The 144,179-nt window shown below is 37.6% G+C and overlaps 1 protein-coding gene and 2 pseudogenes across 4 annotated transcripts; 2 read left to right on the forward strand and 1 right to left on the reverse strand.

Annotated features, from left to right (window-relative positions):
* The first annotated feature begins 5,623 nt into the window (after positions 1 to 5,623).
* C1H18orf25 (chromosome 1 C18orf25 homolog) lies at positions 5,624 to 112,379 on the forward strand. 4 transcript variants are annotated; one of them, XM_036759245.1, is made up of 5 exons: positions 5,624 to 5,856; positions 68,279 to 69,084; positions 91,262 to 91,444; positions 102,060 to 102,186; positions 108,804 to 112,379. In XM_036759245.1, exons 2-5 carry the CDS (start codon positions 68,367 to 68,369, stop codon positions 108,991 to 108,993), a joined length of 1,218 nt encoding a protein of 405 aa, XP_036615140.1. In that variant the 5' UTR covers positions 5,624 to 5,856; positions 68,279 to 68,366; the 3' UTR covers positions 108,994 to 112,379. The 4 variants fall into 4 exon arrangements, with proteins under 4 accessions (XP_036615140.1, XP_036615150.1, XP_036615158.1 ...); XM_036759255.1 differs by lacking the exon at positions 91,262 to 91,444; XM_036759263.1 differs by lacking the exons at positions 102,060 to 102,186; positions 108,804 to 112,379 and adding an exon at positions 95,662 to 96,154.
* Positions 23,407 to 27,587, reverse strand: LOC118838797 (annotated as a pseudogene).
* Positions 37,275 to 38,067, forward strand: LOC118850068 (annotated as a pseudogene).
* Positions 112,380 to 144,179: the final 31,800 nt, after the last annotated feature.

The raw sequence follows: 144,179 nt of genomic DNA on the forward strand, positions 1-144,179 counted from the left end.
TAATCCGTGCGCTCAAGGGGATTACATTCTGTCAGAGGCAGAGAGACAACCATCTGTATCAGGTCTGCACAACCTGCACCCCGAGGGGCACTTACAGACCTCAGGCTTCTTGCCCCCACACCAAAGTATTTCCTGTACATATAAAGGATGTTTTCCTCTACATTTTTCATGGGTCACCAGAAATCCTTTGGCAGCCGCAAGTTGTACAAGCCTGATCTACGTACACAGCTATACACAAAATATGTACAAAATAGACCAAGTAGTTTTAGGGGATAGTACTAACTTCTGGGAGATTCAGGAAAGGCTAGAGCTGTGAGTTGCTTAGTGTACTGGCTTGCCTAAAATGGAATTTAATGAATATTTGTTGAATCGAATAGAAATTTAAAAAAATTTCCATTAGCTCCTTATTTGATTCAATTTCAATTCAACAAATACTAGGTAAGGCCCAGGACTCTAGTCACTGACCTGTGATGGAGAGTATACTGAACTTAGAATAAGAAAAATCTTGGGTTTGTGTCCTGGCTCTTTGGTTAACAGGCTCTCTGATCTATCACAAATCTTTCAGCCTTTCTAAGCTCCAGTTTCCTCATTTGTAAAGCTGGAGTAAGAATATTTGCATGACTTCTTTCACAGAGCTGCTGTGAAGACTAAGCGAGGTAGCAGTAGTGAGTATAAAGCCTTTTGTAAGCAGTAAAGTACAACATACCACTCAGCTATTATTATTATTGATGTTTCATTCTTTTTCATTGGCATTAGATAGAAATTGGCTTGGGACAAGTTACTATCCTTTAAAACTAGCGGTCATGGGTGTTGCTGTGGTTGGCAGACAAAATTCTTCATGGCACTTTCTTCTCTACCTACATTGTCCCTAAAGATGTAATCAGCCAGGCCTGTTACATGGCAATTAGAGATTTTTTTTTAAATCTAAGCCCCTCCTCTGCTATTCTATTGAATTTAAATTGGATGAAAAGTTGGTAGCAAAATCGTAATAGCTCAGACCCCCTAGTTAGGAAAATTCCTAATATTCAGACAGAGGTTTGGCTCTCTACACTAATTTAAATTTCTGTTTATCTCTGTTATTGGATAGATATAGGGACGGGAAGTGGGGAAAGAGCAGACCATTTTGTTGGACCTGCCCTAAATCCTTGAGGTACAATTGGTAGCTTCAGCCCTAGTCCTCTGCTCCAAGATGACTATAGAAGGGGGAGGATAGTTCTCGTTTCAATTTCCTCTCTTCCTGTTGCAGCGCGCCCGCCCCCCCCCAATCCCTCCCAATTTTTCTTTTCTTGCTCATCTTGTTAAATCTTGGCTGGGGTTGAAGAGGCTTCCTTACCTCCATTAGTTCTGCTGCTCAGCTCTTGAGGTCTTTCCTTTTTCCTCTTAGACTTTTTCAAAGATTCCATGTATCCTTGTAAGAAATCTAGGGCATGACTCAATCCCTCCTTCTGGCTCAGACTGAAATACTTTCAAATTGTTCTAAGGGTTGAGAGCAGAATGGTTGTCCCTTTAAACTACAAATCCCAAGATGCTAGCCAGTTCTCCAAGCCCTATCTCACTGATATTATTTTTTCATATTTAAAGTTCTGTGGACTATTGCCCAGATGGATAAAATAACTATTCTTCTGTAATCGAATTAAAGTGATGGAATGTAAGTTCAATATCATCAGCATTATCACAGTGGCACTTCTCACATACTATCTTGTATTTATATTTATCTTTTAACATACATACTCTGTTTCCTCAACTAGATATTAAGCTCTTTGAGGTCAGGGATTATGCCTTTTATTTTTATCCCCACTCCCTGGAAGTATTGGGCACATGGTCTGAGTCCAATAAATGTTTGTTGAATATATATATATGTATGTATATATGTGTGTATATATGCACACATATAAATATGCACATGTGCACTATAATGTATGTGTTATAAATATTATATACATTATATTATTATACATATACACATAGAAAAAGCTATGGCATGCACATATATTATATACATATATGAATACATGTACATATGTAAATGTGTATACACATGTGTTTGTATCTATATCTGTATTATTGTCCAGTCATTTTCCAGTCATGTCTGTGACCCCATTTGGGTTTTCTTGGCAAAGGTACTGGAGCAGTTTGCCATTTTCTTCTCCAGCTCATTTGACAGTTGAAGAAACTGAGGCAAACAGGGTGAAGTGACTTGCCCAGGGTCACACAGCTAGTGAGTGTCTGAAGCCAGATTTGAACTCTAGAAGAATCTTCCTGATTCCAGGTCCAGCACTCTGTGCACTGCACCATATGTATATGTTATATGAAACCTAGCCCTGGGACAAGGAATTCTCTCCATCTATGCAGTGAAGATTTGCAATTTTTCTGCCACTTACAATCTTAGAAAACTATCCCGGGCACTTGACATTAAGTGACTTGTCATGGCCAAACTGCTAATATGATAGAGGCAGGACTGGAACACAGGTCTTCTTGACGTCAAAACTGACCCTCTGTTCAGTCGTGTATTATGCATGCAAATGCATATGTGATATGCACATATATGTACGTATGCATATGTTTCTATCCATAGTGGCGTTCATTAATTCTCTACTGCTATAGCACTGTACGGTCCAGTTTGAGATGGGGTATAGTGCAAAGGGCTCTCTGCACCATAGACAAGTCATTGAAACCTCACTGAACCTCACTTTTCCTATGTATAAAATGGAGATCACAATACTTGTACTCCTTACTTCATAAGGTTATTTTAAGGAAAGTGCTTTGTGAACCTTAACATTTTATGTGAATATAAACTATTATTATTTTAATTGCCAAACATTCTCTTTGGCAATGCCAATGTCACTGGGAAAATAAATACATTGTCTACTCCAATCCATTCCCTCATTTTACAGATAAGGTAGTTGAGGTTCAGATGTATCAAATGGCTCTCTAAATAAGAATAGTAAAATTAAATATGTTCATAACCTTGTTTCCTAGTAGCAAAGCCAGGATCAGAACCTAGATCTCTTGATATACTCAGTCCAATGTGTTTCATGCTACCACATACTGCCTCTTGTACCTTAGTGTGGTAGAATGAATGTCTCTCCCGGCTTTCAGCACCACTCTGAATATTTTTCTGACCCCTCTCTTCTCTCTCTCTTTTTTTTTTTGGCAGGGCAATTGGGGTTAAGTGACTTGCCCAAGGTCACACAGCTAGTACATGTGTCAAGTGTCTTAGGCTGGATTTGAACTCAGGTCCTCCTGACTCCAGGGCCGGCGCTTCTCTTCTCTTTTAAAATAAATTTTTGTTGATACATGTTTTTTACGTTGCCAGAGTTTCTCTCAGTATCCTTTCTCCTAGAGAACCATTCCATGTAACAAATATTTTTAAAGAAAAAGAGAAAGAAGATGAAGAAGAGGAAAACGCTCCAGCAAAATTAATTAACCCCTTTCTTCTTTAGACTTAATAACACTGTACTTTTTTGCTTTTCTTAATAAGGACACAGAGATGGCTTTTGGAAATTTTAAAAAAATCCATTTTTAAAAGAATTTACATTTAACAAAATCAATATATTAAGTAAAACAGAAAAAAATTGCATATGAAACCAGAAATCTCTTACTTACAGCTTACCCTTTTAAAATTATATAATAAATTCAATATATTACTTTCAAAGCTGTTAGTCAATAAGCAATTATTAAGTGCTTGCCATATGAGCCAGGCACATTGCTACCCTGATTGTCTGTGTTTCTGAATTTCTTTCTGTTTTATTCTATTTTCTTTTAAATGACACAACGACCCTCCTTTCTTTTTGGTTTAGTAACATGATTGCTAGCCCTGCTAGTTAGTCCTCCCCATCCCATTCTCCTTCACTGGAACAAAAACAAAATAAAACCCTAAATCTTCCTAGAAATCTCAGAAAAAAAATAGTCAAGCAAAACAAATCCACACATTGACCATGTCTTAAAATGTGTGTATCCTCCTGACCCTTAAGTCCATCACTTCTCTTTTAGACAGTGGCTAGCTTCATTATTGGTCTTATGGAATTGTGATTTGTCATTGCATCGATTGGGGTTCTTAACTCTTTTCAGAATTATTATTTTTGTCATTGTAGAAATTGTTCTCCTGGTTCTGTATACTTCACTCTGCAGCAGTTCATACAAATTTTCCCAAGTTTCTCTGAAAGCATCCTTTTGTCATTTTTTGTAGTGTAATCATCTTCCATTATATTCATATTCCTAATTGATGATCACCCTTCTCCTTTGTTTCCAGTTTTTTGTTATAACAAAAAAAGATCTATTTTGTACTTACTTATAATCTTCCTTTTCCTTTACTGTCTTTCTTGCTTCAAAAGATATGCACAGTTCAGTGACTTTTTGAGTATAGTTTCAAAATGCTTTCCAGAATGGCTCTACTGATACACACATTTCAAAGAGGGCATTTGTGTTTCTGTCTTTGGGGAGTCCCTCCAACAGCTGTCATTTCCTTTTAGTTTATTTGGTTATCTTTGCCAATTTCATGCGTGTAAGGCGATGCCCTCAGAGTTTCAGTTTGCATTTCTCTACCTATCGTTTGGAACTTTTTTTTTCTTCAGATGGTTGTTGATAGCTTGGATTTCTTCCTTTGAAAATTGCCTATTTATATCCTTCGACCATTCATCTTTTGGAGAATGATGTATATTTCTTGTATATTTCAATCAATTTCTTACAGATTTTGGATACCATTCCTTTATTAGAGAAACTTGTATTATTTTCTCGAAAAAATTGTGAATCTGGTGAAGTTTATTCTCAGAACCTTTTTTATTGTCCCATCGGACCTTCTCAGGAGCCCATTATTTCGATACTCTTCCCTCTCCCTCAACAATATCTGATCTTTAAGAAGGGTCTGAAAATTTATTCACTCTAGAGTATTAATGTGTTATTATTCCCAGGGTATAATTTGCGTTTTAAAAGGGCATTAAGTCTCTAATCAAAGAATGAATCTCTAACGGTAGAATTTTAGGAATCAGCAATAAGAACTAGGAATTTTTTTTTTTTTTTTGGAGAGAGGATCATTTTTACACTTCTCAATTTACACCAGTAGGTAATCCTGCAACGACTAACCATTCATAAAACGTGCCCTTAGTGTTTAGATATAATTTTTAAACACAACTGGTTGGCTACTATTTAGAATTTTACGCGTGTGGGAAGGGGCGGGAGCGGGGGGGAAAGGGACGGGGTGTCCCTGCTGGCTGAAGTTATTGAATGGCTTACGGATTGATTGGGTAAATCAGGGGAGCCTTCATGGAGGAGGTAAATTTTGCGTAGCGTCCAGAAGACCGGAGTAATTTGCCCACCGAATCTAGAGCAAGTTAGAGTGGAGGACACTTATGAGGGAGAGAGAGGGCGAGAGTGGCTGAGATTAGCGCGCGCCAGGTTCTGCAGCGGGAGGATCACCACACTCAGTCCTGGAGGGGGCGCTCTGACGCTTTCACTGCCTCCCCTTTGCTTCCTTCCTCCTTCCCTCCCCCCAGGGGCCCCTGGTGCAGTAGTCGCTCTAGCTGCCCGGCGGAATCTCGGTGGTTCCGGGCGGAAGTGAGGCGCGGAGCGGAGCGGAACGGCCTCTGGTGACATTTTCTCCGGGCGGCGCGGAGGAGAGAGGGGACCCGGCGGCGGTGTCGCCCGTGTTGTCGAACCTCGGCCCCTGCCCCCTTGATCCGCTGGGGGCCTGCGTCCGGAAGGAGGAGTCGGCGGCGGGAGCTGCCGCTACTGGGGCCGAGGGAAGTGTCACAGCGGCGGGAGAGGGTCTCCGACCAGCCAGCTATTCAGCCCGTCCGGGCTCCGGGCCGGGAGAGCCAGGCGGTGGGGGACCGCGGGAGGAGCCGCTGCGGAGCTCAGGTGAGCAGGACGGCCCGTGCGGCCTTGGGCCTCGGACCTGCGGCTTGACGGTCCAGGGGCCCGGCAGAGGGCGGTGGGACCTGCCCCAGTGTAAGGCCGAGAGGCTCCGGTGTGAGGGGAACTGTGCCCGGGAGCGGGGGGAGCCGGAGTGTGTGTGTGTTGTGTGTGCGTGTGGTGCGTCCGTGCCCATGTGTGTTGTGTGCGCTGCCCTTCTGTGTTGTATATGTGTAATGTGTGTGTGTTGTGTTTTGCATGTGCGTGCCTACATGTATGTGGTGTTGTATGTGTGTAGCCCGTGTGTATGTGATGTGTGTGTTGTGTGTGTGTGCGTGCATGCTCGTGTGTGTGAGATATGCGTGATGTGTGTGTTGTGTGTGCGTGCCAGTGTGTGTCTGGTGTGTGTATTCCCGATAACAGGCCATTGTGGTATTCCTTGAGTTTTGTATAACTGGGGTCTGGAGGGGACCCAGGTGGTGACAGGCTCCGTTTCCGCTCCACGAAGTCCGGAGGTGTGTGGGGTTCTGGGAGGAGACTTGAAGGCCCGCAGCACCGGCAGCCGCTCCTCCGGATTTTGGGGCGCGGGGTCTGGACCCGCCACCCCTCACTTTTCGTGAATAGTAGGCGCGTGTTCTTCCCGGGTTTGCTTCAATCACTTTCTGGCGGGGGTGGGAGGGAAATCTACACAGGATGGGGGTGGGGGAGCCCCGGGTCAAGTGGGAGGGATTCTTGCCAGGCTCTCCTTGAGGGGGCTTTGGGTCCCTGGAGTTATTTTTCTTCTCTCTGGTCTTGGGGTCCAGGAGCGGGAGCTCAGTTCAGCAACTTCATTTCTCCTGCCGTGGGGTTGGGGGTGGAGGCCAGGTAGGAGTTCCAGGGACTCGGGCGTTCTTCGGCTTTTCACTTTTGTCTGAGTGGGCCCAGGAGTAAGTCATTCCAAGCTCTCCCCCAGAGCCAGGTTTTGGCAGTGACCTGGTGCTTAATGTGCCACCAGCCAGCCTTAGTAAGTCAGTGGAAGGAGATCTCTAGAATAGAAGCTTTTCCATACAATTTGAATACTAGCCTCACCTTTTTTCCCTCACAGCTCCCCCTGCTCCAGTTGAGTTGGAGGGCATCCTCAGTCTTAACATCGTCTTTGGTAGTTTATCTCTAACCCTGAGATTTCTGGATAGATATTATACTCTTGTTGTCCAGAAATTCTCTTCTGTCCTGGATATACATAGATTTTTTTGGGGGGTGGTTTTTGGTCTTTTTTTTTTTTTGGTGATAGAGAGGGGAAGGTTGGAGAGGGAGAATAATTTATTTATGTGTTTTCCTCCTTCCCATGCTCGCATGAATCTTGATATCTTCCAGTAGAAAAAAAAAATCCTACCAATGCCTTTTTATCAAGTTCTGGCCATTTACTTACAACTATATCTAGCATCTTTGTTCAGGTTATATTATTTTATGATATCATGAGCCAAGATAATAATTTGAAACAAACTTGAATCAACCTCCTGGGATAATTTTAAAGATGGAGGCTATTAATCTTCTAATATGATGCGATTTTGCTTATTCCACCAATCTGTGTTACTCCAGCAATCCAGGCTTGTTAAACCTATTAGGGGTTTAACAAGTATTTTTAATAGACCTACAGTTGATAGTGTTACCTGAATACTAATGTGTTAGAATCACATATGGTCATTGATGGTACCAAAGGTTCATATTTTGTTAGGATGATAATATGTATAGTTCAGGAAAACTTTTAAGTGAAATGAGCTTAGATTATATGGAGTTTTCTACATAAGTTTGTTGCAAAACAGACTAGCTAACTTTTACACATTGTCCTATTAGAGAAATAAATATGTGCTAAACTTTAAAAAAAAAAACAGTACTTGTAATCAGTGCGGAATTGCCTTCAGTTCAGATTCAGCTGAATTCAGATAAATGCATGCATGCATGAATGGAAAAGCATTTTTTTTAGGTGCTTACTACATGCCAGGCACTATGCTAAGTGCTGGAGGTACAAAATTTTTTTAAATGATAACTGTACTCAAGGAGCTTACATTTTAATAGAGAACTTTAATAAGAGATAATAATAATAAGTTTTGTTCTGGGGAGGTGAGTAGATGGAGTGAGGGTACACACTCAGTGGCTGATAGATGGTAAGTTGGCTTGAATGGGTGGTTGAATTGGATGTGAAACTAAAGAAAGCATTGTTTGGTGCCTAGGGCCAGCATGTAAATAAATATATTGGGTTAAGTGGGTTAGTTTTCGCTTATTCAGTCACCATTCAAATAGATTGGATCCTGAGGCTGGAGCTCCTACCATTTTGGAGGATTTTCTGTAGCACTGAGATGTTTAATGATTTGCCCACTGAGCCACTATGTCTTATGTTTGACTTCATAACAAATCTTTCTGACTCCAAGTCCAGTCCTCTATTCCTGAACACTATATTCCCTCTACATATTTAGAAGCTTAAGTATAGCTTTAGCGTTTTCAGTGTCTGTGCAGTTGTAAAAGCAAAGAACGGGAGACCTAGGTTTAAGACTTGGTGCTGCCTCTTGGTATGGGACATTGGTAAGTCACCTAGCACCTCTGAGCCTGTATCCATAGGTGTAAAATTGGGAGGATGACCTCTGCTAACCTCATAGTTATTATGAGGATCATAATCCTCATTGAAGTACTATGCAAATATGAGATAATATTATTCACTTACCCTGGGTAGTATTTTCATGTTATAGATGGAAATTTCAATTTAGGTGTACAGAATCTCAGTTCAACAAGAAGAAAGAAATACAGTTTTTGAAGGAATTGACATTGGAAACACTAAGTACAATGTTTTTCAAGGAATTTATATTTCAAGGAATTTATATAAGCACTAAATACAATGAAATTTTTAAGTGAAAATACAATTTTCTAGTTCTTCAGTTCAACAAACATTAAATGATCAAGACACTGTATTAGGGTAGATAGATAAAAATGAAAATCTTGCTCAGAAGGAGCATATGCTGTGCTGGGGAAGATACTACATATACATAAATAAAGAACAAGGGAAATTGAGGAAAAAGAGCATTGATTCTTACAAATTCATATTTGTTGGGACTTGCTGAACCTTGATGGTTTGGATTTTTGTGAAACTAGACTTATTTTAAATTCACAGGGTAGTGGCCCTACTATTTAGGGCTTTTAATGGTTAATTTATACTCTGCAGTAGAACTGATCCTGATTTTTAAATTCCTCCAAAGTTAAAGATTAATGCATTCCAATTTAATGCAGTATTCTAAGGACAGAATTCTCTATAAAACTCTTTACAAAGTTTCTTTTCATAGTGTTATTGACATTGTCATTGTTTCTTTGATAACAAACCTCCTTGTTAATGATTAGTAACTTGTTTGATTGCCTGTTTACAGTTACTAATTCAAGGAGTGATACATTTCCTGCTGTCCTGTTTCAAGTGATTTCCTACATTCTTTCCCTCCCTTCTCACCCCTCCCCCCCACAATCGTATTTGTGAGTAGGCTCAAGGAGAATTTAGAAGACTTGGGTTAGCAGATGAAGTTTATTTCCAAATTTGGGACTGGGGAATTTTGGATTACTAATGCCTATTTTGATCATTTCTGTAGCCAGTTATTAAGCTGTTACTCATCTTCCTATCTTTTAAGTAAGGGTGTGATAACACTACCTAGTTTAGGGTATTAATGCTTATAATGGTATATGTATCTTTGTGAATATTTTCCAGCAGCACAAATTTAAATCTCTGTTATTTCATAAGAAGAAGTCTGTATAGTGAAAATATTCAAGAGACCCAGGTCTACAACAGATTTGCTATGTGACATAGGACAGGTCCTTTCACCTTAGTTGTCGACTGCAAAATGAGGGGGTTGGATTAAATGTTCTCTTAAGATTTCTTCTGTCCCTGACATTCCCCTAGATGTGAATGTTTGAAGGCAAATCAAGATAGAAATCAGTTTGTTTTCATCTCACTCTTTTCTGGATAGGACTTTAAAAAATACCTCTTGGTTCCAGTACTGGGATTGTACTGGTTGTAGGTAGACGGTTCTCTTTGTTTTTTGAGCATCAAACTAAAGTCATTCATTCTGTAGATCCCATTTGTTTAGGAAGCCAAACTCAAGTCTTAATTCATTAACTTTCATGTTAAGGTCTCTTCTCAGGTTTTTTTCAGTTCCTTTGTGCTTTGTTATCCTTCTACCTTCCTTTTCTCCATCCTTATTACTGTTGTGACTGAACTAAATTGAAATAAGTTGTCTTCGTTTTCAGCTTCTGTGTGGGAAGCTGTTCTCAGCAAAAGTAGAATTCAGTTTCACACTCAACCCACAGGGCCTTGGTGGAAAGGAGTGAGAGTGAAACTGAATATCAGCAAAGCTTGTTTTTATTCTCTTGGCTATGTGAACCTTTCTTGCAGTTCAATTCAGAGGATATTTATTAAACCCCTACTGTGTAAAACACTGACTCTGAGGATAGACTAATACCAGACCTTTTTTTTTTGTTAAAATAAATTTTTATCTGTTGTTTTTATATCACTCAAATTTGTCCCTGTATTCCTCTGTGCAGTCATTCCATGTAACAAGGCATTACTTTAAAGAAAAAAAAAGAAATCGGCATAATTATATGTTGTGTATAAATAATAAATGCACATATCTTTCTTCTTCCTCTCCTCTCCTCTCCTCTCCTCTCCTCTCCCCTCCCCTCCCCTCCCCTCCCCTCCCTTCCCTTCTCCTTTCCTTTCATTTCCTTTCCTTTCCTTTCCTTTCCTTTCCTTTCCTTTCTGTCTGATAATATATGTGCTCTTCCACACTCATGGACCCTTCACTTGGTGTCTTCTCATGTCTTTTCTTTGGGGCCACATTAATTTTTTGTAAATTTGTAACATTCATTTTCGATTGTTTTGGGGATGTTGTTTTTTTCCATTTATATTGTTGTAGTTATGTTTTCTTGGCTCTGCTTACTTTACTTTGCATCAGTTTAGTAAGTCTTTCCATGCTTCTTTGTATTCATCATATTTGTTGTTTCTTAGGCAAAGTGATAGTTGTTTTCATGCACACTATTTACTTGTCCATTCTGGACATTTCTTTCAAGGCCTTATGTTAGAGTGGGGTTGAAGAAACTAAATCAGTGCATTATAGTGGGGTAAGTATGGAGGACAGATCTGTGTGGTAAGAGAAGGCAAAGTGCTATGAGAAATTTGAGGTGAGACTTTAAAAAAATTCAAGGAGAGGAAGAACTTTGTTTATATATGTATGTTACCATCAATATAGGGAGCTCCTGGTGAGGGAACTTAATCTACCAATGTAGATCCATAACTGCCCTGCAATTTAAAGTCCTAGAGAGTTTCCCAGGGTATTGGGAGCTGTCCTAGAACAAGTACACATAGCTTCTGTGTATCAGAAGCAGGACTTGAACCAAGGATGCCTGAATCTAGGAGTAGTCTCTCATGTATATATTACACATATATGTGTGTGTTGCCATATTAAAAGATGCTGCTAATTTTGCAATGAGTGTCAGAGTCAAATTAGAATAAGTACTGTGACTCCAAGTTGACTATCCCTTTATTCCCTTTTGGTTAGCATTTACAGCTCCACTTTAGAGGGCTTGTTGATTTTTAGAGTGCCTAGCACAGCAATTAACATGTGGTTATTGGACTGGAGTATTGCTTTAGGCTTGCTCTCTGCCTTTGATCAAAAGAAGTAACCCTGTCTCAATGTAGGTCTGTCTGCTGTCATTAATTTTCAGTTATCAGTAGTACTCAGACTGGCTTTGTAGAACTAAAAGTTACATAGATTTCAAATTATATCTCATTCCTTCCCTCCCTCTCCCAATTGCAAAGCATGCTAGTCAATTAAAAAACGATAATAATGCAAATACTCTTGAAGAGGAAAGCCTGTCAGGGTGGAAAGGATTCTTAATTCCCACATCTGCAAAATAAGTGGGAAGTGCTCAACTAGGAACCTTCGCGTTTCTGAATGCTATAATTTAATGTAAATGAAGGAGAAAAAGAAAGTTTAGGACATAAGTGTACAATAAAACCTGGCCATATTTGAATTTTGGCGAAATCTAGACCTGTGGTTTTCCTACCATTTTTAAATACTGAGGTATGGGCAGAAATTACTGAAGACTAATTATTGTATTTACCTCTTTTTAGTTATTTAAACCTAAGGGAAAATTGCTAAGAATTTTAACAAATTTTCATTCACTGCTGATTTATTTTCAGACCACTTTTTCCAAAGCATGGAATTAAAATCTTAGTATCGTTAACTTAGTATTGGTTCTGTAGAATGATTAAATTGTCTGCTAAAGCTTACAGTTTGGTGTATACACGATATTTTTGAAGGAGATTTTTATTGTTTAATAACGGTCATTAAAGAAAAAGCAAGATTCTGACTAAGGGAATGGTTAAAAGTTGATTGTGCCAGCTATTCTTTTACTTAGGTAGGTAGACAGAATTCAGCATTTTCTTAGGTAGTATCATCAGAGAGAGGTCTTGGTAAGTGGAAGTATGGATGTAGATCATAATAAAATAGTGATACTTTATTTTTGTATTAAATATTGATAGTATCTTAAACAGTATCCCATTTACATTTGTTTGAGTTTAAGCCATAACAAGCATAGTCTGTTCTTAGAGCAACACTTATCATTAAGGGTTTCCTAACATTGCTCTGTCCATCTTAGCTATTTGCTATGGGTCTGAAAGTAGATTGGATAGATTCAGCAACATTTATCTCTGGGCCTGTAGGTCTCAGTATGTGGTGACCTAGCTTCATCTAATGAAAATGGCATAGATCTTTCTTGAACCTGTGGTCTAGTTATCAAAAATAAAATGGTTAAGGCAGGATCCTTGTTAGAAAACTGTGGCCTGTATTTTATATGTTCCTGATATATTATGATGGTTCCATTGTGGGTTCCTTTACAATGTTCCTTATATTAACTGTACTGCAGTTTGAAATAGGACCAATTTTATTTCTTCTTTTTGTCTCTGAAGTTCCTTTTGTTTCTGACCAATCTGTGATACTCAGGTCTTCCCCATTTTTGAGCCTCATTTTCCCCCTTTTCACATGAGATTATTTGTCTATGGGGTGTCAGAGGCTTCTCCTAGCCTTGCTGTGTTTCTTTCCCTCCTCTTGGAGCTTCAGTTCCTTCCAAGTCTCTAGAGGTTTTTGGAGTAGATGGTCCGTAAGTCTATTTAAAATAGGCCACTCTCTGTATTCCATTTGATGTGATTGATAACTTATTTGATTTTTAATTTGATGCTTTATCCAAAGCCTGATATTGAGCCAGACACATAACAGTAGTAGTGGTTCCTGCAGTGTGAGTTTCTGCTAGTGACCATTATCACACTTAGCCTATTTATAGAGCTTGTATCAGTGAAAGCACTGCTGGCAGGCAAGCCTGTTCTGTTCCTATGAATGTAGCATAACAGTTTATATTCAAGCATGGGGTTGTCCAAAGTCAATGCACTCTGGAGCTGATGTGCACTTTATAAATCCATTCAACTCTAGTGATGGGTTTAGTTTTTATCCATCAATGTCCTGGTACTCCTTAAGTCTTTGCGTTAAATCTGCTCTCTTAGTGCACCTTCTTCTTTTCCTTTTTCCCAATCCTGAGTCTTTTATATCCCTATTTGCTAAACCTTATTTTGTAGCCCCCATAATCTGCTTCTCCTGAGGATTGGGTGAGAAGAAGTATTTGGGGAGGAGTGATATTTGCAGGTAGAGTCTTTCTGCTAGTTTTATTTATCTTTGCCCCATAGTTGCAAGGCATTTAACTACATCATTCAGAGTTTCTTTCTGCTACATTGTAGGTGTATCAACCCTTTTTAAAAGTTTAGTTCTGAACTTGACTAGCTAGTCAAAGAACCTCCCTGAAAATTCAGTTACTCTCAGAAGTTTAGGTTCTTATTAGGATAGAGATACTATTGTTTTTTAAATCAGCATTTTGTATAGATACTGTATAACTATACTATACTATTATGGAATAAGCTCCTTCACATGACCATATTTTATAAGTAATGACATCTTATGTTAAAAGTGAGCTCTTTATAGAGAAATTTGTTCAGAAAAGTTTCATTGATGATAGCATTTGGCTATCAATAAAGCATTATGTTGAAGCATTACCTATTTTAAAATAGCATAAGGTATATGGATATTACATGTCCACAATAACCAAATTAAAATGTTCTGAATCTCAAGTCAGTTAGGGACCTTGATTCTTTGAATATTTTTAGGTGAACCTTAAAGCACTTTACCTGTCTTTTATAAGTTGTCAGGGAACAGATTCATCAGTCAATTAGCAAATTTCACAAGTTTAGTTTTGATGTCATATGGAAAATAAAACACACAAAGATCGGATTTGAAATACTGTTTCATGAAAAAAGAACCCGATACTGCTCTTAAGATAAATGGAGGAAGGTGAGTGATGTTGGGGAAAGAGCATTAGATCTGGAGATATAAAACCTAGGGTCATAATCCTGGAATTGCAGTTTAGCTGTGTGACCTGACCTGAAGAAAGTCAAGTGGTATAATGGAATTAGCTCTAGACTTGGAGTCAGTCACATCTGGGGCTTAATTTCTGCTATTTACTCTGTGACATTTGGTAAGTCAATTCACTTCTTTGCATCTTAGTTTCTTTCTCTGTAAAATAAAGATGACCTCTTAAGATCTTTTCTACTTCTACAATCTTATGATACAGAATTATCAGCTTCCTCATTTGTACAATGAAGGGATTTTTCTACACAAATTCAGATTTCCTTTATAGTTCTCACACTCTGTAATGGTTTTTCCACATTAAATTTAGTAGTAATGATCAATTCCAATGAAAGAAAATAAGATTTGACATTTAGAGGTCTTGGTTGTTTTAAAAAAGAAATCCTATCACACTCCCCATTTGCCTTTCTCAAAATATGCTTTGAACTTTCATTAAATTAAATAATACTCTTCTTAGTTTCTCATCTTTCCTCACTATGTTTTTGTTACAGTATCCACCCCTGTGTGTGTGTGTGCGTGTGTATGTATGTGTATATGTGTATGTATGTATGTATATATGTATAAAATCAGGTAATAATTATTAGATGCTAATTTTCCTGGAGGATTACTGGTGTAGAAACCCTCCCTTGTGATTAGGTTGTCACAGTATACCACTCTGATAGCCAGCTCAGCTAACACTGTGAAATAACTTTAAAAATCTTAGTGCGACAATTGCTGAAACCCACAGGAAGCAGGCACAGAATGCTGTTTTGAAAGCCTTGCTTTATTCCAGTTTTATCTTCTTGGGTTTACAATTGGCTCTTGGCCCCCAATCTGTCTCTGCACTCTCTGTTCTTGCTCTTGTGAAAAGGCTTTCTTGGGTACTATTTCTTAGCAGCTATGAGTAGAATTGGCAGAGTCTGGTGCCAGAAGAGAGAGGCAGGGGAGAGAGTGTAGGTGGTAGGTTGGATTGGAGATTGACTGTCACAGATGCATGTTTACTTTAGCTGGTGTTCAGAAGTATCCCTGAGGTCATTGAAAAAGAAAGGAAAAGTGACAGGTATCAAAGGGTGAAGATGTAAGCATTCTGATTTTTAGAATCATTGTTTCTTCAGGAGAAAATGAACTTCTCTATGACTAAGAGCTTATAGAACCTGTATGAATGTTTTTCCACTTGTTTAGGGCTGCCTTTTCTTTTGAAGGTCCCAACATATAGCTTCCATTTCATGAATGCCTTTTACCTGTCAAAAAAGTACTTTTGCAGTGTTGCAACTGCAATTTTCATTATCTAATTGATGCGAAAAATACATTATTTTCAAATCAATTGAATTCAGTGAAATAAGCATGATAGAATTTAAAATGCAGCCCCACTAATAACACTTAAAAGACTTTATAGAATGTGACTGTGGTAAATGCCGAATTATATTAAGTACAAATTAAATGCCAAAAATCTTGATATTTAGACCTTTTGAAACTGAATTAAAAGAAAAATGGCAGAGCTTTCGTAAGCACTCTATTGTGATACAAATATACAAGTATATTATATTTGTGAAGTGTAGTGGAAAAACATTCATAGACCTAGGAATCAGGTTTTAGTGTTAGGTTTTCCACAGTATGACCTGGGGCAACTCCTATAAAATCTTTAGGCCTCAGTTTCCAAATGTAAAATGAAAGAGTCGACTGGATGCTCTCTCAAAGCTCTCCTAGTTCTAATTTAATGTTCATTATTTATCGTGGGTTGACAGCTAGATAGAATCTTGTCAGTTCTGATCCCTTTTTGTGCCTTACTTTTCCATTTTATTTTTTAATTAAAAATTACCATTTTTTGGCTGGAGTTGAAAGTGTAATATGGAAAGTGACATACTTTACATAAATGAATAAAAAAAATTAATCTCATCGAAGGAATGATACCTGTATTTTTTTTTTTCCATTTTAAGGGAATGTGCTAAGTGGATTCAACAGAATGAATCAAAGCTTTTCAGGGAAAAATATTTTGCTTTACTGACTAAATCAACAAGATCCCTTAATACATTGATGGAATGTCTTTCTACCTATGTCATACCAAAATGTAACATCTTTTACTGGGTGAGTCATGAGTATAATCAAAAATACAGTATGGCATATAGTTTTTATTTCCTTTAGGGAGCTAGTTTAAAGAAACTCTTTGAGCCTTTTAATGTTAGATATGTATCTTAAAGGTACTTGATACCTTATGGCATTGTTATGGGAAGTGTTGACCGACTGGCTGTAGCAATTTGTTTCTATGTTATCATTTAGTTAGTTAGGATAGTGTTGTAGAAATTATTGGCATAACCATATACAACATCAGTAAAGATTTAGGAATATTATGTTTGATCCAGGACTCTCTTTTCATTTTAAAGTTCCTATTTTTCCTAGGCTGGGCTGATAGGACCTGAATGGAACTTGAAACAGTGTGGGCTATCTGTCTAGTACCTATTTCCTCTTCATTTTTAGAAAATGTGATTATGCTTTTAGATTGCCATCTTATATTGAATACTTCTTGGCAACCACTAAAAGAACTTTTGGATGCTCTGTTATTTTGGGAAAAACTCAAGAGGTGTGGATATAGAAATTTTTTTTTCTTGCCAGTGAGCACTACTTTTTTGATTACTGCTTTAAATATGTAGTTATTCAATCATTATTTTGTTTTAAAGAAGTGTCTAAAAGGTATTTTGACTTTGGCAATTTGAACTGATTAAAAAGTACACACAGGAGAGAACTGAGGGCTGTTATAGCCTAAGGCTAGACTAGATAGCTAGAATCTGTATGTCTTTGTCTTGTCTCTCCCCCAAGATTAAGGGACAGTGCTCAATAAATAGGTATTTATTGCATTAAATTCCCTTTTAGATGGAGAGAGGGGTATGTACTAGTATGAGTATCAAATATGTATTGTAATATATGAAAGACTTTGTGATATAGTGGAAAGTGGGTTTGGAGACAGGAAATAATTTTATGGGGTTGAATTCACCTCTGCCACTTAACTAGGTATGTATTTTGAGGCAAGCACTTTCGTCTTGAGTGTTAGTTTCCTCTTCTATAAAATGAGGATAACTTTATCTTGCAGTGATGCTGTGAGAATTAAATGATATAGTGGATGTAAAACACTGTGTAAAAAACATTAAATAAAGCCTATATAAATGGCAGTCTTATTATTCAACTCAATTCTAAATATTCTTTGATCATTGACCTGCTGCTTAGCTTTTTGTAATTAAGAAATAGTTCTTATAAGTAATTAATAAAAATTATTAAAACATTCTGCAAACATATAAAGTACCATGTAAATACATAATGGTAATTGTTAGCCCTTTGCTCAGAATATGTACTAGCTTTAAATTGTACTCCTTTTTTTTAAAGAAAAAATATTTCTTTTTAACATTCTTTTCTTTTTAAAATTTGAATTCTAAGTTCTCTCCCTCCTTCCTACTCTCTCCCACATCTACTGAGAAGGCAGGCAATATGTCAATTATATGTGTGAAATCATGTAAAACATATTTTCATATTAGCTACATTTAAAAAAAACTCAAGAAAAATAAAGAAAGCAGGAAAATTGTACTTTGACTTGCACTTAGAGTTCGTCAGTTCTCTGGAGATAGAGAGCATTTTTTTTTTTCATCATGAATCCTTTGGAATTATCTTGAATCATTGTATTGATCAGAGAAGCCAAGTCTTTCACAGTTGATCACCATTACAATAGTGCTGTTACTGTGCACAATGATTTTCTGGTTCTTCTCACTTCACTTTGTATCAGTTCATATAGGTCTTGCCATGTTTTTCTGAATTCACTCTCCTGGTCATTTTTATAATAGTACTCAATCAAAATTATATGCCACAACTTGTTCAGTCATTCCCCAATTGAATTTCTAATTCTTCACTGCCACAAAAAGAGCTGATATAAATATTTTTGTCCATATAGATCCTTTTCCTTTTTCTCTGATCTCTTTGGGATCCAGACCTAGTAGTGGCATTGCTGTGTCAAAGGATATGCATAGTTTGATAGCCTTTTGGACCTAGTTCCAAACTGTTCTTCAGAATGATTGGACTAGTTCAGTATACTCTACCAGCAGTTCATTAGTGCAGTGCTTCTTAAACTGTGGGTCATGACTCCATATGGGGTCATGTCTCTGAATGTGGGGGTTATGAAAAATTTGATACCAGTAAAAGGTTTCTGAACGTGCAATGACCAAAAATTAATTCAAAATCAAATGTGTAATGAATCTGAGGTGTTTCTGGCAGTGCTTGCCTGTGTTGCATCTTGCAACTTCACTGCAGCCTTGGTTCTGAACACATAACATGCTCACTTTGCACTGAGCATGCTGTCATGTCACACAGTGTCAACAAATGCTACCAGAAAAGCAACTCTGCTTAGATTCAAGACTATTGTATGTTATGAATTGCAGTGTTTTTACTGTACATACAAAGTTTTCTGCTCTTATAGAAACATAATAGTTAATTATGTAAAATAAAGACTTAATATTCTCCTACCGTCATCCTTAGCATGTAAGTATCAAATTGGTGTATCTTTGGATTATATTGTGTTAGAATGTTTGGTTTTAAAAATTGCTGTTATTTCCTTCTTTTACAGAAACATAAGTGTTTAATTGCAGCAAGTAAAGACAAAAGCCCTTTAATAATATTTCTCCACCGTCACCATTGTACGTGTAAGTGTGAACGTCAATTTTTAAAAAATAAGCACAAATGTAATTTCATAAACTAAAGTTAGTATTTGGTTGAGAAATTATTAGCAATATTTAAGTTTTAGGACAAAAATATTTTTTTGGTTATGTATAAGTGGCTAAATCTAGACAGAAGAAGTAAAAATGTTGATGACAGTTCACCAGTCTTCGCCACTAGGTTGTAGTACATCTAAATTGACAAGAAAAAGAAATTATGTCAAATCATTTTTGCAATATGGATTTACTCCTAATGATGATGATGATGTAGAAAAACTTCTTTGCTTAATTTGTAATGAAATTTTGGCTGCAGAGAGCATGAAACCAACCAAACTAAAATGACATCTTAATACCAAGTATGCAGCTTACTGCAGTAAACCAAAGGAATATTTTGGATGACTTTTAAAATCTTCAAATAAAAACAGTGTTTTGAGAAATTTGTTACTGTCAATGAAAAGTATCTTACAAAACTTCTTATTTAATTGCAAAAACTAAAATTTATGTGATAGGAGAAGATCTCATGTTACCTGCTGCTATTAAAATGTCAGAAATAGTTCATGAGAAAAAGTTTGGGGATGAAATTCATAAAATTCCTTTATCAAATAATACTGTTTCCAAAAGAATTTCTGAAGTTAGTAAAGACCATACGAGACTTCAGGGCAGCCCAAAGTTTGCAATTCAGTTAGATGAAACAACTGATATTTCTAACATGGCACAGTTGTTACTTTATATAAGATATGCTTATGAAGGAAGCAAACATGAGGAATTATTAGTTTGTCACCCTTTGGAAGGGCACACAAGAGGGGAAGATATATATATATATATGTGTGTGTATTAAAGTCTATGAATTTTTTACAGATGAAGGTTTACGGTGGAAAAATTGTGTTGGAGTCTGTATAGACAGTGCTGGAGTAATGATGAGTGAGAATGTTGGATTTGTAGCAAAGGTTAAAGCTGGTGGCTTTTACTCACTGCATGATCCATCAGGAGGCACTCATTGCCAAAAAAAAAAAAATCACCAGAGTTAGATGTTGTGCTTTGTAACATCATTAACTTCATTTAAAGCTGTGCCTTTAACAGTCATTTGTTTTCAAACTGTTGGAAAGACACTCTGATTATAAACGCTTATTACTACAAAATAGGGCGAAGTTTAAACAGATTATTGAAATTAAAAGATGAAGTTGTTATATTTTTGACTGAGCAGAAATCTGATTTTGTTAATTTTTTCCATAATGACTTATAGCTTTCAAAACTGTGTTATTTGTCAGATATTTTTAAAAAACTCAATGACTTAAATATGTTGCTTCAAGGAAAAAATTTCAACATTTATGTTAAAAGATGAAATTGAAAATTTACTAAAAAAAGTTAACATATGGAAGAATAGGGTAGAAAATGGTTCTTTAGAAATGTTTACAGGTATAGATGATTTTTTAATTGAAAATAACCTTCCCAAAGATTTAATTTTAAAATTTATAATTGATCATCTGAAGTGCCTAGAGACACAGTTTCAGAAATACTTCCCTTCAAATTTTGATTCTAATAAATTAAGTTGGATTCATAAACCATACTCAGTTGAAATAAAAAATGTCAGTCATCTGCCGTTAAAAGTTCAGGAAGAATTTGCCAAGTTATCAGGAGACATAGGTTTAAAACTTGAGTTTCTTTAATTAAAAAAAAAACCCATTAAATGAATTTTGACTTGTTAATGGGACAGAATTTCCAACAATTTCTGAAATGACCCTAAATGTACTTCTGCCATTTTGTACTACATATTTATGTGAAGCAGCATTCTTAGCACTGACGATTTTAAAATCAAACTATCAGTCAGCTCTGAAAAATGTTGAAGATGCTTTGCATCCTGTAGTATCAAATATTCCACCAAGGTTTAATTGAAAGTAAACAAGCACATCTATCTTATTAGTATGCAAATTTGCTTTCATCTTTAATAAATGGTAAAATTTTACATATACCAAAGAATTGTTTAAAAATAAATTTCTTTATGATTTATTATCAGTAAATGTTTGATTTGTATACCTATATACCCAGGGTTGAGTAAAAATTTCTCAGGTGAAAAGGGGTTGTGAGTGGAAAAAGTTTAAGAAGCCCTGCATTAGTATACCTATTTCCCCCTCATGCCCTTCAGCATTTGTCATTTCTAATAGATGTGAGGTAGTAGTACCTCAGAGTTGTTTTAATTTGCTTTTCTCTAATCAATAGTGATTTAGAGCATTTTTTTCATATGACTGTAGGTAACTTTGATTTTTTATTTTGAAAACTACCTGTTTATATCCTTTGATCATTTATCAATTGGGGAATGGCTCTTATTTTTATAAGTTTGAGTCAGTTCTGTATATATCTGAGCAATGAAATATTTGTCAGAGAAATTTGACCCTTAACATTTTTTGATATTTGTTGCCTATGGTGACTTTTAGCAAAATGTAGTTTCCCTGATTATCTCTTATTAGGTCTATTTTTGCTTTTGCCTTGTCTGAGATCATGATTACTACCCCTGCTTTTTTTTTTAAGTTCAGCTAAAGCATAATGGATTATATTCCAGCCCTTTGTTTTAACTCTGTGTGTGTCTTTTTAAAGCATGTCTCTTCTAAACAAGATATTGTTGGATTCTGGTTTCTAATCTATTCTGCCATCTGCTTCTGTTTTATGGGTGAGCTTATCACATTCACATTCACAGTTACTGTTACTAATGTGTTTTTCTCTCCTTCCCATTTTCTTTTGTTTCTTCTCTCTTTTCATCTCCATCCATTTTCTTCTGTTTCTTCTCTCTTCATCCTGTCCTTTCTCAAAAATCTTATTTTGCTTCTAAACACTGCCTTCCTTAATCTTTCCTCCCTTTTATCATCCCTTCAACCTTTTTTTAATACCCTTTCTCTCCTATTTTCCTATTGTGAAAGATAGATTTTTATACACAACTGGTTATGTATATATATTCTTCCCTCTTTAAATCAATTCCGATGAGGGTGAGGTTCAAGCATTGTCTTCCACCCTCCCCCCATTTCCGTCTCTATTGTAAAAGCTCACTCTATCTTGTGTACTTTTGTGTGAGAAAATTTTCTGCATTTTACCTGTGCTTTCCTCCTTCTCCCAGTGCATCTCTCTTTCTCACCTCTTTATTTTTTTGGTGATCATTCCAACATAATTGACTTACGCTCATGCCCTCTTTCTATGTAAATTCCTTTTAACTGCCCTAATAATAATAAAGTTTTTAGGAGTTACATGTAACATCTTCCCACATAGGAATGTAAGCAGTTTAACTTTATTGAGACTCTTATGATTACTCTTTCCTGTTTACCTTTTTATGCTTCTCTTGAGTCTTATGTTTGAATGTCATTTTCTATTCACCTCTGGTCTTTTTATCAGGATGCTTGAAAGACCTCCATTTCATTAAATATCTATTTTTTCCCCCTTGGAAGATTACACTCAGTTTTGCTGGGTAGGTTATTCTTGTTTGTAATCCTAACTCCTTTGCCTTCTGGAATATCATATTCTAAGCCCTTTGCTGCTTTACTGTGGAAGCTGCTAAATCTTGTGTGATCATGACTGTGGCTCCACAATATTTGAATTATTTCCTTCTGGCTGCTTGAAGTATTTTTCTCCTTGACCTGACAGCTCTGGAATTTGGTTATAATTTTTCTGAGAGTTTTCATGTTAGGCTCTCTTTCAGGAGATGATTGGCAGATTCTTTCATTTTCTTTTTCTTTCTTTTTTTTAAATATATACAAACCTTTATTATTGACTGCTTAGAATGTAAATTCAGAAGAGTCTGGTTTCAGCTGTGTGTTAGTTGTGGGGTAAGAAAGAAAATCTAAAACCGCTTTTTTTGATAAACACAGTGAGCCTCTTCCTGAATAAGCAAAATGCCAACTTTTTAGAAACTGTTTTCAAGTAGGACAGAAATTTGGGGAAAGGAAGGTAGAATATTATTTGTCCAAAATAGTCAACTTAATTATCTCAGACTAATTAGAAAGGAAGATGGACATGTTTACATTTGGCAACGGTATCTAAGATCCAGGATGAATTTTCTGAGTTGAATGGAGTTTGCCTTTGCGTGTATGTTCCAGGGTGGACATGCATACCTGTTTGAAGTCCTGTCTTTGAGTACGAAAGACATTGTAATACCCCAAAGTTATAGTTATTAAGTTAGGCCTAGCTTCCTGCTGCACATCTCCCCAATAGCTTAATCGTGGACAGAGTACCTTATTCAGTGATTTCAAAAACAACCTTGATAATTTCAGTGCAAATTAAATCACCATCATGATTCTGGATAAATAAAAATGAACTCTGCTTTTGGTCCATTAGTAAAGACATAATCTCTTGAGAGCTTCTTCCTTTTCTTCTGTTGTGCTTTGAGCTGGGTTTGCTAGGACTAATGATAATGGCCAGGTAAATCAGTTTCTGTGGATGAAACTTTTCTCTGCAGAGGGGACATTCTGTCTTGGTGTTACACCACTCAATGATGCACTCTCAGCAGAAGAGGTGGCCATGGGGTGTGGCCGTAGACCGCCGGCGCTCTTCCAGGCACAGGGACACATGGAGCCCATGCCCACTGCCTTTTCTTCTATATGGCTATTGTGGTAAGAGAGGCTGTGGTAGAGCTTTCACTCCCTCTAACTGAAGCTGTAGAGTTGGACATTGACTGAGAGCAGGAGATGCAGCAAGGACACCATCCCCAGAATCCTGTAGTTCCAATGAATGTTGTGGTCATCCCCTAGGAAGCAGTGCAAGTGGAGATACTCAATACCTGTGAGCTGCTTGGCCAAGCAGTAGAAGACTCCATCGCTGTAGAACATGGCAATGTGCAGCTGGTGGAGGCAGGTGATGCTTTGCTTTAGAATGTACCCCATGCACAGAAGGGTCTTCTTCTGTGGCTTGGTCAGATAGCGGACATGTCTGTGAAGCCACTGCCATACCGCCGACCAGCCTCAGACACTGGGCACATGACTTCTGCCTACACCTCGTGCTTGAGATGGACTGAGACCTTATCCAGCACGTAGGGCATGAGGGTGTGCAAAAAGACAAGCATGGCTCAGTGAAGCCAAAAAGGGACTTTTCTCTTGGATGGGTCCACCTGGATGATGTTCATGTATTCCTTTCCAAGAGTCTGATACCCTGAAAGTGTGGTAAGGGCCACATCTGACAGCAGCTCAATTTCCTTCCTCCACTCTAGCCATTTCTTAGCACCTGCCAGGCTGTGCAGGGTGCCTCTGACTGTGCTCTGAAGGCTGCCTTGGTAATACTTATACTTCTTTGTGATGGGGATCACCTCCAGCTGATTGGCAGATTGCTAGGGCCATGACCGTGACCCTAACCACCTCCCAGCTCTGGGCACGGCCCCTTAGTGCCCAAAGGATGGGGCCTGGTGACCCAATTCTTTCAATTTCTATTTTACCCTCTGGATCTAAGATACTGGTGGTAGTTTTTCTTGATAATTTCTTGGAATATATTTAGCTTCTTTCTCTGATCATGGCTTTCAGGTAGTCCATTAATTTTTAAATTGTCTCTCCTTGATCCTAGGCCAGTTCTTTTTCTCATGAAATATTTAACATATTTAACATTCTATTTTTTGTTCTTTTGACTTTGCTTTATTGTTTCTTGATATCTCATGGAGTCATTAGCTTCCACTTGACCTATTCAAATTTTTAAGGAATTGTTTTCTTCAATGAGATTTTTTTTTGCTTTTTTAAAAATTTGGCCAATCCTGCTTTTTAAAGAGTTCTTCTCTTTGGTGGATTTTTGTGCCTCTTTCTCCACTTGGCCAATTCTGTTTTTTAAGGTGTTATTTTCTTTCATGTTTTTTTGTGCCTCCTTTACCAACCTTTTAATTCTCTTTTCGTAATTTTCTTTTATCATTTTCACTTCTTTTCCTAAAATTTTCCTCTACCACTCTTATTCCTTTCTTTAATTCTTCCAAGAATTCTTTTTATGTTTGGGTTCAATTAGCATTTTTCTTTGAGGGTAGTTGTTTTCACATTGTTGTCTTCCTCTGAGTTTATTATGTCTTGCTCTTCCCTGTCACTATAGTAGTTTTTTACTGTCAGATTCTTTTTTTTTTTTCTGTTTGCTCATTTTTTTCAACCTATTTGAGTTTGTACTTTATGTTGGGCTCTTCCTATCTCATGGTTGGCATGGGGGGACTATGCCAAGCTTCCGGCTTTTTTTATACTTCTGTTTTCAGAGTTAGTTCTGGGGGTCTGCAAAGCTTTTGATTTTTCCAAGGTGGTGTAATCCTGAGAGAGACATAGTCACTGCTATTCTAGTCTGCACTCTGGTCTTTACCCAGGAAGGGCCCCTGGTCCTCTGCAGCTATCTGCAGGAGCTAGCGCTCCTCTTTGCTTTGGAGCTGTGACCAGGGCCCCTACTCCCTTGTGACCCGCCCCCAGTTCTCCTGTCTGCCCTGGGACTGTGACCGAGAACTGTGTATAGGCAATAAAGTTGTCCGTCAGTGCCAGCTGTATCCAGTGCCAGGAATGAGTCCCCTGTAGTCTCTTTCTGACTAGTTGTCTGATCCCTTTCCTGGCTCTGGATTGAGAGTTCCCAAAGCTTCTGCTGCTGCTGTGGAGGAGGCAACAGTGACTGCTTGTGTGGGTTCTAGACAGGCTTCCACTCCAGTGTCACAGACTTCTGCCCACCTTTTAAATTGTCTTAGGCTGGAAGAATTTCTCACCCTGACCTTTTCTTGGTTCTGCCACTCCAAAATTTGAGTTAAGGAGTTATTTTAAAGTTGTTTGGAAGGGGAATGTTGAGAGAGTTCAGCTGGGTAGCTGACTCTCATCCTCCATCTTGACTCTGTGCTTAGCCAAAGTCAATTGCACTTTATTTTTGAGAGAACACAAGTATGCAGGAAAACATTCATTGAATACTTTTTACTTGTAAGTGGCTACAACATTTGGTTTATTCATAAAGATCTTTTAGATGAGAAATTAGCCAAAAGACCTGATCTCTCTTGATCATTTAATGACTCTTGAAAGGTTTTGAGATTGTCCTGATTAAATTATTGCTGAGTGATTATATTCTATCTCTGGAACTTCCCTAGGATATTCTCACCTTGAAATACCTGCTTTCGGTTGCTGGGAAGCAAAAGATAAAGATAGAGTGGCCCAGTTAAAGCACAGGTTTTATCCAGAAGTCTAGAGCCACAGCCACTCACTGAAGTAACTTCCTGTAAACTTTTGACACTTCTTGTTAAGAAGAGGACTGGATCTCTGTTCGCTAACAAAAATAATGCAATAAATACTTTGGTTTTTCCATATACCAGGTAATATAGGTCAGTGTCATCTTTGGCTACAAGAAAGAATATAATAAGATGAGAAAATTTGTGTTAAAGCATCTGTCCTCAGTAGCTCAAAGTATCACCATCAATAAATATTTATTGTGTTTCTCTATAACATTTGCCAGTTATGTAGGGCTTTAAGGTTTGTTTGAAGAATATTTTGAATATATTATTCATTAATTCATTTGAATGATTTTTACCACAGTCCCCTGGATCAGATATGGTAAGCCTTGTGATTTTCATTTTGCAGATGAGAAAACTAACGCTTGGAAAGGTTAAGTGACTTGCCTATCTCTAGAGCAATTATTAAATGCCTAAAGTAGAAATGGAATCCAAGTTTCCTAACTCCAAGTTTCATTCTTGTTCCCGCTGTACCTGCCTTTCTTATTGCTATTAGGACCTTATAGGCATTGGAATATATAAAAGTTATCAAACATGGTCCCTGCCCTTGAGGGATTTAATGTTATTTCATAAACATAAGGCACATGCATAAAACCCTAAGTGTCAAGAAATGTCATTTGTCTTCATTTACTTTCCTAGTTACTGAGTGGTTGTTGGTAATGTTATTCAGGACTTTTGTATTTTTCCAGGCTCATTGTTGTGAAGCACGTACCTTCTTGGCATACAAAAGTTATTGTCTGTATTCATCTCTTTCTTTACACTTACATATCACTACCCTACTTCAATCCCTTACTACCTCTCACTTGTACTAGTGCAAGTAGTTCCTCAGTTAGCAACCTTGCCTTCAGCTTTTCCCTTCTCCTGTCTATTCTCCACACAGTTGTCAGATGACATTCCTATTATAAAGGTCTGGCTTTATCATTCTGTTTGATAAACTTCTCCTGTTTGTCTTCCACACAGTTGCCAGATGACATTCCTAATATACAGATCTGATCTTATCATTCTGTTTATAATAAACTACTGGCTCCTTGTTAACTCTAGGAACAAATACAAAGTCGTTCATTCAGTATTTAACATAACCTGTTTCCATTCTAATTTTTCAGTGTTTACATGTTATATCCCTTTATTCATGTTATATCCCCATGATCCAGCAAAACCGATTGTTCTGTTCTTGACACACAATATTCCAGCTCCTATCTCCATGCTTTCACATAGTCCATCCCCTATTGGAGTGTATTCCATTTTCATATTGCTGTGAAGAAAAGGGTCTGCTATTTTTTTTATTGCAATTCTGTATTCTATTTAACTTCAGTTGATGAGACATTGACTAAACTGGCTCTGCCCTGAGCTCTTTTCTCCCTCTATACTGTTTTACCTGATCCTATCATCAACTCCCATGGTTTCAATTATTATTTCTATGTAGACTCTCAGATCTGCTTTGTCCAGCTTCAACCTCTAGCCTGACCTCCGTTTTCACATCTTCAGTTTTCTTTTGGACATCTCGAACTGGATGTCCCACAGACATCTTAAACTCAACATGTCCAAACCTGAATTCATTATCTTTCCTTGGCCTAAACCTTCCTTTCTCCCTAACTTCCTTGTTAATGGGAGGGTACTACCATCCTCCCAGACATCCAGGATCAAAACCTGGGTGTCATCCTTGTCTCTTCACTCCCTCTCATTCCATGAATTGAATCAATGGTCAAGTCCTGTCATTTCTGCCTTTATAAGCTCTCTAGGATATTCCCCCTTCTCTCTTCTAACACTGTAACCATGCAACCACTCTGGTGCAAAGCCCTCGTCTCCTCATGCCTGGACTATTGTAGTAGCCTATTAGTTGATCTCTGCCTCAAGTGTGTCCCCCACTTGAATCTATCCCCCTTTGCTCAGCTGTCAAACTGATCCTTCTAATGTACCTGTCTGATTGCACTACTTCCCATATTCAGTAAATTCCAATGGTTTCCTTTAACCTTGAGGATCAAATATAAAGTCCTCTGTTTGACTTTTAAAACCCTTCATAACTCGGTCCATTCTTACCTTCCAGTCTTCTTATACTTGATTACCTTTACCCACTCTGTGATCCACTGACACTGGCCTCATTGTTCTTCCTCTCATGAAACTCTCTATCTCTCGATTCTGAGTGTTTTCATTGGCTGTTTGCTATAACTAGACTGTTTCTTCCTCATCCTAGATTTTCTGTTTTTCTTCAAGTCTCAGCTAAAATCCTACCTTTTGCAAGAAGCCTTTTCCTGTCTTAATCTTTTTTAAAACAATTTGATTGCTTTTTTTTAAAAAAAGTAGCATTTGCCCAATACATGTATCTCTGGCCCACCTCCCATTTATAACAAAAATAAGAAAAATACAAAGTAAGTGAAACATACTGTTGACACACTATTCCACACCCATAACCCCTCAACCTTCTGCTGTGAGAAAAGATTCTTCTGATTAATACTAGTTATTTACCTTAACCTGAATTTTTCTTTTTTAGTATTTCCTTCCCATTAAACATGTCTCTTGATTCTGCTTTCTTTATTCTGCATAAGTTCATACAAGTCTTCCACATTTTCTCTGAATAATTCAAATTTGTTGTTTCTGCCACAAAGAGTGCTATTAGTAACATGGGGTTTTCCCCTACTCCAGTACATCTTTGACCTCGTTTTGTTATATGCCTGGTACTATATGGCCGACTAGATCAAAAAGTTCAAATAGTTTAATGCCTTTTTTTTTAAAAAAATTCCAAATTGTTGGAATTGGTTGTATTAGTGCAAAGCCCTACCACCAGTATGTATTAGTGGCATAGCTCATTCAACATTGCTAGTTTTTGTTTATTACATGTTTTCAATTTAATGTGAAATGAAACCAATGTTGTTGCAATTTTTATTGCTCTTAGTGATTTGTTGTAATATTGTGTTTGTTAATTGTATTTCTTAATTCTGAAAGTCATTTGTTCATCTCCTTTGACCATTCAGCTATTAGAAAATGGCTCTTGGTTTCATATTTTTGTTATCAATTTCCTATAGCCGATTTAATTCTCAATTATTTGATTAAAGTATTTTTCCCAATCTAGTTTTTCTTTTTTTTTTAGTGCAAATTCTTTCTAATTTTATTTTATTCAAATGATTTTATTTTATGAACACCTCTATCCTTTGGTTTAGAATTTTCCTACCTATAATTGTGAAAGGCACCTCCTTTCATTCTCCTGATCTCACCCCACTATGTGGGTGTTATTTATTTATTTATTTATTTTCACAGTGTTTCTTTTATATATAGATTGAGTATCTATTTGAAACTTATTGTGGAAATATGAAAGTGCTGATTTAAACATTTTCTGCCAAGCATATGACCAGTTTTCTAGTAGTTTTTGTCAAAGAAAGAGAGGAGGGTTATGGTTTTAATAGTAGGTATTGAGTGGATGACTAGCATCAACTTTAGAAGTTACTATCAGAGTGGTGTTAAAAGTTTCATAAAGTGGAATTGAAGCAACTAATTCTGCAAATGAGGAAAGAAGTAGAGCTGTGACCTTGGAGAAAAAATGTAGGACGTAACAGTGGACCTATATTAGAAGACTTGAAGTATTTTAATGGGGAGAGAGGTTCATTCTGAAATTGGGAGTTTGGGCTTAAAGGTGAAATTATTTTGGAAAAATTATAATACTTGATGTTCAGTTTCAAGTGGTATGCTTTCTGCTTCAAGGCTGCTGTTTTCAACATGGGGCTGGTACAGCCACATGTATAAATAGCTTAAGATTGATATCCTGGTTCTTAGTATGGATGAGTTCTTCAACAATGGTGTGTTGAGGAATATTTCCTTCATGTACATTTCTGAAAGCTCATGGGAAGCTTTATAAAAGTAGGTTGTGAGCCATGTAGAAAAGAGGGGTGTTTGATAATTTCCATTTCCATGATGGTTATATTCTAGGTTACAAATTCCTTTGGTGGTTGATGTTAACTTTTTCATTTTTACCTGTACCTTAGCCAAGTTTTCAAAGGTGTCATGATTTTCCTTGTACAATATCTCAAGCTCCTCATTATATTTTGCATGTATCTTTTGAGAATGATAGCCAGAAGCAATGCTATTGCATTCTATTTCTACCTGGTCTTTAGTATGTCTGTGACTTCGCACCCAAAACTCAGCCTGCCACAACTGGAGGAACTAATGGAATATTGTTTTGTCATAAAAAATGGAAATGATGGATTCAGAGAAATTTGAGAAGAGTTATATATGAACCAGAACAGAATAAAGTAAGCAGAACCAATGGAACAATATATATGAATACTATGGCAATGTAAAGAAGAACAATTCTGACCAATCATGACAATGACAATTTCTACCAACTCATAGATAGTTTTTACATGATACAATTGAGTTTTGCTGTGAAATGTATATTTTCAGACATGGCCAATGTGTTGATTTGTTTTGCTTCAGTAAGTTGTTAAGAAAGGATGGCTTCTAGTAGGGGAAAGAAGAGGGTGAAACAGGCCAGTGACAGTGCTTTGGAGGGGAGGGTTAGAAGAAAAGAAAGGAAATTGTAATAAAAAACCCAGAAGAGAACAGAAGGCTGTTCAGAAGGGACACAATCAGGGCAGTGTGGTTTCTCTTGTATTGTTTAATATACACTTAAAAACAAAGTGTACATAATAGAAGTTTATATTTTCATATATTGTTCTTATTTCTGTTCTTTGTAGATGGAATGCTAACAGAAAAATAAAAGTCAAAGCATTGATTCAGGACCTGATTTTGGTTTATTTCAGTAATTGTTAAAGCAAGAATAACATTGAGAGTGATTTGGGCACATGGAGTACATTTACTAGTGTACTATTTTTTTTTCTGCAATCTTCACTTATGTGGAGGAAAGATAAAGTAATGCCAATGGCCCAGGAGGCATGGAACAGTCATTATAGTAATAATGACTGATATTTGTTGTTTTAGCCTTAAGCTACAAATCTTAAGAGTTCCTCTGTCTTCTGACTTATCCTGGAGTGGTTTAGTTTGTGTCTGTATTCTTCTATCTTTACAGTACTATAGCCACCTAGAGGTTGGGACGTATCAGCTGTTTCAGCAGCTCTGAGGAGTTAACAAAAAATTTAGGACAAAAAGAGCAAAATGTCATCAGAGGAATTTTTGTTTGGGATGTCAAAGCTAATACCTACGTTCTTTCAAGAAAGCCTGTATTCTTCAAGTATAACTTGTGTAAGAGCACCATTTTTAAGCTTTTTTGTGAAACTTAACTCTTAGGATTGACTACTATACTGTAGTGTAGTATTACATCATAACATGGGCTACTGTATTGGAGATCAGAGTGACCAAGGAGATTACCATTCCTAAAATCTGAGAGCACTTGGAACATCCTTTAGGCTTAAGATATTAAGCTATTAAGATATTAAGTATTAATCTTGGAGGTGCTGCTGTACAATATTATCTCTTATTCAGATGCAATCAATTTTAAGTTACTTTGTATGAACAAATCTTTAAGCTTGCTTTCAACTCTTTTGTGCCCATTGTGCTGACTTTTTTTCATTTCTTCTGTAAAATTTTATACTACAAGGGCCTACTACTAAATAGGAATGAATGGAAAATCATTTATTAATGATTGTGTGCCAAGCATTATTCTAGTGCTTGGAATACAAAGACAGTCTTTGCTTTCAAAGATCCTATATTTCAGTAGGGGGAAACAACATGCAAAGAGGGAGAGCTTTCAGGGAGAGTGAGGTTGGGACTTCTATTGTTGAATGGCAAGATGTCTGGGTGGATGGATGTGCATAATGGGCTTGGCTAGCTAGATATAGTTTAGTTTTTTAACCAAGTTTGCATTCACTAGCCAGTTAAGCTCAGACCCAGAGCAGGGCTAGAGGGAAAGCAAAGTAGAGTTCTTTTTTTTACCTTTTTACAAATTTTTTATTTTATTTTCAGTTCCAATTTCTCTCTCTTCCCCCTAACACCTTTCCCCACGTGCGCCCCCCCCCCCCCCCCCCCCCCCCGCCCTGGCGATTGAGAATACAAGAAATGCAGTATTCATTACATGTGTGAAGTCATGCAAAACATATTTCCACATTTTGGAAAAAAGAAAGAAAAAAATGTGCTTCAGTCTTAACTCTGAGCCCATCAGTTTTCTCCCTTGGGGTGGATGGTGATTTTCAGCATGAGACATTTGGAATTGTGGTGGGTCATTGTGTTGATCAGAGTTACTAAGTTGGAAAGGAGATTTCTTGCTTGTTCTTTCCCTTTATTTTTTTCCTCTTCTCCCCAATCAGGCTCACTTCAGATATTAGGGAAGAAGTCCTAATAATTAAAAACATTAACTTTTCTATTGTTTGAGACAAACATTATTCATAGAAGAAGGTAAAGTAATCCTACTTAGCTTGGAACATAATCTAACCAAGAGAGAAACAGGAAAAGAATTGTGCTGGGCACTGGGAGAGTGGTATGTGACCAAAATCAGATCTTCATTGATTGGCTTATTTATTTTACTGAAATGTTTTAAGTTTACTAAGTAATAGCCATATTCAAATTTAAAAACAAATTTTCATTCTTCAGCTCATATTCTTAAGCCCTAACCATTCTTTGCCACCGTCACTCTAATTGTTGTACTTCTTTAAGGATTTGTCTCATCCAAGAAGTCTTTCTTGACTTAACTTGATCCCATGAGGATTTTTCCTTTTGTGGGAATGCATTGACTTTTGCCTAGTTGTATAGGCTGTAATTAAGTCCAGATGTAAATATGGGATCATAAGTCATAAATCCTTTAAATTAGTAAGATGCTTCAGAAAGTACAAATACTATTATTTTGCGGGGATGTTTTTTTTTAATTAAGATTTTTTATTTTTAGTTTACAATACTTAGTTTCACACGATTTTGAGTTCCAGATTTTCTTCCCCCCCTCCCCCTTCTGTTTTTTTCTAAAAGGAAATATTACTTGCTCTTAATCCTAGATGCCCATTCTGGTCTTTGGTGCAGGCAGCCCTTGATTCTTTTTTTTTTTTTAAAGTAAATCATTATTTATTTAATATTTTTTTAGTTTTCAGCATTAATTTTCACAAGAGTTTGAATTACAAATTTTCTCCTCATTTCTACCCTCCCCCCACCCCAAGATGGCATATATTCTGATTGCCCCGTTCCCCTGTCAACCCTCCTTTCTGTCACCCCATTCACCCCATCCCCTTTTCCCATACTTTCTTGTAGGGCAAGATAGATTTTAATGCCCCATTGCCTGTATATCTTATTTCCTAGTTGCATGCAAAAACAACTTTTTTTTTGAACATCTGCTTTTAAAACTTTGAGTTCCAAATTCTCTCCCCTCTTCCCTCCCCGCCCACCCTCCCTAAGAAGGCAAGCAATTCAACACAGGTCACATGCGTATCATTATGTAAAACCCTTCCACTATACTCATGTTGTGAAGGATTAACTATGTTTTGCTCCTTCCTGACCTATACCCGTTTACTGAATTTTCTCCCTTGACCCTGTTCCCTTTTGAAAGTGTTTGTTTTTGATTACCTCCTCCCCCCATCTGCCCTCCCTTCCATTGTCCCCCCTTTTTTATCTTCTTCCTCCTTCTTTCCTGTGGGGTAAGATACCCAATTCTTTTGGTGTATGGTATTCCCTCCTCAGGTCAAATCCGATGAGAGCAAGATTTACTCACTCCTCCTCACCTGCCCCCTCTTCCCTTCCTAGAGAACTGCTTTTTCTTGCCACTTTTATGCGAGATAATTTACCCCATTCTATCTCTCCCTTTCTCCCTCTCTCAATATATTCCTCTCTTATCCCTTAATTTGATTTTATTTTTTTAGATATCATCCCTGCATATTCAACTCACCCTGTGCCCTTTGTGTGTGTGTGTGTATACATATATATGCATATATACATATATATACATACATATATCTACACACCTACACATATACATACATAGACACACACATATGTATATATATGTATACACACATCCTTTCAGCTACTATGATGTTGAGGTCTCATGAATCATACACATCATCTTTCTATGTAGGAATGTAAACAAAACAGTTCAACTTTAGTAAGTCCCTTATGATTTCTCTTTCTTGTTTACCTTTTCATACTTCTCTTGATTCTTGTGTTTGAAAGTCAAATTTTCTATTCAGCTCTGGTCTTTTCACTGAGAAAGCTTGAAAGTCCTCTATTTTATTGAAAGTCCATATTTTGCCTTGGAGCATGATACTCAGTTTTGCTGGGTAGGTGATTCTTGGTTTTAATCCTAGCTCCATTGACCTCTGGAATATTGTATTCCAAGCCCTTCGGTCCCTTAATGTGGAAGCTGCCAGATCCTGTGTTATCCTGATTGTTTTTCCACAATACTCAAATTGTTTCTGCCTGCTTGCAGTATTTTCTCCTTGACCTGGGAACTCTGGAATTTGGTGACAATATTCCTAGGAGTTTTTTTTTTGGAATCTATTTGAGGAGGCAATCTGTGGATTCTTTCAATTTCTTTTTTACCCTCTGGCTCTAGAATATCAGGGCAATTCTCTTTGATAATTTCTTGAAAGATGATATCTAGGCTCTTTTTTTGATCATGGCTTTCAGGTGGTCCAGTAATTTTTGAATTGTCTCTCCTGGATCTATTTTCTAGGTCAGTGGTTTTTCCAATGAGATATTTCACATTGTCTTCCATTTTTTCATTCGTTTGGTTCTGTTTTATAATCTCTTGATTTCTCATAAAGTCAATAGCTTCCACTTGCTCCAATCTAATTTTTAAGGTAGTATTTTCTTCATTGGTCTTTTGGACCTCCTTTTCCATTTGGCTAATTCTTCCTTTCAAGGCATTCTTCTCCTCATTGGCTTTTTGGAGCTCTTTTGCCATTTGGGTTAGTCTATTTTTTAAAGTGTTGTTTTCTTCAATATTTTTTTCAGTATTTTTTGGGGTCTCTTTTAGCAAGTTATTGACTTGTTTTTCATGGTTTTCTTGCATCATTCTCATTTCTCTTCCCAATTTTTCCTCTACTTCTCTAACTTGCTTTTCCAACTCCTTTTTGAGCTCTTCCATGGCCTGAGACCAGTTCATGTTTTTCTTGGAGACTTTTGGTGTAGGCTCTTTGACTTTGTTGACTTCTTTATGCTGTATGTTTTGATCTTCTTTTTCACTAAAGAAAGATTCCAAAGTCTGAGACTGAATCTGAGTGTGTTTTTGCTGCCTGGCCATGTTCCCAGCCAACTTACTTGACCCTTGAGTTTTTTGTCTGGGTATGACTGCTTGTAGAGCAAAGAGTACTTTGTTCCAAGCTTGAGGGCATGCACCATTGATTTCAGAGCTATTTTTATACAGCCAGCTCTGCCACCCCAGCATTCCTCCTTCCTCAAGAACCACCAACCCAGACCTGACACAAATCTTCAGCAGGCTCTGCACTTCTGCTCTGATCCACCACTTAATTCCTCCCACCACGTGGGCCTGGGGCGGGAAGTAACTGCAGCTGTAGTTCTATAGCTGCACCTTCCCCGCTGCCCCTGGGGCAGTGGCCAAACCACAAACTCTGTCCCCCCCAGCTTTTCCCACTAACCTTCTCTGTTGTCTTTGGTGTTTGTGCGTTAAGAAGTCTGGTAACTGCCACAGCTCACTGATTCAGGGCACTAGGGCCTGTTCCAGTCTGCTGCTGGTCTGGTTGGTCCTGCCGCCACCCACGCTCAACTCCACTCCCCTCTGCTCCATGCGTGATAGACCTCATCCAGTGACCGTCCAGGCTGTCCTGGGCTGGAGCTCTGCTTCCCTCTGCTATTTTGTGGGTTCTGCAGTTTTAGAATTTTTTCAGAGCCATTTTTATAGGTTTTTGGAGGGACCTGGCGGGAAGCTCAGTCAAGTCCCTGCTTTTCAGCCGCCATCTTGGCTCTGCCCCATAGAACCCCATCCTCTTCATTTCTTACAGCACAACAGTATTCCATCACAATCATATATCACAACTTGTTCATCCGTTCCCCAATTGATGGGCATCTGATTTCTAATTCTTTGTTGCCAGAAAAAGAGCTGCTATGAATATTTTTGTGCATATAGGTATTTTTCCTTTTTCTTTTCTCTCTTTGGGGTAGACATCTAGAAGTAGTATTGCTGGGTCAAAGGGTGTGCAGAGTTTTATAACCCCTTAGGCATAGTTCCAGATTGCTGTCCAGAATGGTTGGCTCAGTTTACAACTCCCAACAGTGCATTAATGTCACAACTTTCCCACATCATCTTTAACATTTGTCATTTTCAGTGGAATAGGTTAGGTACACAAGACACAGTAGTCAGTGATTATAGCCATCTACTGTTTGATAAACTCAACTACCCCAGCTTCTGGGATAAGAACTTACTATTTGACAAAAACTGCTGGGAAAGCTGGAAAATAGTATGGCAGAAACTGGGCATAGACCAACGTCTTACACCGTACACCAAAATAAAGTCCAAATGGGTACACTATTTAGATATAAAGGCTGATAGTATAAGCAAATTAGGAGAGCAAGGAATAGTTTACCTGTCAGATTTATGGAGAATGGAGGAATTTATGACCAAATGAAAGATAGAGAGCATTATGAAATACAAAGTGGATAATTTTGATTACATTAAATTGAAAAGGTTTTGCACAAACAAAGCCAGTGCAAGCAAGATTACGATGGAAGCAGGAAACTGGGAAATAATTTTTATAACCAGCAGCTCTGATAAAGGCCTCATTTCTAAAATATACAGAGAACTGAGTCAAATTTTTAAGAATATAAGTCATTCTCCAATTGATAAATGGTCAAAGGATATGAACAGATAGTTTTCAGATAAAAAAATTAAAGCTATCTATACTCATGAAAAAATGCTCTAAATCACTATTAGAGAAATGCAGATCAAAACAACTCTGAGGTACCTCATCACACCTATCATATTGGCTAACATGACAAAACAGGAAAATGATAAATGCTGGAGAAGATGTGTGAAAATTGGAACACTAATTCATTGTTAGTGGAATTGTGAACTTATCCAACCATTTTGGAGAGAAACTTGGAACTATGCCTAAAAAGCTATAAAAATGTGCATACCATGAGAGGACCCTGCCGGGTTAGGGGAAGGGGTGAGGGGGCCAAGCGCCGCACTTTGAAGTGCCCTCCATGGAACCAGAAGGAGCCGTGGCCAACCTAGGTCCTGAGGGCCAAGTCCTGGAGCCCCACACCCTCTCTGCCTTTGGCTCGCAGAATGAAGACCCAACCCAGGACAGCTCCAATGATTTGGACATGGTGTTGTTGCATCTGTTTCCTTGTACTCCTGACTTGGGGAGTCTGGACCTGGATGGGGTCCTCACTGCACCACACACAGGCAGTTCCTTGAAACACTCCACCACCCTGACCAACCTGCAGAGGGGAAATGATATTTCAACCCTGCCTGCCACCCTAGACTGTCTGTCTATCCACCAGCTTGCCGCTCAGGGAGAACTGACCAAGCTGAAAGAACACCTTCTTAAAGGTGACAACTTGGTGAACAAACCCGATGAATGTGGCTTCACCCCCCTGATCTGGGCATCTGCTTTTGGAGAGATCAAGACTGTGCCCTTCCTACTGGATTGGGGTCTTGATCCTCATGGCCTGGTCAAGGAATGGGAGAGCACCCTCTCCCTGGCCAGCATTGGCAGCTACACGGATATCGTGGTCATGCTTCTGGAGGGGGATGTGGACATCAACAACTATGACTGGAATGGTGGGACTTCTGCTCTGTGCTGAGAGAGGAAACCATGTGAAGTTTGTGGAAGCTCTGCTGGCCAGAGGGGCTAACCTAACAACAGAAACAGATTCAGGCTACACCCTAGTGGACCTGGCTGTGGCCTTGGAACACAAGAAGGTCCAACAGGTGATGGAGAATCATATCCTTAAGTGTTTTCAGAACAAGCTGCTTCCAGAGACAGAGTGAAGGGGGTCTAGGACACTGTGCTTTGGTCCTCTGCCTTCCATCTGGTGCTCAGGAAGGCCAGTTTACTAAGAAGGCAGTTCTTCAGTATTTATGGCCAGGGAGAACAGGTCCGAAAGGAGGTCTCGCTCTTCCTATGGCTGAAAGCTGTATATCTTTCCCTAGCCACTTACCGAGCTTTGGTGGGGCACCCAAGAACTCAGTGCCCACCAATCATGTCAAGTGTGACACAAGGGACAAACCCCGAATGGAAACAAGGCAGCTCTTCTCCTTTCCAGGACCATGGGAGGGACAGTGCTACTGGCTAATGACTTGCCAAGGCTGGAAATGTAGCTCCTCATCCCACTCCACTCAGCCATGCTGGCTCCTCTGCTGCCCTCACACCGGCCATCCTGGTAGTCCCTCCCTGCCTCCCCAAGCCCATGAAATGGGAACAAATAACCAAAAAAACCAGCTGGTACCCCAACCAAAAAAATGTGCATAACCTTTGACCCAGCAATAACACTTCCAGGTCTGTATCCCAAAGAGATCGTAAAAATGGGAAAAGGACCCGCATGTACAAAAATATTTATAGCAACTCTTTTTGTGGTGGCCTAGAATTGGAAATTGAGGGGATGCCCATCAATTGGGGAATGGCTGAACAAGCTGTGATATATAAATATAATGGAATACTATTGTTTCATAAGAAATGGTGAGCAGGTGGACTTCAGAAAAACCTGGAAAGACTTAGATAAACTGGTGCTGAGTGAAGTGAGCAGAACCAGGAGAACATTGTACACAGTAACAGCAACATTGTGCGATGACTGACTTTGATAGATTTAGCTCTTCTTAGTAATGCAAGGATCTAAAACAACTCTGAAAGACTTATGATGGAAAATGCCATCTACATCAATAGAAGGAAATACGGCGTCTGAATGCAGATTGGAGCATATCATTTGCTCTCTTTTTTTGTTTTATTTTGTTTTTTCTTTCTCCCAGTTCCTCCCATTCATTCTAATTCTTCTATACAACATGACTTATGTGAAGACATGTTTAATAAGAGTGTACATGTAGAGCCTATATTGGATTGTGTGCTGTCTTGGGGAGAGGGGAGGGGAGGGAAGTGGAGAAAATTAAAAACTTATGGAAGTGAATGTTGAAAACTAAAAATGAATTAATTAATTTATAAAAAACCACAAAATTTATCATTTTTCTTTTCTGTCATATTAGCCAATCTCATAAGTGTGGAGTGGTACCTCTGATTTATTTTAATTTGTATTTCTCTAATCAGTAGTGATTTAGAGCATTTTTATATGACTATAGATAACTTTGATTTCTTAATTTGAAAACTTCAGGTTCATATTCTTTGGCAATTTATCAATTGGGGAATAACTCTTTATTATACATTTGATTCTGTTCTCTGTATATTTGAGAAAGAGGCCTTTATTAGAGAAAGTTGCTGTAATTCCCTCCCCCCGCCCCCAGTTTCTTGCATTCCTTCTAATCTTAGCTGCGTTGGTTTTGTTTGTACACTTTTTTGTTTTTGCTCCCCCCAAAATTTATTTTAGTTTTAAACATTCACTTTTATAAGATTTTGAGTTTTAAATTGTCTTCCCTTCCTACCCCCCACCCCTGACAGTGTGCAGTCCAATATAGGCTTCATGTGTGCAATCATATCAAACATATTTCCTCATTAGTCATGTTGTGAAGAAAAATTAGAGTCAAAGGGAAAAACTGCAAGAAAAAAATGAGCAAAAAAAAAAAGACAGTAGTATGCTTCCATCTGTATTCAGACTCCATAATTCTTTTTTTTTTTAATAAATTAATTTACTTTTAGTTTTCAATATTCACTTCCATAAGTTTTAAATTTTCTCCATCTCCCTCCCCTCCACCCTTCTCAAGACAGCATATAATCCTATATGGACTCTACACGTACGTTCTTATTAAACATTTTAACATTAGTCATGTTGTAGAGAAGAATTAGAATGAATTGCAGGAACCACAAAGAAAAATGAAACAAAACAAAGAAAGAGAGCAAATGGTATGCTTCTATCTGCATTCAGACTCCATATTTCTTTTCCTGGATGTGGATGGCATTTTCCATGAATCTTTTGGAGTTGTCTTAGATCACTACGTTGCTGGGAAGAGCTAAGTCTATCAAAGTTGGTCATCACACAATGTTGCTGTTACTGTGTACAATGTTTTCCTGGCTCTGCTCACTTCACTCAGCATCAGTTCATCTAAGTCTTTCCAGGTTTTTCTGAAGTCCACCTGCTCACCATTTCTTATGAAACAATAGTATTCCATTATATTTATATATCACAGCTTGTTCAGCCATTCCCCAATTGATGGGCATCCTCTCGATTTCCAATTCTTGGCCACCACAAAAAGAGCTGCTATAAATATTTTTGTACATGCGGGTCCTTTTCCCATTTTTATGATCTCTTTGGGATACAGACCTGGAAGTGATATTTCTGGGTCAAAGGGTATGCACATTTTTATAGTCCTTTGTGCATAGTTCCAAATTTCTCTCCAGAATGGTTGGATCCATTCACAACTCCACCAACAATGCATTAATGTTCCAGTTTTCCTACCTCATCTCCAACATTTATCATTTTCCTGTTTTGTTATGTTAGCCAATCTGATAGGTGTGATGTCGTACCTCAGAGTTGTTTTGATTTGCATTTCTCTAATCAATAGTGATTTAGACCATTTTTTCATATGATTTTAGGTAGCTTTAATTTTTTTATCTGAAAACTGCCTGTTCATATCCTTTGACCATTTGTCAACTGGGGAATGACTTGTATTCTTATAAAGTTGATTCAGTTCTCTATATATTTTTGAAATGGGACCTTTATCAGAGATATTGGCTGTAAAAATTGTTTCCTGGCTTTCTGCTTCCCTTCTAATCTTGGTCGTATAAACGCTTTTTTATGTAACATAATCAAAATTATCCATTTTATACCCCATAATACTGTCTGCTTCTTGATTAGTCCTAAACTCTTCCCTTACCCATAGATCTAACAGGTAAACTATTCTGTGCTCCCCTAATTTGCTTATGAAATCACCTTATGTCTAAATCATGTAATCTACTCTGCTGTCCACTTCCGTTTTATGGATGAGTTCATTGCATCACATTCACAGTTACGATTACTAGCTATGTATTTCCCTCCATCCTGTTTTCCCCCCTATTTATCCTTCCTTCTCTCTCCTTTTAACCCATCCCTCCTCAAACTCCCGCTTAGCCTCCACCATCCTCTTTGCAGCCATACAGAGCATTGTCAACAGGTCTGTGCGCTGTAAGTGCCTGGTCAAGATTAGAGCCTAGATCTGCTATTTTGACACTTAAGAATCAGACCTTGAAACGAGGTTCCAGCTCTAAAATCCTATGGTTCTGTGTCTGTGACCACTTCCTTTCCCATATGAACTAGATTCCTTTGAAGGATTTCAAAAGAAAAAAGCAGTTTGGGCATCAAATTATACACAAAGATATTGGTGGAGTGAAGTTAATTTTTCAGGTGCTTAAGTTTAGTATTGAATTTGACATTTGTGGTGTAGTGGAAATAGCACAGTTTGGTTCTTCTCTCCAGCTCTCCAGTCATGGGCAAGTTACTTCAGCTATTTGGGCATTAAGTTTTCTCATTTGCAGAATAAAGGGCTTGGAATAGATGGTCTGTAAGGCTCCTTCCAACTCTGAAATTCCAAGAGTGTATGAATTTGCTAAATCTATCTTGGAGGTTTTTTCTTTTTAAAAATTGATCTATGTGAGATCAGCAAACTTTTTTTTCTCTTTTAAAAATAATTTTATCAATGTCATTTGTTTTGCACCACATTTATTTTGAACTATATCCTTATCCCTGGCAGCAGCTAGGAAGCATAGTGGCTAGAGTGCTTAATTTGGAGACAGGAAAACCTGAGTTTAAATCCAGTTTCAGACAGCTCTAGCTGTGTGACCCTGTATAAGTCACTTAACCATTATTTGCCTCAGTTTCCTCAACTGTAAAATGAGGATAATAATACTGACCTCACTGGATTGCTGTGAGGATCAAATGAGGCAACATTTATAAAGCACTTAGCACAGTGTCTGACACATAGGAGGTGCTTAGTGAATGTTTTCTTCCTTTCTCCCTTTTCCTACCCAGCAACCACTTGCTGGTAGGATTTGGGGAAGATTGAAAACTGTGGCTTAAGGCTGTGAGTGAAGATGAGTGACCCAGAGGTCTGTGATATAATGTAATGGTTCTGAACTTCAAAGAAAGATATTATAAAGAGATTGTTAAATGATGCTGGAAAAATTGGGAATTCTGACACTCATTTTTCTAGCTCTAAGTAGGTGTGACAATGGAATAATACTGCTAACATTAGTAGTAATAATGACAGCTCTAATAACTTCTTTGAAGTGCTTTACATACATTTTCTCAATCTTCATGACAATCCTCAGAGCAGGCATGTGTTCTTATTATCCCTATTTTATTTCATCCTATATCTCTTCTGCTCTTTGTAACTAAACTTGAAAAGGCCATCTACAATAGGTGCTTCCACTTTCTCTTCTCGACCCCTTACAGTCTGCTCCTGGCCTCATCATTCCACCAAAAGTGCTTTGTCCAAAGTTCCCAAAGATCTAACTGCCCACACCAGTGGCTTTTTCTCAGTCTGCACTCTCCTCTACCTCTGCAGCCCTTGGCACTGTTGATCAGCCTCTTGATAACTCATTCCTTGTTTTTCAGGACACTACTCTTCTATTTTCTCTTCCTACACTTCAGACCTCTCTTCAGTCTTTTGCCTGGATCCTTACCCACAACACATTCTCCAACCATAGATGTCCCACAGTGTTCTGTCCTGGGCCCTCTTTTTCTCTATTTTTATACTGTTTCACTGAGTGATCTCATCATTCCCTTGGATTTAATTACCATCTCTATTCTGATGATTTTCAAATCTTCCTATCCTGCCCCAGCTTCTCTGCTGACCTCCAGTCAAGCTTCTGTCTTTTTTAGACATCTCAAACTAGATTTCCAGTAGACATCTTGAACTCAACATGTCTGAAATGTAACACATTATCCTCCTTCCGCTTCCTTTCCCTTCCAAGCTCCCTTTTACTGTGGAGTGCAGTACCATCCTTCTAGTACTTCAGGCTGGAAATGTAGGTGTCATCCTTGACTCCTCACTGTCTATCACTTCTGCATATCCAATTTTTTGCTAGGGCCCATTGAATTCACCTTGTAACAATGCTTCTTCTCTCCACTTATACAGCCATCACTCTGGTGAGGCCCTCATCGGTTCACTTGTGGACTATTAATAATAGCCTGCTGGTTGGTCTGCCTTCTTCAAGTGTCTTCCCACTCCAGTTCATCCTTTGTTCAGTCTCTAAAGTGACTGTCAAAAGTGCAGGTCCCATCATGTCACCCTCTACTCAGTAAACTCAGCTGACTTTCATTGCCTCCAGGAGCAAATACTGAGATTCCCTGTTTAGCATTCAGAGCCTTTCATACTCCAGCCTCCTCCTACTTTTCTAGTCTTCCATGACATTGATACAGTGACACAAGACACTCCCACTCTCCCTCCAGGTGTTTTCTCAGACTGTCCCCACTGTCTGGAATGTTCTTCCTAATTCTACTGGCTTCCCTGGACTCCTTTAAGTCCCAACCAAAATCCCATTTTCTATAGGAAGCTTTTCTCAACACCTTTTAATTCTAGTACCTTCGCTTTGTTAATTATTTCCTATTTATCCTGTGTATAGCTTGTTTGTATGTATTTGTTTGCTTATCTCTTGCCTTTTTTTTCTATCCCTAGCACTTAGTATAGTGCCTGGCTGGCACATAGTGTAAGCACTTAACAAATGTTTATTGACTGAGTGACTTTACAGAAAATTGACCCATAAGCAAAGTGACTTTCCCAGGTTCACACAGTTAGTAAGCTCTGATGTAAGAAGAGAGGATTTGTTAATATAAGAAAGGGTAAGGGTATGATATTTTGAGGGGAAACCCAGATTTTCATTAAGAGGTAGGAAGAGGAGATTGGGATGAAGATATATAAGCCTTTCTCTGGCTCTGTTCTGTCTTGCCTCTCAAAAGATCTCATTCATCTATCTGTCCATCCATTTGTTTATCTATTTATTAATTAATTTATTTGTGATAAATCACTGTGGTATCCCATGTAGCCTTCAAATAGTGGTTTTTTAAGAGAGGAAAAAAAGTCATAACATTGAAAAAAAATCTGAAAACAGATACAATGTATAATACCTGTGGACCTTATACGTCCATGAAAGGAGAGAGTGGGGGTGTCTTCTCATATTTCTTCATTCCAGTTCCACTTGATTTTTATAATTTTGTTACATTTAGTTTTGATATTTTGGTGTCTCGTTTTTTCTAATTACATTGTTGTAGTTACTATGTATATTATTTTCTTGGCTTTGCTTACTTCACCATAGGTTAGTTTGTTTTTGTTTTAAGGCAGTTGGGTTAAGTGACTTGCTCAGGGTGACCCTACTAATAAGTGTCTCAGGCTGGATTTGAACTCAGGTCCTCCTGACACCAGGGCTGGTGCTCTATCCATTGTGCTAAGTAGCTGCCCCTACCATACATCAGTTCTTGTAGTTCTTTCTGTGCTTCTGTGTATTCATTATACACATTTCTAACAGCATAGTAATATTCCATTATATTCACGTACCACAGTTTGCTTTGTTTCCAGTTTTTAGCTATCACAAAAAGTGCTGCTATAAATATTTTAGAGTATATGGGGACCTTTTCCCCACCTTATGGTGACTTCCTTGGAGTATAAGCTCAGTAATAGTTTTTGATTCAAAAGGCATGAACATTTTAGTCATCTTAATTGCATGATTCCAAATTGCATTCCAAAATGGTTATACTATTCAGCAGCACCATCAGCATTGTATTACTGTGTCTGTATTTTCTACAACTCTTCCAACATGGACTTGCCATTTTTTGTCATTTTTTTTTTTAAATTTTTTGTTTTTTTCTTTCTCTTTTTTTTTTGAGGGGGGAAGGCAGGGCAATTGGGGTTAAGTGACTTGCCCAAGGTCACACAGCTAGTACATGTGTCGAGTGTCTGAGGCCAGATTTGAACTCAGGTTCTCCTGACTCCAGGGCCAGTGCTCTACTCACTGCGCCATCTAGCGGCCCACCATTTTTTGTCATTTTTTGCTAATTTGCAAGGTGTGAAGTAAAACCTCTCAGTTGTTTTGATTTGCATTTCTCTTATTATTGGTGATTTGGAGCATTTTTTATGTGGTTGTGAAAACTTTGCAGTTCTTTGGAGAATTGTTTGCTCTTATGCTTTGACCATTTATCTCTTGGAGAATGGCTATTTCTCTCTCTCTCTCTCTCTCTCTCACACACACACACACACACACACACACACACACACACTCACACTTACTCTTTCCATATCTTGGATATCAAACCCTTATCAGAGAAATTTGATACAAAGATTTTTTTTCCCATTCAACCGCTTCCTTACTTATCCTAGATACATTAATGTCTGTGTAGAAGCTTTTCAGTTTCAAGTTCTGTCTTCTGCTGTAAACACAGTTATTATGTTCTTTCAGTTATTTTACTTTGATCTTTTTTTAAGGTGGCCTTATTCCCACTGACTCTCTTCTCCTTATCCACCACCCCTACCCCCATTCCTTGTTCTTCTTTGATATTGCCCTTTCTTCTTTCCTTTATCTAGTCCTGTTCCTTAGTTTTTTGAATTTCATTTTTTTTTGTGTCCCTTTCTAAAAAGGACTTCTCTCACTCTTTCAATGATCCATCATCGTTCCACTCATTCTCTGATTTTTGGCACTTGTAATTATCTGGCATCTCCCCTTTTTCTATTCTTTATGCCTATCAAAAATTCTAGGCTTTCCTCTCCAGACATTTTCTTCCACTGCCTTATAGGGCATGGATTCTCCATGGATTCCCCTTTCCCGTTGTGCATCATTTCCAGAGCAATGCCAGTTATTGAAGTTGTCAGAGAGGACACTACCTGATGGTAGGGCCCCTCCCCCACCATGTCTCTGATTATATGGCCCACCACTGATCTATATGCCCTCTCTTGTGGGCTTTTTTTCTTCTACATTTGCCTAGAAGTCCCTTCCCTGGATCCATGCTTTCCTGCTGCTTCAGGTACAGTTGCCCCCAGGGCTTCCAAATCCCCGCCCCCAACCCGCCTTTTAGGACAAGTAGACTTTTCAACCACCAAATCCCCCAGGCTTCATCCAGTATAATGCCCTCATCTCCCTTCCCTGACCATTTCTCTCCACCCACAGGAGCATTCCTCAGTTTAACCCCATTTCACCTCCAAAGTAAGGCCTCCTGTTATTCACCCTCTTCAGATTCTCTTCCCCCCACTCCTCTATAGGCACTTCTCTTTCTGAGACCACAGCGATCACTTTCCCTTCATTGCTAGCCTTTGTTTTGATCTCAGTGCATCATTCACACTTCTCTTGCCCTATTCCCTCTCCCCCCTACCTTCTTTATGTACCCTCCCATGTTGTAATGTAGTCTCACAAAAGAAGCATTCACCTATAGGTAGGATGTTGCCAGGTTTTGTCTATAGTATTCCCTGTGTCTTCACTGTTATCTGTTATTTAGCCCACAAAGAAATTATAATCAAAGGGGAGAGAGTCAATATGAGTGATAAGGAAAATAAGAAGGGGAAAAAAAGATTGAAAATACCAAAGATTTTGCAGATAATCTATAAAAGTTTGAAGATTATACTATTAACACTGACCGTAAGTCCCAATTCTTATTGTATGTCAATAAATAATAGCGTGTGTAGAAGAAGTGGCTGACACTTATTAGATGCTATATCCATGTTTATTCCCTACCCTTCCCAATTTCTAGCATCTTAGATTTTTAGTCACATTTAATTTTTTACATGCTATTTCTCATGGACTCATATCTTTTATAAAGTCATTACCATATGATTTTATTTCCTCTAGGTTTGCTCTGCTTAATATAATCAATAATGAAGATTATATTATAATGAAAGGAACCCTGGATTTGGAGTAAGAATACCTCAGCTAAAGTCACAGTTGTGCTGCATTGCAAGCTATGTGACCATGGGCATGTCACTCATCTTTTCTGAGTCTTAATTTAGTCATCAACAAAATGTGGATAATATTGAACTACGTACTTCACATGATGTAATTACAGCTCTTTGTAAGCCATTAGAACTTTAAAGTGCTATATAAATGTCAACTATTATTTTTTTTTATTTTTTGTCAACTATTATTTTGTGATTGTGGGCTGTTATTAGTGATAAGCAATTTTGTTTTTCAACTCTTATTCCAAAGGCTGACATTGTAGTTATTGGCCTAGTTGTTAGATTGAACATTTGTGGTTGAAAAATGCTGTATTTCTGTAATATATAATTTTTAGAAACCAGTACAATTGCATATACTTGAAAGGGTTCCTAATGTAATAGACAAGTAAGGGGGCTAACAGTTAATCAAATATTTCAATTATTTGATGATGGTATCTCCAATTATCTTAATTGAGGTTTAATTTTAGAAAACTTAAAGCATGTTTGGTAAAACTATTCACTTCTTTATTTGCCTTATCCATTGATGTCCTGTTGTCTTGATAGCACATACATATAAAAGAAAGCATTTTCTTTAGCTTTATACTAGTTTTTTTTTTTTAAAATATGTGTGGTTATACTAAATAAGGGCTGTCAGAAAAATACATTCTGGCTTGTAGGCTCCAGCTTTTCCTCTGATGGTATTAGGAAAATGCTTGGGAAATAAAGGATATGGCTTTTGTCTAGTAATGGTTTGAAGTAGAATTTTCTAACTTAAAGTTCTCAAGGGTTTAGATGATGATGATGATGATTAGCAGCCATTTCATGCATAGAGCCATGTTATTCTGAGCTGTTGCTGATTTTCTGGGAGTTACATTGATAGTTCTTAGCGCTAGGAGGAACGAAAACATCTATAGGTTACACTGACTGCTTTCTGGGCTTCTAGGTTACTTCATTACTTCTTCACTTTTACATATGTGCTTGTTTCTTTGGTTGATGTTGCCCTCATTAATCCTAAGCACTACTGCCAAATTAATTTCTTTCTGTATCTTCTGGGATGATCTGATCTCATCTACACTGCTTAGTAGTTAGTTAAGGAATGATGAAACAGCTGGGTTAGCTGTGGCTGAGAGATGTTGAATAGAAGAGCCTGCCTTTCCTAAACTGAGATTTGAGAGTTAGTATTGGGAAGAACTTAAGTAAGTTTGATCCCTACCCTGCCATAATCACTAGTCATTTCTCTTGGTTCTACTGCTTTTCAGTTGGGAATTGATGTTAATGCAATGTTTTTTGACACTTCTTTGGAGGTTTAGGTTGTTGAGATATAACCATTATATAAGATAGTTTATTTTTCACCTGTATCAAATTAATATGAACACATGATCCTTCACTTCTAGGATGATATAAAAACTTATTTGATCCTTTTTTATTCATCCATAAGCTTTGTCCTTACTTCCAGTCTTGCCTCTTTACTTGCCTGTTGAACATTGTGAACTGGATGTCCCATAGACATCTTAAATTCAGCATGTCCAAACCTGAACTCATTATCTTTTCCCTCCAAACCCTCCTCTTTTCCTATCTTCCCTATTAGTGTGAGGGTATTACCATCCTCCCAGGCATCCAGGATCAAAACCTCAAGTGTCATCCTTGTTTCCTCACTCTCTTTCGCACCCAACGTCTAATTGGTGGTTAAGTCCTATCATTTCTACCTTTATAAGCTCTTTTGTATATGCTCCCTCCCTCTTCTGTCACTCTGACTGCAACTACCCTAGTGCAACGCCATCAGTTCCTCATGCCTGGACCCTTGAAACAGACTACTGGTTGGTCTCCCTGCCTCAAGTGTCTCTTCCACCTGAATCTATCCTCCTTCACCAAGCTGTCAAACTGATCTTTTTATTATGATGTCTGATTGTGTCACTGCCCTTATTCATTAAACCCCAGTGGCTACCTGTTACCTTGAGGATCAAATATAAAATCTTCTGTGTGACTTTTAAAGCCTTTCATAACCTGTCCCTTTCCTACCTTTCCTGTCTTCTTATACTTAACTCTTTCCCGCCTACGCTGTGATCTAGAGACGCTGTCTTCCTTGATGTTCCTCCCATATAAAACATTTCCATCTCCTGATTCTGAGTATTTTTACTGGCAATTACCCATTCCTGCAATTGTCTCCTTTATTCCCCATGTCCTGGATTTCTATACTTCTTTAGGCCTTATCTACAATTCCATGTATGCCATTTTTCCTGATCTTCCTAAATTCTAGTACCTTCCCTCTGTTGATTTACCTCCATTTTTCCCTGTATATATCATTTGTACATTGTCATTTGTGTGTTGTTTTTTTTTAGATTGTGAGCTCCTTGCGAGCAGGGACTGTTTTTTTTCCCCCTCTTCTTTGACTCTCTAGTACTTAGCACAGTGCCTGATGCACTTAGTAGGTGCTTAATAAATGCTTATTGACATGGTGAGAATCTTAAGGAGTTAATATTTCTTTATAAAACATTCTTTTTTTTTTTTGCAGGGGGGAAGGCAGGGCAGTTGGGGTTAAGTGACTTGCCCAAGGTCACACAGCTAGTAAGTATGTCAAGTGTCTGAGGCTGGATTTGAACTCAGGTCCTCCTGGCTCCAGGGCCAGCACTCTACTCACTGTACCACCTAGCTGCCCCTATAAAACATTCTTAAAAATTAGATTTGCACGTTATTTTCAAAGCATTTCAATATGTTCTTTAACTAAATGTGTCTGCCACAAGGATATAATTTTCTATATACTTTGTGACAGGAGAAATTAATTTCCTTTGATTGGACATACTTGAAGATGTAAAGGCCAGCATTCTTTTCACCTTCTTACTATTTGCAGATAGTTGGGCTATAATCATTCTGTCCCTTAATCCTCCTTGCTTTTTCTCTTCCTTCAGTATTTATTTCAAGGCATCGTATTTCCTAATACCTAGAGAAAGACCTTCTGTGGGATTGGGTAATTCCTCTGGATTATTTAGCAGGAGCTTCCATAAAGATGTTAGTGGGTAAGAATGTGGAATTTAAATTTAGGGGATCTCTTTGAAGTATATGAATAAAAATAATAGCTAACATTTATGTAGCTCTTTTGTTTTACACAGCTCTTAGAACATGCTTGCCAAGTAACCAGGGGGCTGGTTATCCCTAACATGTAGACCAAAAACCTGAAGCTCTGAGTGGTTGTGATTTGCTCAGGGTTACTTAGCTGTGATGTGTTGGAGCTAGGAGTCACTCTTGTAGGGAAGTTAGACAGAAAAAATAGGAAATATAGAGCCATTTTTATCTGCCACCATAAGCTATGGAAGTTCAAGGAAGTGATCACTCATTGAGGTTTGCATACTTTGTATCCTTTAGAAGACAAATAAAGTTTATTGGAAGCAGGGGAATTTTGTACCTCAAACCCCATTTGGTTTTTGTACTAAAATTATCTAGCAGAGTCTACCTGTCCTCATTTCCAAATATACATTATTTAAGAGCAAGGGCCTTTTTTTTTTTTCTTAAAGTTTAAATCTTGGAAATACAGAAAGGCCCATACCAAAGGAGTGATTTTAGTATGTCTATTGAAGATTATTGATTATTTGTTGATCTTTTTAGTTAAGAGTGAAACTTTCAGCAACTTTAGCAACATCTTTAAATATGGATATTAATCCTGGGGGACAGTGTGCCTGACATTCCGACCAATACAGTAGTCTCCCAAGGGAAATTAAAGTTCTTTAACTTGACATTTAAAACTAGATTAGATAAAACCAGTAGAAGTTACTCAGTCTGGACCAATCCTACATTGGCAAAGGAATAGGCTAGATCATCTCTAAGGCTTTTTCATCTTTAATTTCTGTGCCTGGAAAATTATTACATCATTCAATCCAAAAGGTCAGTGTAGTTACTCTCAATACAGTGACAGCCCCTTCAAAGTTGTCCTGCTCTTTTTTAAATGAAACCTTGGAATTGTTGAAATTCTTGGAATTTTGTTTTGTACAAGATAGCATGATGAGAGATTGGGAGTTTTCAACAACAGTTGCTTGTTACATACATTTGGACAAGTGCCTTATAGGTTAATCAATTCATATAGATAAGTTAAAGATCTTAACAGTTGGGGAAAGGTGGGGATGTGATATAAATTTCTGGGAAGTAAGAGTCATGTAAGTTAGAACTCCTCTGTTTATATTGTACAAAAAACGGTATACTAAGAAACTACTTATTCTGTTAGCAACATTTGGGCTGTACATGTGTCAACTTGTGGTTTCAACGGAAAAGTGCCTGTGGCAACAGAATAAATTTCTAACAGACAAGCATTTAAGTTTATGTTTATAATTTTAGGAAGGAAAGTGCAATTCTTAGGTTCTCCCATTCAATTTAATGGACATTTAAGTAAGGTCACCATGTTTCTATTAAAGGATGCTGGGTTAAGGGTGGCCCTTAAGGCCACAGTGACTGATTTTGTTCACTTTCCCCTATGGATTGTGACTCAGGAGTAAAAGGCAAGTCTTATTTGTATGTGTGTGAAAAACAGTTTGACATAGGGCTTTGAAAGCATTTTCCTGATAAGAGTATCTAATCTATAAAAACTAGTATTAAGACAGGATTAATCAACAGGCTTCTGTGTTACTATTTTATTGCATAAGGTCATATTGGTCATTTTTCTGACTGCTCTTTGTTCTGAATTCTCAAATTATATGCAATTGGGCACAAGAATAAAAATTGTATGAAAGGTTTTAATTTTCTAGAGGAACATAAATTAATTTGTCATCCAGATATGTTTTTATTTTCTTTTTTATTCAAAGATAGTTTTCAGATTTCCTCCCTCTTTCCCTGCATACCCCCCACCTGTTACGGGCCAAGTTAGAGCCGAGCCCTGCCCTCCTCGGACCTCCACGCCTGGGAGCCTGCTGAGATAAACTCAGGGCTCGGAGATAGGGGTGGAGCCAGGAGGAGGGGTCTCGCCTTTGTTGCCTCCCTAGCAATTCCAGGTCTTTGCCAGGACCTGCTTGAGCACATGGAACTTCCGGCTCTCTGTCTGGGCTTGCCAGAGCACATGGAACTTCTGGTTCTTTGCCTGGACTGCCTGCCTGCAGGGAGCTTCGGGTTAGCTCAGGAAGAGAAGGGGAGGAGAGTAGGCGGAGTCGGGGCGGTCCTAGTACCCAGGTGTCTTGATTTTTACCTGTCTTTCACCCACCTAACCAAAGAATGTACCTACCTCACTAGAGATATAAAAATGCTGCTTGCTGAAATAAAATTCAGAGTCATTCACCACCTTTCGGCTCCCGCCCCATACATTGTCTGCGAGATCAGGCCCTTTGCTAGGTAAAGGCCTGGGGCTTGGGGGGAACCCCAAGTTGGTTGCAAGGCTGGGGACTCGCAACACCCACCCCTAAAAAATTTTGAACCATACAGCCACTGGATGTCACTTCTTATCTGATTTTAAGAAAATTTAGAAAACATCAACATAACTGTGGAAACTTCATGGTCATCAAACCTCATTTATCAGCTCTACTATAAGGAAAATAATAGTATAGATAAAATGACGGTAGAATGTATTTTCATTCTTTTTTTTAAGCAGATTTGTTTTTGATCTGACTGATAACTTCAGTCAAGTACCTCTTGTGTGTCTGTGTTAGGTGGAGTTATAGGGGGAAGTATATAAGAGATAATGACATGGTCTAGAAATAGGAGAGGATAAGTTTTTTTTTGGGGGGGAAGGCTGATTTGGCAGCAGTATATAAAATATGGAAGAGTTCTTGGAAGAGACTAGAAGCAGAGACTATTGTAATAACTACGTAAGAGCTTGATGAGGGAAAAGACAGAATCAGAGAGATGTTGTAAACCATAAATGTGTTAGAACTCATTTCATGGAATTATCAGAGATTGTTTTATTTTGTAAAGGAATTTTGTTATTACTCAAAAATAAGTCTGCTTTTCTTTGATAATTTCCTGAAATATGATGTCTAGGTGTGTTTTTTTTGATCATTGCTTTCAAGTAGTCCAGTAATTCTTAAATTATCTCTCCTTCATCTTTTTTCTAGTTAGTTGTTTTTCTGATGAGAGATCTCACATTTTTTCTACTTTTTCATTCTTTGGTCTATGCTTAATTGTGTCTTGATGTCTCATGGAGTCATTAGCTTTCATTTACCCAATTTAAAATGTTAAGGAATAAGTTTATCCAACAAGCTTTTGTACTTCCATTTCCACTTGGCCAATTCTACTTTTTAAGGACTTCTTCAGTGAATTTTTGTGTTTGTTTTACCATTAGACCAGTTCTGTTTTTTAATGTGTTAATTCTCTTTTCATAATTTTCTTGCATTGCTTTCATTTCTTTTGCCTGCTTTCTACCATTCTTATGGCTTTAAAAAAATACTTATAGGAATTCTTCTTGGGATTAGTAGTTTTCTTCAAGGCTTTGCAGCTATTTTCACATTGTTATCTTCTGAGTTTGTGTCTTGGTCTTTGCTACTGTAGTAGGTTTTTAAGGTCAAATTCTTTTTTTTTTTTTGGTGTTATTTGCTCTTTTTTTCACAGCCTATTTCTTGACTTTGAACTTCATGTTAAAAAGTTGGGTTCTGCCCCTGTAGGCCTGGAGAGGCACAGTCCCAGGCTTCAGGCTTTTTTGTGCTGCTATTTTCAGAGCTAGTTCTAGGGGTCTGCAAGTTTTTGTACTTCCAGGGTATCTTGGTATTGGTGTTATCCTGGGAGAGGTATGGTTACTGCTCTCCTGCTCTACTTTTTGGTCTTTATCCTGAAAAGGCTCCTGATCCCCTGCAGCCACAAGTACTAGCTCTCTCTTTGCCTTCGAACAGCGCCCAGGGGCCCCAGCTCCCTTATGACCAACCCCCAGCATCCTTTCTATCCTAGAACTGAGATCCAGAACTGTGTATGGGTAATAGAGTTGGGCCAAACAGGGCCAGTTTTAACCAGTGCCAGGAAAGGGTCCTCTGTAATCTCTTTTAGACCCCCTTACCATCAATGGGCTGAGAGCTTCCAAAGCTGCTGCTGCTGCTGCTGCAGCATTTCTTGTCTCTGGACAGGCTCCCATCTCTGTGTGACAAACTTTTCCTGCTTTCTAGCTAAGTTTTCTTTGGCCAGAAAAATGTCTCACCTTGATCTTTTTGTTGACACTACCCCTCCAAAATTTGATTTGAGGAATTTTTTAATATTTTAAAGTTGTTGGGAGGGAAATGTTGAGAGCATTCAGCTGGGTTACCTCTAATTGGCCATCTTGGCTTCAACTGAGTTATTTTTTATCTCTGAATTCTTTTTAAAAGCAAATAATCACCTCCCAATTTACCTGTTTTGTAGAATCCAAATTGTTGTACTAGATTTGTATAAAGTAAGCTATGTCTTTATTATAATTGATAACAATAATAAGAAACATCCCTGAGGGGCGGAGCCAAGATGGCAGCTGGAAAGCAGGGACTTGTGTGGTCCCTCCAAAAACCTATAAAAAATGGCTCTGAACAAATTCTAGAACTGCAGAACCCACAAAATAGCAGAGGGAAGCAGGGATCCAGCCCAGGACAGCCTGGATGGTCATTGGATGAGGTCTATCACGCATGGAGCTGGGGGCTAAGGAGAGCAGAGCTCAGCATGGGTGGTGGCAGGACTAACCAGACCAGCAGCAGGGTGGAACAGGCCCTAGCCACCTGAATCAGTGAGCTGTGGCAGTTACCAGACTTCTCAACCCACAAACACCAAAGACAACAGAGAAGGTTAGTGGGAAAAGCTGCAGGAGTGGAAGGAGTTTGCCGCCCTGGGGGCAGCTAGAGAAGTACAGCTGCAATTGCTTCTGGCCCCAGGCCCACGTGGTGGGAGGAATTAAGTGGTGGATCAGAGCAGGAGTGAAGAGCCTGCTTAGGTTTTGCTTAAGGACTGGGTTGGTGGTTCTTGGGGAGGGAGGAGAGCTGGCTGTATGGAAATAGCTCTGAAATCAATGGCACATCCCCTCAAGCTTGGAACAAAGTTCTCTTTGCTCTACAAGCAGTCATACCCCAATGAAAAATTCAAGGGTCAAGTAAGTTGGCTGGGAACATGGCCAGGCGGCAAAAATGCACTCAGATTCACTGAGATTTTGGAATTTTTCTTTGGTGACAAAGAAGACCAAAACATACAGCCAGAAGAAGACAACAAAGTCAAAGAGCCTACATCAAATGCCTCCAAGAAAAACATGAACTGGTCTCAGGCCATGGAAGAGCTCAAAAAGGATTTGGAAGAGCAAGTTAGAGAAGTAGAGGAAAAATTGGGAAGAGAAATGACAGTGCTGCAAGAAAACCATGGAAAACAAGTCAATGACTGGCTAAAGGAGACCCAAAAAAATACTGAAGAAAACAACACCTCAAAAAATAGACTAACTCAAATGGCAAAAGAGCTCCAAAAAGCCAATGAGGAGAAGAATGCCTTGAAAGGCAGAATTAGCCAAATGGAAAAGGAGGTCCAAAAGACCAATGAAGAAAATACTACCTTAAAAATTAGATTGGAGCAAGTGGAAGCTATTGACTTTATGAGAAATCAAGAGATTATAAAACAGAACCAAAGGAATGAAAAAATGGAAGACAATGTGAAATATCTCATTGGAAAAACCACTGACCTGGAAAATAGATCCAGGAGAGATAATTTAAAAATTATTAGACTTCCTGAAAGCCATGATTAGAAAAAGAGCCTAGATATCATCTTTCAAGAAATCATTAAGGAGAACTGCCCTGATATTCTAGAGCCAGAGAGTAAAATAGAAATTGAAAGAATCCACAGATCACCTCCTCAAAATGATCCCAAAAAGAAAACTCCTAGGAACATTGTCACCAAATTCCAGTGCTCCCAGATCAAGGAGAAAATACTGCAAAAGCAGCCAGAAAGAAACGATTTGAGTATTGTGGAAAAACAATCAGGATAACATAGGATCTATCAGCTTCTACATTAAGGGATCAAAGGGCTTGGAATACGATATTCCATAGGTCAATGGAGCTAGGATTAAAACCAAGACTCACCTACCCAGCAGAACTGAGTATCATGCTCCAAAGCAAAATATGGATTTTCAATAAAATAGAGGACTTTCAAGCTTTCTCAGTGAAAAGACCAGAGCTGAATAGAAAATCTGATTTTCAAACACAAGAATCAAGAGAAGCATGAAAAGGTAAACAAGAAAGAGAAATCATAAGGGACTTACTAAAGTTGAACTGCTTTGTTTACATTCCTACATGGAAAGATGATGTGTATGATTCATGAGACCTCAGTATCATAGTAGCTGAAAGGAATATGCATATATATATATATATGTGCATCTATGTATGTATATATGTAGATGTATATATATATATAGACAGAGGGCACAGGGTGAATTGAATATGAAGGAGTGATATCTAAAAAAATAAAATCAAATTAAGAGATAAGAGAGGAATATATTGAGAAAGGGAGAGATAGAACGGGGTAAATTATCTTGCATAAAAGTGTTAAGAAAAAGCAGTTCTCTAGGAAGGGAAGATGGGGCAGGTGAGGAGGAATGAGTAAACCTTGCTCTCGTCGGATTTGACTTGAGGAGGGAATACCATACACACTCAATCTTACCCCACAGGAAAGAAGGAGGAAGAAGATAAAAAAGGGGGGACAATAGAAGGGAGGGCAGACACGGGGAGGAGGTAAAAAGAAACACTTTCGAAAGGGGACAGGGTCAAGGGAAAAAATTCAATAAAGGGGGATAGGTTAGGAAGGAGCAAAACATAGTTAATCTTTCACAACGTGAGTATTGTCGAAGGGTAATGATAATGGTTTGCTTGAAGTGGAGCATTCTCATTGTGGAATATGGGAGGGGTTAATGTGGGATCAAGTCGGTGGGAAGACTTTAGATGCCAAGCTCATGAATTTGAACTAGGCATAATGCACAAAAGGGAACCATTTACCTCCTTCTATAGAAAAATGATAGAATAAACATATTCTAGGAAGATGAGTATGACACTAATATACAGTAATAGCACTATAATATAATAATAATAATAATATAATAGCCTGTGAGAGCCTTTTAATTATGTCTGTAATGCTCTTAAATTGGACTTTTGTAAGCAGTTGGAAATTTAGTAGAAGCAAGTGCAGGTAATAAGTAGACATCTTAAAAATTTCTCACTGGTAAAGCTCTCAATTTTGCCCTTCTTTAATTGGCAGCTTTCCTTGGAGCACTTAGTCCCTCATATATATATATATATATATTTATAAATTAATGTTCTGCTGTACTATTAATTATGTATGTCATGAAACTTATACAAAAACAAAAATTAAAAAAGATGAGATAAAGAAGAAATATTTGGTCCTAGAGTCAAAACACAGGAATTTACTGAGTAGGAGAGTAATAGAGTAATACCAACTTGAAACTTAGGAAATTTACTTTGGTAATTTTGTAGAGGATGGATTGCAGTGAAACGTGACTTGAGGCAGAGAGATCAATTAGAAGATTTTTTTCAGTAGTCTTGAGAATTGATGAGGGTCTGAAATAGGGTGGTAGCTGTTTGAATAGAGAGAAAAAGGAGCATATGTGACCAATGTGGAGGTGAAACTCATGAGATTTGGCAACTGAATGGATTTATTGAATGTAAGATGAAAGAAACTGAGGAATCAAAGATAGCACTAAAGTTGTGATTACCTGGTTGACTGGAAAAATGGTGGTGCAATTTACAGAGACAGGGTGGTTTGAGAGATGGTTGGGTTTGGGAAGAAAGATAATATAATGATATCTGTGAATCCAGATTATAATCTATCCTTGCTTTTTCATTATGTGTGACTCACTCTGCCTCACTGAAAAAGAAATGGAAGAGATCTAGGCCTTTTACTTGCTTCAGCAGGACCCTCACTGCTTCTAGGCAGTTTTCACTACCCTGTTCCCCTTAGCTGCTCTTCCAAACCTTGGGGGCTTCCCCTGCCCCCATTCAGCTGAGAATTTTGCCTCATATATTGCAGAAGAAATTGAGTCTGCCATAAGCTCCTTCTTCTCATCAAATATCACTCAGATGCCTTCTGCTACTATCTTCTTCACCCTTGTCTCATGTGATGAAATGAAGTTACTCTTTACAAAGGCTAACCCCTCTACTTGTTCAAGTGAACCCATTCTGTCCCATCTCCTCCAGCAGATCAGTCCCTCTGTCATCCCCACTCTCACTTATTTCCAATCTCTCCTTCTCTACTGGCTCTTTTCCTACTATCTAGGAACATGCCATGTCTCTGCCATCCTAAAAAAAACTCACTTGATCCTTCAATCCCTGATAATTGTCATCCTATATCTTTTCTGTCCTTTATAGCTAAACTTGAAAAGGATATCCTACAATATATACCTCACCTTTTTCTTAATTCCTTACAATATGGCTTCAGACCATATCATTCCACTGAAACTGCTTTTTCCAAAGTTACTAATGATTTCTTAGTTGCCAAATCTAATGGCCTTTTCTCAGTTCTTTTCTCCCTGATCCCTCTGTAACCTTTGATACTGTTAATCATTTTCTCTTCCTTGATAGCCTCTTTTCTTTGGGTTTTCTAGGACACTCTTCCTACTCCTCCTACCAGTCTGACCCATCCTTCTCCATCTTGGCTGGAGCCTCTTAAAGTTCATTCCTTCTAACCATAGGTATACCTCAGGGTTCTGTCCTGGACTCTCTTGTCTTCTATACTACTTCACTTGATCTCATCAGCTTCCATAGATTTAATTATCATCTCCATGCTGATGATTCTGAAATCTACCTATCCTGCCCCAAACACTCTGCTGACCTCCAGTCTTGCATCTCCAACTGCCTTTTATACATCTTGAGATGTATATACAATAGATATCTTAAACTTAGTTATGTCAAAACAGAACTCTTTTCCTCTAAACTCTCCCCCCACCTACATCCCTATTACTGTAGAGGTATCCTCCTAGTCCCTCACTCTCACAGTCTCAGAGTCATCTTAGATTCCTCTCTAGCCCTCACCCCCCATATACCAGATGTTGCCAAGGCCTGATGATTTCACCATTGCCACATCTCTTTTATGTCTTTCTATCTCTCTTCTGACGCTGCCATCATCGTAGTGCAGGCTTCCCTCAACATTTCATGCCCTGATTACGGTAATAGTACACTGATGGGTCTGCTTGCCTCAAGTGCCTCCATTCCAATCCAGCCTCTATTCAGCCACTTAAGTCATTTTGCTAAAACTCAGGTCCAGTCATGTCATTCCTCTCCTCAATAAACTTCAGTGACTTCCTGTTGCCTCCAACAACGAATACAAAATGCTTTATTTGGCATGCAAAGCTTTTTGTAACTTAGTCCCCTCCTACCTTTCCAGTCTTTTTATATCTTACTTCTTGACATGTATCCTTCAATTCAGTAACTTTGACCTTTTGACTGTTCCACCTCATCTCTGGTAATATTCTCTATCTGTCCTCCATGCCTGGAATGCTATCCCTCTATTCCAACTACTGATTTCCCTGGCTTCTTTTAAGTGCCAACTAAAATCCTACCTTCTACAGGAAGCCTTCCCCAATCCCTCTTAACTCTAGTGCCTTCCCTGTATTAATCATTTCATATTTATTAAGGTGTATATAGCTTGCTTTACATATTTGTTTGCATGTTATCTCCCCCATTAGATTGTAAACTCCATGAGGGTAGAGACTATCTTGTGCTTCTTTTTGTATCCCTGGTGCTTAACACAATGCCTGCACATAGTAGGTACTTAATAAATATTTGTTAATTAATTGATTGATCACTGCTTTCACAAGCAGACCAGCCTTGCCAGGGGCTAGCTTTTCACTGTTATGAAGTGATCTCTAGGGACAGGAAATATGAGTGGAATTTTCCCTATGGAACCTGTATAGCTCCTGGGGGTAGTGGCTAGTTTAGTTTATAATTGTCATAAGGGGCCTATACTGTCTTTCAAAAGGAGAGGTTGAGAGCTTAGACGGCATGAGAAGGACAGAGAAGGGGAGAGTGTTATTGTTGTTTTGTCTAGGTTTAAAAAATATGTCCTCCAAAATTTGGTTAGTACTGCACTAAATCTGTGAGGCGAATGATGATGTAGTGTCATCATTTTTTATTTAGGCACAGCCCCACCATGAGTAGTCAGTAACTCACCAGTTGTTAAGGTATCTCAAGGTTTATTTAAAGAGTGTATTTAGTTGTATTTTATCTGAATCTTGTGTATATCTTGGTAAATTAACACCCAGATATTTTCTACTGTTCTTTTGAATAAAATTTCTGTTCTTATTGATTCAAAGCATCATGAACAATAAAAAAGAACATTACCAAATAAGTGAATCAAATGACATAGCATCTAGTCTTAAAAAGAAAAGCAGAGCTAGTTTCAAAGAGAAAGCAATAGTAACAAAATGAAAGTAGTAGACTTTAATATGCTTCTCTCTGGGCTTGGTAAATCCAGGAGAAAAACAAATTAGGAAAATTTTAAAAAGCTTGAACAGATTAATGGAAGAATTAGATTTTATTGCCCTATGGTAACTTCCAAATAGGAATATTAAGTATTCCTCCTATCTATTAGCATCCTGTGGTAGCTTTAGAAAAACTGGTCATTTTCTAGGCCATAGAGGAATTATAGACATATGCAGAAAGATAGAGATAAATATTCTTTTTTTTAAAATTTATTTAATATATTTAGTTTTCAGCATTGATTTTCACAAAAGATTGAATTACAGATTTTTTCCCCATTTCTACCCTCACCCCACTCCAAGATGGCATGTATTCTGGTTGCCCTGTTCCCCAGTCAGCCCTCCCATCTGTCACTCCACTCCCCTCCCATCCCCCTTTTCCTTCTTCTCTTGTATGGCAAGATAAATTTCTATGCCCCATTGCCTGTGTATCTTATTTCCTAGTTGCATGAAAAAACTTTTTGTTGTTGTTGTTGTTTTTGAACGTCTGTTTTTAAAACTTTGAGTTACAAATTCTCTCCCCTCTTCCCTCCCCACCCACCCTCCCTGAGAAAGCAAGCAATTCAACACAGGCCATATGCATATCATTATGTAAAACCCTTCCACAATACACATGTTGTGAAAGATTAACTATGTTTTGCTCCTTCCTAACTTATCCCCCTTTATTGATTTTCTCCCTTGACCCTGTCACTTTCCGAAAATGTTTGTTTTTGATTACCTCCTCCCACCCATCTGCCCTCCCTTCTATCATCCCCCCTTTTTTATCTTCTTCCTCCTTTCCTGTGGGGTAAGATACCCAATTGAGTGTGTATGGTATTCCCTCCTCAGGTCAAATCCAATGAGAGCAAGATTTACTCATTCCCCCTCACCTGCCCCCTCTTCCCTTCCTACAGAACCACTTTTTCTTGCCACTTTTATGCGAGATAATTTACCCCATTCTATCTCTACCTTTCTCTCTCTCTCAATATATTCCTCTCTTATCCCTTAAATTGATTTTATTTTTTTAGATATCATCCCTTCATATTCAATTCACCCTGTGCCCTTTGTGTGTGTGTGTGTGTGTGTGTGTATACACACACACACCTACATATATACATAAATAGACACACACATATATATATATGTATACACACACACACACACATATATATATATATATATGTATGTATATATGCATATTCCTTTCAGCTACTATGATATTGAGGTCTCATGAATCATACACATCATCTTTCTATGTAGGAATGTAAACAAAACAGTTCAACTTTAGTAAGTCCCTTATGATTTCTCTTTCTTGTTTACCTTTTCATGCTTCTCTTGATTGTTATGTTTGAAAGTCAAATTTTCTATTCAGCTCTGGTCTTTTCATTGAGAAAGCTTGAAAGTCCTCTATTTTATTGACAATCCATATTTTGCCTTGGAGCATGGTACTCAGTTTTGCTGGGTAGGCGATTCTTGGTTTTAATCCTAGCTCCATTGACCTCTGGAATATTGTATTCCAAGCCCTTCGGTCCCTTAATGTGGAAGCTGCCAGATCCTGTGTTATCCTGATTGTTTTTCTACAATATTCAAATTGTTTCTTTCTGACTGCTTGCAGTATTTTCTCCTTGACCTGGGAGCTCTGGAATTTGGTGACAATGTTCCTAGGAGTTTTCTTTTGGAGATCTATTTGAGGAGGCGATCTGTGGATTCTTTCAATTTCTATTTTACCCTCTGGCTCTAGAATATCAGGGCAATTCTCCTTGATAATTTCTTGAAAGATGATATCTAGGCTCTTTCTTTGATCATGGCTTTCAGATAGTCCAATAATTTTTGAATTGTCTCTCCTGGATCTATTTTCTAGGTCAGTGGTTTTTCTAATGAGATATTTCACATTGTCTTCCATTTTTTCATTCGTTTGGTTCTGTTTTATAATCTCTTGATTTCTCATAAAGTCAATAGCTTCCACTTGCTCCAATCTAATTTTTAAGGTAGTATTTTCTTCTTTGGTCTTTTGGACCTCCTTTTCCATTTGGCTAATTCTTCCTTTCAAGGCATTCTTCTCCTCATTGGCTTTTTGGAGCTCTTTTGCCATTTGAGTTAGTCTATTTTTTAAAGTGTTGTTTTCTTCGATATTTTTTTCAGTATTTTTTTGGGTCTCTTTTAGCAAGTTATTGACTTGTTTTTCATGGTTTTCTTGCATCATTCTCATTTCTCTTCCCAATTTTTCCTCTACTTCTCTAACTTGCTTTTCCAACTCCTTTTTGAGCTCTTCCATGGCCTGAGACCAGTTCATGTTTTTATTAGAGGCTTTTGGTGTAGGCACTTGGACTTCAGGCTGTATGTTTTGGTCTTCTTTGTCACCAAAGAAAATTCCAAAATCTCAGTGAATCTGAGTGCATTTTTGCTGCCTGGCCATGTTCCCAGCCAACTTACTTGACCCTTGAGTTTTTTGTCGGGGTATGACTGCTTGTAGAGCAAAGAGTACTTTGTTCCAAGCTTGAGAGGATGTGCCATTGATTTCAGAGCTATTTCTATACAGCCAACTCTGCCACACCAGCATTCCTCCTTCCTCAAGAACCACCAACCTGGACCTGACACAAACCTTCAGCAGGCTCTGCACTCCGGCTCTGATCTGCCACTTAATTCCTCCCACCACGTGGGCCTGGGGCCGGAAGTAACTGCAGCTGCACCACCGCCCCTGGGGTGGTGGCCGAACCACGAACTCTGTCCCCCACAGCTTTTCCCACTAACCTTCTCTGTTGTCTTTGGTGTTTGTGGGTTGAGACGTCTGGTGGCTGCCACAGCTCACTGATTCAGGGTGCTAGGGCCTGTTCTGCCCAGCTCCTGGTCTGGCTGGTCCTGCTGCCTCCCATGCTGAGTGCACGATAGACCTCATCCAGTGACCATCCAGGCTGTCCTGGGCTGGATCCCTGCTTCCCTCTGCTATTTTGTGGGTTCTGCAGTTCTAGAATTTTTTCAGAGCCATATTTTATAGGTTTTTGGAGGGACGTGGTGGGGAGCTCATGCAAGTGCTTGCTTTCCGGCCGCCATCTTGGCTCCACCCCCGGAAGTGATAAATATTCTTTATAGACCATAATAATATGAAAAAAGAAAAATTTAAAAAAAGACACAGGCTCAAATCAACTACATAATATCCTGAAAATTGAGTTGTCAGATGATATCAACATAACTTTTATGGTGGCAAAGAACTAGAAACTAAGAGTGCACCTATTTGTGAATTGCTGAACAAATTATGGCATATTATTAACAAAAATAAAGTTAAAAATAAAATTAACAAAATTTGGAATATTATTATACTATCAGAAATGATGAAATTGATAGTTTCAAGGAAACCTGGGAAGACTTGCATAAACTTATGCAAATTAAAGTAAGCAGAACCAGAACAATTTATACAATGACAGCAACTTTGTAAAGACCAACAATTTTGAAAACCTTAAGAAAATTGATCAAACATGTAATTAATTTTTTTTAAAAAATAAGCTTTCATCATTCTGATCCTGATTGCTCTGCTTGCTTTCTCCTCAACTCCCCTTCCCTCCCATTACCTTGCCCAATATCAGATTTACTTTTGTTGTCTTTTTTAAAAAAAAAAATCTCTCTTTGCCAGTTGATATCAGCAAGCTTAATCTGCTCTGACCCCACCTCATCTTGTGCCTTCTTCTATTTATATGACATCTACTCCCCTTTCCAAGAAATGTGGTTTTTATTCCATCCCTTTTCTTACTCCTTACTCCTGTTTTCTTTCTGTTGTGCTTTATTAACTGTTCCCAGGAATGCTAATTCTTTCTTGAGAGTACAGTGAGAATTGCTATATCACCTAAATCTGGGTGGCTGGATACTCTTCTTTTCTGTTTTGCTAGTCTCTTTGATATCATGACTGTTTTCCTCCTGCTTCCTCCTTTACTCCCCACCTATCTGTCTAGGGGATAGTGCCATTCCGGTTAATGAGATATCTCATTTATGTGAGTCACTGTGGCGACTAATCTGCTATTTTCAAGAATTCAAAATACTATCACCTGTTTGTCCTCTTCACCTCTTTTCCTCTCTCTCTTTCTTCACCAAGAAGGTGGTAGGGGAGGGAATAGGTTGTTCCCACATGGTCAGATATTTACTTGAAGAACATGGCCTCTGATCTGTTAGATCAAAGTTGTGATAGGCAGTCTTGTCATTCACTCAGCTGTTGATTATTGAGTTGTATATTAAAAGCTAGGCAAATGCTATGGGTTTTATCAGTTAATTTTATTATAATTATATATATTATAATTATGTAATTATAATATATATTATAATGATATAATTATATATTATAATTAATTTTATTTAATTTTAAATAGTTCTGTAACCTTCCCATTCTGATATCCTAGAATTTATTTCTACACCTCCTTTTACTTCACTCTCCAGTAAGTTTCTGGTAAACCAAGAATATCATTGGAATATATCTTCCTCATTCACACATCTGTCATTATTATATTACGAAAAATCCTGTTTAGACTTGGATAAATGAGATTTAATTGCATTTCCATTTGCCTGTGTGCATGCCAGGACAACCACGTTCATTTTCGTTTTTTGATCTAGTTTCAACAACTAATACAGTAGAATGTTTGGGTTATATAGGTTCTTTGTTTTCTATGACATAGTCATTCCTTTTGGTCTGAATAGATGCCTCTAAGGACACCTTGAATTTGTTAATGTTCTAATATTCTTTGATTCTTTATTTGTAAGTAAGGCATGGTGAATGTTTTTCGTAATAGTTGCAAATTCACTGTTAAATTTGAAGTGGAGAGTTGAATTTCTTTTCCCAATCAGAAGTTGACTTTTTACTGCCGTTGGCATGTCTAGTCTCTAATGTCTGGAATCATCACTACCCCCAGAACAATTTGGTTTAGTTCATTAACAAACTATAAATATACAAATAATATCTTAGTATTCAAAGAAGAAAGGGAGTGACACTCTGTATCTGATGCCATTCTTTTCCTTTAAGTTTAAAACTACTTCAGTTCTATTTTCTACACTGGAAAAGGTGAAGATTTTTTTTCTGGTGACTTGAGTTTGAATTCTGGCTCTGATACTTCTTACCTGTGTGCCACTGGGCAAGTCACTTAAGTTCTCTGTGCCTTAGTTTCCTCATCTGTAAAATGAGGGAAGTCAAGCCAGATTGACAGATTAAATGCTCAAAAGAAGCATGCTTGAGTGATTCTTAAATATTTCCATTTTCTGTTATTTTTAAACTTTTATGACAAACTTTGTTATAGTGAAAAAGTTGAGATGCTCAGTGGAATTCACTGTAATAAATTTTTTCTAAATGTTAGATTGAGGGTCATATGTTCTGTCTAGGAGACAATTGACGGAAGAGGAGTTATACCAGGGTGGAGCTACAAATTTCCATTTATTAAACTTACTTATTACAGCATTTATTAAGTCAGGCACCTATACACAGGGACTAGAGGTATAGAAGTACGGAAAGAGAAGGCATGGTAGAGAAAATCTGGAGGGCGGTCTGGAAAGGAATGAAGCTGTGGCTAGAATAATTTCTCTCCTTGATTGGAGGTCTGGGAGGAGCCATTCAATCAGAGGTAGAAGCTGCAGAAGTAGAGTATATTTTTAGTGTGTGAAGGCTGGATTTGGAGTGAGCATTTAGGCTGAAGAGGTTTCTGGGGTGTGATATGGAAAGTCTAGGGTATAACCTGGAGATAGAGATCATTTTTGCTTCATAACTAGCCATCTGTTTTAATAGTGAATGTAAGAACTCAGTGGCATCTCAATGAACATTTATAAGGTATTTTGAGTAGTTTAGGTGAAAGATGCCTGTTTTTAAAAGAGTTATCAGTGAAAACTACTCAGAATGTTTCTCGTTGCTGTGGTTTCTCTTAGTATATTCTCACATTTATTCTTAGCTTCCTTTTTTTGCTAAAACAAAACATTAATGATTTGGAGGTGATTTTTTTTAAACAATCTTTTAAAACATTTTATATGGCACCCATTGAAAAGAGCCTGGGTCTTCTGCTTTCATGATCGCTGTGCATGATTGGGAAATTTTCTCAAAGCATTTGCCTTAGGTTTTAAATTTAATTTCATTAGAGTTAGTTTGCTTAGATATTCAGCTTGCTTTTTTAAAAAAACATACACATTTATTCTCTCCTTCGCCTTCCTTCGTTGTTCAAAATGTAGAACTCTTACCCTTTAAAAGGATGGAATTTTTTTTCTTATTGAGGAAAAAGATTTCTTGTTAGCGATTCTGGAGTTTATTCCTTGCTCTTCATTACTGAAAACAAATTTGGGGGTGACTAACGTGGTTAATGTATGACTTTGTGAATAGGTTGTTTAACTCTTCTTCCCTCTGCTGGCTTTTGAGGGATGCTACATAGAGTTAGTGAATAATTTTTTAAGAAAAGAAGCATACAGGGTTGCCATTTATTTCACATAAGAATCAGTATCTCATAAGAATCTGTGTCCAGGAACTGAAAGTTTTGTTGGAATGTTTTCATACTCTAATGTTTAATAATATTTCTCTTTCTCATTTTCTAAGAATGCGTTAGAATACCTGTAATTGTAGAATCTTCATATGGCAATGAGCTTGATGATGTTGTCTATTATTATTATTATTGTCATCATCATTATTATTGTTTTGAGAAGTTTGAATGAAAGGTGATCAAAGCTGCATTTATAAAAGGGGAGGGGGAGCATTAAGGCAGATTTCAGATTGTTTCTTTTTTTTTTTTAATTAATCTAGAAGAACTGAAATTGGAGAATAAGACTCCTCCCTCCCACTATCCTGTGCTTAAAAATGTTTTATAATTGTTCTTTGTTGTAAATTAAACTACCACAAAATTTCACATAGGTCTTCAGATGATATTTATATACTTAATTAGGTCCAACTAATGGTCTGCTCACCTTGATGTTTTCCTTTTCATGCTGGCCTTAAGGGATGGTTGGTGTGATGTACTGGTAATTGCCTTCCATGGCTTTACCTTTACAAAGTTACTAATGAACACCCCAAAAATCCCCCTTAATAGTCAAATGGTTATTAAGATCTTTACTTTAGCAACTTAAGATTTTAAAGATTATGATGTGCCCCCAGTAGTAATATATTTGTGCTTGTAGAACATCTTTCTCCCAGAATTTTAATGTTACTAGACTTGTTTCATAGTATAGTGGGAAGAGTACTGAATTTGGAGTCAGAGGACCTGGGTTCAAATTTAAACTCTGCTGTTTATGGTCTTGGTGATTTTGGGTAAGTCACTTGGCCAGTTTTTGTGTGCAAAATGAGGGTTAGACTAAATGGCCTTTAAGGTCCTTATCACTTTCAGTCTATGAACCTAGGCTTCCTTATATGTAACCGTGTTGTTTCTCCTAAGAGCTTTTCTTTTTCAGTTAAAGTAAGCTACTCTTCTACAACTTGTTATAGGGTTACATGGGGCCACTGAGAGGCTGAGTGACTTTCCTGGGGTCCCAGAGTGGTATAACATAGTTCATCAGTTTCATCACTTAACCCATGTCTTCCTGACCCTAAAACCAGATCTCTATCCGTTATGCTGTGCTACTTCTCACATTAGAGTTTTATCTGCTAACATCGTGCCATTTTTATTATTTATGCAGAATGACAGAATTTCAAAATTTCTGGTAAAAAGCAGAACCCAGGTTATTTTTTCCTATTAGTAAAACTAATCCGAATTTAAAAAAAACCAGTTATACATTACTGTAGGGTAGCTAAAGTATTAAGATAATTATTAGCTGCCACCTGATTCAGAAAAATAGATGTCATTTAAGTGTTTAAGTAATATGCCATTTCTGTTTGTTGATTTTTTTTTTTTTTATATTTTTGTACAGGTCACTTTCCTGTTGAATCCTTGATCAAGTTTCCTAGTCTCCAGACCTGCTCCATGATCTAGATCTAGGAAATACTTGGAATTTTGAAATGAAGATGGAGGAGGCTGTGGGAAAAGTTGAAGAACTTACTGAGTCTACAGTCCCATCAAAGACATCTGAAAAACAAGAAACAGTCCAGACAGAAGATGGACCTATAGAACTAGAGTCTCATTCTCAAAAAGATGGTGGGAATGATTCTGCAGTTCTTTCATCCATGCCTTGCTTGCTGATGGAATTGAGACGGGACTCCTCAGAGTCTCAACTGGCATCTACAGAAAGTGATAAACCAACAACTGGCCGAGTTTATGAGAGTGACTCTTCTAATCATTGCATGCTTTCACCTTCCTCCAGTGGACATCTGGCAGATTCAGATACATTGTCTTCCGCAGAAGAGAATGAGCCCTCCCAGGTAGAAGCTACTGTAGAAGGAGATCCTTCTGGAGTGTCTGGATCAGCTGTTGGTCGCAAGTCTAGACGGTCCCGATCTGAAAGTGAAACATCAACGATGGCTGCCAAGAAAAACAGGCAGTCCAGTGATAAGCAAAATGGCCGAGTTGCCAAGGTTAAAGGTCACCGGAGCCAAAAGCACAAAGAAAGAATCCGGCTACTGAGGCAGAAGCGGGAGCTTGCTGCTCGAAAGAAGTATAATCTGCTGCAGGACAGCAGTACCAGTGATAGTGACCTGACCTGTGACTCAAGCACGAGTTCGTCAGATGATGACGAAGAAGTTTCAGGGAGCAGCAAGACAGTCACTGCAGAGATACCAGGTAGAGGATGTTTTTTAAACTGAACGGTAAAGCGCCTGACACCGTTTCTCAGCTGTCTGGCTCAGTTAGATGAGTGACATTTGAGAAAAACCAGGAGACCTGCAGCTCTGTGTAAATTTGAAGACTGCAGTGTATTAACAAGACATGGCCAATTAAAAACAAAACAAAAACCAAACCTGATATGAGGTTTCCAGTGCACTTTTGCACATCAGCAAAAATATTTAAATGGTAAATGATAGGGACAAGACTTTTTAAGTCATGGAATTTCTCACAGATCTCTTTCTCTGTAAACCCATTAAATGATCTCCCATCATTGCTTTTTAGTATTGATTAGATTTAATAATCATTATACAGCTTCATTACTAAATACTTTCTCCTGAAGAGTAGGCACCTTGTTTGATTATATAGCAGCTGCACCTAAGTTTATGGTGTCTGAAATAACATGTTCATTTTTTATCTGAGTTTTCTCATAACTCCCTTACTGCTTAATACAGTGCTTGCTCCTTTTATGTTTTATGATTCTGATATACATTTCAGTGCATGACAAGCTTAGTTGCTCTTGTTGTGCATTATTTCTATGTGAAGCTGTCACTTATTTCATTAAAAATTGTTTTTGCAAAATTTCCCCCTTAAACCTTCAGAGCATTTAAAAAATTTGAACCAGTCTGTTGATACTAGTCTTCATGTTACAAGGGTCTATAATTTATTAAGTCTGCCTCCACCTTATAATTGGGTGTGGCAAAACTATTACAGGGGCAGCCTTATAATTCAGAGAATAAGAAATATGAGGTCTTGAAAGTTTCTTAATTGGTGAATCTTCCTTTCTGAAGGAGGCTCCTATAGCACGATCAGAACATTTCACAAACTGCTTACCTAGCATCTATCTGATCTCAGCTTTGTTTTTGCAACCCGAAAGAGGGGGAAGTTTTGGTTTTCGAATTTTTGTGGGTGGTCATACTATTTCTTTCTATTTTTCTAAAGGATGTTTGGGGTGTGCTTACCTCCACATGATAGAAAACAGCATATTGCTGATGTAAAAGAAGTTATTTAAAGGAAAACCGTATTGGTTAGCTGAATCTACAAAGACCCAAACCTATATAAATTGCATAACAAGAATGATTGTAAAGCACTTTATACATATTAAAGTGCTGTATAAATGATTATAAGACTAAAACATAGTATCACCTGTACAATGTTATGCATATTAAAGATGAGTTTTTCAGAGTCTTTAGAAATATTTGTCACTGTTTCACTATCTCCATTGAGTGAGTGGGGTTTGTTTCCCTGTGGGAGCTATCTCCTTGATATATTGTCACACTAGAGCTCCTGTTGGGAAGTGGGTTAAATGATGAAAATGAACCTCAGCATTTAAATAGAAGACAGAGGCAAAGATCTTTGAGTTGTTATAAGGTAAACTCTAGGTCAGGGGTTCTTAATCTTTTTTGCATCATGGACCTCCTTAGAATGTGTTTGAATGCATAAAATAAAATACATAGGATTATAAAGGAAGCAAATTATATTGAAATACATTTATCAAAATATTTAAAAGCACCTTTCCCTTTCCCTAAACAAGGTCAAAGATGCCCGAAAAAGAACCCCTACTCTAGGTGATTTTTAAATTTTTATACTTAACAGTAATTTTACTAGTAGCAAAAAAAGAACACTTTATAACAACTTTGAAAATCTTTCCTTTTGTGTTCCGTTGGTGAATTCCATTGTTTATGCCCAGTAGTTCAATTTGTCCATATGATGGCTTTCTGATACTTTCATTCATTTAATTTTGTTAAATACATACTTTTCAGGTTTATAATTTGCTTCTGTGACATAAGATAGCTGCAATTTACCCTATAGTTTTTCTTCAAATGTAGATTTTAAAAGTCTGAGTTAAATAAACTGCTCATTGAAGGCCAGGCAAAATCCATATAAAGGTAGTGTGAGGAATGATGTAATTCTCCCTGTTGCTATGCCTAATTCAAAAGCCAAGTTTATATGTTTATATTTCCTAACAGTTTTGCTAGTTGATTAGCTTCATTACTTCTGTTTTAAATCAATAAATAAGTGTTGTTCAGTTTCCTATTTCTACAGAGTTTATTATCGAAGAAACAAAAATTCTTGATTTCTCTGAATACATTTTCTGACTCACTGCAGTTCATATTGAGTAAGAATGACATGCGGTGAGTTTTAAAGTAGTGTAATGATATTTGAAGTGACCACTAAGAAGCAAATCATTAATAAGATGAGGGTCAGAAATAACTTTTGTCCACATTTCTAGAAGGCTTTTCTTATAACACCTCTTTGAGGTAGGTAGTGCAAGTATTTATTCCTACTTAGAAATGAAGAAATTGAGACCTAGGGAAGTGAAATGACCGCCTAGGGTCACACAGCTGGTAATTGTTGGAGCTAGGATTTGAACTCAGATCTTGCCAGTGCTTTTCTTGTATACTACTACTGTATAACTTAGAATGTAAATGGGAATTCAGTGTAGTCTATGATTATGCTCTTTACTTTAACTATAAAATTATAGATCATGTGGGTTTTTAATATTAGTCACCTCAACCAAATCATAATGTCATCGCTGAAATCATTTTGCTAGCATGCATTTATTTTTGATGTGCTTATTATTTTGACATAGATATACCTCAAGCTTCCAAGAAGAGTCAGTGTGATTTTTAGTATTGAAATATTAAGCCTTATTTGCCCTGAAGACTAGTGTCATAAGTCCCATTTGCAAATTTAGCAGTTTGGAAACATTCTGAAAGAACTTTAGTACAAAAACATGAAAAATGCAGATAAGCTAGAAAAAATGCAGCCAGGCTGACAGAGAACCTTGTGGACATCTGGGTTCAGTAGAGTGTCTGTGCAGCTTCAAAACCAAGGACAGTCAGGTTGTTTGAGGCTTTTGTTATTTGACACCTTTTAAACATATATTTTAGCAAAAATAGCTGTTATTTTAGGTTTTTCTTGTTTAGAAACAATCTTGAAAATCAAAGGGAGAACATGTTTTTAAAACTCCAGCGTAGTTCTAAATGTTCAGTGACTGTAAAAGATTTTGTGACTGATGGGCTTTTATTTTAGGAGTGTAAATAATTACTGGTTGAGATTCCATACGTGTTTGTCCTTAAGAATTGAGTTTATGATTAGGCCAACAAATTATTATAGAGGTAAGAACTGTTTATTTAGTGCAAGGGCTTAATTATTTGAGGGACAGCTAGAACTAGATTGTGTCTTGGCTCCATTTGAATGTCCAAAACAGATATTTATTTTTAAGGATAAAATCTCTTGGCAAGTTTTACAGATTACCTGGATATTTTAGTTAATTGATTTGGAGAATTGTGAAGATAGTATAGAGATAGAGAGTATTTTATAGTGAACATTAATGTAATGATAATACCTATTTATAAAAAATTTATTTTTGTGGAAAAGTTCTTTATAAAAATAATCTGATTAATAGATTATGAATTATTCTGTTGTTAGTTTCTTTTAGAGCCTTTTTGTGTTTAAGGGACTGCTTTTTAGAATCCTGAATGTAAATTAGATTATAATTAAATTCTCAAAGTCTGCTATTGGAAAAGATTTTTTATGTTTAATTCATATGGCTTTTAAAAAAATATATACAGAGAGGAAAAGTTAGGATTTGACCTAACTCAAATTTAATGCTCTGGAGAAGCTAATCAGTGATGTGTACTAGTACATTTCCAGAGAAAACAAAATTGAAAGTTTTCCTATATTTATGTAGTTATTTTAAAAAGACATCTTTGGGTAATTTTGTTTACCCTTTGCTTTAAAATTATGCATCATTTTAAAATGATATTGTGAATTCTTTTATGTGATAATATCTGGGTAGTGTTTGTGTTTTAGATTTGCAAGCTTCAGAAGCCTGTGGGAACTTCTCTTGGTAGAAATCTTTTGCTAACTTCTTTTATTGAAATTTATCTTTTTAGTTCTAGTTCCTTGTTTTCCTTACTTGTTTGTATAAGTATAGGTAATTCTTTTATAAAGGAAGCAAGCAACTCTTAATGTTTGGGTGTACAGGAATGCAAAGGATAGTGCAAACTCTTGCTTTTTTTCAGGAGTATGAGAGAGTTAATAGTAGATTGTGTATATGAATCTAGGAGATCAGAACAGATTCACCTACTTTTTGGCCTTTGTGACTTAACCCAGTATTTATTGCCATCCACAACTAATTATCTTTGCAGATTGTCTCCATTCTCTAATTGCCGCTTCCCCCCTCCCCTCCCCCAATCCATTGCTCAGCATTCTTTCAGAAATAAATACAGACAGAATCTCTGATGCCATGGAATCAAAACATCCACTTTACTCTTCTTAAACTGTTCATTTAATTTTATTTGCCCAACCTTTATCTTGTGGTCAGACTCCTTAAAGTAAATATGGTGTCCTTGAAGTTCCAGTTAGCAATAAGCTAAATGATGTTCTGCAGACTCAAGGAAAGGTAGTAATTTTAATCATGAAATAGTTCATATTGCTTTGGACATTTGTAAACTGTGAAGACATCTAAAATTTATTTCTGATAAAGGGCTTATAGTTTCAAAATCCACTAATTGTGGCAGTAGAAATATTCATGGATATAGAATAAGCCACTGATAGTTGAAAAAATATATACACATCTATTTTGAAGCATGGATATAGTAACATTATGGTATTAGTGACCGCCCACCACTCTTCATTCCCCCTTTACTTTTCTTAAAAGTACTTAAGTCTTTCAGGTAATTGGAAGTTACAGGCTACTTGACCATCAATTTTGTATCCACCTGGCCATTAGCATTGTTTATGCTGTTTTCCTGAGTTAGCATGTCTTAATAAATATAATGTTCTGACTTAATGATGTCTTATCAAATGGCCTCAATGTCTTTAAAGCTGGCTTCAGTCGTGCTGGGGGATCTGGAGGAGCGACCAGGGAAATTCCAGGATTGCTTGACAGGGGCACCGTGTGGGATAGGAACTGCATAGGCAATGTCCTGGAAGAGGCCATGAACTGCTTTGCCGAGATGCAGAGGCAGACAGAGGAGAAATTTCGCATGTGGATAGAAAAACTAACTCGCCTGGACACTGAGGAAGAAAGCAAGCATCAGCTGGAACCCAGGGAACCTAAAATGCAACTAGTTGGCCAAAGAATTCCCCCTACCACTCAATCAGGTGTATCTATACGGATCCCTGAGAACCACGTTCTTCCACCGCAGCCCTTCAGTTCTTATGTGCGCTGTCAAAATATTGATACTACATTAGAGTTTCCGACGACTTTTAATAACAATTTTCCAACTAACTTTTCAGAAAATGGAAATATTGCAGAGCATGATTTGAATCAGTCACAAACTTAAAATAAGTCTTAAAAGCTTCGTTGGATTATGTTAAGAAAAATATGCTTTTCTCCCTATGAGTTGTTTTCCCCCTTGATGTTTTAAACACAATAACAATTAATGTTTTATTTTAAGAAAATTTTTATGTGCTCAAAACAAAACAAAACAAAAATCACCAAAGCTTTGTCAGATATAACCAAGAATCCTTGTTATATGTTCTTGGAACATTAGAGTTATGTTTATCATGCTGTAAAAGGAGTAATATTCATCTGTATGCATTTTGCATGCCAAACTTATACGAAAATTTAATTTAAAATTTTGACACTTTAAGGAATCCCATTGCACCCAAGTAGTTATGAGCATTTGCAAATTCCATGTGTATCTGTTTGTACTTATATTCTGCAGTTTAAACTTCCCTAAATATCATTGTTCCCCTCCTTATTCCAATTTGGCAGATCATATAAAATAATCTTACCTCAGAGGTCGTATAGGTAATGAATGTGCATGACAGTACGATGTCCCATTAATCCACTTAACAGTCATTTTTATTCAGTAGTCTTTTGTGAATTTCATTGCTACATAATTAAAATAATGCATTCATATGGAGGAAAATGCACTGAATTCGTTCATCAATTATAGAGTACCTAGGAGGTGCTCTAGGAAGCCTAAAGATGAATGAATTAAACAAGTCAGTTCCTTCAAAAACCTTGACTTCTCTTTAGAAAAAATGATTGTGTCATGTAGTAGTACATAGATGAATGTGTATCTTCAACTAAGAATTCAAAGCAGAAGCTAGGCAACTGTTACTAAATTTTTACTGGCCACCATTGTACTCTGACCTAAAATGATACATTTTCCATGATATTTTTGGAGCAGCCTAATTAAAAGTATCATTTATTAATAGACTTTTGAGTGAAGTGGTCAGTTAGCTAAGTGATCTGTTGTTTGGATTTAATTTTGTTTATTAGTCTTGGAATTAGTAACCCAGGGAAATTGGAACTTCTGTAGGGCACGTTAAGATAATTAGAGTGGCTTATCACAAGTTAAAATTATTATGCTATAGTGGATATTACTGTAATATACAAGATTCAGATATGCTGATTTTTATTTTTTGAGTTTATATGAAGAGACACATTGAGAATATTGATATTTTAAAAAGGAGAAAGCATATAATAGGAATAATTTATTTTGGGCCTTTATAATAGTTCTCTTTTCTCTTGGTGCCATTTTCTTGGCTTAGCCTTAAAAAATTATCCTTTAGTTTATCCTTCAAAATTACATCAATATAGTTATAATCATCTTTGAAGGATATTTATTTTAATGGATGACAAAGTTGCAGTTATGATCTGAGGAATGTCTTAATTATGTATTTTGGAAATTGAGAGATTAGTAGATAGGTTATGTTTGGAGTTTGTCTCCTAGATCATTATGCTTTGTGAATTTAGTTTTGAACCTGTTAACAGACTTTGTTTAGAGTGAAGTAAAAAGAATCATTTTTTTTCTGTGTTGAAATGAAGAGCTTTATTTGTAGCTTGTAAATTAAACCTAGAGAGTGTGTTTTTAATATCCTTCCTGTTCAAACTGATGTTTTCTCTCCTGTTTTCAGTGTGTGTGTGAGAGAGTGTGTGTGTGTGTGCTTATAGAATTGGAAAAATAGTTTTTTGTGATTTTTTTTCTACCTTTCCTGTGTTCTCACCTCACCCCCTTTGTCAAGTCTTGAACATGAAAATGGGGGTGAGTTGAAATGGGTAGGGAACCCTAGGTAGAAACCTGAGATAGTGGACCTCTTTAACCTAGTAAATTTTTACAAGTTTGTAAGACTGTTCTTTTTTGGTGGTCTCTCAGAAAATAGGTGGGAGATTGAAATTAGAACAAGTTGCAACAGATTGAAAATCTCTTATTTTTTATATAATGCCTATATAAAAGGCCCCCTGTGGATAATTTCTGATAATAGGATCAGAGTTTAAAAAGATTTTAGATAACTTGCCCTCAGTTTCTCATGTAATTTTAGGTATAGATTTTTCACTACAATCTACACATCTCTTTGAAGGAAATTATATGAGCATTTCTCTAAAATTATACCGTGCATCTTATTTTAGATTATCTTTTAAGTATTTATACTTGTAGGTAAATTTAAAAATGTAACTGTGGTTTTGAATGGCTAAAATTTAACTAGTTTGTTTTCAGATGATGTTGAGAGCTTTCAGCTTCCTTCTCAGTTTTTAGATTATAATAGATTTTACTGTGTATAAATGTTTAGAGATATAAACCAAATTAATTTTTTTAGCATGTTAACACTACTGATTTTTCCATGTATGCACAAACTGCTTTAAACAGTTAAATAATTTTTTTTGGTATATCAACTAATTTTTAATATATTAAGCATGTCCAGAAATACTTCCTTATTTTTAAAAATAAAACATATAGACATCTTAAAAAGGAAGACTGGCGTATAGACTTGAACCAACTAAGTAGTTGCTAGTATTACATTGACCTGATTTATTTATCAGCTTTACTTCGAATAGACAGTAGCTTTGTAGTGCTGGCTATGGTATGATCTTCATCTGGTTTCTTTGTGTTGTTAGAAAGCACACAGTTAAATGGAATGGATGGAATGTGTCCTAAATAGAAATCTTAATACTTCTAATTAGTATTTTAAGTAGGAATAATATTTTTTATATTAAAAAGGCTCATAAGTACTGTGAAATTCCTACCACACAGTGTTTAAATGTAGTTGTGAAAGTTTTAGCAGAAAGATAAAGGGTACTTTAAAAAAACAATAACACTTTAGTTAATGACCCCTCCCCCCACTTGAATATTATAACTTTTTACCTTTCAAAAGTAGGTCTTGACTTTTTTCTCTTATGTGAAAAGTTTAACATCACAGTAATTTTGGAGCCAAAACATTTAATTGATCTAATTTTTTAAAACCCGATCAATTTTGCTTACTGTGCCTTGAATATATCTTAGTGTATTGCTGTTTTAAGGAATATGGTTTTGAAAAACAAAGTCAGAAGAATCTCAGTGACCAGGGTTGTTGAAATCTGAACAGTTAATTATCTCCTCTCCGGCTTACCCAGGTGGTCCACTTGAAGACCTCCAGTGATTGAGGGAGAACCCACTACCTCCTAAAGGCAGCCCATTCCCCTTATGGACCACTCTGATTGTTAGGAAGCTTTTCATTATACCAAACCTAAATTTGCCTCTATGTAGCTATCTACCCACGGCTCTGTCTTCTGTGGTCAGATAGAAAAAACTTAATCTCTTTTCTACCTGACAGTCCTTCATATACTTGTGTCCCCTAAGTCTTTTATAGGTTCAATGTTCTTACTTCTTTGTCATATATTCATATGGTGAGATGTTGGAGCCCATCATTTCCTCATCATTCTCCTAAAGATGATTATGCTATTTCTGGGTTCATTATCTTTTCTTTTTTTGTGCTATATGAATACTATTTGGAAATTTTAAAAGTGAAATAATGTCCCTACAGTGACCCCACTGTTCACAATGGGGTATTTCTGTGGTCCTGTAATTAAAAGTACAACCAGGTCTCTTACCAGTACAAATAATGAACCCTCCTGAAGTGGTTGAATTATTTAAATTTTCACTGGGTATTTTTGTTGGGCTGCATCTACATAATTACATGTTCAAATAGTACAAATTCAAAAATCCGTGTGACCACTTCAGGGATTCTCATTATTCACTCTAGGATCTAACTGTGTAAGAAAGCATTTGCTTTTGAATACCTGATGATAATGATGTAATTTAGATTCTATTTCCTTTATATCCCTCTGTTTTGGGAGTATTCTCATAAATATTAGAAATGTTCACCATTCTAGCTGTTAGTTCATGATGCTAGGGAAAAACTCCCCTTCCTTCAAGTTTTTAAATTAATCTAGCTTTTGTTTGAAGTATTTGTGAATAAATCCGTTCCCACACTGTTTTCCTTTTCCTCCTTTATGGATACATAAAATTCAAGAGCATTTTAGTGCAAAAATCTATTAGACAATTACTTCATTTAGTAGCAGCTTGTTTTTTAGGAGAGCAAAGGATGAAAATGATCAGACTGTTGATTTTTCAAAGTATTTTTGCACTAATACAGTGGGCTTTTTTCCCCAAAAGATGAAAGGTAGAAGTTCCTTTCTGCTTGGTCCATGTAGACATTCTAATACATCAGCCATCCAATAATCTTTTGAGAATTTAACCAGCAAATCAAAATGACTGTGAAAGACAATTCATTTTATAATACTTAATGGGATAACCAGGGATGGGGAACTTGCAGCCTTGAGGCCACATGTGGCCCTCTAGGTCCTCAAGTGTGGCCCTTTGCCTGATGCTCACATTCTTTGAAGTTTGGATTCAGTCAAAGGGCTGTACTTGAGGACCTAGAGGGCCACATATGGCCTCGAGGCTTCGAGTTCCCCACTCCTGGGCCATTTAAGTATATCTTAGTAACCCAACTTGAATTTTACACAGAATATGTTATAGTTATCAAATTATTATTCTGCATTTGATTTTTAGCTTGTGCCTCAGAAAAGTTGAATAATGAAATTGAGATCATAGAATAAAAATCATGGTTTCAACAGGCTATTCTCAGGGAATTGGTAATTTATGTAGAATTCTTTCTTTGAAGAGCAATCCCGCAAATTATGGTAGCTATTTTGTGTAATTTTTGCAGATTATATTGAAAATTTTATGCCATTGAGTACATATAGCACATATTTGTTCTGTGGATCATTAGAAGTATTATTTCTTTATGCATATTGATTTAAATATCCCCTTAGTAGAGTTTCCATAATTTTAATATGTTGATATATAATAAAACAATAATTCACCATTTGTGGGGAAAGGATGATGGTAGCCTGAAGTAGTGGGTGGTGGTCAGTAAATATTGTTTATTTCTAAGTACAAAATATGACTATAAATTCTTTAAGAACAAGTAACAGAACTTATGTGCATCCAACTAAATGTCACCTTGGAAATGAGGCCCTTTGGGAAATACTTTAGTTCACTAATGTTTAAAGCATCTTGGGAACTCCCTCTGAAATTTGCTTTAGTGCCTTTGGAATGTGGTTTCATACATCTTTAATGGTGGCAAAGCTGCATTCTTTGAAGGTGGATTTGAATTTGGAGGTAGCCACTATCTTTGGTCAAAAAAAGGATATGATTATGAAGTAAAGGGGCCTCTTTTTCTTATGAAAATTATGCTGTCCCTAATTCTGGAAACATATATCAGATGTTATTTGAATAGTGGAACTTTCATTGGAATAAGGGGAACCTTCTACTAACACTTCTTGCCAAAGGGCTAGTGCTCCTTTGGATGTTTAAAACTACAATCTTATTACTTTATAGTTACATATTGTATATATGTTAACCTAAATTTGTGCAGCTTGTTGAGCAAGCTGACTAAAGTCTATATAGTACTTGACAGTTTATTGTGGTGAGCTTTAGTCTAAAAAGTATTTTAAAGCAATACATCCTGAATTAGTGGAGTCCTAAGAATTTCCTAATGTAAATGGACAAGTTAGAGGATTCCAAATTAAGGCTTCTAAATCTTATCTCATTTGGAGAGAAAAAGATAAAAAGTATGGCTTCAGGATTAATGACATAAAAACACTGAATTTTGTTTTGCCAAAGGTGATAGTTCCACATTGTCACCCATTATTTTACTATCTTCTGGATCACTGGAAGGAGAATATTTGGTCCCAGACAACTTTACCAGAGTCTTCAGATAAGCATCCGTTGTTTTCTTTTCACCTCTATAGGCTTATTAGATAAATAAACAAAGCCATCCCTCTACTATACTTAGCATTTTAAAATTTTTACTCATGCTCTTTTGGAAAAATTGGACCATTTGTCAGAATAGCCTTAGAATGTGATAATTCCATGAACGCTATTTTTCATGTAGCTTTTTTGGTCCTTCAGCTGTTTTGTTATGCCCATGAATTCTATCCTGGGCTTTAGAGCCTTTGGCCACTGCTTTTAGATTTACCTGTGTCAAGAAATAACAAATAATTTGCAAAATGCTATATAAATATGAAAATACATGTATAATTCTAAATGGGGTCAAGATGACCTAGTTCAAGTCAAAACTCTGATTGATATACGCTAGCTCTGTGACTGAGCAAGTCACTTAATGTCTCATTGACCCAGGCAGTTCTCAAAGTATAACTTGCAGCACTTATTAAGTGCTTACTATGGTCAAGGCACCTTGCTAAGTATGGAGATACAAAAAAAGCAAAAAACAATAACTTGCTTTCAGTTGTTGATATGCATTGGTAAAGGGAATTTCTTCACTGGGGAGACCCCCATACCAATAAAACCACATGCTCCAGTCTCCTAAAAGTCTTTAGTTTCTCTGTGATAAAAGAACCTCTTTTTACCAAAAACAAAATTTTGAATTTAATGTAGTGCTTTTGATGGGGACAGACGAGGAGCAAAGCTAGTTTACTTGAATTATATTATAGTCACAAAAGTTTTCATATTTTTGAGAGCATTTCCTTTGGACATATAGTTGACATGAATAAATTTCCTGAGAAGATAATTAAAACAGCCTAAAACTTTTTAGAGAGGTGAGTATTGCAATAGGAAGCTAATGAGTATTTAAACATAGCCTATTAACATTTTTTCCTTTTGTAACCAAATATTTCTATAAGTGAATTCAATTTTACACATCAGATTTCTTGAGATAATTTTTCTTTGTAAACCCCATAGCAGAAAGCTTGATAGCAAATATGAAGGAGGAGTGTACCTACTTTTTAATTTTACTCCAGATTATTTTTTAATGCTCCATACAGACACTGTGCTATGGAATAAGTTGTACACAATCTGATAGATCCAGGTCATTCATTTGACCACAGATTTTAAAATGTTTTAATATACATTGGTTTAATTAGGGGCTTTTTGTTGTGTGTGAGCTAAAATCTGTGCCCATATAAATGTGGCTCATTAATTTGAATGATACTATGATCAGGTTTGTTCTCCATGCCCCACCCCAAGCCTGTCTAAATATGTTTCTTGAGAATGAAGAATTAAAAAATAATTTTAGGCTTAGTGAGTTTTCTCCATCTTGCAAATAGAGGATAAATACTAGCTCATTTTGTGGTATTGCTCTTCATATCTAATCTCCTAATGTTTAATAGATTTAGCACATCTTCAGACATAGGATACCTCACTTTATATATTGGTTTCAGTTCTGAAAAATTGTATGAGACCAAATCTTATACATGAAATCATTTAAGAATGTAATTAGAGGCAGCTAAGTGGCATAGTGGATAAAGTGCTGGGCCTGAAGTCAGGCGGACCCGAGTTCAAATCCAGCCTCAGACACTTCCTTGCTGTGTGACCCCGGGTAAGTCACTTAACCGCTGCTTCAGTTTCTTCGACTGTAAAATGGAAATAATAGTAACACCTAGCTCACAGGTTGGTGTGAGAATTTGTAAAGCACTTGGCACATAGTAGGTGCTTAATAAATGCTTGTTACCTGCCTTTTTATTTAAAGAAATCTTAATGCAAATCTCCCTCTAAAATCTGGGACAGTCTGTAGTTATCTTTTAATTTTGTAATCTGAATTTTCATATTCAGTATTGAGATTGTCTAGTTGAAGAGGGGCATACTTATGGTAGAAGGAGTTAGGTACCATCACCAGATAATGGGATTATAGATTTGGAGCTGCATGGTACTTAGGTCTTCTCTTCTGATCCCTGTTTTACAAATAAGAAACCAGAGAAGTTACGTGACTTGCCCTCATAGATAGCAAGTGGCAGTGGTAGGATTTGAAATGAGGTGCTTTGACTCGAAATTTAGTCTTCTTTATACTGTTTTGTGCTACATCCCTAGAAGTTTAAAAAAAAAAAGATTTGAGAGTGCCTTGCACAGGGTAGAGTTGGTAATTTTTTTGTGCCTAATAGATCTTGTCAGACTATGTAAATTCCACACATCTTATCTTTCTTTTAAATATATGTATCTTTGTTGTTGTTCAATCATGTCTGGCTCTTCATGACCCTATTTGGGTTTTCTTGGCAAAGATACTGGAATGGTTTACCAGTTCGTTTTTTTATGGATGAGAAAACTGAGGCAGATAGGGTTAAGTGACTTGCCCAGAGTCACACATCTAGTAAGTGTCAAATGAGGCTGGATTTGAACTCAGGACTTCCCAACTCCAGGCACTCTATCCACTGTGTCACCAAAATATATGTATATATAGCTATTAAAGCTTAAAATTGCACTGTGACTTTTAGAACACCTTGTATGTGGATCAAAATCTCATGTAAGCAGTTTAAATTATGGCATAATTTGGATTTCAGAAATGGTGCATAGTGGAATTCCTTTTGAAAATGTATTCAAATCCTCTTTAAAAACAACTGAGAAGGTTGTTTTTGAAATAAGTATCATAAGACAAATTAGACCTAACCTAGTCATCAGATGTCCAGAGAGTTTATGAACAAATTCCCCTTTCTTGGCTTCTCCGAATATTCCCAAATTCAGGAAAATTAATGGTGGTGGAAAATGTAAATCAAACTTGAATCCAACCATTGAAAGGTATTTAAATGTGATATGTTACTACAGCATAAAACAGATGCATATAAAATGAAGGAACTATCAGAAATGTTTTCTTTAGTAATGAAGTTTAATTTGCATTCAGTTTTAATGTTTTAGGGGAGAATGTTACTACTGGACTATTAAAATTCTTCTTACTGTATTTTCAGTATGTATTATTTGCCAAACTAACCCTGTACATTTGAATTGTTAACTATTGTAATCTAGAGTTAAATAAATATAAAATGTGATTAAATGATTCTTGTTACTACATTTATAAGATGAGCAATATAGTGTATATTTTAATCCATTCCTATGGCAATAACTAATATACGTTTAGCTTTTAAAGACTCATGTTCTTGAGTTTTAAAGTAAATCAAACAGGTTTGTATTTTATGTAATAGATTTTAATTCATTTCTTGAATATTGAGCTTTCTTAATAGTTAATACATATTTTGAAAACTCATCAAGTTATGCTTCTTAACAATGCATTTACTTTTGCTTCAAATGATAGAAGCTATCTTTGACCTCACTAACAATAATGAAGGAACAAATCATTTAGAAATATTGTAGGAAAACAGGACTTCTTTCCTTCATTCAATTTAGACCAAGCATAGACAATTCCATATTAAATATTATTATTTGGCAAATGCCAAAATTAAGCTGAACCACAATGTGGTAAGCTTCATTTAGGAGGGACTGAAAAATTGTGATGAATAAAATCTTAATTAGCATAAGGTGAATAGAAGCACTTTAGCAAACATAAATTCATGGGATAATTCACTGTTTGATCTGATTCTAAGCTAGTTCTGAGATCTTTGTCAGTTGTTATACCTATATAAGTCTCCTTTGCCAGCTCTCCTCTTCTCTCCTTCCCTCCCTGCAATAGCTTCTCTTTTTGTTTCAGAGATAGCAGGACGTGTTTTAAAAGAACGAATTCCTCAAGGTATAGATCCTATTTAAGGATAGATTCTCTTGAATACCTAGATACGGCTTTCAGAATAACTAGAATTCTTTAGAATCTGCTGGTACCTATTTCTTATACTCTCACCTATTTTGAAATCCAAACCTGGTTCTCTTTTTTTTCCCCCTCTAACCACCTCTGGCAGATCTATTTTACTATTGTGGTACGTGGCTTAAGAGCTATGACTGCCTTAGAACCTTTCCTTCCTATAGTGGTTTTAACTGTTTATTTCACTTCCAAGTAAAAGGAGGTTAATGCAGTAGAAAAATGATAAATTGAACGTTGATTTTTTAAAAATCCCCTAAGTACCTTCATTACTGAATAATTTGTTGATGTTATTATTGTCTAGGGAAAGCAGCTATTATTTTGCTGTATTTCCTTTTTCCTCCAGCCTTACATTCTTTATATTTGTTCATATAATAGTTTATTAGCTATTTACTAAAATAGCTCTGTGGTGCAATTCTGAGAAAATAAATACGCATCAGCTTTTGTGTAGGTTTTCAAAATCTGTCACACAGAAGATTGTTTTGCTTTGTTTGGTGGTCTTTGACATTTTTGTTTAATTGATTTCAGTTTATATTATTCCATCTCTTGAAGACCTCATGTTTAGTATAATTCTTCTTTTAAAAAAATGTTCAGTCATTCCCAAATTGGCCTTTATTTTCTGTTTTTTTTCTTGACAGTAATGACATTTATAGAAAAGAAAAACATACATTTTCCTTTTGATGCCAGTTCTTGTTTTCCAAACTTAATATTTAAACTGTGTAAATTGATATCTTGATATGTAATGGTAAATACTATTATCAAATTTCAAGCCTCCTGTAACAGTAAAATTGTTGTTGTCAGGTTTTGAATACTCAGTTTATAAATAATCTGTGTTCCAGAAGTAAAGTTAGTACCTTGAAACTCCAAAAGCATTTTCCTATAGTAAGCTTTAAGGATAGAGACATATGGCTTGTTCTTCTTTGTGCCCCTCAACAGTGTGGCTTGTTCATAATATACGTTCAGCAAATATTGAAAGAAAAACTCTGTTGAACCAATTATATATCTGGAAGAAGAAGAAAGAAGAAGAGGAAGAGAAAGAAGAAGGTAGAAGAGGAAGAAGAAAAAGGAGAAGAAGAAACAATCATCTGTAGTGGTTTCTATACTATAGATGCTAATAAACATATGTATCAATATGTCAGGAACTCACCTTCCCAACCTGCTGAACTGCCACATGTATAGTGAGTGAAGAAAGGTGGTGAAGAGTTTCGCACCAACTCTTAGTTGATTGTGGTTAGTTACTTGTGGTTTGGATGGGAAAATTTGTGAAGTAGGACAGTATATGAGGAGTAGGGCTACACAGAATTTTGAGGTGTGAATCTAGAGTAAGTATAATAACTGTAGCAGTACAGGTTTTCTAATTATTAGGAAACCTTTCATATTGGTCCAAAATTTGCCTTCTCTGCGTTGGTCCTGTGTGACTTTTGGCCAGGTATTCCACTACTACATGGTAACCCATCAAATATTTGAAGGCAGATTATGTTTCTGCCTTTTGCCTCTTTTTATATCCCCCAAGTTTAGTACAGTGCCTGGCACATAATAAGTGCTTAATAAATGTTTATTGATTGATTTCTCCTTTCTAACCACCCTCTATCCAGTCAAAATATCCCAGTTCCTTTAGTTGATTGTCATATTGCAATTTTGCTCATATGGCCCAATTTTAATTTCCTTCATCACCCGAGTTAAATTTCTATGGGGACCCTTTGGCTTATTAAGTAGTCTAACTTTTAAAAAAAAAGTAGTCTTACTAAAATGTGGTGGCCAGAACTGAGCATGATAACCCAAAGGTGGTCTTATCAAAGCACATCATACGATGTTACATTTGCCTTCCTCTTCTGGCTACCTTGCCTTTATTGTTGTGGCCTGAGGTTGCACTTTTGTTGCTGTTGACTTTCTGTTAATTGATGTTGAGTTTGGTATAAACCAGAATCCCAAGTCTTCCTTTTACACAGATGCTTAGCCACACTTTCCCCATTCTGTTATTGTGCTATTTTTTTTTAACTCAAGTGTAAGACTTTTACATTCATCTCTGTTATATTTCATCTTAGTAGTTTTAGTCTGTTGTTACAATGTGTTGTGATGTTTTTTGGATCTCAGTGCTATTATCCACTCTATTGGCCATTCTTTTCGGCATTCCAGAATTTGTAAATTTGATATAAGCCTTCTTCCAACTCATTGATAAAATTTTTGAACACTATCAAGGCAAGTAGAGAGACTTAGGAATCTCTACTAGAAAAGCTCCTCCTAGGTTGACTTGCATTAACTCTCTGGATTTAGTCTGTCAGCCAGTTTTGAATGTGTCCAACTGTGCGATTATTTCATCTACTTATGTCCATCTTATCCATAAAGATATTATGACAGACATTGTTAGCTTCCTTATGGAGACTCAGGTAAGCATTGTCTTTGCATTTCCCTGGTTTACTAGTTTATTAACTATGTCAGGGGAAAAAACCAAAACCAAAACAAAGGTTTTTCTGGCATGGCTTTTTTTTTTTTTTTTTGCAGTGGGGAGGCATGGAAATTGGGGTTAAGTGACTTGCCCAAGGTCACACAGCTAGTAAGTGTATCAAGTGTCTGAGGCAAGATTTGAACCCAGATCCCCCTGACTCCAGGGCTGGTGCTCTACTCACTGAGCCATCTAGCTGCCCCAATAACATTCTTAGTGTTCTGGCTTTTAGTCATCACCTTTTGTTCACGAATCGCCCCTTTTAAAATAACCCTTTCTAGAATTTTTTCAGGATTCAGCGTGTCACTTACTGATACAGCCTGTAGAATTTGCCTTTTTGAAAATTAGGATGTTTATCTGTCTCCAGTCCTATATTGCCTTCTTCTCTATAGTTCTTCAGAGCTCACTTAATAGCATTCACATTGGCAATTTTTTTCTAAACCTTACAGTCCAAGTTGACCAGTCAAGATGACTTGAACATAGAGGGATACTTCTGTGCTCTCTTCATTTATTTTGGGTTTCAACTCCTTAAATCTTTGTTCTGTTTTCTCAAGTATCGCACCCATAAGCTCACAGTTAGCAGGAACCTCAGAGATCATCTAATCCAACCTGTTAGATATATGTCGGAATTTACTCTGCAACATTTCTGACAAGAAGTTTTCCAGTCTCCATTTGAAGACCTCCAGTGACTGGGGACTCACCAACCTGGGGAAGCTGCTTATTCCATTTTTGATTAGCTCCACTTGTTAAAATTTATCTTTTTAAAAATCAAATCTAATATATATTTCTCTGCAATTTTCACCTATTGCTTCTTTAATATGTAGGTTATTCTTCTTGATAGGGAAGGCAAAAGGAAAAATAAGAGTTGACAACCAATTTTTTATTCAGCAATTGAATGTCTAAATAATGGTAGATTGACATAGGTTATTATATCTGTTCAGCTTGATTGAAGCTCGTTTTCATGTCCTTATGAAGGATAAAACTACCCAATTAAATGTAAAGTTAACTTTGATTAAATCATGTTAAAAGAATGTTGTAGAAGAAAGCTAACAATTGGAAAATAGTGAAGTCTGCAATATTAGGAAAGCTTATATGAAAGAATATATTTTAGAATATTTTACTATTGAAAATAACTTATGAAAGCATACTGTTTGAATAGATCAGTGTCAACTCAAACCTGAAAAAGAGAAAATAAAATGGGTGCTAATATCAAGATATAAAAAGAAAAGAAGCATAAACTTTTTGGTGGTTTCATAGGGGCAATAGAGGGGAGACAAAGGTAAAATCATAGGAGTTATAATACTTGATGAGAAATCACTTAATTCTGTTTCCCATGCTAATGGATTATTGAAATATATAGATAATCCTCAGGCCTTGTTATTACAAAGGTTAGAAATCCTTTGCCCCAAACAGCTTTTTTAAAAATAGCTATTTAAAAAAGAGTCAATGAATAGAATGATTTTATTTCCTTTGCCCCTCCCCCCCCCCACACTTTGGTAAAGGATGATTAATAGGAGGGAAGTATCCAAAAGTCCTGCAACATAAAGAGCAGGAAAAGCAAGGAAACTGGAAAATTTACAAACAGAAACAGTATCCCTGAAAAAATCTTGTTGATGGTCATTTCTTTGCTACAATTATTTGTAGATAATGGGTGTAAGGGGAAAAAAAAACCTGCTTAAAAAATTAAGGTATTGACATCTGCTAAAATTCAAAATATGAGAGTGAGGAGATGGAATAGATATATCATTGACTGATTTCATAGAAGGAGAAGTATGTCTTCACTCGAATGTTTCTTTGTTGACAATCTCATAGAAACTGAAGCCATCTATCCCTCTTGGAGAGATAATCAAATGATAGCACAAAGCTTATATCTGTTCATTATTTAAAAGTTATGGGAGTAGATTCAAACTGATGGCGTAAATATCCCAAGTTAGCTGCCTTAACACCTATGTAGTCTCAGAATTGTTTTTTAGGGGAAAAAGTGTCCTTATTGAAAGGAGACAAATTATTCTAGGTATTAGATTTTTGTACCTTAATATGAATGATCCACTATCATGATGAAGCCAAGATTCATTGACAATAAGTTTGCTTTGGCTCTGGCACACAACGACCATGAATTTTAAATTCATATCTGAAAGATAGTTGTTCCTTTATTGGAGGATTGTAAAGTATTGTTTGAGCTTTCTGGAAACTAAAACTATTTAGTGATCAAATTTATTACTGTCATGGAATGCAAAAATATGAAGAAAAATGTTGCTATTTTTGTTTATAATGTATGCTAAATTTAAGCTAAGTTATAAGGTGTGCTGTTTGGAAGTGTGGAAGATACAAGAGTGGAGCTACAGATAACAAGTTTATGCTTGTATTTCCTACTGAAGAAGACTTTCACACAAGTTATTTCCATGGGTAGGTGATAAGAAATATCACTCTGCATGTATATACATTTATTATATATATATACATTTTGCATGATTATACATGTAGGAGTGGTACAATTTTGACTTTGACTGATAATGGCTTTTAATACAATATTTTATTTTTCCCCAATTATACATGTTAAAACAGTTTAAATTAAATTAAATTTGACTTTAAAAGTTTTGAGTTGATAATGACTTTTTGTTTAGATCTAATTTGAAATTTCTAGCTCTGTCCAAATTTTGATGAGTTTTTTTCTCAGTGGTATTGGCAAAATGATTAAAAACTCATTCATTGAAGGAGTTAAACATTTTAACTTAAAATGAGCTCTTTTCCAAAAAATATTGTCAAATAGTCAATATTGTACTTGACCCTCGTATCTTCTGCACCCAAATGTGTGTGTTTTTTTTAAGAGATCACACAGTATGTTGGTATATGTGTGTAAGTGTGTGTGTATGTGTATATATATATGTATATATACATACGCATATATACACATATATATTATTTTGAACTCTGACGATAACAATATGAAAGATATCAAACAGTGCTCTTTTATTTTAAAAAAAATTATCATGGTCCAGTCATTTTAATTTAGACTAAAGTGCATACCCTTCAATAAAACCATAGAACATTCCTTAACTATTTAATTAAAAGGTCACCTGCTGAAATTAATTTACCCCTTTTTGGGGAATGAAGATAATTTCATTAAATCATCTGAAATTTATTTTAAATGTAATCGTCAGAATTTCATATTGTGGCATGTTCACACTTTGTATGCTGGCATCTAATTATACATTTACTTTTATGTTGGATTTAAATTTTTTTTTTAAGTTTGTAACATTATTCCATTAATCTGTGGGGTAAGTTGGAGGAACAAAGACCCAAAAAATAATTGTTCCTTTTTCCTTCAGCGGCAATTTATGAAAAATATGGATATTTATCTTTAAATAATAGTTTCTTTTTGGGTCACGTTTTAGTGTGATTAGCTGAGCTTTATTTCTCTTTGAACAGTCAGTGGTTGTTACAATATCCATTTGTAGGATGATATAAAATATCCTTTATGGAGACCTTTTTAGGCTTGCTGTATATTGCCTTTAGTAACAAATGGCATTCTTTTTGTGTCTGTTTTATTCTAAATCTGCTGGGATTTAGGGTTATGGGATTTTGTATTATTAGAGGCAAGATAGTGCGGTGGAAAAAGCATTGCTTTGGAATCGGGAACCTGGGTTCAAATATGGGTTCTGTTACTTAATATGTGACCTCGGACAAGTTTCTTAACATCTCTCAGTCTGAGATCTTTATCTGCAAAATGAGGAGGATGGACTAGATGACCTCTTAAACTACTTCAAACTCTTGAGTTTATGGTCCAGTTTTTTCTTATCTTGTTAAGGAAAATTTTTAGTTTAGGCATTGTTGTTGAGGGGACTTCAGGCAGCTGTTTTTATTTTTCTTTTTAGCAGGTGCCTGTCCAATCAGCATGAAGTGAGTTACTTTAGCGTGGACTGCTGAAGTATGCTCACTTTAGAATGCACCTCAGTAATCTTCTTCAGGAATGCCAGTCAGAATGGGAAGGATCTCTTTCTTACCTTCCCTATGCAAATTAGAGCATCCTTCAGTGAGATTTCTATTTTGCTGCTTTCCCTAATTTAATTCACAAATTACTCATTATTTTTCTGAATAATATAGACTGCCTTTTGAGTAAAGAGAAAAAAAATTGTTTTGTACAACATGTTCTCCATTATAAGCATTTCAAAACAAAATCCTGAAAATGGATATTGTGGATTTATTGATTTTGGAAATAGATTTATATTGCAAATATTATAAACATTCTGTTGTCACAGTGACAAGTCAGTCATGAATTGTTCTTGTGTTGTATTTGTTCACTTTGTTTTAGAAACTGCAGGAATTTCATGTATTTCAAACTGCAGTGTACATGCCCCATGAATGTTAAGTAAGGAAGATTTCCTTGTCCTTTTTCTTGCTAAGCTAGAACTTCAATCAGTGTAATCTTTGAAAGTTATATAATCTCAAATCAATGAAAAAACCCCACAATTTCACTTGTTAATGGTTTATATCAATTTTATACTTTTAAAAATCTCTGCAAAAGTTCACTTTCATCTTCTATGGAGTGGAGTCATTCTTCTTGCTCTTAAAATTTTGTTCTTTAGGAGCGTGAAAAGAATTAAATATGATGTTTTCAGTACAATTATGTATTTTCTTCTTTGAATGAACACTTTTCCTTGTTCTGAAATTATGTACCTTTGCAAACTTAGGGTATCTTTCTAGTATCACATTTGATTTAAATTTTGGTTGTATGAAGGACAACTCTTCTGCTGCAGATACAATAAGATAGTGAAAGGAATCTGACATTTAGAGAGCTCTTCTGTGTTTTTTTTTCCAGGAATATTTTTCTCCCCATATATAGATACAGTATACATTTTCTTTCTTTCCCAGATGGACCTTCAGTTGTAGCTCATTATGATATATCTGACACCAACTCTGACCCAGAAGTGGTAAATGTGGACAATTTATTGGCGGCTGCAGTAGTTCAAGAGCACAGTAATTCTGTAGGAAGCCAGGACACAGGAGCTACCTGGAAGACCAGCGGGCTTCTAGAGGACCTGAATGCTGAGGCAGGTTGGTCAACTTTAACCACTTCTTTGATGCCGTAATATGCATGTGTCCTGGCAGTAATTTTCCTTTTGGTTGTAGCCTGCCTACAGAATAGAATGGGTCAGATCAAATGCATTTTATATTATTATATATATTATATTATATTATATTATCAGATGCAAGTGTCCGTCCAGAATATAGTACTGTGAAGACATAGATTTGTGAAGACAGTGGGGGATTCCACCAAAATAGAGTGGTGTCAGTGAGGTAGCTCTGGATTTGAGTTCTGACTCTTTCACTTACTCCCTATGTAATGGAGAGCAAGCCATTTATCCTCAGACTATGAACACTAACTCCACTTAACCTACTCTGAGGACAATTATTTCTTAAAACTAGAAGCTACTTGCTGTAGATATCTGTCCTCTCCATTAACTTGGAGGATTGTGCATAAAGCTGGACTTCAGTCCTTCCATCTTTAACTTTTTATAGATTCACCTGCATGCAGCCTCTCTCATATAAACATGTATATTCAACCTTTACTCTTTATGCTATTCTTTTCTAGTTCTTGTCTGGTTATCTCAGAAGAATAGCACCCCCCTCCACCTCCACTGCTATCACCCTCTTTCTCCTTGTTATTCTGTTTGTGGACTAAGAAAAATCCTAACTGACTGATAAGGTCATCACGTAGGAGTAGTGCTAGGCATACCAAAGAGAGGAAATTCCTATGGTTTGAATGAAGTTAGACTTAAGAAGCTGTACTATTAAACTCTACACCTCTTCTAGAAATCCTCCTTCAGATTCTCCCCAAAACTCTCAATTTACCTTCTCCTTTCTTGAAAGTAAATGTCACTTTTCTCAAGCAACAGCATTTAATGTAAAAAACATTGATAATCAGTTTAGTTTTCCTGTTTTGTCTGGAGATACTTAATGTAACAGTATTGTAGAATGTAAGCTCAAGAGCAGGGACTCTTGCCATTTTTCTCTTTGTAGCCTTTCCTAGTGCCAAATTTAGTGCCTTGCACATACTTGATGCTCAATAACTGCTTGTTGAATTCTACTTTTTAAAAAAATTATGTTTTTACATTGTTTAAGAATAAGCTAACTAGGCTTTTGTAGGCCAGCCTGGGAATTCAGTTATCATTTCTAACATGGTTTATATGGGAAATAAATTGTTCCAAATAATGAATTTGTAACTGCATGTTTAGAACATAATCTCTTTTGTGTCAGATATTGCCAGTCTTAAAATTTTTAGGAACTATAAAAGGAGATTAAAAGAAGATTGTTGTGGGGACCTTTTTTCTTAAAAAAATCTACGTGAAAATGTTTTCACTTCTAAATTTCTCTTTTGTACTTAAATTGAAATTTACTGTGATTGAGTTAGTTTGGAGTTTTTTTTAAAGCATGGGACTAGGAGGCAAGAGGTTGGGTCTTAGTACAGAGTCTTCTGCTATGATACCTTAAGGAAATTACCTTAGTCTGTGTGGACATCAATGTCCATCTGTAAGATGGGTAATAATAATTATATAACTTCACTATGTTGTTGTCTGGAGTATGGATGAGGTTACATAAGAATGTGCTTTGAAGAATATAAGGCATTACATAAATATAAGGCAGTTGACATTGCTACCTTCATCTTAGGTATGAGGAATAAACCACATGATTTTTCATGTTTATTCATATTTTGCTCTATGCGGTTGTATTCATGTAAATTGTTTATTTAATTGGAATCACATCTTTTTGGCTCAGTCATTTGAAGGCTGATTTCTTATTATTGATCTTAAATTGTCAATGGCTCCTTATGTAGGACTCCTAGTTTCTCCTCTATCAACTAAGAGGAACCCTGTGGTGAATTCTTTTTATAGTTTTTTTAAAAAATAACACACAATTAGTTTGGAATTCCATTTAACCAGAATGCCTGGCTAATATTTAGGAATTTCCCCCTTAAGTTTTTTTTATTTAAGCTTAAGTTGAGCTTTCTTAAATATACCTGTACTAAGTTAACTATAAACATTTCAACATCTATGTTTAATATCCACATTATAGCTTCAGATAGTTTTTAGTTTAAATATTTTCACTCATTTAAATTAAATTCTTTTTTAGAGTTTAGATTAGGTCAGAGTATGTGGTCATTGTCACAGTTTTAACAAACTTTGTCCCTACTTCCTCTAACCCCCAACTCTAGGACCATTTTTCCTCGGTGTTCTAGTAGCTATCACCATTGTTGATAGTACATTGTTGAGGTACAAGTTTATCTATACTCTCAAGTTATAACAGCAGAAAACCAGCATATTAATTTGAGAGTGTATCTGTTGCGCCATAATGTAAAGATACACACATTATATGTTTGTCCTTGATTTGCCTGCTGGTAGTTTGAGAGTCAAATGCTTGCTTGTATGACATTTCTGAACGTGAACCTGAATTTCAAAAAGCTATTTAAAAGTTTCCGTTTGATAAAAAGGAATACCTCAGGCTAAATCTTGCAATCTGGATTGCATATCTGTAATCCTAAAATTGGAGCAGATCTGAGATAGTTATCACCCCAGTGAGGTCAGAATAACCTACCCATTCTTAGAAAAGAGTTGATGGTCTGGGACCCAAGTGGACGTCACTGAAACCAAGACAGAACAACTAAATCAACAACAAATTAAGGAAAATGAAGTAGAAGTCAGGCCAACCACTAGTCATCAAAGGAATTGGACCATTCAGGTACTATATTTACCACTTGCTTCCTTTTTCTTGCTTGTTGCTATTAATAAAAACAGTAGTAAATTGACTGGAATGGATTCCCCATTGTGCCTAGGGATTCATTTCTTTTGTTAAATACATTAGTCTTTCCGAAAATCTTTTTTCCTTTAACTACCAGTAATTCACTGTAGGCTAGGTTTGTTTTTGTTTTGTTTTGTTTTGTTTTTACTAGATAGGAAGGATGGAAAAAGAGGAAAGTGGATTCTTTTGAGCCTTGGGTGGACTTAGAGTGTGAGACACTTTTTTGTCATGGTAATTGAATCTATTTAGAGATCTTTTCTCAAAAGTATTCGAGTGTGTGTGTGTGTGTGTATGTGTATTTATATTCTTATTTATCCCTCAATATTTTAATTATAAGGAGATAGAAGACAAGTGTTGTTTCTATTCTTAAAAATGAATAAATTGAGGCACAAAGATTTGCTTTGTTACAGCCACATAGTGGTGAGATAGAGAATTGAACTTTAGATCCTTTATTTCTAGGGCAATTGGTAGGAATGTTGTGGCTGAACTTTCCAATGATGGCTGCTTTTAGTCAGCTCTTTGCTCTGTCTTTGATAGCCCTTAATGTTTAAAGTCATGTGGATGATTCTAGCCATTAGGAAGATTAATTTTCTGTAATGTGTTTTTGGGAAGGTGTCAATAGGCTACATGAACCTCACTTTGGGGTTTTTGTTTCCTTGGATGGCAGCAGAACATAACTTAAATGTTTTCCAGTTTGATTGCCTGCTTCTGGTGAATGGTGTTTTTTTGAGAAATGATCTCTCTGATGTGTGTTGAGCTATGTGTTTTGGATGTTGTTCAAAAGATTCAGGCACATCAGTGGTATTATTTAGCCTTTTTTTTTTTAAATCAAAGGGTATGACGTGAATGGTTAGAATAATGCATTCAGTTATTAAAGGTATGTTAGAATATTTTATATCTAGAATTCCTTGGTAGTATATTGGAATTTGTCTCTTAAAGAATCCGTTCTAAAAAACCAAAATCTCTTCTTAAATCTTTTTAGTGCCTTTTTAATGCCAGGTGGTGATAAAGTGAAGTAGATGATAAAGGAAAAAAAAACTACCATTGCTGTCTTAATTTTTGCTGTCTAAAGAAACAGAAAGGAATGGGATGTAGAAGGTACCTAGAAAATCAAATATGACCCTTGCCTAGTAGACTTGAACATCTTAGAAAAGTTAAATTTCTCATTTTGTTTTTGAAAAAATAACTTTCACAATGTGATCTAATTGCCATTTTTCAGTGGTTATTCTTTCTGTAGCAGCCAACTGTCCTGACTTCTTTATATAAGTTGGAAGTTTCTCTCGTCGGACAACAAAAACTTAGAATTTTCTGATGACTATAGAAATTAGGGAAATTGTCTTCTCAAAGATGTGTATGGGCAGTGCAAGTAGACTAAATAGAGACAGCCAGCTGCCATCATAGATAAATAGAACCTTTTGATTTATTATACAGTTTAATATATGATAATTGTGGTATTTACACTTCTTTCTCTGCAGGCCTGATTCTTGCATCAGAGCTGGAGAAGACTACCATCACCACTGGCAGTGTCTCAGAGAACATTTTAGAGTTTTTGACTTCTCTGCTTGCTCTAGACATCTGATTTGCCAGTGGGCTCCCATGAAACCACGAGGGAGCCAGTAAAGAGGCCAGAGGGGATTAGGGCTTGCATAGAAAGTCCTTAAAGAAATTTGTGACATGCCATTAGGAGGGTCTCAGTGAAAGGAAGAACCTGTAGGCTGTGGCTCCAAACAGCTGAAAGCAGATGGGAGTGGGGCTACATCCCTGACTCTTTAAGAACACGATTGATATCCTGTTATGGAGAACAGCATCCCACAGGCCTGGAGCAGATCCCCGTTGTCTTATCATCATATAACACATCTTCCTTGCCTTAATGCTGGAAATGTGGATGACTAGCTCATACCCCTAGTTTGTAAGGCCCCAGCATTTGCCATGAGATTTTTGTTTTCACATTTCTATCTCTGAACACTTGTTCAATTTGCCTTATTTTATCTTGTTACTGATTGTCTTTGATAAAAAATAAAAAAAAATGCCAACCACAAAAGAACAGAGTCCTGCTTTTTCCATTATCATTTTTATTGAGTTGTACAAGTTCAGTTAACTGAGCCCAATGTGTCAGGTTTTATTTGTAATTTTTGTGGACTGCAGCAAAAGAAGCATTTTGGTGGGTTGAATCAGTCGGTATGTTTGGGTCAAGTTGCACTTACTGGTTATTGCTATGCTGGATGAACATAGGGGATTATAAAATTTTGTTAAAAGTTACAGTGTTTTTCAAATGTCATTATAAACTTACAATTACAGATAAAGTAATGGTATATTAGTTACCAAAAAAAGTAGTATTTTGTGTTCAAGCTGGGTTTGCCATTATCATCATTATAATTTAACAGGTGAACAATAGATAGAACCAATATCACCGACCAATGTATTCCCCAAATTATCCCACCAAAAAGGAATTTCCATAATCAGTCTTCTGTCGATAGATCCAGGAGTTAAAGCACTGAGAACTGTCAGATTCTTTCTCTTTTATATTTTTCCTTGGCAAGAACAATCAAGGAGAAAGAGTTGTTAAATGGTCCATGTTTGTTATAACCTATTTGTTGTTTTTCAGGGCTATAGCTCAGTAGTCTTTCTGGAAGCTACTCTGTGCTTCCCAGAAAGTGGTAGGCAAAGTGAATTTTGGGAGCCTGTTAGTAGGAAATGCTTTTCTCAGTGAAGCTGTAATGTTTATGGGACCTTGAAGTACGAATCTTAATCCTTTTTAAGATCCTGACATTAATGTTAGAATTTCCTTACATTAAAGGTTTTCTAAGCCTGAATTACCATTGATAAAGTGAATAATTTGAATTATAGTTTTATATCCCACGGTATTTTATAGTGCTTCTTCCTTCCTCCCTCCCTCCCTCCACACATTAGAAAATTCAACTTCAGAGCAAATAGCAAGGCCCAAGGGTCTGACAAGTCAGATGGTCTGTCTTAGTAAGCTAGTTGGCAAGTATCGAGGGAAGAAAAGGCTGATGTACAAACACATCTTTATCTGTTCAATTGACAAAACCATTTCTGTTTCTGATGTTGAACCCTTTGGCAGTGACAGCAACCTTTATTTCCCTGGGAAAGTCGTTTTATGTTGTAGTAGCAACTAGGTGCCACAGTAGATAGAGGGTTGGGGCTGGAATCAGGAAGACCTGAGTTCAAATTCTACCTCAGACATTTAGTAGCTATGCAATCCTGGGCAAGTCACTTAACCTCTGTTTGCTTCAGTTTCTTCATCTCTAACACGGGGATAATAATACAGTTGTGACGATAAAATGAGACAATGCTTGTACTTGTACTGTTGCTACCACCACCACCACCACCACCACCTCTTGGAGCCTCAGTTTTCTTATCCCTCAAAATGGGGATGATAATAGCACAAATTTCTCAAAGATTGTCATGAAGGTCACATGAGATTATTAGTGTTAAATGCTTTGCAAACCTTAAAACGCTATATTAATGTAACCTAAGCTACTGTTATTGCTGTTTGATTCCCAAATCTCTGTCTCCTGCCTTTACCACTCTCCTAAGCTCCAGAGTCGAATTTCCTAATGCCTCTTAGGTCCTATTAATGCCTAGCTGTCTGCATGAAAGTTAATTCATTTTTCCTATGAAACTCTTTTCCCTGACTTTTTCCTCCATTAGTGTCACCATAATTCTAGTCATCTATACTTATAACCTCAAAGTCACCTTGGATTCCTCCTACTCATTGGCCCACCATATCCAATCAATTGCTAAGTCTTATCGATTCTAACCCACAATCTTTTTTTTTAAAAGTTTATTTAGTTTTAGTTTTCAACATTCATTTCGATAAGTTTTAAATTTTTCCCCCTCCCCAAGACAGCATGCAATCTGATATAGGCTCTACATATAAATTCCTATTAAACATATTCACATTAGTCATGTTGTATAGAAGAATTAGAACGAATGGGAGGAACCATGAGAAAGGGGAAAAAACAAAACAAAACAACAACAAAAAAATAGTCTGCTTTGCTCTGCCTTCAGCCTGAATAGTTCTTTCTCTGGATGTGGATGGCATCCACAATTTTCTTGATATACTAGAAGGTATGATGGACTTAGGAAATCTGAATGGTTTGGAAGTTGATTTTTATTAAAATGCATAATATGGTCTTGTGAATTTTCCCTCTTATTGACTGATGATGCAGTGTGATATAATGGAAAGGCTGCTAGATCAGGAATCAGAGGAACTAGGTTTGAACTCTGGCTTTGTGACTTAATAACTATGTGACCTTAATTTCTCTAGGCTTCAGTTTCCATATATGTAAATGAGAGTATAGGACAACAATATTTCTAAGCCCCCTTCCAGCTCTAAATCCTAAAACCATTGTCCTAAGCTCCAGTTACACAGGACTATTTTCTGTTTCCTGAATGCCTCTGGCACTCTTGTTGTTGTTCAGTTATTTCAGATGTATCTGACTCTTCGTGACCCCCATTTAGGGTTTCTTGGCAAAGATACTGGAGTTATTTGCTATTTCCTTCTCCAGCTCATTTTCCAGATGAGGAACATAGGGTAAACAGGGTTAAGTGACTTAACCAGGGTTACACAGCTAGTAAGTGTTTGAGGCCAGATTTGGACTTAGGGAGAGGAGTTTTCCTGACTCCAGGACCTCAGTCTGTTGCACTGCACCACCAAACTGTCCATGTCTGGCACTCTTTGCTTTTGCTAACCATTCCCTACATTTGGAGGAACACCTTCGCTCTTGTATGTTAAAATACTGCCTGTTTTTTAAGGTCCAACTCAAAATGCCACTTCCTCTAGTAAGTCTTCCTTCTCCTTTTTCTCTTCCTTGTCTAGGCAGAAGTGTTCCTTCTCACCAAAAGTATCATAGCACCTTGATAATTCATCTTCAGCATTTGTATTTCATTTTGCATTGTAATTGTGTATATGCTACTTATTAGAACAAGTTCTTAACCTGGAGTTTGAAACTTGTATTTTTTAAAAAATATTTTAATATCTTTCTTTTAATAATACTGGTTTCCTTGGCAATCCTATGTATTTTATGCATTTGGAAACATAATTGTAAGTTATCCATAGACTTCACCAGACTGCTAATGGGATTCATGACACAAAAAAGGTTAAGAACCTTCATATTAGATTGTGAGCTTCTTTAGGACAGGGACCAGGTATTTTTTTTTTTGTATTATTTTTCTCTCACAGTTTCTCGGTACATAGTAGACATTAAAAAAACAAACAAACAAACCACAATCTATCAAAAAGCATTTATTAAGCATCTACTATGTGCCAGGCACTGTTAGCTACTGGAAATGCCAACATGGAGAATAAAACTATCCCAACTCTTAAGGAGCTTACACCCTAATGGGAGATACAAGTACATGCATAATTATATACAGAATATATATATATATATATATATATATATATATATATATATATATATATATATATAAAGAGAATAAAAGCAAAGTAGTTAAATACAAGGTATTTTGAGAAGTACATGCATAATTATATATAGAATATATATGTGTGTGTATGCATATATATATATGGAGAGAGAGAGAGAGAGAGAGAGAATAAAAACATAGTATGTAAGGTATTTTGAGACGGCTTCATGTAGAAGCTTGAACTTCTATCTAATGGAAAAGAAGAAGACTTAAGAGGTGGAGATGAGGAGGGAGTATATTCTGGGGATGGATTGCAGCCAGTGCAAAGGCTGGAAAATGGAATGTCATGTCTGAAGAACAGAGAAAAGATGTTTGGCTGAATGGCAGAATGCAGGAGAGGGATTCATATAATGGGAAAGATAGGTTGAGGAAAGGTTGTGAAGCCTTAAAAATATCATTCCTGCTTTTCACTTTCAGTAGAGAGGTGGTAGACCAGAAGTGCAGAACAAGGCATGTGTTTTCCAGACGTGCTCACGATTACTGTTGCTTAACTAGTTATTTGCAAAGGAGGGCTTTATGGGGAGCAGAGAGATCTGTGAAGAATAAAGGTAATGTAAAAATAAAAATCAGTTTTTTTGAAAGTCTTGTAGAATTATGTGGTAGTAGACAAACCACTTGATCCATTTAGGCCTCAGTTCTAAAGATCTAACAACTTGATCTAAAATTCAATGAACTGCATTAGTTAGGGAATTAATTAGGGAAACTTCCTTAGGGAGAAAGCTTTTGAAAAGATTCCTAAAGGACTGAAGCTATGAAATTTGGAAAAAAAAAAGTGATACTAAACAAAAAGTTGCAATTTTCTCTTTGTAAAGAGAATTAGGACATTGATAAGCTGTAGTTTCCAGAGGAAGGCAGCTAGGATGATGAAAGACCATGAGGCCATATTATATGAAGATTGTTTGAAGCTGAGCGTATTTAGACTAAAGAAAAGAAGGGTACAATTGGTGGCTTCTAGTATTTGAAAGACTGTCATGTTGGGGAGGGATTAGACTACATCTGTTTGGCCCTGGAACAATGGGCAGGTGTTTCAAAAAGGCATATTTAAACTTGATGGCAGGAAAAAGCTTCCTAAGATTAGAGCTGTCCAGATTTGGAATGGACAGCCCTCCATGGAGGGCTTCAGGCAGAGGCCCAGACCACTAGTTGGGTATACCATAATGGGGATTCCTTTTGTGCATAGGCTGCACTAGATGACCCCTGGAGGAACTTCCAACTTTTAGATCTTTGTGGTTCTGTGAAGGTATAAAGGTGGCAGATGGCATGGCCAAATTTGACAAATCAGAAAACCCGAGTACAAAGAGGCAATCCAGGAATTGATTCCATTCCTTTGGTGGTGTTTCTTAATTCCACAGGGAGTATGAAGTTGCAGAGACACTTGTCTTTGGGAAGTTTTACAGTACAAAGCATTGCTTGACTTATATAGTTACTATTATAAGTCATTAATTGTGACCTTTGAGCATTTATTATGGTTGAATGCTTTAGTTAGATGGAAGAATTTTGTTTTGAAGACTTTTTTTTCATAAAATGCTCACATTTCTATAAAAATACTTTTTGGAGGTAGGATAGACGTTTCAGCATTCAACATATTTCACTTATGTTCATTTTTTTATATAATTGGTTCAGTTACTTCTGCTGTTATTAATAGATATTAAGCCAGAAAAGGGAGACATTATTATGCACTTATAAGTCACAGATCAGATATGAGGGGACATTACTTTTGAACTTCCCTTTTTGCAATCTTAAGCAAACTCCATAAAGTTAAACTTATTATCTATATCACCTTAATTTAGAGAAGTCACTTAGTTAGAGTATTATGTCAGTGCCGGGGGAAATAAAAAGTTTAGACAAGACCTATAGTTTATCATTTCTCTGAGCCCTTGTTTCTTGGATAATGCTACTGATCTCATGAGGCGAATTTGAAGAAAGCTCTTTATAAACTTATAAGATCTATGTAAAAATGAGCAGTTATTATAGAAATTGTGTAAAGGACCAAAGAAACCTTTTTTTCCTCCTTAATAGAGTGTATTTCAGTGTTGCTAAGGGTTTAAAAACTTGTAAATATCCGATTTTCACAGAACATTTTAGTATAACATTGGTAATGAATTCTAATTGTTACTATGCTTTTGCCTTTCACTACTAAGATTTTTCAGGGATAGAGTTTTATTCTCTTTTTAAGAACAATTCCAACATTTTCCTTGTTAAATTTCTGCTTAGAGGTAGGTCTGTTTTGAGGGATTTTCAAAGCAAGCTAAACTGAACCTCAGAAACCTTAAACTATGTTTTATAAGTAACAACCACTGCATTTTATTCTAATTGAGTAACTGATTCTGTGATTGAGATTGGATTCAAAACTTTTTTCAAGAAATTTCTGTTATTTGTGAGAAATCAAATTATAGCGCTTGGCTTTTTTCTCCTCCCCTAGGTCATTTGGATCCAGGATTCCTTGCAAGTGACAAAACGGCTTCTAGCAATGCACAACTCAATGAAGAGATTAATATTGCCTCTTCCGACAGTGAAGTAGAGATTGTGGGAGTTCAGGAACATGCAAGGTAGGATAGTAATTTTTTTCTGCAATTTAAATTTGAGTTTTACTTTCACTAGGGTTAAAAAAAAACTAAAGCCAAATGCCTTTCTTTCCTAACCTTAACCTTCCCCTCCCCGCAAGAAAACAGAAAAAGGAAAAGGACTGGCCAGATGGTGTAGCTAGTATACATAATGGGTATTGTCTGTCAAATTCCTCCTTATGAGATGTTTTCTGCTTAAATATGTAGACAGTTCTGAGTTATGGAATATGATACAATATTGGCTCAAATTTTGACAAATCAACTAACGCAGGATTACTTTTCTTTTAAGGTTTAATAGCTTCAAACTTCACTAGGACTTTTGCGATATCTGTATGGGTTACTGCTGATGTTTTCCCCCTTAATTTTCAGTACCTAAGGGCCATGACTGAAATGACTGAACAAAAAGGACAGTTTTTAAAGCTGAGACTCTAGGGAATGCTACAATTTTTTCCTTTTTATAGATGAAGTAGCAGCGTAAGTTTTTTGTCATTACTATTTTTTATCACTCAGTTTTCCCTTCTTTTAACTTGGCCTTAAATGATACTGGTAGTTAAAAATTAAAGATAGCCTTTAAACTCTCAAATGTCTTTCATAGAAAGTACATAATCAAAATGAAAGTCAATTTGGTCTACCTCATGCCAGTCTCTATGCTTATTAAGTGCCATATTTCTGTGCCAGGTACCAGCTAAAGACTGGGGTGAAATTGTCTCTGTCCTCAAGGAGCCTGGGGCATTCTATTACTTTTCATTTGATCAAAGGAGATAATATTTGTAAAGCACTTAGCACGGTGCCTGGCACATGGTAGGCTTTTAATAAATGCTTGTTCCCTTGCCTTACTTGTTCCTACTTAACTCATATATAGGTCTGGGATGTTCAGAAAAGCCTGAAAATTAACCTGATTTCCTCTGATTGCTTCAAATAAATTTTAAGTAGAGGGGAAATCATATACATCATCTCCATTTAGTGGAGGTAATTTTTTTTGAGACATGTTTGTAATGAGAGTTAGCGTGGAACTGATCTTTCAGAGAAATCTGTTCCTTGCTGCAGTGAGACTTATTCTGCTGACAATCGTAATTTCAGCATTTAGGAGCTGATGTGGCATTTTCCCCTTAGTGGGCAGAACAGAATTCTTCAGAGAACATCATGAATCTTCTTTGATTCTACATATTGCTTTATCGCTTGTATTTTTCCTGTCTTATTTTTTTCTCATTTCATCCCTCTTTCATTCTTTGCTTTCTTCAACATTTCTAAGCTTTGTTTCCTTCTCCACTCTATTTTCTTCTTCTTCTTTGTGAATTCTTTTGCCTTTACTGTTCCTTCTCCGTTGCATCCTATTGCACAGTTTACTGACTGTCAGAAATATCTTTGACTTTTGGCCAGCTCTTTTTTCTTTTATCCTGTATTTCTTTTGTACTAGTTTCCCCCATTTTGGCTCTTAAAATGTCTCCATTGTCTGCTCGTTTTTTCTTCCTCTCAACTTCAGTGTTTCTCTTGTTCATATTCCCATTTTTCCCATTAGATTCACCCTTTTTCTTATATTGTTTTTCCACTGATTTTTTTAGTATTTCCTTCTTGCTAACTTGACCTTATTAGGGAGAATTTAGAACTACTCATTTTTTCCTCATGTCACTCTACTGCTTGCCATCAGTTTCTTTTATATTAATCTTCCATATCTTCTTAGTTGTTAGCCTTATGATCTTTAACTCTGTAATGAGCTTCTTTCTCCTTTTTTCATCTTTATAAAATTCCTTCTAAAATTTTTCTACCTTTAAAATCTTACTTTCTAGTCCGTGTTCAGACTTGTTCAGGCTCAGCTAATTCCATCTTAAATATCAGTTTTTGTTGTTCTTGTTTTTTATTTTGGTCTCTCAAATTTCCTTTTGCCTTCATGTCATTCAGAATGACATTGGCAGAATTACTGTAAATTATACCATCAGCACACATACCCTCCATTGATTTCTTCTTGTCTAATACTTCAAATTTTAATTTATTCAGTTCCCAACAAATGTAGTACCCACTCTATTCTCACTTTTACTTCTTCCTAAATTTCCATTTCTTTCCTTTCTTCATGACTAGGCACATCATTTAATTTCCACAGCTCATGTCTATCTTGGTGACTGCTGCTTCTCCAAATTATCTAACTACCTCTTTTCCTCTATTTTGCTTCTCCATTCCACTTTCCATCATAAAGCCTTTATGTTACTTTCATGCCTAAAAACTTTCACCTACATGACTAAACTGAAGGTCAGAGCTCTCAGGAAAAATTGAAAAAATTCACAACAGTTCTATAAAATTGTGGCAACTAGAGACATGTTCATTGTTTTCTTCTAGTCCTGGTAATTTCTGTGATTTTTGTCCTCTTTATTTACCTAGATTGTAAGTACACTTGAGAGAGACATGTGGTCTCAGTTTTGTATAAAGACAAATGACTGAATAAATGTAAAATGCCAGTGTATCTTGCAACTCTTTTGTTAGGGGACATTCTCTTCTGTTCCTTAATCCCTGGAATATAAGGAGTAAGTCTTTGGTTCTGTTCTGTATGTTTATTTGCTGTAGAAATTTTATTCTTCTTATAGATGGCTAATCCATTTTAAAAACAATATGGCATTTCAGAGCCCATTGACTAGAAGTGCTGGGTTTTTTTTTTTTTTCATTTTTAAATACAACTGAGGCGTTTTAACTAATCCGTGCACATGCATGTGGACATAGCCTTTTGGACTTTGAGGATGGCTTTGTTGACCTCTTCCTTTAAGCCTTCCAGAATTCCTGACCTGCTTCCTTTTCAGTGTTCTCCATATTAAACACAAAGGCTGAAGGGCCACGAAGTGGATGGGGAGGCTTTCTTTTTGGTTGCGTCAGAATTGCGCCTTTTGGTTGCTTGTATCTTATCTGGAATTTATTTCTCTTGCAGGTCTAGGGTTGCAGTTATGAAGTATTGATGGGCTTCTGGCAGGGTTATCGCATGGAAAAAGGTTTTAGGTTTTGATCCACATCTTTTTGTTCTAGTTTGATGTGCATGCTCGGTCAGATGTTTGTTTGGATTTAGTTGTCCTGTTCTCATTGTACTTTCTTATCCATGTTACACATTGTTACTGGAGTTCTGAGGGTTTATGAAACTCAGGCTTTGTCCTCGAGTAGTTGTTTGGGGGGTTGTGGTGGCTCTGAGTCTTGGGGCTTGGTGCCGTGTTTCCTCCCTGGGAAGTGTTTTGGTATTTGAATTGAGTCATTTTGGTTGTGATGTATGTGCTTTGGTGATATAATAGTTTCTTTTCCTCGCATGTTAAATTCTTTCCCTGCTTTTTTATTTGTGATTGTGATATGTTCATTTCAATTCCACATTTCTTTTATATAGTCCTAGACTAGAAAGCATGCTTTCTGAGCTAATAGTTGAATGAAACTTTGCTGATGGCTGCTTTGTGTTGATGGTTGATGCATTGAATTTCTTTTCTTTATCCAAACATCATCATTTCCATATAGTGTCTCGTGGACAACTTGTTTTCAGTGTGGGGTATTATCTTTTAGATTATTGAGATACATGTAAAGATTTCTCATTCAATTGGATGGAAGTATTATCACCCTTTCTAGTGTTGCTCTGAACTTAATTATCCATCTATAGGGTTCTGTGCTTTGTCTGTTCCCCTCTTTTGACAAAATAAATGAGTTTCTCATCTCAGTATAATAAGCTTATATAAATTGCCTTACTCCTGTTTCTTCATCAGAATTAGAAACAGAGTGGTTGCAGAAGAAATCTGTTGAGGCTGCATCTAGTTTCATATCACTGAGCCATATTAGGTACATCCTAACTCTCCCATCTTCCTTGAACCCTGACAATGCTTTTTCCGAGATGCTTTTGTGCAACTTTCCATTGTGGTTAGCCTCTACTCTCAGACTTTTAGCACCTTTGGTCATTGACACTAATGGTGACATAGGTCCTTAACCAAATAATTGATGGGAGATGGGAAAGCTTTTGCATATTAAACTGAAGGCTTCCTAGAAGCTAAGATATCTGTTAATAGTAAATGCTGAAAATCGAAGGAGGCAAATTGAAAGACTTGGAGCCCATGGCCAGAAATATTTCCATAAAATAACCATTAATCACTTAGTGTTCTAGCAGAAAAAGTAAATAGGAATGTTACCACAAAAGTAGGATAGAGTGATCTATAAATAAGTGCATAAAGGTTTAATTTTTAAGGTATTATCTCCTACAAATAATTAAAATAATTAAAAAACTGGTTTCAGTGGATGAAGGACATGAAGTTGATCATATTTCCCTAAAAGAGGGAAAAGTTTTTAAGAAAACTTTATTTTTTTTTTGGTCAAGTGAGTTGATATGTCAGTGTGGAACTCGAGGCTTGATTGCATTTTATTTCTTCCTCACCTCCTCCTTTTGTCACATGCAAATGAAAATACAGAGTGATCCACAAGTCTTAGTGGAGTTTTAAATCATTAAAGCTCAAAACAGTACTCAGACTTTTGGGACAGCATGCATTTCTTGTGAGAGACGGAAAGAAGTAATCTTTGGCTCGGTCCAGTTCAGTTTGCTCATTTGCCCCTCTTTTGACCTCTGTGCTCCATATCACAAAAGGATATGCAGACTACATGAAAATTTCCTTTTTATGTTAAGATTCCCATAAAATTGCGATAATTAGACTTGATTCTTCATAGCATTTATCTCCCTTGCAGTCCTTGTCTGTGGATTCTTCAATTTTCTATAAGCTTATAACTGTCTCTTATTCGAATTCAGTCATCCCAATAACAGATACTATTTGTGTGAGACCTTAGAGGAAGATCTCTTTATTATTTCATTGGTATCCTAGTTTTCTAGCATATGTTTCTCCTGTACAGCTCCCTCTGATTTCACATTTATCCGTTGTTGAGTCCTGTAGTATTTCCTTGCTCTTTCTTTATTCTACGCTTTTAGCTACCATTAGTTTGAGAGAGAGTTTTAAGATTCTTAGATCAAAACTCTTCTGTGGCTTAGCCAGTCAGACTGGAAATACTAGATCTGGGCTGATTTATTTGATGCTGTGCTCCTTGTTTTCTTGGATTCTAGTTGTGCTGTATCAGAAATTAACTTTAAAAATATAGGTACTCCCAAGTTCATAGCTAAATCGCTGATTTCAGAAGAGACATTAAGCTAATGATATCTTGGCAACAATTTTAAATGATGCCTCTGCTCTGTCTGGGAGGAGGAGATTGTTCCTTAGTAGCCCATTTGGCAAAGGAGTAGCTTTCAGGCTAATTCTCCAATAGAAACAGGAGCCCTGTTTCAGGAACTTAAAGTTCCTGTGTTCAGGCCAAAATGTATCCATTCACAGAGGCAATTCTAGCATTGATCCCCGATTGTCATTACTAACCTAGAGCTCTGCTGACCCTGGTTGGACCGGTAGTGTTCAGTCAGAACTGGAAGTTCCAAGAGCCCCAATACCACTTTTTATATACAGACAGTCTAAGCATCTTCTGAGCCCTGCTTTGGGAACCAGTGTCACTGTAGTCAGGCCACCTGTTAGATCTCATTTAAGGTTAATTAGGGATGGTCCGTACTTAAGATGGAAGGACACAAGTGGTAGTGATCCCACCAGCTGCCCTCTTCGTATCTGACTCAATATTTCATCCAGGGAAACTTACAGAGCCTTTCAAGGAATGTGAAATCTAAGCTGTTCATGATTCTTTTTCTCCCAAATAGCCCTTGAAGGAATTTCTCAGATGTATAATTCTGTCCCATCAATCTGAACCTCTTTGAGAGTTTGAGTCCAGTAGATAAGGACTCTGCTCATCTTGCTCCCTCAGAATCTGTGGTCTGTGATAGACCAGAAAGATACCATATTTATTTTTTGCTTTTGTAGGACTAGAAATTGGCCCCTATGCAAACTCTAGTACTCAGGAATCCTCACTGAAGAAGAGAGTTACAGAAATCTAATCTGTGTCATAGTATTACTGTTGCTGCCTTTTAAATCATGTTGCCAAAATTGATACAATTGTTAATGTTATCATCATTGTTATTAGCATCATCATCATTATTATTATTGGTGAGCATGCATCTTCTGTTGCTCTGATGTTTTTTGATTATAAAGCTGAGTTAATATTAGGTCTTAATTTTCTTATGGTTTTAATTGTTTTCCTTTAGCAATATAATTTATCTAATGTATCTTTTGGCCTAAGGATCCCAAATTATATTTAAAACAAAAACAAAACAAAAAAGTAAGTCACCCCTGGAATGAGAAGGGGACAGGGACTGTCATTCCTTGCTAGGTCCTCTTCATAATGGAAAAAAAATGGGCCTCTCCAGAAATATATGATATACCCACAGTTGACCAGTGGCAGAGCCATGACAGTTCAAAAGTTTTATATATATATATATATATACACACACACACACATATTTTTTGTGTGTCCAATGTTGCGATCCTTGGCCTTTCTATGTTAGACCATATCTGTTACATACATACATGATGTGTTTTGGATTACTTGAGTATAACATATTAGATTTGTCTTAGTAGTAAAGGCACCAGCCAATACAACTGAGACTACATTGTTTTATATCATAGTATTTCGAGCAAACATCCGTAGAATTAACTTTGCTTTTGTTATTCCTTCTGTAGGTGCGTACATCCTAGAGGTGGTGTGATTCAGAGTGTGTCCTCATGGAAGGATGGCTCAGGCTTACAATATTTTAGCAGCCGGCAAACACAATCATGGACATCCGTGACTCCCCAGCAGAATTGGTCTTCACCCTCGGAAGTAGTCGATCTTACCTTGGATGAAGACAGCAGACGCAAATACCTACTGTAACACGATGTCACTGTGTTTCTTCCCCACTGTACCCTTCCTTTTCTCTTTGGCACAGAAGTTCATTGTCATTGCTTCAACTTCAGAAGCCCTGCTCTTAGCATTTGTGGAATTGAAACTTGTGGAGAATTATCCCTTTAAAAAAACACTGAGATTTTATCTTTTAAAAGTCATTTAGGAAAATGAAGGACTCTTTCCCTCCTTCATTAGGAAGATAAAAGATAATGATGAATTTTATGGGGGAAAAAAACTGCAGTTATATGCGGTGAATATTAATCAGAGGAAATGCTATCCAGCTCTGCCTTCCTCACTCCTGATAGAATAATATTAGTTTAATTACAAGGTGAATTTTAACTGGGGTTTTGGAACCTTGTATTTCTCTCTGTGAGTGAAATTATAACCTACAGGGTTAGCTCTTCCTTTCCTTCCCACTGGCCCTCTTGCCCCAGGGCATTTGCACATTTCTCAGTCAGGTTATATTATTGGCACTCAGTAGGACATGTTCATTAACAACTTGTCCTTTTAAGCAGAAAACAGGAGCATTACTGTTTCTCTCTTAACTTAGTTTTCTGCTCCCTTTCCTGACTACTCGCCTGACTGGTGACTTGCCACAACTTGAATGACTTTGCTCTGATGTTGTGATCACAAATGCTGTTGACTTCTGTTGATTCCTTGTTTGCAATAACTTTTAACTCTGAAAAATGAGAATTTCTTGACTAGTAGCTACTTCCAGGATAATACTTTTCTGAGGAGGGTTGGTATCAATGGAAAAAAAAATCTCCATTCTGATTCCCTTGGCTTTTCTTTTTTTTTCTAGTCTACTCAAATATAACTGGAAAATGTATAAAGGTGAAACTGGGAACCTGTTACATGGGCCTGAAACAGAGAGAGAGAGGCCAAAGTTGGGAGGCTATAGGAACTCATAAGCTTGCATGGCATTTGGCAAGAGTGTTAAGTGCCTTTTTTCATAGCAAGTCTCTCCATGTAGGGCATAGCCAATAAGCGCTAAATACATAAACTGATGCCGAACTGATGTTGTGCTTGGATATCTTTCTCCTTCCTACCTTTAAAAAAATAATATATGCCATAAGAAGCACATGTCGCAACATTCTAGATTTTACATAATTAAAAATAGGGAAAATTCAGGAAATGCCAAAGTTGAGGTTTTTGTGGCATTGTTAGCTACTTGGTATCTGGGATTTATTTCACTTATTGTTCATATCCCTTGAATGCAATAGCTTTGATAACACCATGTACAAAGGTGGGGTAAAGTGATGTTGCTTTCAAGACCTTTTGTTCCTTCTTATCCTTTTCTTTTTGGTTTTCTGGTAATTCAACTATTGGTAAGCTGCTTTACCTGTAGCCCTTAATGCATCAGTGGCTGCTGCTTATCATAGGAGCATGCATGAGAACTGCACAGTCAGAATAGTCTGCCTGACGCTGTTTGTCCAACATTTAAAATACTTTATTTTGAGTAAAGCATAGTTTCTTATCTTAGTGAACCCTTTCTACTACTTTGGACTCTTCCTGCCCTCTTCCTGCAGGGATGTGGTTTTGATCACATGTTCTTTGATGAGCTCCTTTCTCTGATATTTTTTCATTTGCTTTTGTTTTCCATCAGTTGTTCAGATTCAGGCTTTTGAGATAACAATTCCAGTTTACAAATCTTAATTCTTTCCTGTATATGGGCCTCTTGGCAAAACCAAAGACCAAAAGTAAGGCCGAAAAGAAACAATATTCCAATCTGACTGTTATTAACGTCCTCAGACTGTTCATATTTAATTTTGGCATTATTTTATTAAATACTTTGTGCTATCACAAGCTATCATTTACTTAGCTTAAAGTACATTGCCAAGATGAATGCACAACTCTTGATCTTGTTTTTCAAAGAAACCAACTTGAAGAGTATAAGGTGGGTCATGCTATATCACTTGAAATTTGTTTAGATATTTTCTCCACAGACACCTTGTAAAACTTCTTTGAAGTAAATACCATTACAGAGAAAGTTCTGTTTAATGAAGTTATTTCTGTAGCCCATTGTAGATGGGCCATAGAAACAACATACTGTTGACCCATTTGCAACAAATTCTCAACATAGCATGTAATCCTCTGTGTTAGTGCTTTCTTGGGTCGGGGGAGGGAGGGTTGTTTGCATATTTTTTTTGGATTGTAGGTAGGAAAAGGAGAGTTGAGCTGTCCCTAAGCTCTTCACGCTTCTTTTGTCCTACCAACAAGTAGTACCTTTCAAGTCATATTGCCTCTTCCCTCTTTAGACATCCCAACCAACTAAACTCTCGAATAGTCTCCAAAACAAAATGGTAGTGGAGATGGAGATCCAGGAACTAAGAGGAGGAGAGAGATGGGAATGTCATGAACATTATACTCACTCTTCTAATGTATTTGGGACCCACCTTTTTATATACTGATTCCTCAGAGATTCTGGGCTCCAGTCATTTCATTGCTAGCCCCTGCAGACTGGAGGTGTACTTTTAAGCAGTGTACTAATTTTTTAAAAATTCCATGGTGAGAAAGCAGTTTAGACAGCCCTTAGAGTTCCTTCTTAAGAGATTATATCTCTATAAATTTTTCATTTGGTAGCACAAATAGTAGGAAAAATTCCCCAAAGCAATAGCTCACAGAGACAGTGCTCTATTCAGGGTTACCTTTGTGCTAAATGGTACAGCTAGGCCACTAGATTGGTTTCTATCCCAACTTAAAAAATAAACTAGAATTTGAACCAATGACCTATGTATTGTTCGATCATGCCCTTTAAGAAGATATAGTTGCTGCTTTTTGGTATCTGCTATTTGGCTTTTTGCTTTTTATTTTATTTGAAGGGGCCAAATTAATTGGACCCCCTTTTCTTTGCAGTTGAGCATCCCATAATGCTGGTATCATTGTACCAATTGTGAATACAAATCTTTTCCTGGTTTGCTAATGTAGTAATGTGCATCATTTTTAGCAAGTTAGCACTGTAGGTAACTGAGAGGGAAAAACAATGTGTTAGTTACCTGCTTTTTCCTATCTCATGAGGTATCTGAGGGAACTGAGGACATAGTTTAGTCTTTCCTATTAAAAATAAATAAATAAGCAGAGCCCCTAAATTCCTGTTTTCCAGTATGTATATGATGTGACTTCCATGTATATATAAAAACAACTGCGCCCTAACCAAACTTCCTCAGATTGTGCACTGTTTATAGTTTAAAATAATCACGTATCTTAGTCTCATGCTGTTGGGTTTGTTTTCTATTTTATTTAAAACACTACATATTTCTTATTCTTTTAACAAATTTCAAAGGGTAGTGATCTTTAAAAAAAACACGCCCACAATCACTGGATAGTTAGGAAATGTTATTCTGTTTGTTTTTGTTTTATATTTTAAAGAGAGCAAAGGGCAGCAAAGCCCTTTTTTTTTTTTTTTTTTTTTTTTTTGCTCCTCTCACCAGGAAAGTGAAATGTTAGCCATTGTGTGGCTAGGAACCAATGCACTTGGTGGTTTAACAGATCTACTGTTGCTGGAGTTTGAACTTGGAACTTGATGCAGTGAAGACAAATCATTGCTTAGAATTAATGTTTTAAGATGTGCAACTCTAGTTTTAAAAGAAATTTGGTTCTTCTTTACATTCATTATTTAGTTCTTGTTTCCATCTAGTATTTAATGGTCTTTGAGAAAAAAATAATAAAACAGAGTGTTATATATATATTTTTTGGTGCAAGATAAGACCTTCTGTTTTTTGAAATAAGTCTGTAGCATAAAGGTTAAACTATTTTAAGACAAAATAAAATAGAGTGTATTTAAACAATAATAGTTGTCTGAGGTGTTTTTCTTCCTGCTTCACTTAATAGCTTAGTGTTTAAAGCATCTCCAGATTTGATTACCATCTCTTAGAGCTCAAAATTTGCCTCTCCTGCCCCAGATTCTCTCCTGACTTCCAATCTCACATTTCCAACTGGTTTTCAGACATTTCAGATTGAATGTCCATGAGACGTCTTAAACTCAATATGTCCAAAACAGAACTGAACATTTTCTTCCCCTAAACCTTTCCCTCCTTCTACCATCCCTATTACTGTAGAGGGTGACAGCATCCTCCAGCGCCCTCACTATCCCTCACCCCCCATAACCACACTGTTGCTAAGGCCTGGGAATTTTACTTTTGCAACATCTCTTGCATGTGGCTGTTCTCTGTCACTGCCACCACTCTAGTGCAGGCCCTCGTCACCTATTGCCTCGATTACTGCAATAGCCAGCAGGTGGTTCTGCCTGCCTCAAGTCTTTCTCCACTCTAATTCACCTTCCGATCAGCCACTCAAGCAATTTTCCACAAGTTCATGTTTGATCATGTCACCCCCTCCACCCACCCCCCTGCTCAATAAACTGTGCTTCTAGGATCAAATACAAAATGCTCTGTTTGGCATTGACCTAGCACCTTCCTAATTTTCCCAATATGCATTCTTGCTGCTGGCTTCCTGGCTGTTCTATGTACAAGATAGTCTGTCCCTTGGCTCTGGCATTTTTTCTGGTTGTCCCCTATACTTGGAGTGCCCTCTAGCCTCTGCTCAGACTACTTGACCTCCCATCTTTTACTGGAAATATTCCCCACCCCTTCTTAATTATAATGCCTTCCTTCTTTTATTTTCTGTTTATTCTGTATTCTGTATATAGACAGTTTTACTGGGTGTGGCTGCTGCACATGCTACAGCTTTTTGGAGCCACAGGTGAGAGTTAGGTGAAAGGTCACACCAAGGGTAAATGAGCAGCTTTGGAAAGGGCTCAGCAAACCCTCATACCAGAGATGCTAGTCCTCCCTGAGCACCCCATACACCCCAGTGAGCTAAACCAGGTTGAAAGTAACCAACGGTCCTCAGAGGGATGTCTACCTGGAGCATGTGAAGGCTTCCTCTGGTGGACTGGGCAGATGAGAACAGTTTGTTCCAAACAGCCATGAAGGCAGGTGGAACAGGTGCTATGGAGTGCGTAAAGCTTGGTCATACATTTCAGAAACCAAGGTCATCTGCTGCATCTTGGGCCATTGCCAATCATCTCGACTTTTGTCCTGCCACTGGATTTCAATGAAAATGGAAAAGAGAGTGAGACTGACAACTTTGTGCAACTCTGCCTCACTTCATTTCAGTTCACGAGCAAGTCAAGACATCACCCATCACGTTGTGATGTCATTGGTCCTCTTTGAAAACAAAGGATGAACAACAATCTTATACATAATTTGCTTTGTATATATTTGTGCAAAATGGGCACCTGGTAAATATTGATAGGTTGATTGAAAAGTGAATAATGCTCATTAACATTCAACATTTTTCTCTTCCTTACATTTCTGTTGCTGGTCAGGATGCTAATGCTGATTTTCCTGATGATAATAGCAGGATTTCTTTAGGTTTCACTTTGCAAAGTGGTTTGAATATGGCATTTTTAGATTGAAGGCTGAGGTACACACTAGGATGCTTTTATTTCTCATCTTTATTCCCTACTCCCTCAAAGTACCGACACTGATAACCAGAATATTGTCTTAGAATGCCACTTTTTGGGTGACATTTACGGGCCCTAGAATTGCCCACGGAGAGGTTCTGGGGAACAGGATTGGTACTCTAATAGGCATTGGCCACTTACCTTTCTGGGCATTGAACTAGGCACTCCCACTTAATTCCCAGATACTAGAGATGGAATCTGCTTCTGCTTCCCAGAGTACTGAGAAAGGTTATATGACTACTTTTCAATATTGAAGCAAAATCCGTAACACTTCAAAAATAGCCTGAACTTTTTCCTTACTAACTACAGCTAGTTTCTTTGTTTCTTAATTTCTTGTTACCAAATGTCAAGATAGGTCTTATTTAGTGTCAAAGAGTTTTTTTCGTTTGAGTCAGCAAGATATTTATTGGGGGTCTACTATGTGCCAGGCTTGGTTGCTTAGTTGGTTATTGTCCTTTCTTCTCAAAGAGGACCAAAATGACATCCCTATGCTAGAGTCAAGTTACAGTGTGTCTGACTGTGGCTGATCAGACCAATATGAGCTCTGAATGTTCTAACACAGGTTGGGCACAAATAGGCCATGTGTACATTTGGGGCAGATTCCCTAAATTTGCGCATCTCATGTTTCTTTCGAATTACTTCAATTCTGCTTTGCTTATAGAGCACAGCACCTTCTCTGATATGGGCACGCCGTGCTGAGCAGTCCTGTGCTAGTGTCTCCCATGTCACACACAATCATTTCCAAAGTTCTTAAGAGTTACTTTGAGAGTGTCCTAGTATTGCTTCTTCTGACCACCTTGTGAATGCTTGCCCTGTGTGAGTTCTTCATAAAATAGTTTTTTTGGCAAGTGTAGGTTTTGCATTTGAACAATGTGGCCAACCCATTGGAGTTGTAGTTTCTGAAGCATAGTTTGAATGCTTGGCAGTTTAGTTCGAGAAAGGACCTCAGTGTCTGGTACCTTACCCTGCCAGGTGATCTTCAGAATCTTCCTAAAACAATTCAAACAGAAGCAATTCAGTTTCTGGCATGGCATTGGCATAGTGTCCAGGTTTCATGGGCATACAACAATGAAGTCAGCACAACGGCTCTGTAGATCTTCAGTTTGTTAGTCAGTCTAACATCTCTTCTCTCCCACACTTTCCTTCAGAGCCTCCCAAACACTGAGCTAGCTCTGGCAATGCATGTGTAAACCTCATTTTCAATGTATATGTCCCTGGAAAGTATATTACCAAGGTAACTGAACTTATCTATGATATTAAAATTTCTCCATTTGCCATAACTCATGGTTCCACATATGGATGGTGTGGTGGTGGCTGATGGAGCACCTGTGTTTTCTTGGTGTTAATTGTTAAGCCATAATTATTACAAGCAGCAGAGAACTGATCCATACTTTGTTGCATCTTAGCCTCAGAGGCTGCATTGAGTGTACAATCATCTGCAAACAAAAAAGTCATGTACCAACAACACTCCCTCCATTTTGGTCTTGGCTTGCAGTCTTTTCAAATTGAAGAATTCATCATTAGTGCAGTAGCTGACTTTGAAGAACTTATCATTAGTGCAGTAGTTGACTTTGATACCGTGTTTGTCCTCAGTGAAAAAAGTGAAAATAGTATGCTTCAATCTGGATTCAGATTCCATAGTTCTTTCTTTGGATGTGGATAGCATTTTTTCATCATGAGTCTTTTGGAATTGTCTTGGATCAATGTATTGCTGAGAAGAGCTAAGTCTTATCATGGTTTATTATCACACAATGTTACTTTTACTATGTACAATGTTGTCCTGGTTCTGCTCAATTCACTTAGCATTAATTCATGTAAATCTTTCCAGGCTTTTCTGAAATTTACCTGCTCATGATTTTTTTTCATATTTTAGTTTTCAACATTGATTTCCACAAGATTTTGAGTTACAAATTTTCTCCCCATTTCTACCCTCCCCCCACCCCAAGATGGCATATATTCTGTTTTCCCCCTTTCCCCAGTCTGCCCTCCCTTCTGTCACCCCACTCCCCCCTCCCCACCTCCTTTCCCCTTCTTGTAGGGCAAGATAGATTTCTATACCTTATTGCTTGTATATCTTATTTCCCAGCTGCATGTAAAAACAACTTTTTTTTGAGCATTTGTTTTTAGAACTTTGAGTTCCAAATTTTAAGCCACAATGAAAGGCCAGTTGAAGGTATTACTAGGATGTCTCAATGCCTCACCAGAACACCAGAGACTTGTCCATGTGGGAAAATTCTAGGAGAGTTCAGGGGGAAGTTCAAAACTGGGGTGGGGGTGGGGTTTGGTTGGTAACAGTTTCCAGTGCATATACCCCCTCACTACCACTACTATTCATGTGCTTTTTGTTGATTTGACTTTTTAAATCTCTTTTTAAAATCAGATTGACATCAATTTTATTTTTAGATTTTTAGATATTTTAGATTTATTTATAATTTCTATAATTTTTTTATTTTGCTTATCTTTTCTCTAATCTGTAATATCTTTTGTGCTTATTTTAGGTTGGAGTCAGAATTGGTAAACATTTATTAAGCACCTTCTGTGCTAGGCTTAATATTAAGCTCTAGGGATACAAAGGAAGGCATATGACTGTCCCTGCCCTTAAGGAGTTCATAATCTAATGGGGTGGGGGTGGGGGGTTGGGGGAAGACCACACATAAAGAGGAGCTAAAAAGCAGTGTGGGAAGTTAGAGGGTAGAAGTCCTTTAGCAAGTGTGGGAAATATTCTGAGAAGGAATGAGTTGCAGAGTAGATTTCATTTTGCAGAACAATGGTTTTCTGGAGAAACTCATTTTAGCCTTGTTTGTATATTGGCCTACTAATTTTTTAAAGTGAATATTCAGTTCATTAATCTTCCTTCCCTCCTCTCCATCTGTTAATATATGTTTTGGGGGATATGATTTTTTTCCCCTTAAGGACTGCTTTAGCTTTATCCTAGAAATTTTGATATGTTGTTTCATCATTATAATTTTCTTTCACATAATTATTGTTTTTATGACTTGTTGTTTGACCCATTCATTATTTAGGTTCTGTTGTTAAATGTCCATTTGGGTCTTTGTCTTTTGTTTGTGAGCCCTGAACCAATGATTATTTTTATTATGTTACAGTATGTAAAGAATATATTTACTATTTCAGCCTTTTACATTTATTTGCAAAATCTCTGTGCCTTAAAATATATGGTTGATTTTTGTAAAAGTTCCATGTGATACAAAGCAAAAAATTTCAAGTCAATCATTTTTATTTTGTAGCTGTCTTAATTCTTTACATGTATTTTTACATGCAAAAGATTGTAGGGTTTTGTTTCCTTGTCCAATTGTCAGTCTTTTTAATTTTATGGGATTGTTTAATCCATTTACATTCAAAGTTATGAGAATTAGCATTTTTGCCTCTTGAATTAGGATTTTTTCCCTTCTTCCTCCATAAAAGCTTGGGAAAAAAGTTTGGGATAGCTGCTGTGGAGAGGAGGATAAAAAATTGACTAGGGAGAAATAGAATGACCACCTTGATGCAATAAGGGCCCAGTTTAGATTAGATAAAATAATTTTGTAGTGTATGTTTGTTCTTTTATCCAATTCCCCTTTTCAGTATTAATAGTTTAAATAGGCTGGGTTGGAGTTTTTTTAATTACATACCATCTCTTCTCATTTTTTATTATAACTCATACTGATTTTGACCTGTATGCTAAGAAGTCAGTGGTTCATAGACAGCTAATTTGGAAATTACCCCTACATCAGTAACTAATCATTTCCTATATGGCTAAAATATATTGAATTTAATTTTAAGTGATACAATTTGATGCTTAATCTGTCCATTGCTTCTTGTCACTTCTTTTCCTTTTATTTCTCTTGCTGCTCCTCCTCTCTTTTAACCTTTCCTGTTTTCCCTTCCTTCTATCTCCTTGTAACCTTGCATCACATTAATTTCAGAATATGCCATTTCCCCTCCCATATACAGTAAACCTTCCATTGTAACAAAGAAATAACAACAGCAATAAAAAAACAATTCAGCAAAACCAACTAACACATAATCTGCATCAGATAGTATATTATACAACATTCCATGCCTGTAATCCTCCACCTTTCTAAGGAAAGAATGGTGGTAAATTTCCTCATCTCTTTTCTGGGACAAAGCTTTGACATTATAATTATTCAGTATTCACCTTCATGTGATTGGTTTTTCTGTTTACATTGTAATGATTGTATATATTGATTTGCTGATTCAGTTCACTTTCCTTTGAATCAGTTCATAGAAGTCTTTGCCTGCTTCTCTAAATTCTTCACATGCTCTTCATTTCTTATGGCCCAATAATATTCCATTGCATCCATGTACCATAATTTGCTTAACCATCCCCCAATTGATTAACCCTCTCCTCTTGGTTTCCCAGTTCTTTGCCACCACAAAAATGGGACATTTCCTTGTGCCTTTGTCTGCCTTGTGGTCTCACTCTTGAAAAAAATTAGCCATGATGGATAAAGGTGTGAGACTCTACAAGTCTATAAACCTTGGGCCTTATTTGTTTCTTACTCTTGAGTTTTGTGTTCCAACATATTTTTTTAAACTGTTCTCAACTTTTACATTGTTACTGAATTTCAAAGTATATGTTGATATAATTTAGAATTCTCATGTGATTTAAAAAAAAACAAAAGTAAGAAATTCTTGGTAAGGAAGAGGCAAAGTAGGCAGTCATGTGAAATATGATTTGACTGGCATAGGTGAAAAGAGAGGTGGTCCCCACTGTTCCCACAGTCTTCCCAATGAAACATGATATTCCATCATAAATAGTTCTTGCTTGGTTAAGGAATTGACTTCTGTTAAAAATGAAACACCTGGGGATGGGCTAATAAAAATAAGAGCTGACTTTCATTTAGCACTTCATAGGTTACAAAGTGCTTTCCAGACATCTCATTTGAAATCCTACTGAGAGCCATTCTCCAATAGGTAAATTGTCAAAGGATACAAACAATTCTCACAAGAATATTAATAGCATGAAATTAAAAGATGCTCCTTGGAAGGAAAGCTATGGCACACCTGAACAGCATACTAAAAGGCTGACAAAGGTCCATGTAGTCAAAGCTGTGGTTTTCCCAGTGGCAATGTATGGCTGTGAGAATCGATGCTTTTGAACTGTGGTATTGGAGAAGACTTTTGAGAGTCCCTTGAAGAGCAAGGAGATCAAATCAGTCAGTACTTAAAGAAATCAATTTAAGCTGTTCACTGGAAGGTCAAATACTGAAACTGAAGCTTAGATACTTCGGCCACATAATGAGAAGACAAGAGTCATTGGAAAAGCCCCTGATGTTGGGAAAGACTGAAGGAAAGGGGATGACAAAGGATGAAATAGTGTCATGGAACAAACATGAGCTTGAATAGAATTTAAGAGATAGTGGAGGTTAGAGGGACTTAGTGCACTATGGTCAGTGGGGTCATGAAGAGTTGGATATGGCTGAACAACAATAAAATGGCTCTCTTGGAGGGGAAAGGGGAAGGATGCTGGAGGAAATTTTGATGGTATAAAAAGGGTTTTATTAAAAATTTGTTTTTAAAAAACCTACTAAAAAGATAGTACATTCTCTCTATACCAGCTGCAGCAAAAACCTGATCAAGAAATCCATTGAGAAACTAGAGAAAGTGACTTTTTCTAGTTCACAACTGCATTAAAAACAAACAAACAAACATCATTTGGCATGTCATGGGCTGCTAGCATTCTGAGCATGATCAGAGACAAGCCAGAAACATGTGTAGCCTGCAAGGCTCTGGGTTTGGAGGCAGCAAGCACAAAAAGCTCCCTGTGAAAGCCCCATGGTGGTCAGAAACCCACATCAGAGATCTTGGAAGCCAGGGAGTGTCAGCACCAATGTAGTAGGAGCACAGATTAGACCAGGACACTCCCAGCACCTTGTTTTGAGACATCCTAGAGTTCCCTAGAGATCCAGTGCTTTGAACTTCAAAGATCCAAGAGTACACAACCATGGCAGATCTCAGCTGACCTAGGATGAGACCAAGCAGAGTTGACCACTTTAAGTAAAGGCACAGCATGGAGGGGGGATGCAGCAGAGGGAGTGGAGTCCCATTTCAGGAACTAAAATGGAGAAATGAATAAATCAAAGAGAATACCAAACTATCAAAAATTGTTGCAGGACCAGAGATATGACAAAAGAAGGAACTTAAGTAGTTTGGAATTAGAGAGAGAGAGAGAGAGAGAGAGAGAGAGAGAGACAGAGAGAGAGAGAGAGAGAGATGGTATTAGTGTATAAACTCACAGATGTGTTGTGTGTTTTTTGTTTCTCCTTCCAGTCTCAAATGTCACTAAAAGTAAATTAACAAATCCATCCCTCCACTATCCTGCCCCAGAAAAAAACTAAACAAAAAACAATCCTTTCTTATTTCCCCCTGCTCTGTATTTATGTAGATGGAAATATACTTGATATTTTGTATCATTGTGCCCATAACTTTTGCCACCATGTATATAATTTGACTTCTGTTACTCATAAATATGAATGTATTGTATGCTGATGCTCTCCTCCCACTTAATACAATGGCCTTTATTTCTCTGCCACCCATTGTATGGCTTTATAAATGATAATTTTTTTTTAAAAAGGAGTTTCACTGACTGTCCCCTTGACTGGAATGCTCTCCCTCCTCATCTCTGTCTCCTTAATTTCTGGGCTTCCTTCAAATGTCAGTTAAAGTCCCATTCTGCAAGAAGTCTTTCCTAATCATCCTTTGTCTTAGTGTTTTCCCTCTGAGAGTATCTCTAATTTATCCTGCATGTATCTTTGTTCGTATATAGTTGTTTGCCTGTTGTCACCTCCATTAGATTGTGAGCATCTTGAGAGCAAGGAATCACTTGGCACAGAACCTGGTAGGTTCTTAATAAAGGCTTATTGACTGACTTGAAAAAAAAGCAAGTGGTATGAAATGGAGATTAAGCTTTATATGCAATCCTCTTTGTGTTTCCTCCTGTGCAAACAAAAAATGCTACTGTTTTGCATATAATAAAAAATTTCAAAAACAACAACAAAAGAACCTTAAAAAGAAAGTGATGAACTTTTCATGTGTAACAGACTCCCTGAAAATGAGAATAGACCAGACAGAAATAAATTCATGAGACAACAAGAAATAGTTGAACAGAAACAAGATTGAAAAAATAGAAGAAAAAGTAAGATATTGGATGTAAAAAATAACTGACAGAGGTGGGGTAGGGGTGGAGCCAAGATGGCGACTGGAAAGCAGGGACTTATCTAGGCTCCCCCCACGTCCCTCCAAAAACCTATAAAAATGGCTCTGAACAAATTCTAGGACTGCAGAACTCACAAAATAGCAGAGGGAAGCAGGGCTCCAGCTCAGGACAGCTTGGATGGTTGCTGGGTAAGGTCTATGGCTCATGGAGCGGGGAGCGAAGTGGAGCAGAGCCCAGTGTGAGCTACTCCTGGACCAACCAGACCGGGAACCAGGCGGAACAGGCCCTAGCATCTTGAATCAGTGAGATGTGGCAGTTACCAGACTTCTTAACCCACAAACACCAAAGACAACAGAGAACTGCAGAACCCATGAAATAGCAGAGGGAAGCAGGGCTGCAGCCCAGGACAGCCTGGATGGTCGCTGGGTAAGGTCTATTGCCTGGAGCTGGGAGAGGGTTGAGCAGAACCCAGCGTGGGCTGCACCAGGACCAGCTAGACCAGGGACCAGGTGGAGCGGGCCTTGGCACCCTGAAGCAGTGAGCTGTGGCTGTTACCAGACTTCTCAACCCACAAACACCAAAGAGAGAAAGTTAGTGGGAAAAGCTGCGGGGACAGAGTGAAGGAGTTCCCGGTTCAGCCACCACCCCGGGGGTAGCAGGGGAGGTGCAGCTACAGAACTACAGCTGCAGTTGCTTCTGGCCCCAGGCTCACCTGGTGGGAGGAATTAAGTGGCTGATCAGAGCAGGAGTGCAGAGCCTGCCTAAAATCTGAGTCGTAATCCAGGTTGGCAGTTCTTGGGGGAGGAGAGGCGCTGGTGTGGCAGAGTTTGCTGTATAGATATAACTCTGAAAACAACAGCGCAGCCCCTCAAGCTAGGGATAAAGTACTCTCTACTCTACAAGCAGTCATACAGTGACAAAGAGCTCAAGGGTCAAGAAGTTGGCTGGGAACATGAACAGGCAGCAAAAACAGACTCAGATTCAGACTCAGACTTTGGAATCTTTTTTTGGTGACAAGATCAAAACATACAGCCTGAAGAAGTCAACAAAGTCAAAGAGCCTACATCAAAAGCCTCCAAGAAAAACATGAATTTGTCTCAGGCTATGGAAGAGCTCAAAAAAGATTTGGAAAAGCAAGTAAGAAAAGTAGAGGAAAAATTGGGAAGAGAAATGAGAGTGATTTGAGAAAACCATGAAAAACAAGTCAATGACTTGCTAAAGGAGACCCAAAAAAATACTGAAGAAAACAACACCTTAAAAAATAGACTAACTCAAATGGCAAAAGAGCTCCAAAAAGCCAATGAGGAGAAGAATGCCTTGAAAGGCAGAATTAGCCAAATGGAAAAGGAGGTCCAAAAGACCACTGAAGAAAACACTACCTTAAAAATTAGATTGGAGCAAGTGGAAGCTAGTGACTTTATGAGAAATCAAGATATTATAAAATAGAATCAAAGGAATGAAAAAGTGGAAGACAATGTGAAATATCTCATTGGGAAAACCACTGACCTGGAAAATAGATCCAGGAGAGATAATTTAAAAATTATTGGACTACCTGAAAGTCATGATCAAAAAGAGAGCCTAGATATTATCTTTCAAGAAATTATCAAGGAGAACTGCCCTGGTATTCTAGAGCCAGAGAGTAAAATAGAAATTGAAAGGATCCACCAATCACCTCCTCAAAAAGATCCCCAAAAGAAAACTCCTAGGAATATTGTCACCAAATTCCAGAGCTCCCATATCAAGGAGTAAATACTGCAAGCAGCCAGAAAGAAACAATTTGAGTATTGTGGAAACACAATCAGAATAACACAAGATCTATCAGCTTCTACATTAAGGGATCAAAGGGCTCGGAATACAATATTCAGGAAGTCAATGGAGCTAGGATTAAAACCAAGAATCACCTGCCCAGCAAAACTGAGTATCATGCTCCAAGGCAAAATATGGATTTTCAATAAAATAGAGGACTTTCAAGCTTTCTCAGTGAAAAGACCAGAGCTGAATGGAAAATTTGACTTTCAAAAACAAGAATCAAGAGAAGCATGAGAAAGTAAACAAGAAAGAGAAATCACAAGGGACTTACTAAAGTTGAACTGTTTTATTTATATTCCTACATGGAAAGATGATGTGTATGATTCATGAGACCTCAGTATTAGGGTAGCTGAAGGGAATATACATATATGTGTATATGTGTGTATATATATGTATATGTGTGTGTGTGTGTGTGTGTGTGTGTAGACGGCACAGGGTGAGTTGAATATGAAGGGATGATATCTAAAAATAATCAAATTAAGGGATGACAGAGGAATATATTGAGAGAGGGAGAAAGGGAGAGATAGAATGGGGTAAATTATCTCGCATGAAAGTGGCAAGAAAAAGCAGTTCTGTAGGAAGGGAAGAGGGGGAAGGTGAGGGGGAATGAGTGAATCTTGCTGTCATCAGATTTGACCAGAGGAGCGAATAACATACACACTCAATTGAGTATCTTACCAAGAAAGAAGGAGGAAGAAGATAAAAAAGCGGGAACGATAGAAGGGAGGGCAGATGGGGGAGGAGGTAATCAAAAACACTTTCAAAAAGGGACAGGGTCAAGGGAGAAAATTGAATAAAGGGGGACAGGATAGGATGGAAGGAAATATAGTTAGTCTTTCACAACATGAGCATTGTGGAAAGGTTTTACATGATGGTATGCATGTGGCCTATGTTGAATTGCTTGCCTCCTTAGGAAGGGTGGGTGGGGAGGGAAGAGGGGAGAGTATTTCAAACTCAAAGTTTTAAAAACAAATGTTCAAAAAAAAGTTTTTGCACGCAACTAGGAAATAAGATACACCGGCAACGGGGCATAGAAATTTATCTTGCCCTACAAGAAAGTAAGGGAAAAGGGGATGGGAGGGGAGTGGGGTGACAGAAGGAAGGGCTGACTGGGGAATGGGGCAACCAGAATATATGCCATCTTGGAGTGGGCGAGAGGGTAGAAATGGGGAGAAAATTTGTAATTCAAACTCTTGTGAAAATCAATGTGGAAAACTAAATATATTAAATAAATTTTAAAAAATAAGAAAAAAAATAAAAAATAAAACAAAAAAAATAACTGACCTGGAAAACAGGGTCAAAGAGAGCTCATTTAAGAGTTATTGGACTCCATGAAAAACATGACAGAAAGAAGATCCTCATTTAGTTCCCATCAAAACCTTGTGAAATATTTGGTAGGTATATTGATACCTGCATTTTCCATAATAGAGAAACAGGCTCAGAGAGATGAAATGATGATACAGATACAGAATTCAAACTCAGGTCTTCTAAGTGCAAATCCACTGTAGCCCAGATTCCTCCCTTGATGCCATTATCAGTCATTAACACTGTACCAGGAATAAGTTTATTGGATCTTATTTTTTCCCAATGTCAGGGAAACTGAGAGCACGTTTTGGGGTGGGACAGGAAAAGAAGTAAAGCGTTCCCAAGAAGAGATGGCAAAAAGCATGTTTCTGGAAGATGTATGTGTTTTGGTTTTCTGGAAAAACTGGTGTTGGAGGTGCCCAAGACAAACTTCAAATTTAGTGTTGCGGTAGTTTAGTTCTCCTTCCCAGGGCTAAGCTCCCCATCTTGTGGCCCAGAGTAATTCTGCACCCTGCTATTAATTCCTAGGGTTGACAGGCAACGATGGTGTTCTAGGGGATGAAGTGTGGGAAACAGTTTTGTACTAGAAGTCAGGAGACTCAGCTGTCTCTGTGCTTTTCCAGTGACTCACTGTGTGCTCTTGGATAAGTCATTTCATCTCTACTTAATTTTCCCCATCTGTAAAATAGAGGGATTTGACCTAGAATCATGAAATCTCAGAGATCCAGGGTGTAGTTTAACAGGAATTCCCCACACCATAACCTTGATAAGTGGTCACTGAGCATAAACTCAGAGACCTCCGGGGATGAGGGACCCATTGCCTTCCAAGGCAGTCTTTTCCATTCTTGGATAATTCTGTCAGGAGGGTTTTCCCCCACTTATAACTGGTTCATAGGTTTATAGATTTAGAGACTATCTAGTCCATTCCCCTCATTTTACAGATGAGGAAACTGAGAGAGGTTGTACCTTGTTCAAGCTCACACAGGTAGTAAGCATCAGAGGTGAGATTCAAGAGGCATTTATTGAGCAGCAGTGTGTCAAGTACTAAGGATATGGAGCCAATTTCTTTCTTAAAATGTGGTGCCTTGACCTTAATACAATACTCTAGATGTGCTCTAACCAAAGGGGCTATCATCAGTTTTGTTCTGTACACAATTTTAACCTAAGGTATCGAAGCCTTAAGTATCCTAAGACTACTCTGGCTGCTAAGTCACACTGATAATGACTGATGTTGAACTTGTGGTCCACTGAAATCCCCAGATCTTTTTTATAGGGATTGTTGTCTAGACATATGTCTCTCATCCTGTACTTTAGTGGTTTATTTTTTGAGTCTTGGTAAAGGATTTTAAGGGAACTGCACAATGTTTCCAAACTACTTTTTCATGTGGAACCCATGGCTGCTACCATAGTGGTTATGAATCTTGTAACATTTGTAACACTAACACTTAGTCTCCTAAGAATAAAAGTGATGGATAACTCAGTGAGCAATGGAGAGATTCATGGTAGCTGCAAATAAGTTGCAACATATTTCCAGCAATGACACGCCTACAGGAAGTAGTGGCATAAGGGATACAATTAGGGAAGGGTAAAAGAAGAGACTAGGAAGTGTTCATTAATTCTTACTATGTGCCAGGCACTGTACTTAAACACTTTACAATTATTATCTCATTCGATCCTCATTCTTATTATCCTCATCATACAGTTGAAGAAAATGGGGCAGACAGAAGGTTAGATGACTTGCCCAGGGTCACGCCACTAATACGTATCTTAGGTGGAATCTGAAACCAGGTCTCCCTGACTCCACACTCAGTACTTTGTCCTTTGTACTACTAGTTGCCTCTCTGATTTAGAAAACATCTTCAGAAAAGGAGGTGGGCCCTTGTAACCATTGCCCTTCAAAGTCTAAATACTTCCTCTACTGCCTGCCTGATTCTTGGAGCTACATTCTGTTGGGCAATGGTTTTGAATCCTACTACTGTGGAAATCTTACATTGGGGGATTAAGCTGCTATCAGTCACTCACATGAGAGTTTGAGACTCTGGCATGAGAGAGTGTCAGACTCCTCTTTGGGAGCCAATTTTGATAGGAAGGAGTAAGAAGAAAGGGCAGGGAAGAAGGAGTAAGAAGAAAGGAGAGACTGAAGATGTCAAAGATAAATTTAGGTGTAAATAGGCTAAAAAGTAACTATCAAAATTTGTATCCATTGTCCCTCTTCATTTCAGCCAGAATTGGAACAAGACCATTCCTAGGAGGAGAGATGAGTGGTTTATAGATCCAACAAACTCCAAAAATCTTTTTTTTTTTTTTGCTTTTTTTTTGGCAGGGCAATTGGGGTTAAGTGACTTGCCCAAGGTCACACAGCTAGCACATGTGTCAAGTTTCTGAGGCCAGATTTGAACTCAGGTCCTCCTGACTCCAGGGCTGGTGCTCTACTCACTGCGCCACCTAGCTGCCCCCAAACTCCAAAAATCTTAATTCAGTTAGCATTACTTTACAGATGAGAAAGCTGAGGTTACAGATGAGGATGCTGTTGTTCTTCTTAAATTGTGTCCAACTCCTCATGACCCCATTTGGGGTTTTCTTGGGAAATACACTGGAGTGGTTTGCCATTTATTTCCTTCCCAGATCATTTGACAGATGAGGAAACTGAGGCAAACAGGGATAAGTGACTTGCCCAGGGTCACACAGCCAAGTGCATGTCTGAGGCTAGATTTGAACTCATGAAGATGAGTCTTCCTCAGGGGTGGGGAACCTGCAACCTTGAGGGCACATGTGGTCCTCTAGTTCCCCAAGGGTGGCCCTTTGACTGAACCCAAACTTCACAGAACAGATCCCCAGGGGTTCCCCACCCCTGCTCTAGGCCCTGCATTCTATCTACTGTACCACCTACCTGCCCTAGTGAGGGCTAGAGAGGGGAGGTGATTTAACTATCCTTGATCCCTGGGCTGGTAATGACCTTCATCCTCAGCCCTCACATAAGCTTTTGTTTGGTACCTCTTGCTGTCACACCACTAGTTATTGCATATTGTAATTATCTGTGTAGGTGTCTTATTAGCCTCCTAGATTGTAAATACCTTAAGGGTAAGGAAAGAATATCTTATCTAAACTCGGTATCTTTCCCTGAGCCTACAGACCAGAGGGCACATTGTCTATTGTATTACCTTTGGTCCTTCTGCAAAATCCTCTTCCAATGCCTCATCTTGGTGTGGAGGTGATTCTGTGTTCTCATAGGCTGTGTCCATGCAGTGTAAGCTCTGGCAGAGTTTACCAAGCATGGAAGTCTTCAGATGATATCCCAATAAATCCAGGGGTATGCTGGTGAATATTTAACCATTGACTCTCAAAGATATGTACTCAGGGGCGAATAGCTGGCATAGTGGATTGAACACTGGCCTTGGAGTCAGGAGGACCTGAGTTCAAATGTGGCCTCAGACACTTTCTAGCTGTGTGACCCTGGGCAAGTTGCTTAACCCCCATTGCCTCCAAAAAATGTATTGAGGACATACCTTTAAATTTAATCTACATTATTAATATTTTCTCTATCACTCTTAAATCTAGGCAATCAACAAAACAATAAATCAAGCCCTGATTTCTAGCATTTGCTGATTGTCTAATTGTAAATGCTCACACTGAAAATTTAATAACAGGCTCTCTCAAGCCAGTTAGGGGTGGCTCCATCACATCCCTGATAATAATAAACCATGTCTCCTTTTTGAGGATCAGCCTTGTCAAGTATAGAAAGGCTCATTACCAACAGACTGTCCACTTGGTAACATTCACAGCTAGTGAGTGTCTGAAGCCAGATTTGAACTTGGGCCTTCTTAGCTATCAGCGAGGTAGCTGTAGGTGACAATGCTGAAGAAGATATTGAAAATATGGTTCAGGAATAAGAAAAAAGAGCCACTAAAGGTTTGTTATAGACTCTGCAGAAGACTCGTGCCTATGTAGTATGAATACTTTCTTCAAGAAGGGAGTTAAGAGGTGCTGGAAATACTCAGCACCAGATATTATTGCCAAAAGTGAAATTGAATGAACAACGTATTGAATGAAAATTAATTAACAGACAGAAAATGACTGGATTACTAATGTCACTCAACTAGCATTTATTGTTGTTTAGTCATTTTGGTTGTGTCTGTCACTTCATGACCCCATTTGGGGTTTTCTTGGCAAAGATACTGGAGTGGTTTGTCATTTCCTTCTCCAGATCATTTTACAAATGAGGAAGCTGAGGAAAACAGGGTAAAGTGACTTGCCTGCAGTCACAAGCTAGTTTTGTCTGAGGCAGCATTTGAACTCATCTTTCGACTCTGGGACAGATGCTCTATCCACTGTGCTGCCTAGCAGCCCTGCCTTTAATTAAGGGCCTTCTATTTGTTAAAGCACTGGAGATCAAAGAAATGCAAGAAACAATTCCTTGCTCTCAAGTTGCTCATGGTCTAATGAGGGAGAAATCATGTAAACAACTACATACAAATAAACCACACACATAGTAAGTGGAAGGTTGTTTTGGAGGAAAGGCACTAAGATTAAGGAGGCCTGGGAAGGCTTCTTGTATAGGTGAGATTTTAGCTGGGACTTAAAGAAAATCAGGGAAGCTGGGAGGTAGAGACGAAGAGGGAGAGTAATCCAGGCATGAGGTAGACAACTAGAGGAGAGGGATGTCTTGGGGAAAGAATAGCGGAATACATGGAGAGGAGTAAGTTCTAAAAAAGATTAGAAAGGTAGAAAGGGGCCAGGTTATGAAGGACTTTGAAAACCAAGCAGAGAGGATTTGATATTTGACCCTAGAGGTGATAGGGAACCATTGCAGTGTTTTGAATGGGGGTGGGGAGGGGAGTGTGTTAATATGATTAGACCTTTGTTTTATGAAGATCAGTTTGGTAGCTGAGTAGCAGATGGTTTGGAGTGGGGAGAGACTTGAGGCAGGAAGACCAGGGGCAGGTTATTGCAATAGTGCAGATATGAGGTGAGGAGGGCCTGCACCAGGGTTATGGCAGTGCCAGAGGAGAGAAGCGGGCATATATAAGAGACATCATGAAGGTAGAAATGACAGGACTTGACTACTGTTTGGATAGAGGAGGGAGTGAGAATTCCTCTCTCAGTGGTCTGCTTGTAGTCAAACCATTGATCTGTTGAACCAAAAATCAAATCAATATTAAATTAAAAGAAAGAATAATAATGAAAGTATATTCATGCAACTGAGAAAACTCTGACCTGACCTATTGAAACAAGTTATTTATTCTTGAAATATGATGCAGACAAAGGAATGGATGTTGATACAGACTATCACCAATACCTATGGAAGACTAATCGATGTCCATCCATTACCATAACCAGGAGACTAAAACGGCCTAGAAACCACCTCAGACAGCAAACCTTAGGTCTTCTTAACAAGTAGAGATACGGCAGCCAAGGGCAACACTGGTTTAGAATGTAAACTTATTTGTAAAATCTTACAGAGAAAGATGGTACAAGATTATCATCAATTTAACAATTTTACATCAGATCATATTATATCAGATCATATTAATGACACTTAAGAATGAAACTTGATGGAAAAAAACAGGAAAAAAATGGAAAATATCTATAAATCTGTAAATAGTTCTATAACAAAATTTTCTCCATCAATGACAATGAAATAACTCCATTTGGACTGTACCTTTTGTGGTCCCTAATGTGCTATATAAGAAGTAGAAATGTAACTTAGAAAAAACAAAACAAAACAAAAGAAGAGTCTAACTTAATTATCCACATAGGTATAACCAACATCCTTATGTGACTTTTGTCTGTGTCTTCCCACAAATTTGCCATGGGAGTTCACCCATGCTCTGGGTTCCTTCTGGTTGTCACACCATGAGGTTATCAATGGAGCACAGGTAACCTGTGCCTTGATCTCCCCACAAGACTAGGCTATCTTCTTTTTCACTCACACATTTCTTTGTTATACTTTACTCTATTTCTCCTGCAGAATTCCTTGTTTTATTGTGTTGTACTCTGTTCATGCCTGCCATGAATTTCTCCATTACCCTTTGGGTGATTCTTAATTTAATTTCCTTGGACAGTGTTTTATTACTCGGAGCTATATAATAATGACAGGAAAATATTGATATTAAAAAAGATGGGCCCTTGTTGCCAGGAGAAATGCGAGGTCATGAAAAAAAAAAACTTTATAACTTTCTAAAAGCAATCCAACCTGCTTTCCTCCTCCTGTTTAATGGTGGGAAGTAGGTGCTATTATTATCCCCAGTTTTACAGTTGAGGAAACTGAGGCTGTTAGGGGTTAAGTGACTTTCCCAGGGACATACAGCTAGAAATGTGTGAGGCCAGATTTGAACTCAGGTCTTTCTGACTCCAGGACCAGTGCTCCATCCATGGACTGTCCTTGCTCATTCTTGCCATGTGACTGGCCTGCCTCCTTGTCTAATCACATATTTCTCCGATATCATTTACCTTGTTTTTTTTACAGAGTAAATAGTGCTTAATAATTGTTTATTCATTGATTGATTGCTTTGCTCTTCTCTTGTGCCGCTTACATTGAGGTCTTTTGGGGGAATCTGCTCACTTGCTTGTCTGGATCAAGGAGGGCCATGGAAATAATAGGCCTTTACTCAAATCAGTTTTAGGACTAAGGACCTCAAAGAATCCGTGAGACACCAAGCTACGCACAAACCCAGCTCAGCTCAGCCTGCTAAACTTGTCAGTAATCAGTGGCTCATTTCTCTGAAGGTTGATTCCCTGTGGGAGCTCTGGTCTGTATGGAGGAAAGGGAAACGGTGAAGATGTGCATCAGGTCCCAGGAGAAGATCTCCACCAAACCCTTCCCTTTGCTTTTGCCTGTGTCACTGATACCATCCAACTAGCTCAACTTTATTTTGGAGCATAGTAGTTATTTTGAAAATAGCAGAGATAGTGGGGTTGAGAAGAGAGAGGCTGAACATTTTTGCCAGAGTGCTCAACATTGCAGCCAACTGCAGGTTATCTCAGGCTATGAACCCCAGTGATCTATATTCAACAGATATTTTGAAAATACATATAGGGAGTCACATAAGCCTTCTCAGCCTTGGTTTCCTTATCTGTCAAATGGGGCTAATAATAGCCTCTACCTCCTAGGGTTATTGGCAAGATTGTTGGGGAATTTTCAGCCTGGATTGAGCCCAGGGAAAAGCTCCCCCATCAGCAGGCCCATACGACTAGTCAGATGTCAAATAAAACAAGTAGTCAAACTGAAAAGAAAGTAAATTAATTAGCATTCTTAAGGAAAACTTCTTAGGATGGCAGCAACTGCCTCCTCTTAGGGTATAGATTGGCTTTTTATAACTTTTCAGGCCTGCATAGGGTACACAGCCAATCGGTAGTATTCTGTGGTAATTTAGGAGGGCAAGGTAAAACCTTTCACAGGAGAGAGGGGAATAGAGGAAGGGGGAATTATTCAACAAAGAAAGGGAGAGTATTTGGAATTTGTTATCTGAATGAGAAAACATTCCTGGTTTAAGGGCAGGAAACAAGAGGAGATGACCAAATTCTTATACACCAGTTAAAGAAGTCCATTTGTTTTAAGACATCAGGGTTGAGGTAACCACTAAGACAAGACTACAGGTCTCTGTTACCTAAGGACAGCAAATAGTTTTACATTAGCGGATGAAACTATCTGCTCTACTGTTTCCTTGGATAGTTTGTTCTATTTTATTTCTCATTTAGGATCAAATGAAGTATGTAATATATGCAAAGTGCATTGCAAACCTTAAAGTGCAATATAAATGCTAGTTGTTATTATGGTCTAGCTTTGTAACAGGTGTCACGGAAGGTAAAATATTCATCCTCCACAAATTTTTACCTAAAGTTGTTACGGAATAAAGGAGGGCTCAGCTACATGGTGCTGAGTATGGGTGTGATATATATCCTGAAAATGAAAACAAATGAACACTGTGTTTTGAGGCTAAAAGACAAGTTTGTGACTCCCCTTGTGTCATGAGGACAACATTCTAGGTAACTCTCAGAGCAGTTGGATGGAAAAGGCCCTTGTAAAACTGGAGGCATCATGGAAATGTTCTGTCATTGGCGTGTAACAGTACATGCTTAATCAATTTTTGAACTGAATTGCATTTGTCCCCTCAGGGCAAACACAGCAGGACTATGTATTTAATTGTCCTAGTGCAATCATCAGGATGTCCAGCAGAGGGCGACGTAGCTCTTTAAACCAGAAAGAGAAAAGCGTCTACTGTTGCTTCCAGATTTTGGCAAATGGGAAGTAGCTAGGTGGAAGTAATAGAATGAACTTTTTGCGGGGTGGGCTGGGGTAAATGATGAACTCTTTTTTGCAATATGACACACTTATCTTCCCCCCAGAGTGTTCCCAGCCCCAGATCGAATAGTTGGGAAGGTTTTCTGTACTCTGTGCAAAGAATTTGGGAGAAAATTTTTGCCTTACAGTTGGCGGAGAGAGTAAAAAATAAAAAGGATTTTTTGAGATTACATATACATAAAATATATGTATGTATGTATGTATACATAGTATGTATATGTATGTGTGTGTATATACAAATATACATATTTGTATATACATGTAGATAGACATAGATATATCTATATATACGTTGTTGAGTCATTTTCCAGTTGCATCTACTCTTCCTGACCCCATTTGTTTTTTTTTGTTTTGTTTTGTTTTTTTGCAAAAATAACTGGAGTGGTGTGCCATTTCCTTCTCCAGCTCATGTTATAGATGAGGAACTGAAGCAAACAGGAGTAAGTGACTTGCCCAGGGTCACACAGCTAGGAAGTGTCTGAGGCCAGATTTGAACTCAGGAAGATGAGTTTTCCTGATTCCCAGCCCGGTGTTCCATCCACTGTGCCACCTAGCTGCTGTGTGTATTTATTTATTTATACATATATACACATAAAAATAAGATGAAATATGATACGTGTCTGTCTATATGAATATATTTGTACTGTATATGTGTGTTGTATATTTTTTCCCCCAGGGGGTTTCTTAATTTGGAAGCTCCCAATACTTGGTGAAATCTCAAGTCATGTCTGAGATTTTTACATACATATATGGATTGGGGTTGGAGCTAGACCTGTTAATTTATTGGTTGTTGTTGTTGCTTGTTTATTGGTATAGGCAACTCCCAAAGAAGATGGATACTTATTCTTAAAATTTATGGTTTTAGAGAGTTTCCTGGGGCATGGAAACTTGTCCAGGAACACACAGCCAGGATATGTCACGAGTGGGACTTGAACCCAGGTTTTTCCTGATTCTGAGGTCTGCTCTTTATCTACCGTACTACGATGTCCCTAGGCTATGTACAGTGAAATTAATTCTATCATCACTTATCCAATTTCATAACCTCACGGCTATGAGTCTTCTGTCTCCAGCATCCCCTTACTATGTTAACTGGTTGTCAAGTTTTGTAAATTGTACTTCTGATTCATCTCTACCATCTTTCTCCTCGCTCTAGTTCAGGCCTTCATTACTGCTTACCTGGACTATCACTGTAGCCCACTAATCAGTCTGCTTGCTTCCTTTTAACCTTCACCCCTCCTCCCCTCCCCTGCCATTCTCTACTGAGTGGCCAAAATAATATTCCTAAACCACAGGTCTGAAAAGGTGACTCCCTTTTCCCTCTAGGATAAAATATGAACTTTCCTCTAGGATAAAATACGAACTCCTCTGTCCTTCATGATCTTTATTCAGTTTACTTTCTACACTAATTTCACCATCCTCCCTTCCATGAATTCTGTATTCCAGACAAACTGTCCTATTTGCTGTTACCACGTCTCTGTCTTTGGAGAGATATCCCGTGCTTGGCGTATTCTCCATCCTCACCTCCACCTTGTAGAATCCTTTCTTCCTTCAAGACTCACTGGACATGCTCACACCTCCAGGAAGCCTTCTTGATTTCCTTGGCTCTTAGTCCTCTCTGTATCTACTTACTTGTGCCTATTTCCCAGTAGATTATAAGGCTCTTGAAGGCAGGAACTGCTGCATTATTGTCTCTGTATCCCCAGAAATTTGCACAGTGGGTTGTGCACATGACACACTTAATAAATACTTATTAAATTAAATCAGGGTTTTCAAAATCCTCCTTCATCATCCTCCTTTCCAGAAAGCAAGCTAAACTCTTATTTTCTTATTATTCCCCAGCACAGATGCAATGTCTGGCTGTGTGATTTGGGTGTACCAAGTACACCTTCTCCCCTGTTCACCAATTATTCCCCATCAGAGGAAGGACGGTAGCTTAGGGATGCCGAGGGGGAGGCTGGACTGGGCCACCACTCTCTCAGCTGTCCTTTCCAGGTTTCTCCTTCTTCTTTGAATACAAATACCTCTGGAAGGGAACACATACTAAGTTTCTAACAGCTGAGCATTAACTTGTTTCTCTTTTGAACAGCAACCCTGAGGGTCTTCCCCTCCAAGTTTGATTTTTTCTTTTTTTCTAATTAAAGGGGCCATCCCTTCGCTCACTCCTTAAAGAGGCCTAGTCACTGAATGGGCATTACCTTACTCTAAGTGAGAAGCTAAAAAGGCCTTAGCCTAAAAGGGCCAGGGTCTCCCATTGCATCCTGGGCCATCTCCACTCCACTGGACCCAGATGGCTCTGGAGGAGAAAATGAGGCTGCCCTCCCTCACTCAAATCAAAGTCATCTCCCTGATGTCATGGTCCTCTTCCAGAAGGAAGGACAAACACAACAACAGTATAAAAAGCATTTTACGGGGTGAGCATGAGGAAACAGAATCTCTTTCCTATGTAGATTATGGTACTTGAGCTAGTCCTTAGAAGAAGCTGGGAACTGTAGAGAGCAGAGGTAAGAAGAGAGGGCATTCCAGACATTCAAAGGACTGGAGAGAAGAGATGAAAGACCATGTGTGAGAAAGAGCAAACCAACCAGTTTGGGTGCAATGGAGAGTGAGTCAAGGAGGCCACATGGCAATAAATCTGGGAAGGGATGCTGGTACCAGGTTGTGAAGGGCTTCAAAAGTCAAATTGGGCAATTTGAAGAGGAAACTAGAGCCAGCGAAGCTCTTGAGCATGGGAAAGACATGATCAGACTTGTGGTTTAGGTTTTATTCTAGCTGAATAGAGACAGAGAGAGGAGAGGAGAGAGGCAGCGGACAGGGACGTTAATTAGTAGCTATTATAATAGTCCGGGTGTGAGAGGAGATCAGAACCTGAATAAGGGTGGGGACCCCAGCCTGAGCAGAGAGAAGAAAATAGATGCAGGTTATACTGTGTAGGTAGGTCAGACAAGACTTAGCAACTGAATTATTTGAAGGGCCACTCTCAGTTTATAAACTTAGATGACTAGAAGGATCTCAGCAGAGATAAAGATGTTAAGAGGAAGTGATGGGAAGAGGGAGACGGGAAGATAATGAGTTCCACTTTCAAAATGCTGAGTTTGAGATACTTGCAGAAAAGCCAATTAGGCATATCTAACAAATGGTTGGTGATGGAGGACTGGAGTTCAGGAGAGGGACTTGGGCTAAACATAGAGATCTGGGAGTCATCCTGAGTGCAGATGGAAGTTGAGCCCTGGGAGTTGATGAAGTCATGGAGACAGGGCACGGAGAGAGAGAACAGAAGAGGGTCCATGACAAAGCCCTGGAGTATATCCATGCATGGGGGAGGGGGGGAGAAGCATGACAATTCAGTAAAGGAGACTAAGAGGCAGTGGCCAGACAGGTAGGAGGGAAACCATGCGAACTGTATCATAAAAACACAGGGAGGTGGTGATGTGTCTAGCACAAAGGGGTGGTCAGCAGTATTAAGTGCTATAGAGAGGTCAAAAAGGATGAGGACTGAGAAAAGGCCTTTGGATTTTGCAATAAAGAGATCATGGGCAACCTTGCAGGGTGCAATTTCTGTTGAGTAATGAGAATGGAAGCCAGATTGCAAACAGCTGAGAAGTGTGTAGGAGGTGACAAAGTGGAGGCAATGAATGTAGATAGCGTTTTTTTTCCCCTAGGAGTTTGGCTGTGAAAGAAAGGAGAGACAGAGGACAATAACTTGAAGGGGTGGTAGGATCAAATGAAGGTTGTTTTTTTTTTTTTGGTAAGGAGGCAAAATATTTGGGCATGTTTTTAGACAGCAGGGAAGGAGCCAGTAGACAATGAGAGATTGAAAATTAGGGTGAAAGAAGGGATCATAGAAGGGACAAACTCTCAGGGAAAATAGCGGGAGGGGTGGTGGAGATGAGGCCACAGGGATTGCAACGGGCAAGAAGGCAACCTCTTCTTTCACTACTGATGGGAGGAGAGAGTAGGGGGTGATTTTGAAGTGGGTTGAAATGTGGAGTTAAGGAAAAGAAGAGCCAATTTCTAACTTACGGCATTGCTTTGAGGATTGAGTGAGATAATGCATGTGAAAGTACTTTATAAACCTTGAAGCCATAAAGCTATATAAACACGGGCTATTATTGTTATTACTTTGATATTTGGTGCTCACAAAATCCCTGAGAAAATACTGGCTATCTGTTGTGAACTCTTGTTTTCCCCTAAACCACAGTTCAATCAAACCCTTCTATGTGATCCCCCAAGCTCTCATTTGTTTCAGTTTTTGAGGAAGGGGCTAAACCTTATATATATATATATATATATCCCAAGCTCCTACTTGTGCCCTTGGTCTTGTCTCCAGTAGCTCATCTCCGTTGAACATTTCTATTTTACACATAGACTAGAGTATATGTGTATGTATACACAATGAATGTATAGGTATATATGTGTGTAACACATGTATATATACACATATAATACAAGCATTTGTATGTGTACATATAATACATGTATTGCATATATATCTATATGCCCCCACCCCCTATTTTGAGGCTAAACTCCTAGAATAAGTTCATCTTCAGTCATAGATTATTGCTTCTTCTTCCTCATCTCACACTTATTTTTCAACCCCTTCTAATTTGGCTTCTGAGCCCACCACTCTACTGAAATGCCTTTTTTTTTTTTTGCCTCCAAGGCCACTTCTCTAAGAGTACTCTCAGACTCTCACTTTCTCCTCTCTTGGATTCTGACACTACTCTCTCCGGGTTCTTTTCTAACCTGCCTGTCCTTCTTAGCCTTCCCTATTTAATAGTCCTCTCTCCCAGCAAGTGTCTCTTGTCCTCTGCATGACTATACTCTAAGAATGTGTCCTGGGCCCTCTTCTTTCTCCATGCTCTCTACAATTTCCACCTCTTCCGTGAAGCCTTTCCCATACTGCAACCCATAGGGATCAATCTTCTCTCTAAATTCCTAAAGCCTTATTGTCTGTTCCATTCATTTGGTATTTATTATACTGCTTTGTTGGTTGTCTTTTCATGTGTTTGGAATACCTTCTTCCCTCAGTTAGACTGTAAATTCCTTGAAGGCAGCGGTTACCTTGCTTTGAAAGATTTAAGAACTCTGATCAACATAGTGACTCACTCCAGTTCCAAAGGACTGATGATGAAGCATGCTGCCCCACCTCCAGACAGGTGATAGGCCCAGAACAAGACATATGTTTTTTGGACATGGCCGATGAAGGAATTTGTTTTTCTAGACTATATTTATTTATTATGAGGCTTCTCTCACCCCTTAGTGGTGATGGGGAGGGGAAGGGAGAGAAAATAGATTTTTGTTTATTGAAAAAAAATTTTTTTAAAGAAGAAAAAAATTATTGTGAAAAACTACTAAAGTGTTCCATATTGAATTTTACTTCCCTTAGTGCCCAGCACAATGCTTTTCCCCAAGTGGAGGCTCCAAAGGACTTCCATGATTTGTTGATTATTGAAAAGGGCAGCACTTTAAACTAGTATCAGCCCCAAATGCAGGAATACAGAGCACAGATTAGTCAATGTGATTAACCTGGTGTTGGTAGGCATTCTGGGTGGCACATCAGATAGACTGGGGACACTGGGTGACTGGCAGCTTTGGGGAATGGTGAAATGGCATTGAAAATCTACTTCACTTGGGCAAGTCACTTAACCCCAATTGCCCTGCCTTCCCCCCTCCAAAAAAAAAAAGAAAGTAAAAAGAAAAACTACTTCACAATTTCCTGACCTTGACTGGGCTCCCACCAGGAATTGATAGACCCTTCCTCTTCCTAAAGAGAGACTCTCCATGAAGGGAGAAAATTTTCCATAGAATTCCTGGTCCCTCCCTCCTCTCCTCACTCTGAGGGGCCAGATGACAGCAGAGCAAGGCCTGTGGAGCAAAACATGATGTCAGCTTCTCTCTCAGCTAGCCAGCCAGCCAGACAGGCCCCCTCCCCTGTCCTCCTCCTGGCAGTTCTTTTAGCTATTTTCCCATTAACCCTTTCAAGAGATAGGACAGCAGAGGGAACCCTTCTGGGATTGACTGCAGAGATGCTGCCAGGGTGATTGAGGTAGATGTGCCAAGAATGCCCCTTGTGCCTGGCACACGGCTGGGCACAGAGTGTGTGCTCAATAAGAATCAATCAACCAACAAGGATTTATTAAGCTATATGTGCTATGTGCCCAGTCCTGTACATGGCACTGGGGAGGAACCAAGGAGAGAAAACCAGTTTTCCTAATCTTAAAGAGTTTAGAGGCTAGTCCAGGAGATCTCTGCAGTTATCAACCAGGATGTAAAGGGGATTTCTGCACTGGCTGGGTGGAAGCCTGGAGTAGTCATCCAAGGTCCCTCTCAATTCTGGGATTCTATTTCTCTATAGTCATGGAGATAGCAAAGGGCAGATCCCCCTGTAAGGGTTGAAATCAGTATGGTAACAGGCTTTATTAGGGCAAAGGAAAGGGCTGAGGGAGAGCCAGGAGATTGGGTTGTTGTAGAAAGACTGAGGTAGAGCTCTTAACAGGAAAGCAAGAAGAGTTTGAACTTGGTACCAGAGCCAGAAGCAGCAGTTTTGGTATCTGGGTCACATGACTTAAAAGAACTTCAAACCAACTTTTTTCACTTTTTTTTTTCTCAAAGGCAATTGGGGTTAAGTTACTTGGCCAGGGTCATATAGCTAGTAAGTGTCTGAGTCAAAATTCGAACTCAGGTCCTTCTGACTCCAGGGCTGGTGCTCTATCCACTATACCACCTAGCTGCCCCCAAATCAACTTTTAAAGACAAATTCAGTTGAAAAGGAAGAGAGCCTGTGGACCATTCCTGGGGGAGAGAGGGGGAAGGAGGGAGGGAGAGAGAGAGACAGAGAGAGAGAGAGACAGAGACAGAGAGATAGAGAGAGAGAGAGACAGAGAGAGAGGGAAAGAGAGAGAGACAGAGACAGACAGACAGAGACAGAGAGAGATGGAGAGACAGAGAGAGACAAAGACAGAGAGAGACAGAGACAGAGACAGAGAGCGAAAGAAAGGGAATCAGTCATATCCAGCCACTGGGGTTGGGGAGGGTGCTGCCAGAGAAGGAAGCACAGTGAGGCTAGGGAGGAGCCCATCTAGGGAGAAAGTGAGAGTCTGAGAGTACTCTTAGAGAAGTGGCCTTGGAGGCAAAAAAAGGCATTTCAGTAGAGTGGTGGGCCCAGAGGTTCCCAAACTTATTTGGCTTACCATCCTCTCTTCAAAAAAAATTACTTAGCACCTCCCTGGAAATCTTTAACCCTTTAACAATTTTTTTAAAAATTTGCGTCATTTCAAAAAATATAATTTTTTTTTAAAAAATGATGCATCTTAAATTTAATGATTTATTATAGATTTGTGGGTTTTTTCCCTGCATTGAAATTTTGATGACTCAATATTGATGACTCAATATTGCATTATGCGTAGTATTGTATTGTAAACAAGTTATTACATGCACATGTTCCTGCAGATGCATGCTAGACTTCCTGACAATGTATGACATGCTGGCCTGCCAGCGCTTGCTTGTTAAGACCTGTTGGTGGACTTGATCACTAATAGGTTATAATTTGCATTTTGTGTGTTTATTTGGAAATAATGTAATCACTATGACTTTAACTCTGTTACACAAGAGATGAAACAAGCATGAACAGTTTTTCAAAATTTTCTTCTTTTCTTTCCTTATGCTTCCACCACCCCTTTATTTTTATTCAATGCCCCCCAATTGCACCTGAGGCTACTACCACCCCTATGGATTGTTCTAGCTCATGTTCCCCGCCCCCCCCAACCTTTGGAGCCTCTTGGGGGAAGAAACATGCCATCTTGTAGCTTCCTATTTTATTCTTTTGTTGTTGTTGTTGTTTTTTTGGAAGGGCAATTGGGGTTAAGTGACTTGCCCAAGGTCACACAGCTAGTATATGTGTCAAGTGTCTGAGGCCAGATTTGACCTCAGGTTCTCCTGACTCCAGGGCTGGTGCTCTACTCACTGCACCACCTAGCTGCCCCTTCCTATTTTATTCTTGCTAATTAGATGCCAAGGTCAGTTGATTCTACTTATTGAAAGAGTGCAAATGCTATCAGTATTCTCAAAATTCCAGTGGCCTTCAGCAAAAGCCCCGCTGCCCAGTCCTGGTTAACATTCTTCCCAGCACACAAGGTGATAGGGACTCATTGCAGATTTCCATGCAAGGGAGCAAGTGAACCAAAGTATTATTTCACTTATAGTTTGTAGTAGCATCTTTGGGGCAGACACAGCTTAGTTTTCATCTTTGTATACCTAGCTTTTCACCCAGTGCTTCCAACTGAGTAGAGGCTTAATAAATATTAATTGAACTGAGGTAGTATTATTCTAGGCTGGCATGTCTGGTGATGGCTTCATGGAGGAGGTGGAACATAGCTAGGCCTTGAATGGTGGGTGATTATTTACATGTTGATTGACTGACATTGAACACCCCATGATACAGGGCACACAGTGGTGCTGATTTACAGACAAGGGCAGTCCCACCCCACTGGGGTGATCAGTCATCAGGTGACATTCTTCAGGCTAGTCTGCCTACATTGTTATTCAATGAAATATGACAGCCTATTGACACGGTGTTAAGGAAAAAAATTTTTTTTTATGGACTCAAGGCCCCTTTTCAGCCATTTAGCTTGTTTAGCCCAATCCAGAGCAGGCTTCTAGTTCCCTGCCTTATCCATCTTGACGATTTACGCCGTCACTTTTGTTCAAGACATGCTCTGGATCCTTGCCAGAATACCTTTTCTCTCCCAAAGGACAGCATATCATCCAGAGGGAAGAAGTGGGAGTTTCTTGTCTGACTCAGCCTTCTCAGGCCAGTGACACCAGCCATTACCCACTAAGGATCAGTGTGCTGCTGCGTTCCTAACTTAGGAACCTTTGAGCACTGATGAGATGGACTGGTTAGTCAATTCCACCTCACTGGTAAATAATTGAGGCTGAATAGTTCTTGTCCACAAAGAATAGGTAGGACTGAACTTGGGGCAAGGTTTTATTTAAATACAGAAAAATCTCATTATAAAATCAAGTCATAGAATCATAGATTTAGAGCTGGAAAAGAGCCTAGAGACCATCTGGTACGATCCCTTCTTTTTACAGAAGAGAAAACGGAAAGAAGTGACCCGTGGAAAAGCTAAATAGTTATTTCCTCCCAACTCCCCCAACCCCAGAGCCTCAAAAGAAAGGAATTATATACTTAGCTGTAGAATAATTATAGCTGGATCTGTAAGATCAGAAGTTAGAAACCCTCCTGCACCAGCTAAAGGCATGATGAATGAACACTGGACAATTTTAATACTTAGAGCACCCCTTGCCACTGCTGCCCTTCAACTACCTCTGTGTACCTGCTAGACTGAACAAAGCAAGCTCACAGGCTTGGGCTTCAGGCTTATGGTGGCAGTGACTCTGCCCAAGCCTCCCTGATACTTCATGAGGGAAAAGGCCCTGGTTCTGCCCAGCCTTGTGATGTAAAGAGGAAAAAAGACAGAGATGGGAGGAGGGAGAGGCCCAAAGACCTGTGTGGTGTTCTGAGGCACAGACTAGGAGAGAATGAGCTTTGGACTGGAGTGAAAAGGGATTGGAAGCTCAGTCCTCTGTCCTTGGAAGTTGCTCAGGGCAAGGATTAAGGCTGGGTGTCCCATCCACCCAACCCGAACTCCCAAAGTCCAGGATATGATGCTGCCTAGCAGCTCAGTGATGCCGGATTATGCAGCAGTGGTAAGGAAATCAGAGCCAGAGAGTGAGTAGGATTTCTAAATATGAGTGACAGACAATACAAGAAAAAAAGCCCAAAGCCAAAGAGATCAAAGAAGAGACCCTGCATTCAAAACCCAGCCCATAAACCTGAATGCAGATTGAAGAATACTTTTTTTTTACTTTATTATTTTTGGATTTTTTTGGTCTGTGTTTTCTTTTGAAACATAGCTAATATGGAAATGTGTTGTATGACTGCACATGTATAATCTATATAAAATTGCTTGCCTTCTCAAGAAGGAGGGAAGAGAAAAAAAAGGAAAGAATTTGGAACTCAAAATTTTTAAAAATGAATATTAAAAATTTTCATTTACATATAATTGAGAAAAAATAAAATAAAAATAAAATATTAAAAAACCAACCCATAAATAGACAAATAAGAGCATCATAAAGATAGAAGGAATAATGAATAAAACCTGAGAAAGAAAACAATATTTTGAATAACTATTATGAGGGGAAATTAATGAAGATTTTTTGATGAAGGAGCCTGTGGCATCCCCATAGATTGTGGAACAACAGCAAGAAATTCTAGTATGGTTCAGAAGAGAAATAAAACTCTTAAATTACAAATGAATTTAGGACAGAAATTAATGCCCTCAATACTGCATACAAAAACAAACAGAAAAGTTGGAAAAGATAAATACAAGATGGATGATCTTTCCAAAGAAAAAGAAGCTTAGAGAGAGAGAATAATAGATTTGGAAAAAAATAGATATGTATATATACTGAAGTAGAAGAAAATTTGGCAGAAGAAAAGCAGAAGGCAACAACATTAAGAAAATACCTGAATTGTTTTCAGGTTCAAGCTAAATTTCTGATAACTATTCATTAATTGGGAAAGGAAGACCTCAAGCTTTATATCCAAGGCTTGACTTCCTTCTAACCAAATGCCAGTTCTACAAAGAACACACACATACAGCAAATAAAAAAGAAACCCATTTATTCAAGTCACTAGTGAAACAGAAATCAGAGAAAGGAGATGTAGAAGAATATGTACCAGAAAATATACAGTGAAGGAACTCTCCCATTGAGAATGAGGTAACTCAGCTCAACCAAGAGAGAGAGAGTCCCATATCACCTCAAAGGAAGTACCCTGAAGTCTCTAGTATAGCAAGCTGAGGATAGGGGTGTGATGGAGACCAGCTCCTCTCATACCAGCTTTTTCCCATGGTCATTTTTCTCCCTTTGGTAACCTGAAGAAGGGTTGTTATCATCCACTTTCTCCCTTGAAGCTGGAAGCCAGAAGAACCAGAAGACTGTAAAGAGACCAGATCTCTTCTGTCTCCAACTCTCATCAACTCCTCGCAGTGAAGGGCATTGATCTCTACCAACAAGGGGAGGATTCCATACCTGTGGGATTTGGGACT

Source organism: Trichosurus vulpecula, chromosome 1 (assembly GCF_011100635.1).
Source record: "Trichosurus vulpecula isolate mTriVul1 chromosome 1, mTriVul1.pri, whole genome shotgun sequence".
Lineage (NCBI taxonomy): Eukaryota > Metazoa > Chordata > Mammalia > Diprotodontia > Phalangeridae > Trichosurus > Trichosurus vulpecula.

Bases quoted from the DNA above. Each gene is read 5' to 3' on its own strand.
- C1H18orf25 (XM_036759245.1), top strand. From the start codon at position 68,367: ATGAAGATGGAGGAGGCTGTGGGAAAAGTTGAAGAACTTACTGAGTCT. The intron at 91,445-102,059 runs GTTGGTCAACTT...CTCCTCCCCTAG, and splicing joins GGACCTGAATGCTGAGGCAG to GTCATTTGGATCCAGGATTC. The intron at 102,187-108,803 runs GTAGGATAGTAA...TTCCTTCTGTAG, and splicing joins GGAGTTCAGGAACATGCAAG to GTGCGTACATCCTAGAGGTG.